Here is a 144179-nt window from a genome sequence, read left to right on the forward strand (position 1 = left end):
ATATAACGTCGTAACCTTTTCGCATATCCCATATACATATAATATACGCGTATATAACGCCATCTAGTCATGGGTCAATGTACATATATAAATGAATGAAATGCATAAGAAATATGTTAATAAGATTTCTCAGAATGTCATAAGATCAACATGCCTTTCGGATAAACATTATCAACTACGTATTTTTCTGAGACCCATGAACAGAAGATATAATAATATGTCACATGTGGAATCAAGAACATAGACACCCCTAGTAGTTCTATGAATAGAGTCATTTATGAAACCCGTGTGTTTGCTCGTTTCGTTTGTATCGTATGAATCATGCCAAAAAGAGAGAAGGGATAGCCTTAACATACATGAGTCGGTTCTCTTGAAAATCCTTCTAACACACGACAATCGCGACAAAACTTGTGACGGCAAGATCGGAGTCAGAAAAAATCCATATGATATTCTTGAGAAAGATTGCGCCGTACTCCCTTAAAATTGCAAAATCTCACGTTGCTAAGATGCTAAAAATCTTGTTTTGAATTTGTTGAAGATCCGTACTTACAATTTTGATATATGCACCTCTCTTTGAATTAGAGAGGTCTTATACTTGAATGGGTGTGGGCCCTACTTCATGTCATGACTAAGCCACATAACCCTCTAACTTTGCCACCTTGCCATATAAGTTTAAGAGTCACTAATTTGGGGTAGTAGTTTGATGCCACATTTTTTTTGGGGGGGGGGGGATAGAGGATATCCAAAACTAATGATTAATTAGCTAATCTCCCACCAAAAATTATTAATTAACCAATTACCCACATAGTTAAGAATTATCTCAAATTACTTAAAATACTACTCGCTTTTAACACATTTTATGTACCCTACTATCATGGTCATGGGGTACCTTATATGGCACTAGTCCATAAATACCGAGTATTATAGCTCGAACTGTAATTTATCCCAAATTGACAACCTTCAACGAAATTCATTTTCTTTGATTCGTTTACCCTTTAACCTTCATGGCACTTACCTATCGCCTGTTATAAATAGCATAAATGCTTATAACCTCAAAAATAATCTCATTCCCGAGTCTACATCGATTAACTTACGACGAAACTTTAACGTACGAAAACGCGAAATGTAACATCTTTTCCCCTTAGAAATATTCTTCCTCGAATGTTTAACTCCCCGGGATCTATATAAATTTTGGAAGAGTCGCCTTTGTAACAGTATTACTATCAACCCTTCCTGTAGAAAACTCAATAATTCAATGCCACACAGGACCACAATCATCAATAACGACAATGGCCTCACACGACCAATGATAATGACTAACACAAGAATCCATGCACGTACCTTAAGTTTGTGATGTCTCAGTTGGATCCTTCTTTGGAAGAGGAAACAAGTGAGGATATCTAGACTTCATGTCTTCTTCGGCTTCCCAAGTCATTTCTTCCACATTATCGTTTCTCCAAAGTACTTTCACTGAAGCTACGTCTTTAGTCCTCAATCTTCGAACCTATCTATCTAGTATAGCAATGGGAGTTTCCTCATATGATAGCTACTCTGTGACCTGAACATCATCAACTGATACGACCCTGGAAGGATCTCCGATACATTTACGAAGCATAGACACATGAAAGACTGGATGTACAGACTCCAAGTCAGAAGGCAAGTCTAACTCATATGCTACCTGGCCTACCTTACGCGTGATTTTATATGGTCCAATGTACCGAGGGCTAAGTTTTTCTTTCTTGCCAAACCTCATAATGCCTTTCAGTGGTGATAAATTTAGGAATACCCAATCGTCAACCTGAAACTCCAAGTCTCGTCATCGATTATCCGCATAAGACTTCTGACGGCTTTGAGTTGCTAATAGCCTTTCCTGTATAAGTTTAATCTTCTCGATTGCCTATTGCACCAACTATGGTCCTACTAACTTAGTTTCCCCAACATCGAACCATCCTATAGGCGACCTACATTTCCATCTGTAAAGAGCTTCGTATGGAGCCATTTGAATACTAGAATGATATCCATTATTATACGCGAACTCAATAAGCGGCAGATGATCATCCCAGCTACCTTTAAAGTTTATCACACAGGCCCGTAACATATCCTCAAGTGTCTGAATAGTACGTTCAGCCTGTCCATCTGTCTGGGGACGAAATGTCCTACTAAGATTTACTTGAGTCCCCAATCCTTTTTGAAAGGACCTCCAGAAATTAGCTGTAAACTGAGCTCCTCTATCCGAGATAATAGACATAGGGACACCATGAAATTGTACTATCTCCTTAATGTAAAGCCTTGCATAATCCTCTGCAGAATATGTAGTCCTAACGGGCAGAAAATGGGTTGATTTTGTAAGTCTATCAACAATCACCCATATATAATCGAACTTACACTGGGTATGAGGTAAGCCTATGATGAAATCCATATTAATTACTTCCCACTTCCAAGTCGGAATCTCCATAGCCTGCAATAATCCACCAGGTTTTTGATGCTCAATCTTAACTTGCTGGCAGTTAGGGAACTAAGCAACAAACTTCGCTATATCCTTTTTCATTCCATCCCGCCAATATATTTACCTGATATCATGATACATTTTTGTTGCTCTTTGATGGATAGAATAACGAGAATAGTGAGTTTCTCCCATAACCTGCCGGCGCAGTCCTGCAACATTAGGGACACATAATCATCCTCGATATCTGAGGACCCCATCTTCTGTAATCTCAAATGTGTCTTCTCCTTCTGAGGGGTTGTATCCCTATAATGAGCTAAACAGGATCCTCAGACTGGCATTCCTTCACTTCAGTTACTAAAGAGGGTGTTGACGTGTCCTGAATAGTAATTCCAGTATCACCTGAGTCCAGTAATTGAACTCCAAGACTAGCTAGCCGATGAATGTCATTAGCTATATCACTCTTCTCTGGTTGTAAATATGACATGCTACCCATAGATCTATGATTGAGGGCATCAGCTACTACATTCGCCTTCCCTAGATGGTATAAAATATCAACGTCATAGTCTTTCAGTAGCTCCAACCATCTCCTTTGGCGTAAATTCAATTCCTTTTGCTTGAAGATATACTGAAGGCTCTTATGATCCGTATAGATATCAATATGAACGCCATACAAGTAGTGCCTCCACATCTTTAGTGCACGAATCACCGCGGCTAACTCTAAATCATGGGTCGGGTAATTCTTCTCATGCTTTCTTAGTTGTCTAGAAGCATAAGCTACAACCTTACCATGCTGCATCAGTACACAACCCAACCCAACGCCTGAAGCGTCACAATAGATAACCTAACCACCGGTCCCTTCTGGGAGCGTTAGAACCGGTGCTGAAGTTAATCTATCCTTCAATGCCTGGAAACTCTATTCGCAAGCATCATTCCATTGAAACTTAGCTCCCTTCTGAGTCAACTTTGTCAATGGTGCTCAAAGGGAAGAAAATCCCTCTACAAATATTCGACAATAACCTGCCAAACCGAGAAAAATACGAACCTCCGTTGGTGTCGTGGGTCTAGGCCAAGTCTTTAATGCCTCAATATTTTGTGTATCAACCCAGATACCTTCACCCGAAATAATATGCCCAAGGAAAGCTACAGAATTCAACCATAATTCATTTTGTAGAACTTTGAGCACAGTACGCAAATGACATGCATGCTCCATTTTGGAACAAGAATATACCAATATATCATCAATAAATACAATCACAAATAGATCTGATGCCTTCGGACAATGTGGCAATATTTTAGCACATGTAATGCAAATATGTAGAGATATTGATTGTTCGATAGAGGAAATAGGTGATGCTTAGCCATATGCGAGAATGAAATAAGGCAGTGCTTAGCCTTGTATGAGATGAGGGCAGTGCTTAGCCCTATGCAGATAATGAGAGCAATTTTAAGCCTTATGTAATGATGGAGGCAGTGCTTAGCCTAATGCAATGTAATGAGGGCAGTGCTTAGCCCTTATGCAGAGAAAGGTAGCGTTTAGCCTTATGCAATGATGGAGGCAGCGCTTAGCCTCATGCAATGTAATGAAGGAAGTGCTTAGCCCTATGCAGAGAAAGACAATGTTCAGCCTTATGCAATAATGGAGGCAATGCTTATAGGCCTCATAAGGAGACATCTGAATACTCGATTGGTAGCTGTTGTAGGCGGCAAACTCCGCAAGTGGAAAGAACCGATTCCAAGATCCTACGAAATCCATAACACATGCACGAAGCATATCCTCCAATATCTGAATGGTGTGCTCAGACTGTCCGTCCGTCTGGGGGTTAAATGTTGTACTCAACTCAACTCGTGTGCCTAGCTCACGCTGTACCGCTCTCCAGAAATACATTGTGAACTACGTATCCTGGTCAAAGATGATGGATACTGGCACGCCATGAAGTCGGATAATCTCACGGATATAGATCTGAGCTAGCTGCTCAGAAGAATAGGTAGTCACTGCCGGAATGAAATGAGCCGACTTGGTCAACCTATCCACAATCACCCATACCGCGTCAAATTTCTTCTGAGCCCGTGGGAGCCCAGTAACGAAGTCCATGGTGACACACTCCCATTTCCACTCGGGAATCTCAAGTCGCTGAAGCATGGACGTTGATGCTCATACTTAACCTACTAACAATTTAGGCACTGAGCTACATACTCCACTATGTCTTTCTTCATCCTCCTCCACCAATAGTGTTGCCTCAAGTCCTGATACATCTTAGCGGCACCCGGATGAATAGAGTACCGCGAACAGTGGGACTCCTGAAGAATCAACTCATGCAACCCATCCACATTGGGCACACATAATCGGCCCTGCATCTATAACACATAGTCATCTCCGATAGAAACCTCCTTGGCATCACCGTGCTGAATTGTGTCATTGAGGACAAGCAAGCGGGGGTCGTCATAATGACGCTCTCTGATATGATAGTATAGAGAAGACCGAGAAACCACACAAGCAAGAACCCGACTTAGCCCCGAAACATCCAATCTAACAAACCGATTGGCTAAGGCCTGAACATCTAATGCTAATGGCCTCTCTGTTGCCGGTACATATGCTAAACTACCCAAACTCTCCGCCTTTCGACTCAACGCATCGCCCACCATATTGGCCTTCCCAGGATGATATTTAATGGTGATATCATAGTCCATAAGCAAATCTAACCACCTACGCTATCGCAAGTTAAGATCTTTCTATTTGAACAGATGTTGTAAACTCCGGTGGTCAGTAAAGACCTCACAAGGGACACCGTACAAATAATGCTGCCAGATCTTCAATGCATGAACAATGGCTGCCGACTCCAAGTTATGGACCAGATAGATCTTCTCACAAGTCATCAACTGCCGATAACTTGAAACCTCTTATGTAATACATTATAACTAGGGCTCACGTTGCATCGGGGAACATTTGAAGTGATTTGCCTGATCTACCTAGGGACGATACTATACTTCAATAATCGTATTTCATAGCATCCCAACGTGATTCATCTTATGGGGGTATTCTAATCCTGTGCAATTCATGAAATCCCTTTTCTTAAAATCATTACTCAATCAAAGGCCTAAACGTCATCCTCTTATCTATCACCATTACACCCTTATTCTACTACCAGGGCAGCATTTTATCTCTTCTAATTGCTCCTAGTCTTAGACTACTCTGAGTTCATTCAGGTTGTACCGAGCTTTCTATAACTTACGGAAACCATCATCTCTCTTGTTTTGATGGGTTTAATCACGAGGACTTACCTATTCTCATCACCTTCTTACTCACCTTTTCTTATCCTTACTCTTATCTACCTAAAACTTTGTCTCTCTATGATACTTTATCTTGTGACCTACACAAATCTATTTATACTACTCGCAACGTTCCTTTAACTTGCTACCACCATAGATTTCCTTTTGTGCCTTCTCAATTGTCTTTAAACGTAAGCAATTACTTTTCCTGGTCGTTTTGTCACTTGTTGCATGAATACTTGGCTTATCTTATTGCCCATGAATACTGAAATTTCCTCTAACTCATATGATCTCAAATATCACCTTTGATTTTTTTTTTCGTTCATTAGCCAGGATAGGTGCCACTTTCTTATGGACTGTATATAGTATTGTAGTGAGACTGTTGTTACAAGACCATTTCTTCTTCAAGTTACTATGCTTATGTTGAAGCCTTCTTCCTTATTTCCTCAGCTAGTCTTTCGTTGTAGTACTTGGGCGAGACCCTCTGACTCTTGTAAAGCTACAAGCTTATTACATCATATACCTGACAAAATTTTTGATGTTCTTGCTCACTTATAATTATCCCCAGTTACTTACCTCCATGCCCTTGTGCTCGTAGGGTTGCTTCTGAACTGAAATTTTGGACTGTCTTCCCAGTGGCACTCTTTTTTATTTCCGTAACACTTATATGGTGCCTTTAACTATCCCAACTCCGATCTGAATATTTCTCAAGTACTACGATGCCATATCTGCTAGACTGAATTCACTATGTTGGGTTTACTATGTTTATCTTGCACAATCTGCTGATTTGTTTGTATCCTCCTGTCTAGCCATAACTAGGCTCTTCCTGAATCAACTAATAACTAATCGTTGGTCCATTCTCATATCTATATTTCGTGTAATCGCTCTTGGGATTTGTCCTTTGTTTTAACTTACCTCTCGCACTGGCTCCTTATGTATCAAGTGTTCATTCGCAATTATTTATCAATAACATCCTGGGCAGGAACCTGTAACACCCCGTAAAATTTTGAAATACGTAAGCACTATTAAGAAAATTGATGTGCGCTAATTATATTATTTTGTGTGAAGACGGGGACTATTAATAGGATGGATATCAATTGGATATGATAATAGGTGTACGAGGCATATTATAAGTGATGTGGGGTCTAAGGAGAGCCCTAAGTCCAAGTCAAGTTGGAAATTTCATGATAGACTAAAGTTCCAAATGAGTACGCACAAGACCAAATTTTGGATGAGCATATATAAATATATATAAGGATTTATGTGATGGATTACCTATCATATTAAAGTTCTTCGAGTCTAGTTTCTAATTCTTCAAACTGTTTGTCATTTGGGCCTTCTTACAAGAAGTTATTACCAAATTTCGCATCCGCAGGCCGCGTCCGAAAGAAAGGCTTATAGTGAAGTGCTGCCATAGCATCCAGGTCCGCATCCGAGATTCGAAGAAGAGTGAAGTGGGGATGAGAAACATCTAGGGCAGCATCCGAAACCCAGAAATCTGGGCCTACTAATACAATACAATTTCGGGGTTCATTTTTCCCATTTCATTTGGACGAATTTTGGAGCTCTTCTCCACTCTCTCAAGAACACCAACTCCCCTCTTCTTCAAGGTAAGCAATACCCATTATTTTGGTGTGAAATTATATCATTTTTACACTAGTATTGATGAAATCTACACATAAAATACATAGATCTTCAAGAAATTTCTTCAAGAACTCAAAGGAGGGTTTTGCAAGATTTCTTCCAAAAGGTAATCCTACACCCTTAGACTTACATGTATGGATATATTATGGGAATATGAGTATGAACTAAGTATAAGAACTCATGGTATAGTGATTGGAATCTATAAGTTCCCAATTTAAATACATAACCATTGTAGAGATTGAAAGGTGATTATTTGATAAAATTTTGTTGGTTGGGTGTGGATGGATGGTCATGTAATGTTGGAAGTTATGAATTGTTTAAGAATGATGGTGGGATAAATTATTGGGAAATAATAGTAGTTGGATGAACTAATTCTATGGTTAAGAGATGTAGAGATTCATGCCTACTAGATGTTTGATAAAATGCTTAAATGCCCTAAATTATGGAATTTGTTACTAATATTGGTCCTATTAGATGTTGTTATTATAGATTGAAGTTGATAACAATTCCGGAACATTTTAGAGTTTAAGGAAGCTCAATTGAGGTATGTTGGCTAAACTCTTCTCTTAGAATTGAATCCAACGGTGTTTGTGTAATTTGTGTAAGTCCCGAATTGTTCATTATAAATTAACTATTCCGAATAAGCCTTGTGTTGAAAGGTATATGTTCAAAATGTGTTTCGGATGCTCTTATCATATGATGTTATCCTTCGGGAATGTGTTCAAAGCATGAGTTGGGTATAAAAATGTTATGACTCCAAGTAGTGTTTCAAGTGAAGGCTATTATGCCAAATTGTGTAAGAAGTCTCAATGTGCATAAGACTCTTAATTGCTCATAGGTGTACTAAAAGTCGTGATTAGGGATTCCTTATTGTTGATAATCTATAAAGATGCTTGAAAGTGGAAGTAGTGAGTTGGGGATATAAAGTGTGAACACCATGCCAAGAATGAAAGCTATACTTGTGGCCAATAGCACCAATGAAATGAAATGATGTGTAAAATATTATGAAAGCCTTGATTCAACTATTCCAAATTGACTCCGAAAATAGAATCATCCAAAAGCTTATGTAATCAAGTCATGTCCAAATGTGGTTGTTCTAACTAATGCTATGCTTGGTAGGTATTTCCAATATGTTTTGAGTTCTTACATATTCATGAGTTGAGATTGTGTATTGCCATTTTTGGGGAAATATATTTTGAGAGTATTCTATGTGATGATGTTTGTGATGATAATCCTTGAAAGTAAAGAAATCAAAACTGTGGAATATGATATACGGTCATAGTGTCTTGAATGAAGAATAATATGTATGGCCAAGGGAGCCAATGAAATAATGATATTGTAAGTAGTTGAAAGTAATTGTGAAGTGATATATGGTGTGAAAGGTTATGAGATGAACGTATTTGTACTTATGTTTACAATGTGTTATAAGATCCTACGCCCTCATGAGGAGATGCTATGGTGTTCCTAAATATTTCAAATGTTTTTGATGTCCTATGATCACCCATGGCAAGTACAAGTAAGTGATGGTATGAACATGAAGTGTGGCCGTTTGCCTAAATGAGAATTATGAGGTGTTGTATGTCCCAATGGTTTCAACTATAGTTGTATGCTTTTGAAATAATGTATGTAAATGACTTCGATGTTAAGTCCCCAAGAATCATGAACTTAGCTAATGACCGTAAGATGACAAGAGAGTATATAATGTAGTGGAAGAGGGATGTCCTATGCTAAGTGACGATAAATCTTATGGATAGCGTATTAGGGCCATGCGCCATTGTAATCGACTTGTTGATTTACCATGCATGTTCTAATGTAATGAGTTATGTTTCTCCATGATGAGCATGAACATGAAGTATTCAAATGATATGAGAAATTACGACCGTAAATGTAATGACAAACTATGTCGCTTTGAGTTTATATAAGGTATTGTGATACACCTCCACCCGCATATATTGGGGTGAGGCGGTAGGGCCGCTTTGTGTTGGGATTGTGGTATTGTGATACACCTCCACCCGCATATATTGAGGTGATGCGGTAGGGCCGCTTTGTTTTGGGATTGTGGTATTGTGATACACCTCCACCCGCATATATTGGGGTGAGGCGGTAGGGCCTCTTTGTGTTGGGATTGTGGTATTGTGATACACCTCCACTCACATATATTAGGGTGCGGCGATAGGACTGCTTTGTGTTGGTATTATAGTATTGTGATACACCTCCACCCGCATATATTAGGGTGAGGCGGTAGGGCCGATTTGTATTGGTATTTTGGTATTATGATACACCTTCACCACATATATTGGTTAAAATCTAGCCCCAGCTGGATCCTGATATCCCATTCTTCTCTTAAACTATATTTGTTAGCTCCCATAGGGCATATCTGAGATAGGTGTGGCCAATTGTACATACCTCTGTTACTGTTGAAGGTAACTCAAAATGCTTATATTTCTCTGCCTGAATTGTAAATACTGATAATCTTCACTAACCAGGTACCTCGTACCCTTCTTCACCTTCCTTCTTTTACTTGTTGAAACATGTATCTACCTTTTGATTCTCTCGTTGCTTTTTTACCATATGGGTGGATAGATATTCATACCTTAAGGATCCTTATCAAGAAGCTTATGCATCTTAGTACACACATGATCTGTAGAAGACCTTACATTTACTCATCATAAGTATGATGCAAAATCGAGTTCCTCTGACCTAAGTTTCAACACATTTATGAATGTAACTTGTGATGACCTTTGCCAACTTTTATTCCACAACTCGCGTGACTTCAAAACATAATACACAACTATCATACAACTAAAATAACTCATAACATAACCTACTTATCATGTTAAGAACCCTGGTATCACCACAAAAGTACATTTTATAACATTCCCAACTTGTCGATTTTCGACGAAACTTATTTTCTTCAATTTGTTTAGCTTCTAAGCCTTTCAACCCTCTTGGTACTTGTTATCCATGGTCTTAAAGATTTGTAACCTCCAAGGTAACATGATTAACTTACTTTATGTACTTTCAAAGACGATCTCATTTATGAGCTTACATTAACTGACTTACGACACACACACTAACATCAGTCACTGAAAACGATCTTGGCCAACTCTGGACTCCTTCAATATTCTTCGGATCTACCTTGATCCCCTCACTCTACACCGCATGAATCAAAAACTCCACTGAATCAAGCCATAATTCTCACTTCGAGAATTTTGCATACAACTTCTTTCTAAAGGTCTGGAGCACTATCCTTAAATACTGCTCATGATCTTCCCGACTGCGGAAGTACACCAAGATGTTGTTAATAAACATAATGATGAATGAATCAAGATAAGGCTGGAATACACTGTTCATCAGGTGCACAAATGTTGCTGGGGGATTGGCCAGCTCAAATGGCATCACAAGGAACTCGTAGTGACCATACTGAGTCCTAAAGGCAGTCTTCGGAATATCAGGATCCCAAATCTTCAGCTGATGATAATGTGACTGCAAATCAATCTTTGAGAACACTCTGGCACCATGTAGCTGATCAAATAAGTCATCAATGCATGGCAATGGATACATGTTCTTCACTGTAACCTTTTTCAACTACCGATAATCAATACACATGGGCATAGAACCATCCTTCTTCTTCACAAACAAGACCGAAGCACCCCAAGGTGAAACACTAGGCCGAATGAAGCCCTTATCAAGCAACTTTTGCAACTGCTCCTTTAACTCCTTCAGCTTCACTGGGGCCATACGATATGGTGGAATAGAAATGGGCTGAGTGCCCGACAACAAGTCAATATCAAAATCGATATCCCTATCGGGCGGCATGCCCGGAAGATCCGCTGGAAATACATCTGGGAAGTCTCTCACTACCGGAACTGACTCAACCGTAGGAGTATCAGCACTAACATCTCTCACAAAGGCTAGATAAGCATCACTCCCCTTCTCAACCATCCACTAAGCCTTTAGAAATGACACAGTCCTACTAGGAATATAATCCAAAGCACCCCTCTACTCTAATCATGGCAAACGTGGCATAGCCAACGTCACAGTCTTGGCGTGACAATCTAGAATAGCATGATAGGGAGACAACCAGTCCATGCCCAAGATAACATCAAAGTCTACCATACTAAGTAACAATAGATCAACTCTGGTCTCAAAACCACCAATAACAACTAAGCACGACTGATACACACGGTCCATAATAATAGAATCTTCCACAAGCGTGGACACATAAATAGGAAAACTCAAAGAATCACGAGATATATCCAAATACGGAGCAAAGTAAGATGACACATATGAATAAGTAAATCCCGGATCAAATAAGACTGATGCATCTCTATGGTAAACCGGAACCATACATATAATGACTGCGTCTGAAGCAACTGCCTTCGTCCTACCCGAAAAATCATAGAATCAGGCTTGACCTCCCTCTCTAGGGCGACCTCTACCTGCATGTCCCCCACCCCTAGCTGGTTGTGCGAGTAGAGCGGCAACTGGGGCAGCAATCATGGCCTGAGAAGTCTGTGGACCTGATTGAATCCGTGGAGCCTGATTAGTTTATGGAGGAGCACCCCTCCTGAGTCTTGGGCAGTCTCTAACCATGTGACGGGTATCACCACACTCAAAGCGAGCTCTTGGTGGGTGTGGCTGCTGGGATTGGCTCAGGCCTTGTCGGCTGGACTGACCGCTAAAGGAACCCCATGCAGGAGGTGCACTAGAAAGTGGCTGAGCAAAGTGTGAAACCTGAGATCTCGGAATAACTGGAGCACCACTAGAAGTTGGAAGTGCTGAATGAACTAGATATCTCACATAGACTCTACCATGACGGGATGTAGCTGCAGCATGACCACCACTAAATCCTCCCGTACCACGGGGCCTCTTAGCCTCCCTGTCCTCTCTCTCACTACCCCGCATACCCTCACACCTCCGTGCAATCTCTACCACCTACTGATATGGGGTATTTGTCTCCAACTCTCGAGCCATGCTGAACCTAATACCATAGTTGAGCCCCTCGATAAATCGACGGACTCGCTCTCTGACTGTAGAAACCAAGGCAGGTGCATTGTCTGGACAAATCACTGAATCGGACAGCATACTCTGACATTGTCATAGTACCTTAGCATAGCTGCTAAAACTCCGCACCATGCATCCCTAAGGGTTTGGGGAACAAACTCTCTCAAGAACAACTCTGAAATCTGAGTCCATGTAAGTGAAGCTGCATCGGCTGGGATACCCTCCTTGTACAACTGCCACCATTGATACGCTGCTCCCGACATCTATAATATCGTAAAAGAAACCTCACTCATCTCCACAATACCCATGGTGCGGAGAATATGGTGGCACTCCTCTAGAAAACCATGTGCATCCTCTGAAGCCAAACCATGAAGATAAGCACAAACGTCTTTGTACCAATCCGCAAGACTCTACTAAACTTGCTTATGACTCTTAACACCTATGAACCTAGATCTCTGATACCAACTTGTCACGACCCCAATTTTCCTCTGTAGGATGTCGTGATGGAACCTAGTCTCTATGACTAGGTAAGCCTAACAGTTAATACAAACTTGACAGAAATAATTAACATAATACTAAAACAAAGCTGTACAACTAATATAAACTTTCAAAATCAGAATCAACAACAATACACTCCCCAAGACCGGTGGAACTGAGTCATAAGCTCTACAGAGTAAAACTAGAATATCTACTACATCACTGTCTGAAAGAAAATATAATAGGAAATAAGAATAAAGGAAGGTGACTCCGAGGCCTGCGGACACCGAGTAGGAATACCTTGAAGTCACCGTAAAGCAGCTAACAGATGATCACTAATGACCGGCATAAACAAACGTACCTGAATCTACACAACAATATGCAGAAGCATAGCATGAGTACACTACAATGGTACCCAGTAAGTATCAAGCCTAACCTCGGTAGATTAGTGATGAGGCCAGGTCAAGACTCTTACTAGGATATAAATAAATGGTATGAAAATATAATAAGGATAAATAATGGAAAGTGGAGAAATAACTAATGCGAAACAGTTAACAGCATGAACTAATACCAGAATTGTAAGCACAGAAATAACATAAAGAAATCAGTTAAGGAGAACCACACTGATCATATACGGACAATAACTTACAACAACAAGGAAGAGAAAAACAACAAGAATCACAATGAGGTATCGCCTTGTGTACAATAAGAATCACCACTGAGGTACCCCTCGTATTCATAATTCACAATCTCAATCACAATCCTTCCTTATACTGCCGCGTGAGCCTTACATTTGAAATAGATTTGGAAAATGGTTTTCCCAAAATAGCTACACGCAGTTTAGCCCACCATATGACACTGTGTGGCTTCATTTAGTTCCCCTATAAGTAACACGTACATAAATCCCAACTTATACTGCCGCATTCACATTAACCCCAAGCCTTATACCACCGCATGCGCGTTAGTATCACATCACAATATCAACTCGCACCACAAGTACCCATATATCACAGATTTCCAACAATCAACAATATCAATATTTCCACAACAATAGCCCATGGCTCTACCACAATGTGTACAAGAATATCAACAATAAGAATGAATGTAAAATTCTCAACTAGAAAGATATCTTAACAACTATCAACTTTACTTCAAAATGATACGGCTTCTACAACTTCAACACCAATAACTCAACAATAAGAAAGATAAAGTGTAACTACGAACCAAATACAATTAACTCACAATGGAAGGAATGACATGACTTCAAATGAGAATAATAGCAACGAAGGAGATAACTAGTAACAATGACTTCAAATAATAATAATTAACAATGAAAGAGATAACATATACAATGACTTCAAGTAATGATAATCAACAATGAAAGAGATGAAACATAGCAAATAAAGGGGAAACAAGCTCAACTAAAGCATGAGAGCAATTTATCAAGTAGGATGTACAACAAGTGTTAAACAAATCAATTAGGGAATATGAGGATAGACTAACACAAACAAGAATAGATTGACTATAAGAACTTAGAACATGATATGTCATTTTAATTAAAGCATCGAAATAGTCTTAGTAGCCTAAACCTATCAAATACCACGTACAACCCATGTACCTACTCGTCACCTTTCGTACACGGCTTTCACATAGTACAAATGAATCAATCAATACCAATCCTAAGGGGTAGTTCCCCCACACAACGTTAGGCAAGATACTTACCTAAACTAGGCCATTTCAACACTCAAAAATAGCTTTTCCCTTAAAATTCGCCTCCACACGGCTCAAATCTTACCAAAATCTACTTAATATCATCAAACAATGCTAGGGAAATCAATTACAATAGATAAATTTAAGATCTTTACACTTTTCCCAAAAAGTTAACAAAAGTCAACCCAAGCCTGCCCGGTCAAAACTCGGGTCGAATGGTAGATTTCGACTACCCATGACCCCACGAGTTCATATATGTGATTAGTTCCAAAATCCGAGTCCAAATCGACACTCAAAACTCAATGTTTTTTTTTTCAAAAACTTGACAAGGTTTCACAAATTATCACTTTGATTCACATAAATTTGATGTTAAAATCTAAGATATATTGATGGAATATGATTAGAAATGGATTAGAATCACTTACCCAAAGTTTGTAAGTAAAAATCCCCTCTCCAAATTGCCTCTTACCGAGTCTAGGGTTCAAAAATAAGAGAATATTTTCTAAAATCCCGTCTCCCAACCCTTTATACTAGCTACAAATGTCGCATTTGCTACACAAGATTCGCATTTGTGAATCCTCACAATTGCAGACTAGGGATCGCATTTGCGAACCCTGACAGCCTCAAAAAACAAAGCATTTGCGATTGAGGCTTCATAATTGCGCAGTTGGACCTAACCGCAAAAGCAAACAATTATTTGCAATTGTGAACATAGCCAAAATCTTGCTGCCTTCGCAAATGCGAAGGGGAAGTCGCAATTGCGACATCTATCCCCCAACTGTCACCTTCGCAATTGCGAGGCTGCTGCTCGCAATTGCAATAACAGAGCACCAGCACACCAGTAGTTCATTTTAAGTTCAAAAACATTCCGATACATGTCTGGAACTCATCCGAGCCTCGAGACTCCAAACCAAACATCCACACAAGTCTAAAAATATCATACGAACCCTCTCACGCAATCAAAACACATACATAACATCTAAAACTACGAATCGAACTCTAAAACGCATGAATTTTAAAGTAAAGTTCAAGAATCTCTAGAATTACAACTAAATATCTGAATCCTATCAAATCAACTCCAAATGGTATCAAATTTTACAGAAAAGTTCTAAATAGCATGACGGACCTATTCCAAGTCCTAAATTCAAATACCGAGATCAATAGCTAAAAGTCAACCTACAGTGAAACGTTTCAACGTCAAATTTCCAAATTTCAGCAAATCAACACAAATCAACCTACGAACTTCCAAATTCAATTCCGAGCATACGACCAAGTCTGAAATCATGATATGAAGCTATCGGAGCCATCAAAATATAGTTTTGGGGTATATTTCACAAAATTTAAAGTTTGGTTAACATTTCTAATTTAAACTTCTGAGTCAAGAATCAAAGGGTCCAAATTCAACCTAAAAGTTTTGCAGAACGAAACTAACCAACCCCGCAAGTCATAAAACTATAAACACACATGTGTGAAGCATAAAAAGGGGTAACGGGGCGCAATTACATAAAATAACCGGTCATTTCATTACGAAAACCCTAATCATTTCCATACAACTCGGCCAACCCCCCTTCCCCTTCCTCTCTCATTTCTCTCAACACACCAAACCTATCAGTCGAAGAGCCTTGCACAAATTAGTGCAAGGTCATGAATCATTGCCAGAAATCATCCACTTTGTCTTCATTACCCACGATTCTCGCTGAATCTTTGCTCATTTCGTCTTTGAGATTCAAATTCCCCAAATCCAAAAACCCTAGCATACAAACGAAACATCAAATCTCCAGATTTCTCTTGTGCTATGTTAAATCGAAGCATACATGGAGCTTCTTCAGAGTCTCATGATGAAGATTCTATACCTAGAGGTCAAACACAGTGACCTATGGGTTTCTGAGCCTTGTCCGATAAGTTTGCCTTCAACGGTCAACTTCTTTCTTTCCAGGTAAAATCCCTATTGATTTCCCCCTATTCTTCTCTGATTTTACTCGATTATGCTCACATCACCACCCCTCTATCACCTTCCACTACTAGTTTGAACTCTGTTGAACCCTAGAGGTATTTTAATGCCACTATAAATAGGGGCTTTAATGCTCTCACCTAACAACAAGATACATACGAAATCATTTAACAAAACAGAAAAATATCAATTTCTTAGTCATGAGTAATGAAATAAACGAGGGATTTTTAACTAGCTTTTGATTTTCTTTCTGATTCTGAGCTCTACACTTGTTGGAGTTTGAGTTCTTGACTCTAGACGGCTAAGAAAGAGTCCTTATTTGGTTTCCTGCCCTAAAGGAGGTCAGTGTACTTCGACTTTTCTTTTCTCTCAATTTTTTTGGTTCGACTTGCATGCTCTATTTATGATTGTTACTATTCATAATGTATTGTTATGGACTCATGTTTGATGATCATGTTTTGCGTATGAACCAGTTGTTTCCCTTAGTATCCTGAAGTTAAATCAATACTAAGCAACTACTTTTGTGAGCTTAATCAAAGCTCTTTAAGTTAAGCAATTTGTGTGTTAATCAAATCTTATATAACTAGTTAAAGAGCCTCAATGATTCTTTATACTTTTTGTGACTTCAAATTTTCCTGATAATTTTGATGTGGCTCTCATGTTTGCTCTACTGATCTTTCTTTAAAGTTACTTGTTGATTTGTATCATGCACTTAAGGTTACTTGTCTGATAAACCAAAACTAAAGGTATGAACGCTTAAGGTTAAAAACATGGCAGTCATTTTAAGACATATCAGTGTAAGTTGTTTGGGTTGTTTTTCCCTCTTCCAATGTGCTTATATGATTCTGAGACCTCTTAAAAGCTCACTGTAAAGGTTTTTGTTAACTTCCATGATTATGTGACCATATCTGTGAGCCTCACCCAAATGTAAATATGTTCTAGAATAAAGTTGGAATAAGTTCTAATCAATTCTTGCAGTTAATCTTATATGAACTTTGATTGCTACTATTAACCTATAACAAGCATGTTTAGATTATCTTCAAGGATCTAGTTAAGAAATAGAATTTGGTTAAGGGTTATAGTTGTTGTATTTGTGGATCATCTCTAGAATTGGTCATCAGAAACAAGAACTTCATCATGTTAGGACTAATCTACTGAACCTATTTAACTAGACTAATTGTCCTGCTACTAGAACCATGATTATTTCATATGAAACCTTCCTTGTTCTAGACTTCTTTACTGAACCTATTTGTTTGAATCTATGTTGTTTGACACTCTACCATGTTGTAGTCTTGTAGCCCTTAAGGATATCTCATGTATGTGCTTAATTGTCTTCTCTTGGATTTCTGCACTCATTCCTGTTATTAAACAAACTTCCTGCTTATCTTTCATACTCGTTCCTGTGTCTTCATGTTGCACTATCACTAAAGAAAAATGAGCCTTGCTAAGCCCACATAAGTCAGCTGTAACTTATTTATAAATTTAGAGGAAGCTCTAGATGCATACTTGTTTTGTTAGAATATTACCTTGTGTTTACATGAATGTCATTATTCATAACGAGCTTAGTATGAATGTGAGACTATTATTCATTTTAGTAAAGGTCAATATGTTTGCTTAAATATCCCTTAGAGATTCTGAATAAAGCTATTAACCCATACATCTAACATAAGTCAAGACCTAGTCTAACGTATGAACCCCTGATTAATTCACACATGGTCTAATAGCTTGTCAAGGTATTATGAGTAAGGACTCTTGTAAACTTGAACTTATCAGCAGATGTATGTGTCTCCTTATTCCTTAATCATATAACTTAATGTTTGGGTTCCTAAAATGATCTACTGCTATTCCTTCTCTTTGGTTGTACATGTAATTGGTTTATTTGACCATTCTTGAGTATGTTAAAGATGTTGACAGTGTACTGCATATTTGTGGTTGGATTGTGATCTCTATGGTATTATCTATCATCTCATATTCATACTAGTATTCTGTATAATCTCTGTGAGGATTGTATATACCTTTGCGTTATTGTTACTGTTTTGGAGTTACAGTCAGTGCCTTATTGGCACTTAAACCTATAGGGAAGAGTAAGTGTGAGTTGGTTAAGGGTATTTAGGAGTAAGGTTTAGTTTGTGGTTAAGATTCCCTCCCTGATACAAGCACTGCTCGGGGTCCCTGAGACCCTTGTGAACTCTGAAGTGTCACGGATCCAAAGGATGTTTTTGCAATAAATGAGACTTTACCTTAAGCCCTTAATCACTAAAATTTGTTAATCCCTTTAGGGTTAGTGCTCAATGAAATAAAGGGTTCACTGAGGATTTGTTTACTCAATTTGACTTCATATTAATTGCATTATTAATCACCAGCACTTGTTACAATTTTTCTTTTTAGTGGGGCCTTACGTTGGTCTTATTTTTATTTAAGTGTTACGCCTTATCACTATGGTCTTCCTTTCTATTTTTTGCACATGTGATTGAAATGGGCTTGCTGAGTTCTCAAGAACGCAGGCCCAAGTTCCAACCGTAAGTCAGAGTCACTGAAGCTGCTGCTTCTGTTCATTGTCCGTTGGGCCTAACGTTTCTTCAGGCCCAAACCACTAGTCCAGTTCCCTTTCCTTTATTACTTTACAGAATTTGATGTTGCCTATATGTGTATATAGCACTGACAATGTTGAGTGAATACTTTCTTTTATTACCTTTGAATTACTTTAGAAACTTTGGCAAGCTAAAAATCATAGGTAAAATCAAAAAAGAAATTGCTCTCGTACAATAGTTAAGCAACTTTAACATACTTAATCATTTCTGTTATATAGTTTTCACTTTCGCATGTACTAACCATTTTCATGGAATTCTTTGAAGTTCAAAAACATATTCAAAAGTTGATAACCCTTTTCTTAAAAAGATCAAAATCGGGCAAACGATTTCAAGATCGTGTTTTCTAAAAACCAAAACGAACATAGTCGCAGTCAAGGATATTTCAAACGATTTTCTTCTAAACTTGGGTACAAGTTTTGAAATCAATCTAAGGTATATCTAAAACCGCCGTCTTCAAATAGCCTTACTTTACTAAAGTTACACAAATAGTCGTTTTACCTCAAAGATAAGATATTTTAAAACCAAACCATGTTTACAAGTTTACAAACTTAGACATTATAAATACACTTCCAAAACTCTTTCAATTATGTAGACATATTTCAAAGGACTTTTATAAGTGAAACCTATACTCTCTTCTTTCAAAGTACATATATTATCCCCCTTTCAAAAGTGATAGGTTTTAAACATGACATAGAGTAAGTTATACCCTTTTAAGCACTAACCAAGTGGAATATAGACATTTAATTCCTAAACCTAGTCTAAATCCTATTGATCTGCCTTAGGTAGATTCTAGGGGGTGCTTAACACCTTCCCTTAGAAGAACAGGAACCCTTACCCAAAATCTCACTGGTTAGCGGACTAATAAGATAATGATTTGATAACTTAAACAGGTACCCTAGTATACCTTTAAATATTATGTGGCAACTCTCTTTTGTCATCAACAGGGAAACCACTAGTTGAATCTTGTTTTGACTCGTGCAAAATATGGTGCAACATCAACAAGTCTTAATCTCCGATTACCAGTAATTCCTGAATGTTCATGTTGACGGCCAACCTGAGTCCCAGAATGCAAGCCTCATATTCAGTTATATTGTTGGTGCACAGGAATCTGAGCTTAGCAGATACCGGATAGTGCTGGCTGATTTCTAATATTAGGACAACTCTTATGCCCACTCCCTTGAAGTTTGCAGCCCTGTCGAAGAACATTCTCCAACCATCATATGCTTCATCGATATCTTCTCCTATGAAGGACACTTCCTCATCGGGAAAATACATTTTTAATGGTTTGTATTCTCCGCCTACAGGATTCTCTGCCAGGTAATCGGCCAATGCTTACCCCTTGACTGCTTACTGAGTCATACAGACGATGTCGAACTCACTTAGCAATATCTGGGACTTTGCTAGCTTGCATGTAGATATAGGCTTCTAGAAAATGTACTTTAAAGGATTCTTGATATGAGGTATGTGGTGTATGCACAGAAATAATGCCTCAACTTCTGGGTTATCCACGTTAGAGCACAACAAGTACGTTCTAATAATGAATATTGAGCTTCGTAAGGTGTGAACTTCTTACTTAGATAATATATTGGCTACTCTTTTCTTCTGGTCTCATCATGTTGTCCCAGGATGCATCCGAAGGCTCCGTCCAACACAGACAGGTACAGTAATAAAGGTCTCCCGGGCTCTAGTGGGACCAACACAGGAGGTTTGGATAGATACTCCTTGATTTTGTCGAAGGCTTTTTGACACTCCTCAGTCCAACTTGTGGCAGCATCCTTCCTCGGCATCTTGAAGATTGGTTCACATATTATCGCTGATTGTGCTATGAAACGGTTGATATACTTGTTGCGGCCCAAGAAACTCATTATATCCTTCTTGTTCTTTGGTGGCGGCAGATCCTGAATGGCTTTGATCTTTGACGAATCCAGCGTAATGCCGCGGCAACTGATGATGAAACCTAGTAACTTCCCAGCAGGGAATCCGAAAGCACATTTTGTAGGGTTCAACTTCAGGTTGTACTTTTGTAGTCAGTCGAAAAACTTTCTCAGGTCGGCTATGTGATCCGGACTCTTCTTAGATTTGATGATGACATCATCCACGTACACTTCTATTTCCCTGTGTATCATATCATGAGAGAGAGTGTTCATGGCCCTCATGTAGGTTTCCCTAGCATTCTTCAAACTGAACGGCATCATCTTAGTAGTATACCCCCCATGGTGTAATGAAGGTTGTCTTCTCTACATCCTCTTTGTCCATCCAGATCTGATGGTATCCTGTGAAGAAATCAACAAAGGATTGGAGTTCATGCTTGGCATAGTTATCTATCAATATGTATATATTTGGTAGTGGAAAATCATCCTTAGGACTTGCTCTATTCAGATCTCGGTAGTCAACGCACACCTTGACCTTCCTGTATTTCTTTGGTACGTGCACGACATTGGCTAACCAGGTTGGATATTTAACCACTCGGAGGACTTTGGCTTTGATTTGCTTGGTAACCTCCTCTTTTATCTTCAAACTCATATCTGGCTTGAATTTTCTGAGTTTTTGTTTTACTGGTGGACAAATGGGGTTGGTAGGTAGCTTATGAGATACTATATATATGCTCAACCCTGTCATGTTATCATAAGACCATGCAAATATGTCCTTATATTCCTTCAGAAATCTGATGTACTTATCTCTATCCGACGGTGATAGATGAATGTTAATGCGAGTTTCTTTGACCAATTCGGAATCTCCCAAATTAACTGCCTCAGTTTCTTCCAGATCGGACTTTGGTTAATTTTCAAAATCCTCTACTTCCCTGACAATTTCCTCAGGTATTGCATCGTTTTCCCATTCTTCTGAATCACTTTTATTATGTTGCGTTGTCTCATTACATGTTACTGTTGTAGATTCAACATGATAGGAAATAGTTATGCTGAAAAGAATGCAGAGAGATAATATTATAAATAAACAAAGAGAAATGATGCATTAATTAAACTTAAAACTGTCAGACAAACACGGCTCGATTTCTCGAGTATTTATTTCAAAAAAAAATATTGAAATGTCTTAAATTCAACAAAACAATTTTTAAAGGAAATCATGCTAGTTCTGCCGGGCTACTCAGGTGCTCGTACGAGCCTGGGATGGTGCAGCTGTCTAGTTCCTGAGAATGGCTCCATCTCTTACTGTCTAGATGGTAAGGTCCTCCTCCTTCTCCCCCAATATCACATTGCAATCCATGTCTCCCTCATTCAGAAACAGGTTCCTCATGCCATCTAATATCTCATCTTCCTCGGAACCCCAAATCACGTCGGCCTTGCCGGAATGTCTGATGCAACAGTGGTATCGGTTAAGGCAATGGGTAATAGGAGTCATATCATGGCGATGACCAATCCTTATATTCTTTTATAGTGTATTCGTGCCCGAGACCAAAGGTCATTCCTTGAGTATGTAGTCATATTGGTTATGTTATCCCTTGAAGATTGGGGCCGAGACCTTTGCCCAGCTCATACCCCAACCAATGTAGCATACTTAGCACCTTGTTGCACCACCATTGTCCTTTCTCAGCTGTGTTTATCCGCTTGATACTATAGAATATTTCTCCTCCCAACTTTCTTCTATTTTCAACTGCTGGTACGATCTGGTTGGTATAAATAGGATTGTTTCCATCTCCGTGAATAACTACCTCCTAATGATTCCACTTGAACTTCATGGCCTGATGCAAATAGAAGCAACTGCCCCATCCATGTGTATCCATGATCGTCCCAACAACAGGTTGTAGGTGACAGAGATGTCTAATACCTGGAGCTCGACATCGAACATGGTTGGGACTATCTTCAAACCCAGGTCAATTTCTCCAACTGTAGCCCTTTGGGACCCATCGAATGCCTTCACGTTCATGCTTCCCAGCCGTATCTTTGGTATACCTATGCCCAATCTTTTCAGGGTAGTCAAAGGGCATATATTGAGACTCAAACCCTCGTCATTCAAGACTCATACAATGAACTTGTCTTCATACTGCATGGTGATGTGTAGTGCTTTGTTATAACTCAAACCCTCCGGTGGCAACTCATCATCGTGGAAGGTGATCTTGTGTGTCTCTAGCACTTGTCTCACCATATTTGTCGTCTCTCCACTAGTGATGCCAATAGCTACATAAGCTTTACTTAACACCTTCATCAAGGCATTTTTATGCGTGTCTGAATTTTATAACAATGAAAATATGGATATTTGAGCATGAGTTTTGGTTAGGTGATCAACAACAGAATGCCCCTTTGCTTGTACCTTTCTCCAAAGATCATCGGTACTTGTTTCCACAACAGGCGGTTTTGACGTGGTCTCCTTTTTTGTTCCTCCCTTAGCGAGGTTTTAAAGCGTGTAGACCCAGCATGTTCTAGTTATTCCCTGGGCGGCACTCATTTTTTCCTTCTTGGCTTTCTCTTTCCTTCTTGCCTCTTCCACATAATCCCATGGAATAGCATTAGATTTGTACGATGGCGATGGAGCCACCATCATAATGAACGGAGGCCTAGATGTAGCCACTTAAACCCCGAACGGTTTGTACCACAATTGATGAGAGTGTGACAGGAGATGTCATAGCAGTGTCTCCTTCTCGAATAAGACTGATGGTTCCCTCCTGGTCCCATTCTTCATCAGTCTCGATCATGTTTACTCCCTCACCCATGTGGTCGGGAAGAAGGTTGTTGCGGACATTAGGTGTGAATTTCTTTAGCTGTATCACCTTGGTATAAATCAATGTCTGGATCTTGTCTTTCAACATGCGACATTCCTTAATGGTGTTTCCTTTCATGCCTGAGTGATACGCACAAGTTTTGTTGGTTTTGACCCACTGGGAGGGATTTTCAAAAGCGATTGTAGGAATGGGAGTGACATAACCAGCCACCTTTAGTCTCTCATACAATTTAGCTATGGGTTCGGTGAAAGGGACGTATTATCTAGGAGTTCTGCGGTCAAAATTTGGTCAGGGTTTTGGATAGTTCTAACGGGCAGGTGGAGATTAGTAGTAGTATGCTGGCTGGGTATTATAGGTGTGGTAGGTGGTAGCAGGGTAATGATATTTTGGGGTTAAGGATGAAATGTTTGTGGGGGTGTTTAATAAGTGAGGGGAGACTTCGGTTCTTGGGATACCATTACGGCACCCATTTCTTTATACTTAGAAATACCTCTAGACTGCAAAATTTTATTGGTGGCCTGCAAAGCTTCAAAGTTGGTAACCGTGCCACTCTTGATGTCCTCTTCAATTCTTTCCCCCAACTTCATTATGTCATAGAACTTGTGATTCTCTATGACCATCAATCTCTCATAGTACGGTGGGTCCTAAGCTCAGATGAAGAATTTGTTCATTTATTCCTCCGCTAGCGGTGGTCTTACTTTAACAGCTTCTGATCTCCAACGGGTGGCATACTCGCGGAAGGTCTCCGTGGGTTGCTTCTTGGGATTCTGGATGTAGAAAACATCTGGTGTGTTCTCCGTATTGAACCTGAATCGGTCAATAAAATCGGATGCCATGCTTACCTTATTAGGACAATTCTTTGGGTTCTGACTGATGTACCAAGATAAAGCATCCCCAGTGAGATTTCGCATGAATAACTTCATGCGGATTTTCTCGTTCTTGCCTACTCCTACGAGTTTATTGTACTAAGTTCACAAATGCACCTTGGGATCACCGGTGCCATCGAACATTTCAAACTTTGGGGGTTTGTAACCCTCCGGTAACTCCACATCTTGTTGGATACACAAATCTTCATAATTCAATCCTTCCATTCCCTTTCCTTCCTCGACATTCTGGACCCTTCCAGACAACTTCTTCAGTTCCTTGGCCATGTTTCGGATGAGCTGGTCCTTTTCGATAAATTCAGGTAAGTATAGTGTTTGATGCGGGGTGTGTGGTAGAGTTTCCATGTATATTGGGTTGCTTTGGTAAATTCCAGGGACTTGAGTGTATGGATGATCATTGATGGATGCTTGGGGTAGATCGTGGGTAGGTTGTGGTACATTTTAAGGAGTGGGGTAGGTGGCGGTTTACGGATATTGGGTCGTATTATTGTGGTGTTGTTGAGGAGCTTGTAGTGGTGGTGGGTTTAGATTTTATGGGGGTGAGGGGTTGTGGTATTGTTGTGTAGAAGGGGGATTTTTGGAGCTTGTGGATTTTGGGGTTGTGGGTTCTGGGGTTGCGTCTAGTTTTCAGCGGTGGTATTCTGATGATTGATGTCGGGGACATTTAAGGTAAGGGATAGGTGGGCGATGTTGCGGGCCTTCTCGAGATTGCCTTGTAATTCCAAAATCTTTTGTTCTAATTGCAGAACCAGTACGTTCTGGCCCGATGTACTTCTTCCATCCGAAGTCTCTACTTTCTTTGCCCTAGGAGCATTGTCTTCCATGTTGCCACTCAAATCATCCATCTTTCCTTTACCCTTGCTTTTGATGTCGTTAGGAGGAGGGAGGTGGATGACCCATGGATCTAGTGTGATATGCTGACATTGCCAGAATACACAAACCAATCTTTGGGAACAGGAATAATCAAAATAAAGAAAAGCAAAAGGTATCCAAGGCAGTAAGACAAAATAAAAGAGTCTTGCAGTATGTAAACAGATAGCACATAAGACATGTAACGGTTCGCATCCTAATTTGGGGACCTCGTTGTGCCCGAGGTAGGCCTAAGCGACAAATAAACTTGGAGAATTTTTGTTCCAACATTGCTTCATCCCATTAATGTGAAAAATAAATCAAACCAATCTATTACTAAATTGAAATGATGATATAGAGTTAGTAATGGCATAAAGCCTTATTACATCGAATCTAAATGAAATTTAACTATAAAACAATAAAAGAAATTTCTTCCTATTCTATTTGGTCTCAGATGGACATTCTCCATGCTTTGCAATCTTGGCTCCATCGATCACATTCCAAGCTCGCACATGTCGAGCAGCAAGTAAGTCATTTCCAGCTTTCCTCCCTCGTCGTAGCCCATACCCTGGCAGTCCTAGAGGCTCTTCCTCATCTTTCCTTCCAACTCCATCAACCCTTGATCTAAGTGTTCCAACCTTCCTGTTGACGTGTTCGTGATCTCCTTCCATTTTTTTTTTTGCTTCCATGTCTATCTTATGTTGTTCCAGTTGTTTGGCTTCAGATTCAAAAACCCTCTTGCGCAGCCTTTTTTACTTTACCCTAGCCTCGGCCTCTTCATCTATGATACTTCCTTTAAGGTTGAAACCCGATTTGACATCTCCGATTATGTCATCCTCTAACAACGAAAGGTAGTAATACATATGTCCAGCATGATACCTGTCAGGATCGATAGTCTCTTCATCTGCAATGATCTTTTGATTCCACATATGCTGAGGCTCGAACTTGAAAGGAATGACATCCTCTTTGAAGTATGCCTTATATTGAGTCATGTTAGATACCCGAGGGATAACCTATTTCCTTCCACCTTGCCTCATTACCCTTATAGGAGTGTAAGGGTAAATGCCTCACAACCCAGTTAACACCAAATGGGTAGTCCCCTTGGACCGGATTATGAATTCTTTACTGGGAAACCACTCGAACATCCAGTGTACCTGTTCATCAGTCAAATTGCGAATAGGCATACCCATTATTCAAAATTTCAAGGTTTTGCAAATCTATCAGGCGCGAATGTCATCTTCTTTTGATGATGACTGGCAATATAATCATTCAACGGCCTACGTAGGAACTCTTGGCGGTAGTCTCCTCTTTGGAGATACTCTAACAACCAAATATGTAGCAGAAGATTGCACCCTTCGAAATATTCGGCCCCATGTTTGCCTCGATCCAAGTCTTGGTACATCTCAGCTAGTATCATAGGAACAATAGTGTATTTCTATCCCTTGATTCCTTCCATCATGGTCCTGGAGATCGTGGCTAAACCTGTGTGAATTTTCCCTCCTTGCATCGGGAAAATCAGCAAACCCTAAAAGCAACTATGAAGACATAAACTTGACGATGAACCCATCCAATAGAGGTGATAGCCAATTCCTCATGATGCAAACGGTAATATTTGTTGTGTCCATACCGTTCATAGAGAAAGTCAAAGGGAATGTAGGATTTCTTCAAGCAAACCAACTCATCATTGTTCTTCAACCCAACCATTTTAAGAAAAACGCGTGGAGTATAATTTTCCGGCACTAATAGACCCGGACTATCCCATGAAATTGGCGAAACCTCCGATTTTTTCCAAAAGGGGAGTCATCTCCATATTTCCAAATCGAAAGGTGGCTCTCTTCATCCCAAAATATAGTGGCTGCCTCAATTAGTTCCTTGCTCGGTTGGATATCCATTAAAGATGGTAAATTACCCTATACCCTTCTCACATGATTTCTGTTAAACAGTGCAAGGTCATTCCACAAGTCAATCAACAGAGGTGGGATGTTCTGGACCATGCTGAACCTGAGGATTTCATGCCTTATTTTCTGCATCAAACAAAAGATTTATCCATTCCTCCTTCTGATTTGATTAATTTTGCAATAATAGTCAACATGTTGGTATATTTTCTTCATGTAATGCATATAGCATGAATGTGTTCCCTCGGGATTGTGGAGATCCCTTTGGACATTAGACAAGGTCTATCTAAATGGATTTAATATGCCATGAGTATTTGATCCATCCTAGGTTTAACATGATGCATGCACATTTTCAATTAGAGTAGGTTTCTAGAAGGGTCTAGACTGATACTCTCAAGCGGACATTTTGAGAGGGAAAGGCACAGGACCGTCGACTGCACCGCTGATTGACTAGTCCTCCCCTTATATGCCTTTCCGATTTGGTGAGGGTATTTCTGGAAAGCACGAAAACTCATCAAGTGTCGCTATGTTGATAATAGGCACGAGTGGAATATGATGTTGAAAGCATGCTTATGCGAAAGTGATAACATATAGTCTATTAATTTTCATGGTGAAAGCACATAAAGGCAGTATTAAATAATGCGATAAAATAAGAAAGAAAGAAAGGGAAAAGAAAAGACAGAGGAAAAAGTTAGTACAGTTCTCAAAAATTCAAAAACGATAGTTAGATGAAGCAAATAAAGGAGATGGGGAAGGGAGGTTCGTGATGTAGCAATTTCAAGTAAAAAAGGGGGGGCGAGAAGAGGGAAGTACATGAAAGAAGTCAAATAATTCAATAATTCACACAAGCAAAATTCATTATGGTAAGAGCCTAAGTATATCCCCAGCAGAGTCGCCATGCTGTCGCACCCCGTTTTCTAGCAAAAGCGGGTGTTGACACGTGAAAACTCTTTTAAATTTGGTATTAAAAGAGATGAGTCGCCACCTAACGATTTTGGGGTGCGTTAGGGGACCTATTTATAAATAACACTGATTTAACTAGTCTACGTCAACAAAGATCAGGTAAGGGCTCGAATTACCTGAAAGAGAAGGGGTTAGACACTCCTCGAGGTCCCCAGCTGTGGTTCCTGGTCAAATTTTACATTATGCGGATTATCAAATTATAACTACCTTATATGAGCATGTCAATTAAAGGAGAGTAGAGAGTCCAAATAACTAATTAATTGTTCAAAGCAACAATAGGATGAAATAATTGATTAAGATAAATTATACACAAGTGAAGGAAATAACTTGTCCATTAATAAGCAATTGGTACAACTCTTTGAGAATTACCAAATACAACCTAGTCCAGTCTAGGTTCCAATAAGCAAGTATACAGGAAATAATTGTACGTGGGGGGTCCTAAATTCTTTTTAGCCTAAAGGATCACCGTGCAACATAAATAATACTTTGCAACTCCTTTAAGTATAGGGGTTCCGCGAGCACAAACTATCATCTCCTACTATCCGATTACTATCTAGAGGTTATTTACCTAAAACGCACTAGTTCAATTCTAAGTCATGTCCTATGTGTGCTTAGCCATCCCATGTATATGGTCCAGGAGGGTTTGGACCTACAAAATGGGTAGTTCTAGACTCACCTAGACTGCTTAAAATGAGAAAACTAAGCGTCACAAAATCGAAACAAGTAGGACTTCAGGTAGCATAAAAGGCTTAGGTTTACCTCCTCATATAAACACATATGCACACAGCCAACTAAACGGACAGTTATTATTATTCAGGTTAACTATGCTTAAGACTAGGCGGACAAGCAGTTATAAGTAGGCAGATCTGGAAATAGAGCATGTTGTACCATTTAAAACCTATAGGCAGGATGTCTAGATAATTAAACTTAGACGATAAAGTTGAGTAACGTTTATTATTATTGCACTTAATCCAATAGCCATGGTTTCTAAGTGAGAAGATACAATTAAACAGTTTCAATAGTCATCATAGAGTCCTATAGGCAAGATTTCTAGATGGCCAGATCTGGGCAATGAAGCTGTTGAAAACGCAGGTTTGTTTAGTTAATCCTATAGCCATGCTTTCTAGGTGAGCCACGTAGTTGATAAAGCGGTATCAATGTGAATAGTTTCAATTACTTAGCGGGATCCTATAGGCATGTTATCGATAGAATATAAAATATGTTAATCAAATATCAGACGAATTGAGTTGAATCCTTTGGACATGTTGTCAATACGCAGAAGTAAGGGTGGTTAAACAAGTTGCAAGCAAGTTCAATTTAAGTCATGTAGGCATGTTTTCTAATAGTGAGTCTCGTTGACAATATTAATATTAGAATTAATTAGGGGCCAAAATCATGCTTTCCAAGTGAATATACAAGGTTGGCAGCCTATAGGCATGTTGTCTATGCACAGATAATTCTCAAAGATAGAGCATGGCAAGTAAGATAACAAGTAAGATATTTAGACCCTATAGGTATGTTTTCTACCCATTCATGCAAGAATTAAAGTATCCCAGACCCCCGCTTTCACTAATTTCCCCGTTATTCATTTTTACAATTATTATATACCCAAATATAGTAATACAAGTACAAATAAATGATCATAGGCCCAGCTAAGACAACTACAGGCCCAAAAGAGATACAAATTAAATCAGGGATGCTTCTGGGCTTTCAATTAAACTTGGAGCCTCATGTGGATGAGAAGGCCCGTACTCCGGATGGCTGTCAATATGCTTCAGCTCTCAGTACCAGACTTGCCCAACAAATAGGCCCAAACAACTGCCTTGCTTACCCATTTGAATACCAAACTAATCATAATAATACAAGTGAAAAACTACACACTAGGCCAAAGGGAGAATCAGCATTCTCCATTAGATCCAATTCTCCCTAGAGTTCTCGGACCTCACCCTTGGTTGGGGTTCGAAGCTCTCGAGATTGAGCATTTTATTGAGCTTATGAAGATCGTTGTCTCCTTTGAAGAGAAGCCTCTCCATAACTAGCTTCCTCGTTATCGTCAATGACCACAGTGGCTGCGGCTAGCTTAGGCACGACCTTCTTCATTTTCTTATTTTTATTTTTATCCCCAGTCAATGAAGAATGCCATTTTTTTGGTTTTTTGTTCTCCAGCCAGGGACTCCAAGAAAAAGCACTTGTACCGGAGGCAAATCCGTGGGCACAACTCTGGGTAAGAGCCTCCTGCAACAACCTCGCAGCTTCGCAGGGTCAGCCAAAACCTCAACTTCGGGGCAGGTGACAGAGTCCACCGGTAGTCCTGAACCAAACAAAAAGGTATGGTTAGCAAGTTTTCCTATGAATACACAGAGAAGAAAAGATTGAAGAATCAATTTACCATGGTTCTTGGCCTTCCACCCATATTTGGGGGCCAACTCCTTCCACCGACAAGTTTCTGGCATAGTAATGTACAGAATCTTCTGAACCACTAGTCCAGGCCTTCAACCCTTGGTGGTATCCACCGAGTAGCTAGAATAATAAAAGCAAAAGGGTTAGCAATGGCATAAAACAGGTTTTTTACAGAGAAAGAGATAGATTAAAAATGTATGTGAACGGCTCCATGACTCGGAAAAAGATTGAGTCGTGTTTAGGATGAAATCTCTGGTAGCAATGACAATAAATCGCTCCATCCACCCACGGTGATTGTCATCATCCATGCTGGTGAGCAAGGCATGGTGGCCACACTTGCTTAAATTTATCACTCCCCCACGGAAAATTTTGGGGAAGTAGAGGTTCATCATATGTGCCAGGTTAGGGTTGTCCCCATTTCAAAGCACAGCCGGTGCAGACACGCTACCACTCTCCACACAGAAGGGCCTGCTTGCGCCAAGTAGACCTGGTACCAGTGGCATAGCTCCAAAATCAAAGGGTCCAGTCCCCCACTCAAAGAAAACAGTCCTAAAGTGAAGGGGTACGTATAAACATACATAAAACCATTCTTAGTGAAGGTCACCCGCTCCACCAGGTCGGGAGCAATGATGTTGAGGTCATGGCAGTTGCAATCTTCCTTCACAGTAGGAATACTGGAAGGGAAGATGGAAGAAGGATACCTACCAACAACCCAAGTTCGAGGGTTTGTAGTAGGGAACTTCTCTTGGAAGTCGTTGACAGTGCTCAAGTGTTTGGAGATGATGGTGCTCACCATAGGAGGGTCAGCATCAGCATCCACCTCTTTATCTTTGATTCTCTTCGGGCCTCCGCCGAAAAGAAGACCAGAGTTCTTAGAGGATTTAGTAAAGGAATCCATGGTAATAAAGATTTTACGAGTTAAAGGCGAAGAAAGTCGAAAAGAGATAAAAGCAGAAGAGTGTTAAGAGCAAAGAAGATAATACACTTATGAGAATTTTGGAAGTGAAAGAGCTAGAATGATGCGTATAAGTAAAGGTAGAGACGGCTAAAGTCATGGTCTTGATTATATCGAGAACCAGCAAAATTATTGTTGAATCGTGGAGCAACACGTGTTCGAGGTATTAAATGCGAGGAGACGTGCGTCTTATCAAGCGTCAGAAACTTTTTAGAAGGGTTCAGAAAATTTCCCGCCAAGAAATGAATCTTCACCAACTTCACGATGACACAAAGATGTGCCATCGGAAAGCAGGGGGCTATCTGAATAGGGTGAAATTTATTTATATTAAATGCTCGAATGATTACATGACACGTGGAATCGGAGGTAGGCAGGAGATGAAGGGAGTGAAAACCAAGACTGAGGATAGCAGCTTCAGTTGGTATCGGGTAGATCCCGAGGGGAACGCGGTCAACGGAAGCAAACGAATGTTGTCACCAGATGGCATTTAATGAATAATATTCCTCAATATTAAATATGCAGTCGTTGCAGAGAATTTTGACATTCATAGCCAGCCGTCACATATTCATCAATGGCCCCCATTATTGTCATTTAAGAGGAGCTTGATCCTAGGATCTTGTTCCCTAGGTATAGCTATAAAAAGGGACTTCAACAACCATTGTAATACACAAAAACTCTGGCAAGACTTATGCTACATTATATTCTTAAGCTAAATAATACAACTCTATTTTATGTCTAGTACTGTTCTTATCGCTGTCTTCGGATGCCTTGCTCTCGAACCCAGATTTGTTATTCCTTTCAATTTTAACGCTAAAATCTCACTTTTCATTTAATTTATTTATCATTTTGGGATCAAATTAGTTCATTTGCCTATAAACCACATAACAAATTTAACTGTACCATTTACGGGTAAACAATTAGTCTTTGGATAAGCTAACAAAATGATCTACTCATTCAATTAATCAAAATGGCGAGTTGGTTTATTACACTTAATAGACCACGAGGCTCACTCCTTACAGTTTTTCCTGTAGGTACAGTAAGTGAGTACGAGCTTCCAGAGCTAGACGACTATTGAGGTTCTTGTTGTATGGTGATCTCCATATGTACTTTAGTGGAACATTGTAACTCGAGTTTTTATTTTGTTTTATTATTGTTGTCGTGGTATTCCCGTGCATGTGTTATGTTATGTAATCTCTTGGATGACACCACGGGATGTTGCATATGCATTATAAAAAAAAATTATTAATGTATTTTGCCTTATGATGTTTATGTTATGTTTGCAAGTTGGTTAGCTCGGTGGGGTATTAGATAGCCGAGTGCTGGTCACATGACCTCTAGTTTTGGAGCATGATATCTATGACACTCATCTTATAGATTTGTTAAACTTTCAACATTCACCCCACATAATAACTGTTGATCTTATAGCTGTTAAAAAATTTACTATATTCCTGTAGCATTTCTCCATTTCAATCATTTGATTTTGATTTTGTGTGTAACATCTTTGTTTACCGAAAAAATCAGATAACATTAAATTTGTGTATGGTTCTAAGGATATGTGATACAATTTGATACAAATCGTATAGAGAAATAGAAATATTTGTGTTCTTGGCTATGAGAATGGGAATAGTGAGCAAAAGAATGAATAAGGTAAAATAAAACAAGCATGAGGAGATATCTTTCAATATGAAAAGTGATCTTTTTGTTACAATGTATTCTGCCCCTCTGTATGCTTACAAGGATTCCCCCTTTATAATAGAGGGATCCTACTAGTAGAGGACCCATGATGAATTATTTCTTCCTTGATTCCCACCAAGATTCTCTCTCTTAATGCGGTTGTAACGGCTCTTGTTTGTGAGCTCGACACTAGCTCGAACTCGTTATTGGGTCGAGCTCTCGATTTTGGCTTGAGTTCGACCACCGGGGTGGGCGTAGCGCATTCCTGACCTCAAAGCAATGCCTTGGGGATCGATTTGGTCACGGGCTCGATAAAAGTATCGAGCCGACTCCTCGATCATCCTTCGGACTCGAGGCTCATTTGTACTGCCTTCGGAACTCATCCCAAATCCCACTTCGGTTGCTTATCATTCGAACTCGATCGAACGTAGGAAGGCCGAAATCTATTTCGACCGTATACAAATAGTCCCCTCGATTCTCAGGAAGGATGTGGTGAGAATCGATATGATCTTCGACGGTTCGATCGGGTTATAAGCTGACATTTGCACAGGGCTAGATCATGACGTATGTGATAGCTGTCCCATCGATTTAGTCTTTTCAAGGTATTTAATGCATGTCAGACGGTGGTCGGCCACCTCTGATATTGAACCGTCAGTTGCAAGCCTATAAATAACCCCTTCATCTAACATTTACCATTTTTACGTCTTTCACTCTAACAGATTTTCTTACCCTTTCTCTCTATTTCGCCGCTTGCAGAGCCATCTACATCAACTTTTCATCTTCCTTTGCCTTTCTTTCTCTCATATCAATGGCCAAAACTTCGAAAACCGTACCTCAGAAGGAGAAAGCTTCTTCTTCACGGCCGTCCGGCAACAAGGCATCGACGGAGCCGCCTACCTATGAGTATAAAGGACCTCCAAGCAGATTTGGCTAAAGCTCATGAAGAAGAGGCCGAACAAGACAAGCAGGTGAGCCTCGTTCTGTTAGAGTATATGTTTGACTCAACTGTGGAAGTTAACCCTTTGTTATCTCAGCTGCAGCAAAAGGTTGAAAAGATCGGGTTACTTCGGGAAGAAGTCGATCAAATCAAGGCTGAATGTAATCGATGAAAGGAGACTATCGACCGCCTGGCTACGGAAAAAGAAACCATCTTGGCCAAATTATTATCGGCTGATGTTCAGCTTTGAAGTGTCAAGCAAAAGGGTTCGGCTCAGGCTAAGAGGATCGAGGAGCTTGAAACACGGCTTGCTGAAGCCAAGGCAGAGGTTGAGTCATCAAAAGTCATGGCGGACAAGTCCATTGCCGTGTATCGGGCAGATGCCGAGGCTGCTCAGATGGAGGCATGAGAGGCGACAGATACTGCCGATACTCGAGCACATTGGGTTGCCGAACTTGCTAAGTGTCGGTCTCGGAGGGAGACCCTCGAGGAGATACACGCTCGAGGTTTTGACCTTGCTGAAGAGATAAAAAAAGGCTAAAGATCTCGAAGCTGAAGCCTTGGCTTCTGATGGCGATGATGATGATGATGATGATGGTAGCAAGAGCGGATCCGAGAATGGGGGGAGCCCGATAGAGAAGAAACCGCTCCTGAGGATGACCAGGAAGCTTAGTCCTTAGTTTTTATGTTTGTAATCAATCATGTAGATGATTGTGTATATAGACAACTTTGCCGACTAGCTTCTATTTTGTGAAGACTTTGTACATGCCTTATAAATGTTTTCACAGAGATTTAATCAACTTAATCAAAATTTGGATTTCATAGCCTCTATAATCGAGCGAGTGCTTATTCAAATTTGATGTGATGTAGCTCCTAGGCTTATAAGTCGAGTCAATGATTTGAACTCGAAGTAATGTAGCCCGTAGGCATAAAGGTCGAATGAGTGCTTGCTCGAACTCGAAATGAAAGTAGCCCGTAGGCTTAGCAGTCGAGTGAATGATTCAAACTCAAAGTAATGTAGCCCGTAGGCATAATGGTCGAGTGAGTGCTTGCTCAGACTCGAAATAAAGTAGCATGTGGGCTTAGTAGTCGAATGAATGATTCGAACTCGAAATAATATAGCTCGTAGGCGTAATGGTCGAGTGAGTGCTTGCTCGGACTCGAAATAAATTAGCCCATAGGCTTAGTAGTCGAGTGAATGATTCGAACTCGAAGTAATATAGCCCGTAGGCGTAATGGTCGAGTGAGTGCTTGCTCGGACTCGAAATAAAAGTAGCCCGTAGGCTTAGTAGTCGAGTGATTGATTCGAACTTGAAGTAATGTAGCCCGTGGGTGTAATGGTCGAGTGAGTGCTTGCTCAGACTCGAAATAAAAGTAGCTCGTAGGCTTAGTAGTCGAGTGAATGATTCGAACTCAAAATAAAAGTAGCCTGTAGGCGTAATGGTCGAGTGAGTGCTTGCTCGGACTAGAAATAAAGTAGCCCGTAGGCTTAGTAGTCGAGTGAATGATTCGAACTCGAAGTAATATAGCCCGTAGGCGTAATGGTCGAGTGAGTGCTTGCTTGGACTCAAAATAAAAGTAGCTCGTAGGCTTAGTAGTCGAGTGAATGATTCGAACTCGAAGTAATGTAGCCCGTGGGCTTAATGGTCGAGTGAGTGCTTGCTCGGACTCGAAATAAAGTATCCCGTGGGCTTAGTGGTCGAATTTATCTTAACTCTATTTGTGTAATAAATCTCCAAATAGAGGAATTTTTCTTGGATATAAGATATCGGTAAAGAGGAGAACTTTCCTTGCAAGGCACTATATATGTGTTCGTGTTTCGCACCTGGGTTCAGGCCAACTACGTGAGCATGGTTCGTCTTGACCATTTGCCTCTTACAACTTTTTCTTTTGGAACCCCGTTATTTGTGAAATAACTTTCTTGCATCGGAACTTGATATATTTGAGGGCTAATGCCCCCCAGTATTTGAGGTCGATTGTAAAGAGGCCTTGAATACTGTTGTAAGTGCAGCACGATCATTGGTTGCCTCATTAAAAATCTTACCAAAAAAACCTATTTGGGATAAAAACCGGTCTAAGGGAAAAAGAATGCAACGCGTGCTTTCGAATCTTAAGGCTCCGTATTGAGGGATCCATCTTAGCCCCTGATCGAACTTCTGTAGGGGTCAGTTTTGAAATGTAAATAAATACGGGGGAGTCGTACCTTAGCAGTAGTATCGCTTTATATGTGCCAAATTCCAATTGTTTGATAATTGTTTGTCATTTATAATACCGAGCCTGTACGATCCTTTTCTGACGTTCTCGAGAACTTGATATGGTCCTTCCCAATTCGGTCCTAGCTTTCCTTCATTCGAATTTTGGGTATTGATGGTGACTTTCCTTAGCACTAAGTCCTCGAGCTTGAAATGGCGGAGCTTGGTTCTTCGATTATAATATCTTTCGATTCATTGCTTTTGGGCGGCCAATTGGACGAGAGCAGCTTCTCATCTTTCATCTGATAATTCGAGGCTGGTGTTCATAACCTCATTATTTGATTCTTTCGTAGTGTATAGAAATCTAGTACTGGGTTCGCTGACTTCGACTGGTATCAATGTTTCGGACCCATATACTAAGGAGAACGGGGTCACCCCCGTACTGGATTTTGACGTCGTTCGATATACCCAAAGGACTTCGGGTAGGATTTCTCTCCTAAATGCCCAAAGGACTTCGATATGCCATGACGGCGTAATCGTCGTTCTAAATGATTATTTTGTTCGTTGATTCGGCCTGTCCGTTCCCACTGGGGTGATACGGTGTTGATAATATCCTTCTTATTTTGTGGTCTTCGAAGAATTTTGTCACTTTGCTGCCCACAAATTATTTCCCATTGTCACATACTATTTCGGCGGGTATCCCGAATCGGCATACGATATGATCCCAGATAAAGTCTATAACTTCTCTCTCTCTTACTTTCTCGAACGCCTGTGCTTCAACCTATTTAGATAAATAGTCAGTCATAAATAAAATGAATTTAGCTTTACCTGGGGTCGATGGCAGAGGGCCGACGATATCCATTCCCTATTTCATGAATGGTCATGGGGATAGGACCGAGTGAAGTTGCTCTCCAGGTTGATGGATCATTGGTGTAAACCTTTGACATTTGTCACATTTTCGAACAAATTCCTTCGCGTCTTTGCCCATATCGATCCAATAATACCCTGCCCTGATTATTTTTTGGACTAATGGATCGACATCGAAGTGATTCCTACAAGTGCCCCCGTGCACCTCACGTAAGATGTAATCGGTATCTCCTGGACCCAAGCATACTGCCAATGGTCCATCAAATGTCCTTCGGTATAGCGTTCCATCTAAAGCCAACGTGAATCGAGCAGCTTTGGTCCATAGGGCCCTTGAATCTTTAGGGTCCGATGGGAGCTTTCCGTTCTTTAAGTATTCAATATACTTATTTCTCCAATCCCAGGTTAAGCTCATAGAATTTATCTCGGCGTGACCTTCTTCAATCACGGACCTCAAGAGTTGAACGACAGTCCCCGAGCTCAAGTCACCTTCCTCGATCGATGATCCCAAATTCGCAAGTGCATCAGCCTCACTGTTTTGCTCTTGTGGAACATGCTGTAAAGTCCATTGTTTGAAATGGTGCAAAGTGACATGTAGTTTGTCCAAATACCTTTGCATTCTATCTTCTCGAACTTCGAAGGTTTTGTTTACCAGACTTACCACCAACAAAGAGTCACATTTGGCTTCGATGACTTCTACTCCCAAGTTTTTAGCTAGCTCGAGACCTACAATCATGGCCTCATACTCGGCCCCGTTGTTAGTCAACCTGATAGTTTTAATAGATTGCCTAAAAGTGTTACCTGTAGGTGGCTTTAAAACTATGTCCAGTCTGGGCCCTTTTACGTTCGAGGCCCCGTCTGTAAAAAGGGTCCATACCCTCGAGGAGGTACTCGATTTTAGCAGGAATTCTTTTTCGACTTCGGGTACGAGGGTTGGCGTGAAATCGGCCACGAAGTCTGCTAAAATTTGAGACTTGATGGCCGTACGGGGTTGATATTCGATATCGTACCCACTGATTTTGACGGCCCATTTGGACAATCGTCCTGATAGTTCGGGCTTGTGCAAAATATTACGAAGTGGGTAAGTTATTAATACACATATGGGGTGGCATTGAAAGTATGGTCGTAACTTTCTAGAGGCGCTTATCAGTGCAAGTGCCAATTTTTCTAGGTGTGGATATCTAGCTTCTGCTTCTCCTAAAGTTCGACTTATATAATAAATGGGAAATTGCATACCTTGATCTTCCCAAGCTAGGACACCACTTACTGCGATTTCTGATACTGCCAAGTATAAGCAAAGTTTTTCGTCTGCTTTTGGAGTGTGAAGTAGTGGTGGGCTCGACAGATATTGTTTCAGTTCCTTCAACGCCTATTAGCATTCCGGGGTCTAAGCGAAATCGTTCTTCTTTTTGAGTAGGGAGAAAAATTTGTGACGTCAATCTGATGATCTCGAAATGAATCGGCCTAGGGCCGTAATTCGTCCTGTTAGCCTTTGTACAGCTTTTACGCTGTCCACGATGGTGATGTCTTCGATGGCCTTGATTTTATCGGGGTTAATCTCGGTTCCCCGATTTGACACCATGAAGCCGAGGAACTTGCCCGAACCGACCCCGAAAGCACATTTTTCGGGGTTGAGCTTCATGTTGTATTTCCTCAAAATCTCGAACGTTTCCTGCAAATGGGTCAAATGGTCCTCTACGCGCAGGGACTTAACTAGCATGTTGTCAATATAAACTTCTATTGATTTACCTAATTGTTCTTCGAACATTTTATTTACTAGGCGTTAGTAAGTAGCCCCCGCATTTTTTAGCCCGAAGGGCATCACATTATAACAATATGTTCCATATTTGGTGACAAATGAAGTCTTTTCCTGGTCCTCCGGGTTTATCCGGATTTGATTACACCCGGAATAGGCATCGAGAAAAGTGAGGATCTCATGACCGACCGTGGCATCGATCATACGATCGATGTTGGGTAGTGGAAAAGAATCTTTGGGGAATGCTTTGTTTAAATCCTTATAGTCCACGCACATTCTAAGTTTGTTTCCTTTTTTAGGCACTACAACTATATTGGCTAACTATTCGGGATATTTCACCTCCTAAATGGACCCTATCTTGAGAAGTTTGGTTACCTCATCTTTTACGAATGCGTATTTTACCTCGGATTGGGGTCTTCTTTTTTGCTTTACCGGCCTGAACTTAGGGTCCAAGCTTAGCCAATGCGTCGTTATGTCCAGTGGAATCCCTGTTATATCTAAATGGGACCAGGCAAATCAATCAATGTTATCGATAAGAAATTGAACAAGTTTCTTCCTGAGTTCAGGGCTCAACCCCGTTCCCAGGTATACCTTTCGTTCGGGCCAGTGCTCGATTAGTGTGACTTGCTCCAATTCCTCAATTGTTGATTTGGTGGTGTCAGAGTCATCGGGAATCATGAAGGATCGAGGGACCCTCTGATCATCATGTTCTTCGATCATCTGGTTATCTAGTTCGGTCGAAGACGATGTCTGTGATTGCTATTTGGTGTCTCGTTCTTCTTCTGAGGCTGATCCCTTTACTGACGAAGGCGAGGATATTGGTTTGGCTTCCTCGACGGCGAACATTTCTTTTGCGGCTGGTTGTTCTCCGTACACTGTTTTGGCTCCTCTCGATGTTGGGAATTTGAGGACCTGGTGTAGGGTCGAAGGTACAGCTCTCATTTTGTGGATCTATGGCCTTCCGAAAAGGGCGTTGTACCTCATGTTGCCTTCGATCATGTGAAACTTCATTTCCTGGATGGTTCCGGCCACGTTTATTGGTAGAATTATCTCGCCTTTGGTGGTTTCACATGCCATATTGAATCCGTTTAGAACCAGGGCTGCAGGTACGATCTGGACCCGCAGGCCGAGCTGCTCTATGACCTTCAATCTGACGATGTTGGCCGAGCTACCTGGATCAATCAACACACGCTTAACTTTAGTTTTATTCATGAGTAAGGATATTACCAGTGCATCGTTATGAGGTTGTACGACCCCTTCTGCATCTTCATAATTGAAGGACAAAGCTCCTACGGGTGTGTAATCCTGAGTTCGAGATCGTTTTTCTCTCACAATTGATGTTTTAGTGCGTTTAAGCACTGGTCCTTGAGGGGTATCGGCACCGCCGATGATCATATGAATGACGTGTTGTGGCTCTTCCTGCTCGCTTTGCTTGTCGAAATCCCTATTTTTAAAATGGTTCCTCGCCCTATCGCTCAAAAATTTTGGAAGGTGGCCTTTGTTAAATAACCGGGCTACTTCCTCTCTTAGTTGCCTGCAATCTTCCGTTCTGTGGCCATGGGTGCCATGATATTCGCACATTTGATTGGGATTCCTTTGGGCAGGATCGGTCTGCATGGGTCGAGGCCATCTATATCTTTGATGCGTCTGATAGCAGACACGATGGCGGATGCACCAACGCTGAAGTTATATTCCGATAACCGAGGTGCTTCTATAGGATCGGCATATTTATCAAAGCTGCTCTTGCTCATAAGTCCCCGAGAATTTTGCCCTCGATCAATCCTTTGATTGTTCCGAGCGGTGTTGCGGGTTGAACCGTTGTTCATCCGATCTGCGACGTACGGTTGATATCGGTCTCTGTTCGACCTTTGTTCTCTGTCGATCTCCCTTTGGTTTTTAGTAGTTGTCCTGTTCTGATGCATGGATCCAGACGGAGCTCCCAACTGGTCATCTTCGACCCTAATTTTTGACTGATATCGGTTGTGTATATCTGCCCAAGTTATTGCTGGATACTTGATCAAATTTTGCTTCAGCCGACGTGATACTATCCATCTTTGCTCGTTCAACCCTTAGGTGAAAGCTTGGACGGCCCAATCGTCTGTGACCGGTGGAAATTCCATGCATTCCATTTGAAATAGGGATACGAATTCCCTCAGTATTTCATCACCCCTTTGCTTTAATTTGAAGAGGTTTGATTTCCTTGTTACAACCTTTATGGAACCAGTATGTGCCTTTACAAACGAATCTGCTAGCATGGCAAAAGAATCGATGGAATTTGGCGGCAGATTGTGATACCAAATCATCGCTCCCTTTGAGAGGGTCTCCCCGAACTTTTTCAACAATACGGATTCGATCTCATCGTCTTCCAAATCGTTACCCTTGATGGCACATGTGTAAGAGGTAACGTGTTTGTTAGGATCGGTCGTACCATTATATTTGGGAATTTCGGTCATACGGAAATTTTTGGGGATTGGTTTTGGGGCCGCACTCGAGGGAAAAGGCTTTTGTATGAATTTTTTCGAATCCAGCCCTTTTATCATTGGTGGAGCTCCCAAGATCTGATCGACCCTGGCATTGTATGTTTCCACTCTCTTGTCGTTGGCTTCGACTCGTTTTGTGAGTTCCTCGAGTAATTTAGTAATTTCGGGAGTGGTCCCCGATTCTTGCTCGTTTGAATTCACTATGGCGGGCTCCGTTCTAGGGGTGATTTCTCGAAGCGGACCGGGATCTGGCCTGCTTTGTATATGAGTTTGGCTCTGCAACTGAGCTATCGCTACTTGTTGGGCTTGTAACATCTCGAAGATCATGCGCAAACTGACTCCGATTTCCCCCATGTTATGGGTGTCTCGAGCTACGGATCGAGTACCGCCCTGAATGTTTTTTTCCGGTTTGGAACATTGGTTCACTTCAAGAGCCACTTTCGAATTAACATCTAACGGTACTTCGGCTCAAATTTCGGGTACTTCGATTCGAGCCTTAGTGCCATTGTCAAGCGGCCTTCCGGCCCTGGGTACCAAGTTGTTGGTCTCATCTTGAAGGCCGACTTCGTGGTCGATAGGTAAAGCTATTGCTGATTTGAAGTTGTAAACTGGTGTGTACTGCAGATTTATATCAAATAATCACTGTTATCCTTAGCCCCACTGTGGGCATCAAACTGTTTACCTAAAAAATCAGATAACGTTAAATTTGTGTATAGTTCTAAGGATATGTGATACAATTTGATACAAATCGTATAGAGAAATAGAAATATTTGTGTTCTTGGCTCTGAGAATGGGAATAGTGAGCAAAAGAATGAATAAGGTAAAATAAAACAATCATGAGGAGATATCTTTCAATATAAGAAGTGATCTTTTTGTTACAATGTATTCTGCCCCTCTGTATGCTTACAAGGATTCCCCCTTTATAATAGAGGGATCCTACTTTATTTATAATAAAATAAAGCATATAGTGGAGGACCCATGATGAATTATTTCTTCCTCGATTCCCGCCAAGATTCTCTCTCTTAGTGCGGTTGTAACGGCTCTTGTTTGTGAGCTCGACACTGGCTCGAACTCGTTATTGGGTTGAGCCCTCGGTTTTGGCTTGAGTTCGACCTCCGGGGTAGGCGTAGTGCATTCCTGACCTCGAAGCAATGCCTTGGGGATCGATTTGGTCACGGGCTCGATAAAAGTATCAAGCTGACTCCTCAATCAGCCTTCAGACTCGAGGCTCATTTGTACTGCCTTCGGAACTCATCCCAAATCCCGCTTCGGTTGCTTATCATTCGAACTTGATCGAACGTAGGAAGGCCGAAATCTATTTCGACCGTATACAATCTTCATATTATATATTCATTCTGTTTCAAAAAGATTGGCACTATTTCCTTACTAGTCTGTTTCAAAAAGATTGGCACTTTTTAATATTTTCTTAATATAAAGCTTTTTTAGCCACACAAATGCTATGGCAGATTTGAGGCCACAAGTTTTAAAAGTTTTACAGCCACACAAATGTTATAACTTATTTAAGACCACATATCTTAAAAGTCTTCCCTTCTTTATTAATGTTTGTATCAAGTAAAACTAAGACAATCTTTTTCAAATAGAGGGAGTATGAAACAATGAGCCTAGATATCTTAATTATTTGAAGTTAGGCACCAAAATCTACCTAATCTCACCTTAACTTCATTTTTCTTATTCTGACTAAACTTGTAGTCTATATGTATTCAGTCTTACTTCTGCGAATCCTAAAACTTTTACCTTCTATGCTTCTGTAATAGTTTAACCTTTTGGTCGATATCCTCACTGATTTCGATAATCAACACAATATCATTAGCATATAGTATACACCATCAGACCTCATCTTATATTGTATCGATTAAATTATTCATAACTAGGGTAAATACATACGGGTTCAATACCGATCCCGATATAAAATAAGATTATGGAAAACTCCATTGTATCTCCTACTATTGTTATCATGGCAGTAATGGCTATTCTATACATGTCCTTTATGGCGTTTATTTAATATGCATATCTTTTTTTTGCAATACCCTCTAAAGTACTCTTCTTGGTACTTTATCAAATTCTTTCTCCAAGTTAATAAATACCATGTGTAAATCTTTTTCATCTCGACGAATTTCAATCAATCTTCCTAGTAAGCACATAGCTTTCATTGCAGAATTTATCAGGTATAAATCTAAATTGATGCTTTATTACTTGTCACGATTCAAATCTCATAATAGGTCATGATGGCACCCAACGATGTTTTTAGGCAAGCCAACATTGAACCTCCAATTTAATTATCCGTTTTTGACCTTTAAACTTAGAAATTTCATTAGATAATCTAAAACTCATGGAAACATACGTACTGCTTTACCAAAATAACAAGTACGAATAGTACATAAAGCAAAGTGATAATAACAATAAATATAACCATGAAAGTCCACTAGAAGCCCCCAAAAATCGGTGTTACAAGTGCATGAGCAATCTAGGGAATATACAAAACCAATACAGCTACTGTCTGAAATGAAATGGACAGAAATAATAAATGAGACATAGGTTTGACTATACACTTACTCGTGAGTTACACTTGAGGCGAATGGACCGATCCCATAGGAATGGTATTACATAATTCTACCGAGGCGAACGGCCCGATCTCATAAGAATAGCTCACAATACTGTCGAGGCGAACGATCTGATTCCATAAGAATAATTATTAATCCTGCCAAGGCGAACGACTCGATCCCATAAGAGTAGTTTATAATCTTGCCAAGGTGAACGGCCCGATCCCATAAGAGTAATTTATAATTCTGCCGAGGCGAACGACTCAGTTTCGTAAGAGTAGAGAAACTCTCTGGCTCGCGAAAATGCATATGTGTCGAGTAGACACAAAACTACCGTTCATCAAATATTTCACAATTTCCAAAGTAAAAGACTCAGTCAATATTTTATTCTAGTCTCAATCTCAGTCATAACTTAAAGAAAATAAATACACAAGATTAATGCAAATAGCACATTTAAGGCATGATGTGAATATAAGTCTACCGGGACATAAACATGAATCTAGCTACGTACGGACTCTCGTCACCTCATGCATACGTAGCTCCCACAACAAGTAGTACACAACAACCAATACACTTATGAGGATAATTCTCTACAAGATTAGGCAAGAGACTTACCTCACTTTCAAACTCACTACTCGGCTCTTAAACCTCACTAGAAATCCCCAATCGATGCCGAGTAATATGAAACTAGTCAAATATCGTACAAACTAATCAATATATACTCAAAAAATCATAATTCATCTATTAGAGTAATTTTATTAACCCAATTAAGAAAGTCCATAAATGTCACCCCTGGGCCCAAATGCGTTGATTCCGAAAATTTTTGAAATCAAATATATAATTTATTCCAAATTCCATAATCAATTTCATGGTCAAATCATATTTTTACCAAACCCTAGGTTTTTCAATAAAAATCCCAGAATTCCATAATTTATATGTTAAATCTACCCATAATCTATGTATTTAACTCAAGAACTGGTAGAATTCACTTACCTTGGGATGTTGATGAAAATCCCCCTCAAAAGAGCTCTCAAATTCGTCCAAACCAAGTGAAAGTGTGAGAGAAATGGGCTAAGTCCCGAAATAAAAAGTAGTCTGCCCAAGGATTTCTTCTTTGCGATTGCAGACGGTCCTTCGCGGTCGCGAAGACCAACTATTCCAGCTAACCAAAAACTGCCACTCCCGTTAACGACAGACCGGTTGCATTCGCAATGCACCACCTCCCACCCTTCCGCATTCGCGATCCCCCAGTCACGTTCGCGAAGGCCATTCGCCTACCAACCTAACTCAGCCCCTCCCTTATTCGCCTTCACGTAGGTGGATCCGTGTTTGCAAAGAAGAGCCATATCCTCCATCGCATTCGCGGGGCCCTCCTCGCGTTCGTGAAGTGTAAATTAACAGGGCCCTCACTAGTGTTGTTCACAATCACAGGACTACTTTCACGGTCGTGAAGCACCAGCACACCAGCAATTTCAGCCAACTTTAACTTTGCTCGGGGTGGTCCGAACACACCCGAGCCACCTCGGGACCCCCTCCAAATATACCAGTAAGTCCATAAACATACTACGGACCTACTGAAAGTCTAAGAACATGTAAAATAATATCGGAACCAAGAATCACACCTCAAAACTGAATTAATCAACTTCTAAACTTCAAACTCATTTCAACCAACTCCGAACACGACAAACTATACTTAGACAACTCGGAATGATGCCAAATTGTATGCATAAGTCACAAATCTCAATATGAACCTATTCCAAGGCTTAAAATTTCAAATGTATATCGATAACACTAAAGTTTATTTCAAATCAAACTTAGGAAATTCTAAAACCTTCAAGACTTCAACTTTCAACAATGAGCGCTGAAACACTCCCGGTCCACCCTAAACTCGACCCGAACATAGGCTCAAGTCCAAAATCATCATGAACACCTATTATAACCTTAAAATCCTGATTCCGAGATCGTTTACTCTTGTGTTGACTCAAGTCAAACTTGACCACCTTAGTCTACTATTATGGAACTAAGTATTTCGAATTCAACCCGAACCCTTCCAAAACCAAACCAACCATCCTCGCAAGTCATGAAATAGTAAAAGCATATACGGGAAGTCTTAAATAGAATAAGGGAGATTAATAAGTTTAATACATGATAACACACTTCGAGATTTCTATGGTAATACCATTTAGACCACATGCCTTTGTAATCACTATGTTTTTCATGGTATCATTTACCTCTATCAGCCTAATTCTATGAGTACCTCCAAAGGTTATATCATGCATAGATGTAAGGAGATTCAAATGTCATTCTCATGATCCGAGTTCAACAGTTGATCAAAGTAGTTATTCCATCTCTCCTTGATCTTATTATCTTCGGTCAAAACTTGTTGAGAATCGTCTTTAATGCACTTCACCCCATTTAAGCCTTACTTATTTTTCTCTCGGTCGTGTTAGTTTAAATATTTGTTTCTCCCTTCTCGTGTAAGTAGATTTTAATCAAGACATATAGGGCGTCCACTCGAGTGTTACTAATAGTTCCCTTCTTAGCTTCCCTCTTAGACCTCATATACTTTTAAAAGGTCTGTTCATATTCTACTTTTGCTAAATTTCACTAGCACTCTCTTTTAGCTCTAACAACTCTTTGCACCACCTCATTCCACCACCAGGATTATTGTATGTCAACGTCTTAAACCTTTAGACATATCTAGTGGCGTTTACTACTTTTTAATGCAACTGAATGCTTCCTTCCACGGGATGCATGTGTTCCCCTATATGTCCCATGCTCACTAAACTCGTAATTTTTCTTGAAACTCTAACTGGCCAGTGCCCTTTGATGTCCGCCATCGAATCTCAATTGCTTGCAAATAGTCTTCTTTCTACTCTATCCTTGCGCTTTACATCCAAGACCACCACTCTATGTTGGGTGTTTATTGCTTCTTCTGGTATACAGTCCTTACATGTGGTTCTATCATGTTTTCTAGTAAGAATACAGTCTATTTGACTATGGTTATTCCAACTCATAAATATTAGGTGAAAATCTCTCTTAAATTCCAAATACCATAACCATTTTTCTCATACTATAACCATATTCACATGTACATGGTCAAAAACGTCGTTAATTTACCTACATTACCATTTAAATCTCCCCTAATATAGATCTATCGGTCACCGGTAAATTTCCTTGACCGATGTCCATATCTTTCCAAAGTTTTATTTTAGCTTTCGCATCTATTCCTATTTGCGGATCATAGACACTAATGACATTGATTGTCTTATTTCTGCATACAAGATTTTATGCTATTATCCCATATCTAACTAGCATTACCTCTACAACTTTATGATACAATAATTTCCATCCCATTTTTATTTTTATATATTCCCAGTACCATAATTTATTAAACCATATTGCCTATCTCTATAGCTTTTTGCCTTGTCTATATAGTCATATGTAGGCATGCAATATCAACTTTCCTCCTTCTTAAGATATGTACTAATTCCATCGACATTCTGTTATAAAAAAAATAGGATAATACATAAATATACCCCTAGGGTTGAACCATTTTGCTAGATACACCCTTTATCTTTGTGGGCTATGTTTGAAGTGTAATAAAGAAAATCTTTTGAGCTTAGCTCACACTTATTGTGTTTTTTAGTCTCCACAGTGCGTGAAAAGTTTTAAAATACCATTTTTTTAATGTTTTTTCCTCTTTTCTCTTTCTTCTTCGTGAAAGCCTTAAAATATCTTCTTTTTTTTCTTTCTTCTTTTGCTATCCCATAACTATTTTTTCAAAGAAACTGTGCAAAAGTTTGAACCTTGACTGATGCAAAGCATCTATATATCACAAATTTCCAATTAAATAAAAGAGAGTAACCTTGATATAGCAGCCATTGTCCGTAAGGCAACCAATGCAAAGCAGATCTTTGTCGAAAAAGTTAATGATTCGAGCAACAAAAGCAAATTTTGTTTTATAATTACGCTTTCTTCTTTTTTCTTAATTCTTCTTTTCTTCCTTTCCTTTCCTTTTTTTTCTTTTCTTTTGTTCTCATTTTTCTTTTCTTACAGTATTGTTTTACCGAAAAAAATCGTGACATCGATGATGCTTTGAATAATGGAAGGGTTTATGATATTACAAAGAAAGGAGAAGAAGAAGGAATGGGTAGAGGAAGAGATGAAATGAAAAGAATTAAGAAGAAGAAATAAAAGAGAAAAATTAAAAATTAAAAATTAAAAAAACAACAAGAAGAAGAATCAGTTGGGGAAAGGAGCTTGGGGAAGGGACAAGCTGGAGAGGAGACTTGAGGGGTGGGGAAAAGAAAAAAAAGAAAAAATAAAAGAAACGGAAAATAAAATAAATAATAAATAAAAGGAAATTATATACTAAAAAACACGTGTCAAAATGTGGTTGGTGCATGTCATATACTCTTTTAATTGAAACTGGTCCTAATCACGTAAGGTGATTGTAACGAATTACACTGAAGGACAGACGGGGCAGAGGCGCAGCAACATGATAGTACATCCACCAAATACCTGGATAACTTTGTGGTCCTTCGTTAGAAATAAGGCAACACCATAAAAAGGCACATAATGAGGAGTCTACTATATAAATGAAGAGGAGACTGGTATGTAGGTTTTATGAAAAATGAGTCTCGTCTTTTATCATTATCATAGGTTTTGTTAGCTCTCGAACCTCCCTCTTTCTGCTATTTTTTTATTTATTTCTCTTTCGGTGTTGTTGCTATCATTCAAGTCAGTGTTGGTTCCTTGAGTCTATAATCATTTGGTTCCACCTGTAGAATCGTCAAATTTATGGATGGGATCAATTCACCCGAGCCTTGCTTGTTCGTTTTAGCCCTACATCGTTGGAGGCACCGAAAAGTTTATTGGCAAAACTGCAAATGTCATCAACGGTGAAAGAATATTTTACTCAGTACGAGAATTTGGTTAATCAAACTACTGATGTGGCCCTGCACATGCTGCTCCATTATTTTACATATAGGTTCCGACATGATATTAAGAGTGAGGTCCTTTCCCTTCAAGCCCAAAACTTTAAATGAAGTTATCCACCTCGCTTTTCTACAATAACAGAAACTTTCAAGCCCAAATGCCTCTCCCAAGCCCACTTCTTCCTTTCGGCCCAATGCCAACTCATACGTCACTTCTTTTCCCAGGTTCAAATCAACTCTTTCACCAAACTCCACCCTTTTCCCCCAAACCAACTACACCTTTAACTAACACCTCTGCACTACCAGCAACCACAATGTTGATAGCCTCGATCCCAGGGCTAGGTTGTGTACCCTAAAAGAAATTATCCCCAATGGAGCTCCAACGCAAATGTGACCTCAATAGTTGCTTCAATTGTGATAGCAAATGGGTCAAAGGTCATCGTTGCACTAAACTGCCGCAATTGTCTCTTCTCATCTTTGACAAAGAACATTCCGACCCTACATTAGACCCACCTAATAATCCTTTTGCTGACTCAATAGAAGAACCACCACCGGTTGAGGATAACCCTATAGCATCTATCAGATACATGGCTTTGTCCGGCGGCCAAATTTTGACCATATTGTATTTCATCGGCTCTGTGAATGGCAACACAATGCAGGTACTTTTGGAAGGGGTAGTACTCAAAACTTCATACACCCTAGAATAGACATATTTCTTAATATCCCAATTGAATATTCATTCAAATCTTCAGTTATGGGTGGAAACGGAAGTCGCTTGAAATGTTTGGGCGTCATCAAGGCCTTGTTTTTAACAATTCAATACTACACTCTTACAGAGGACTTCTTCGTCATTGAGTTCACAGGTGCTGATATTGTTTTAGGAGTAATTTGGCTGGCAACTTTGGGTCGCACCGTTATTGACTATGCCACCCGAGTATTTGAGTTCCAGGCCTAAGGTCAACAGGTCAATTGGACCGGCAATGCTATCCCAGTTGCGAAACAAGTCCAATTGCATGCACATCACTGGCTCAAATCCACAAACTCTTTTTCTTGTTTCTTCCAATTAAACCTAGTGTCGCATACATATTCTTTTTCTACTGACCTACCACCTGACCTCAATAACCTTCTTGATGCTTATTATAATATCTTTGATCAATCTGCATCCCTACCTCCCTCTAGACCATAAGACCACTAAATACCTCTCTTACCAGGTTCAACACCCATTAATGTGCAGCTATATTGTTACCCTCATTTCCAGAAAATAGAAATAGAACGTCTCATTGTTGAATGTTACAATCAAGTATCATACGGCCAAGGTTAAGTTCGTACTCATCTCCTGTTTTTCTCGTTCGCAAGAAGGATTGTACTCGGCATTTTTGTGTTGATTACCAGGCATTGAACTCTATCACCATAAAGGATCAATTTCCAATTCCTACTATTGATGAACTATTTGATGAGTTATACGGTGCTTATTTCTTTTCCAAATTGGACTTACTGCCTAGGTATCATCAAATCAGAGTTCACATGTATGATATTGAGAAAACAACCTTTCGCATGCACGAAGGCTACTATGAATTCATTTTTATGCCTTTTGGTTGAACCAACGCACCATCTAGCTTTCAGGCTACTATGAATTCCATTTTTAAGCCATTTCTTCATCGATTTGTACTCGTCTTCTTAGACAATATTTTGATAAACATCAATTCATGGTCTGCTCATCTTCGACACGTCGAATTAGTGTTTAACTTGCTCAGCAAACACACTTTAGTTGTCAAAATCTCCAAGTGCAAGTTCGGACATGCCTCCATTGACTATCTTGGCCACATCATCTCGGCGAAAGGCCTTCAAGTCCATCCCTCAAAAATCGAAGTCATCAATGAGTGGCCTACTCCTTCCTCTGTCTAGGAGGTACGAGGATTTCTAGGTCTTACCGATTATTATTGTTGCTTTGTTAAAGTCTATGCTCAATTAGCATCTCCACTAACGGATATTCTAAAAAAAGATGCTTTCCGGTGGACTGAGGTCGAGAATACTGCTTTTCTACGATTAAAATAATACTTTGAGCACTATCCCAATCTTATGTTGGCCGAACTTTCAAAAGGTTTTTTTGATGGAAACTGATGCCTCTAGTACTGGCATGGGAGCAATATTGTCTCAAGATCGTCACCCAAATGCATTTTTTAGCCAGAAACCCTCTCCTCACATGCAAGTTGAGTCCACCTATCATCGCGAAATGTTCTCAATCACTCAGACAGTACAAAAATGGAGTCAACTTTCGGGTCGCAAATTGTTAATCTTGACGGATCAACAACCTCTTAAGTCCCTCACCAATCAAGTAATCCAGACCCTGGAACAACAATAATGGCTTTGCAACTCATTGGCTATGACTTTGATATCATTTATAGACCAGAAGAACTTAATTCTACTATTGATGCCCTTTCATGCATCCCTACTTCTCAATATTTCTCCATTGCTTTCACTGAATTTGCCTTGCTGGATAGGTTGCAAAATTTAAACAAGTCTGATCCTACACTATTGGAGCTTCGGCGTCAACGGGAGAATGACCCTGTTCTCTTCCTTATTTATCCTTCCACGAGAGACTCTTATTCTATCGCAATAGGTTGGTAGTTCCACCGAAACAGGATATTCGCCACCTTTTGCTTCATGAATTTCATTCTTCGAAAATTGGAGGCCATTCAGGGATTCCTCGCACCTTCCATACATTATCATCCAATTTTTATTGGCAAGGCATGCGCGCGGATGTTAAGAAATTTGTTCAGGAATGCCAAGCATGCCAACAAATGAAGGATTCTTCTTTGAAGCCAGTAGGGTAGCTTCAGTGTCTTCCCCTACCAGTGCAAATCTTCGAGGAAATCTCAATAGACTTTATCACAGGCTTACCCTCGTCCAATGGCCGTACAACGATTCTGGTAATTGTGGACAGACTCTCTGAGTATGGCCACTTTGTTGCTCTGCCTCATAACGTTTCTTCGCAAAAGGTTGCTGAATTCTTCATCCAAGAATATATCAGACTTAGTGGGTTTCCTTCCATTATCATCACTAACAGGGACCCCATTTTCTTATCTGATTTTTGGAAAGAAATCAACTGACTCCATTGTACTCAATTGGCCAAAGGTTTAGCACATCACCCTCAAACCAACGGCCAAACTGAAGCTCTAAACAAGTGTTTATAAATGTATCTTCCCCTCTTGGCTGCATACCCCTGCTGCTTGGTCTAAACTATTTCCTTGGGCTGAATTTTGGTACAACACTTCCTTTCAAAACAGCTCCAAATTGACTCCTTTCGAGGTCTTGTATGGTAGACCTCCACCCTCTATTATCCGATTTGTGGTTGATTCCTCTAGTAATCCAGCTGTGGTGGAATCTTTTCGATAACGCGATGAGACATTAGCCCTCCTCAAAGACAATCTCAAAGTATCCCAAGATAGAATGAAGCTCCTAGCTAACAAAGGTAGGCGTGACATTTCATTTGCAGTAGGTGACTAGGGGTACATAAGGTTGCCTCCATATTGTCAACTCTCCATCCGAATTCAATGCTATAGAAAGCTAAGCAGACGCTACTTTGGTCCATTTCAAATCATCCAAAGAATTGGAGAAGTTGCCTATAAATTGGACCTTCCTGTTTCATCAAGGATACACAACGTCTTTCATGTGTCTGTTCTACGTAAATGCATTGGTCAACCTTCACAACAAGTCACCCAATTGACTTGTTGGATCACTCCTCTTCCAAGATTCTGTATCCCAAGAGTGTTTTGCAATATCGTGTAATCTCCAAAGACAGCCATCAAGTTGATCAATGTTTAATCAGTTGGTGGGGATTGTCGTCCATTGAGGCTACTGGGAAGACACTTTATCTATCTAACGCACTTCCTGAGATAAACCTTGGGGACAAGGTTCAACTTCAAGGGGATGGTAATGTAACGAATTACACTGAAGTCCAGACGGGGCAGAGGCGTAGCAGCAGGATAGTACATCCACCAAAATACATAGACAACTTTATGGTCCCTACAAAGGACAAGGCTGCAATTTTCGTTAGAGATAAAGCAACAGCATGAGGCACATAAGGAGGAGTCTACTATATAAATGAGGAGGAGACTCGTATGTAGGTTTTATGGAAAATGAGTCTTATTTTTTATCATTATCATAGGTTTTGTTAGCTCTGAAATCTCCCTCTTTTTGCTATTTTCTTCTTTATTTCTCTTTCGTTGATGCTGCTATCATTCAAGTCAGTATTGGTTCCTTGAGTCTGTAATCATTTGGTTTAGGCTACTACAAGTTTATACTAGTGATACTCACTACACTTCAAACAAATGCAGCAGGATCATACGACATCACGCAAAGTATGAGTGTGCAATTAATAAAGTGGGATAACCTCGAGAGGTAAATTATGTATGATCCCAAAAAAACCTAAGTTCCAACTAATTACCCATTTTCGACTCTCTTGCACTAGCTTCTTACCCTCATCCGCCCATAAGGCAGGAACACTTTCCAATTTGTACCACAATCGAATGTCGATACAGTAAGACTACTGTATCCATATTTTCCTTAATGTGAGCTCCTTTTTCATATTTTTCACTACATCTGCAAGCTAATGTGGAGAAATAAATTTCTTTACCCATGGGGTTCATGACGCTGAAATCCTAACTCATATTCCCTCACATATAGGAAGCAGAAATATTATGAAATCCCAAGCCTATTTTTTATCATATTTGAGTGCCGATGTAATGCGTGCGTAAATGAGCACGTCCCATCGAACAATATCTGTATTATTAGAAACCCCGTAAGAGCTCTAGCGATCAAGAAGGCGATTTGGAGGCGATTTTCTCCGTGAGAGCTTTCATGGCCTCGTCGGTGGCGACCAGCCTCCTACGGGGGTTGGTTTGCCTTCTAATCCTATTCTCCAGCTTGTAAACAATAATCCAGCCGTTAATCCACCCCTAGATTTCTCAAAAATCCTTAAACCCACTTCATTAAATACCCTCATTCACGTAAACCCTACTACAAATAATCCACCTGCTATTTCGATCAAACCAGTTACGTTTCTGCACGGGCAGCCTTTAGTGAAGTTTACAGAAGAAGAAGTCCATTGTATGAATATCTTTGAAGGCCTTCAGTATCCTGTTGTTGGGAAATTTTTGTATGGATGGCCTGAACTCCAAGAGTTACGCATAATTATTCCTCTTCAATGTGGTGTCAAGGGTGAGTGCAATGTAGGTTTTCTGAAAGACATGCATGTGTTAATTCGTTTAACATTGTTTGAGGATTTTATTAACTTCACATCAAAAGAAGCGTATTATTTGAAGGCAAAGGATGGATATGAATACCAGATACGACCATTAATTTATGATTCCAAATTCAACGTTAATGAAGAAACTCCAATGGCAATGGCTTGGATTTCTTTTCCCAATCTGTTACCAACTATTTTTTTTAAAAGAATGCTTGTTCTCATTGGCTTCTGATGTAGGAAAGCCTTTACATCTAGATATGGCCACCATTAACAAGACTAGACCTAGTTGTGCAAGAGTTAAGGTCTTGATCAATTTGTCAGCTGACCTTCCTAAGAAGATGCGCATGGATATCAAGAATGCAGCTACAGGTGAAACGAGAATGGAATGGGTTAAATTTCAGTATGACTACATTCCTAAGTACTGTATGGAGTGTAGATTACAAGGGCAAAATAAGGAAGAGTATAGAAGATTACATCCTGAGTTAATGGAGGAAAATAATAAAGGGAAGCAGGTAGAGCAGGAAACTGTTAATGGCAACAATAAACCTCCATTGAAGATCCTTACTAGTGGTAAAGTAATGGGCAATCCAGTGGAACAATGGAAGGAAGTGAAGGATAATAGAGTGAAGGTAGTGAATAATGATAAGGGTGTTCAAAATACTACTGGAAAGAAATAGTTCCAACTAACAAGGAAGCAATAACACAGATTCAAACTACCAATCAATTTGCTATTTTGGAGGTTGAGGAAGGAGAAAAAGAAGTTGACAATCAGTTAGCCTTGGTAGAGAAGGATACAGTTTCTTGCAGCCCTAGGGCTAATCCTTCGAGTGCTAGGAAAGAGTTGAATCTAGCTGCGCCTGTTTTTAAACCTACATCTACTGGGAATGGGGTATCAAATTAAAGGAAGGTGAGAATGCAAGTATAAATGGTAAGGGCAAGGATAAGGAAGCGGCACAAGTGAAAGAGTCTACTGCTCAATGGGTAAGTCGAGCATTTGGTACAAACAATGAAGACAATGCTACAAGTGTTAACAATGAGATAGTATGTGATGATCTAGCCAGATTTGTCACCACAAATCAATCATGCCAGAAGGTTCTTCCTCAAGCTCAAGATACTGATACTGGTAATGTGCAATTGGAAAAGCTTTGGGGTAATCAAGTAGATGAATTCTCATAACAAGAAGGGGAAATACGGGATGATGATGAACAGGATCATGTTGAAGAAGATGATCAATCAGTGGACAATGATGCTAGGGAAGTGACAGATGATGAAGATGAACCAGCAAAACTTAATGATGATACCAAAGGTAATGATGGGGTGAAGGTGGATGTTGTAGCTGATGAGGCAATGTAGAAATCAAGAGTGCAAGATAGCAGCTCAAAGAACCAAGAAACCTTACCTAAAACAAATGAAATAGTTCCTACACATAACCCTAACCCTAGCCCGGCAAGAGATACCTTAGCAATAATGAACCCTAATGTGGCCTCCAAGATTAAAGGTGCAGTTTTAGCTGGAAAGAAGATGCCAGTGGTATCTAGTTCTCCCAGAAAACAACCACGGAAGGTAGCCAAGGAAAATATGAACAAACTATTGATCCCAAAACCAGTACATAATCAAATGGTGCAGCAACATGTAGCAATGGAGGAGGAAGATTAGGATGATAGAGGAGGTAAAGACCTTGATGAGGAACCTACTACTTAGAATTTCATGAATGCTGCAAGACAAGGTGATTTATCTCTAAGGCAAATTGACAAAGTTAAATCAGTGGGTAGATGAAGAAAGAAGAAAAAAAAGGAGATTTCTAGTGTTCCTAGCACTGGAGTACAAACAAGAAGGACTCTGACTAAATCCAGTAATTAGTAATGAATGCTATTATCTGGAACATAAGTTTAGTCAATACTAAGAAATCTTTTGAAAGGCTTGTCACAATGCATAGACAATATGAATTCCATTTTATTGGGTTGATGGAGTCAATGCAAAATTCTAACAAAGTGGAGGAATATAGAAGAAAACTAGGAATGCATCATGCTTTTGTTAATGTATCTAACAAAGTGTGGGCATTTGTGGAGGAAGATTATCAGATTTAGGTGTTATTTGACATGGAACTATAACTTACACTTAGGCTATTTAATCCACAGTCTCAAAAGGATTTTATAGTCATATTAGTGTATGCCAAATGTGATACTATAAAGAGAATCGAGTTATGGGACACAATGCATGCACTAGCCCAAGATATGACTCTTCCATGGCTTGTTGTAGGGGATTTTAATGTGATAGTTGATGAGGAAGAAATGGGGGGGTTGCCAGTATCTATGAATGAAATTGAAGACTTTAGACATTGTATTAACACTTGTAACCTATTTGATCTGGGTTTCAAGGGTAGTATTTACACATGGTGGAATGGTAGAACTGATGATGATAATATTTTTAAGAGATTGGATAGGTGTTTAGCTAATATAGAGTTCTAACATATGTTTCCTGGACTGGAGATCACACACTTGTACAAAATTGGATCGGATCATTTTCCTATGATCATTTTTTGTGATCCTAATTCAGCACCTATCAAGAAGTCTTTCAAGTTTTTGAAGTTCCGGATTAAACATGACACTTTCTTGGATGTTGTCAAAGAAAATTGGCGGGCAGATTTTTGTGGCAATCCATTCTTAGTGTTTAATCACAAGATGAATAAAGCTCTATCATTGTGGAGCAAAGCCACTTGTGGTAATATTTTCAAGAAAGTTTCTAGCTTAGAGGAGCTTGTTGTTGTACATGAAACTCAGTTTGAGTTAAATCCAACGCCACACAATAGAGAGAGGTTGTTGAAGGTACAAGCTGACTGCATTAGATATCTTCATTTGGAGGAGGAGTTCTGGAAACAGAAGGCTGGGATGAGTTGGTTCAATGATGGGGATAGAAATACTAAGTTTTTTTATGCACAAGTCAATGGAAGAAGAAAGAGGCTGCAGCTAAGAAGAATCCAAAACAGTAGAGAACAATGGATGGAAAACAGTGATGATATGGCCGAGGAAGCAGTTAATTTTTTCCAGGAACAATTCCATGAAGATCAAGTTCCTACTGCTTTTGGCATCCTTGATCATGTACCTAGCATGGTAGAGTTGAGGCATAATGAAGAACACATCAAACAGCCGACTAAAGAAGAGGTTAAGAAGGCAGTATTTAGGCTTAATGGGGAGAGTGCTGGAAGTCCGGCTGGTTTCAATGGGTGCTTCTTCCAAGCCTGTTGGGATATTATTGGGGATGATGTGTTTGACATGGTTCGAGCTTTCTTTAATGGGCAAGAGCTACCTAAGTTTGTGACTCATACAAACTTAGTTTTATTACCAAAGAAGAAGGAAGTCACAACATTCTCAGACATGAGGCCAATAAGTTTAAGCAACTTCATCAACAAAGTGCTCTCAAGGGTATACATGAGAGGATGGTTGATATTCTTCCTTTATTAATCTCGGATGAGCAAACTGTCTTTGTAAAGGGGAGAAGCATTGTGGAGAATGTGTTACTTACTCAAGAGATCATCATTGATATAAGATTGAGAACTAAGGCTGGCCCTAATGTGGTGATCAAACTTGATATGACAAAAGCTTATGATAAGCTTTCATGGCTTTTCTTGACAAAAGTTTTGAGGAAGATGGGATTTTGTGAGAGGTTCATTGGTTTGATCTATGGAATCATGTCTAATAATTAGTATTATGTGCTCCTTAATGGGCAACCTTATGACTTCTTCAAGTCAACTAGAGGGGTTAAGAAAGGAGATCCATTATCTCCTACACTGTTTATTCTGGCAGCTGAAGCTTTGTCTAGGGGTTTGAATGATCTTCACATGAACCTGTATTTTGTGGATTTGGATTACCTAAATGGAGTCCAAAGATCAACTATTTGGCTTATGCAGACGACACTATCATTTTCTCTTCTTCTGATGCTATATCCCTACAGCTTGTTATGGAGGTGTTAAGTACTTATGAAGTTTCTTCTGGGCGGTTGATTAACAAGGCAAAATCAGCTATCTATATGCACCATTCTACTAGCTTGGAGGTGATCAACAAAGTCCAAAGAGTTACTGGCATAAGCAGGCAAGACTTCCCTTTCACGTATTCTGGTTGCCCCATATTCTATGCTAGGAGGAAGATGGACTATTATCAAGGAATCCTCAACAAAATCCTTGATACGTTGCAAGCTTGGAAAGGTAAACTATTGTCGATTGGAGGTAGGGAAGTACTCATCTCTCATGTATTACAAATTATGCCAATACATCTTCTATCTGCAAGGAATCCTCAAAAGTATGTTATTGAAAAGCTACATAAGATGTTTGCACAATTCATTTGGAGTAGTGTTGTTGGAGGTAAGAGTAGACACTGGCTTCATGGAACAATTTATGTCTGCCATTTGATGAAGGAGGTGTGGGTTATAGATCATTATATGATGTTTCCAAGGCTTTATTTTGTAAGCTTGGTGGAATCTTAGAACAAAACCTACACTATGGAGTGCATTTATGAGCCAAAAATATTGTAAAAAGATTAATGCTATAGTGGTTCATTGGAGAAGGGGCTCACATGCATGGAGAAGAATGTTGGAATGTAGGGATTTGATTAAGCATCAAATTGTATGGCAACCAAGAATGGGATCATCACTATTTTGGTTTGATAACTGGACAGGATTGGGAGCATTATATTTTTTTACTCCACCAGACTTCTATTGTGATGAGTCAGTTCATAACATATACGATGTAGTCCAGGATGGTGCTTGGGATGAAGAGAGAATTAGGGAGATACTTCCTGAAGATTTAGCAATGCATATTCTGGAAAATGTCAAGCCTTCATTGCTTCATGATACCCTTGACAAAGCATATTGGATGTTGGAGACTAAGGGGGATTTTACTGTCAAGTCTTCTTGGTAATACTTGAGAAGAAGGGATTCTAGCATTGTGTATAGGAACATGTGGGTGAAGGGACTTCATTTCAAGATATCTTTCTTTATGTGAAAAATTTGGAAGGGAAAGATAGCACGGGATGATTGACTTAAAAGATTGGGTTACTTCATGCCTTCTAGGTGTTGGTGTTATGCAAATCCGGATGAGGAAACATTAGGGCATCTGTTCTTCAGGTCGTATGCAGCTACTAAGGTATGGTCTTACTTTTTCTCATTTGCAGGATTATCTTTAGAAGGCCTAAACTTGCACCAAGCAGTGGTGAAGTGCTGGACAGTCCAGGTGGTGCCAAGGCTCAAACCAATAATTTCAAGCTTTGCCTTGCATAATTATTTGGGAGTTGTGGAAAAGGAGAAACAATTATAAACATGGGGACAAAGTGACTATTAGTAGGGTCATCTATCAAGTGTCATTTACTCTACAATCTCTTGTAAAAGTTAGAAAACCTGGGATTAAACGTGTACCACATAGGTGGCCTGATCTTTTGCATTTGATGGAGAACTACTCTCCCAGATTGAAGGTTCACAAAGTATTTTGGGAATTTCCTAGTGATGGTTTGGTTAAAGGTAAACACTGATGGTGCATAGAGGGGGAACCCTGGCAGGAGTGCTATTGGTTTTTGTGTTAGAAACGAGCTTGGAGATGTGATACATGCGTGTGGAAAGAAGATACAGGAGAGTACAAACATGGTGGTTGAAACTTTGGCTATTATGGAGGCCCTAAGGTATTGTGCACATCATCACTTTACTCACATTTGGTTGCAAACTGATTCCATGATGCTGAAAAATGTTATTGAAGCCAACTAGAAACCACCATGGGTGATTGTTAATTATTTGGAGGAAATAAGGGAGATTATGGAGGCATGTACTACTAGGGTATCACACATATTTAGGGAGGGGAATAGATTGGCAGACCATCTTGCCAATTATGCACTTGACAATGGCACATTTGAGTGTGATAGTTTCGTGCAATTGGATGTACAAGGGAGAAGAATTGTTAATGATGATAAACTCCAATGCCCATACTTGAGAATATGAGTTGCCAGGAGTTAGGAGGTGTAAAGGAGGAGTGTACAAAGGGGAAGGAGGAGACTATGTGCAAGCTACGTGACCATTATGTTCAAATCTTATGGGGGCAGAACATGATGTGCTTTTTACTAACATAGTTTTCTTTTTTGCAGGAAACGATACTGTATCCGTGCCCTATCTCTTGATCAACCTTCAAATGGTGGTATTAGTACTTGTTACTCAATCCATTGGGGGGGAAGCAAGGATAGGCACAAACATGGACGAAATGGTGATCATGGAACTCATGAGAGGTATGTGCTTTTGGCATTCAATAATGGGACTAATGGATGTATTGTGGAGTAAAAACCCAATGAAATTCATTACTACAACATCCCAAGAATGGCGCCATGTAAAGGTTTCATTTGATTACTGCTATACGTTACACGCATTCCTCACCAAACAGTGCATGCTCAACTTCGTGCACAAATATTGGACACTAGAGACAATATGGAATGCGTGTGGTATTGCTATTTTTTATGGCAAAGCAGGTACTCTTCTGGGTTATAGACACAACGAGGAAGGATTGCTTGATTGTGTTTGGTCTATCAAATGGAACAAATCACACGGAAAGGAGACGAGGCAGCAAAAACACGAGGCAGGTGCATTTGGAGTGCATCTACTGAGTGTTAGGCCATTTGTGCATGATCAATTGAGCTGTCTACACAAGGAAGATGCAGATGGAGCTTTGGAATGAATTTTACTGGATTCACACGAAACGCAATGCACAAAATTAGATTCATTATGCACATGTCCAGTTTTGCAAAAGGATAGTGGTCAAATGCGCAACAAAGGAATACGACATATGGGCCTCAACTGTGATGACTTATCTTGGCTAGTTTTATAGTTCATTTTCTTATCTTTTTTAGAATGCATCATGTACTATCATTGTTGAGTTCTTCGCTCAACTTTGATAATAGGGAATATGTGGTTGTCAAAGTTTATTTCATTCATTTTGTAAGATCTCATGACGCTATGTTTTTTATTTTAGATATATATAAAAACTAGCCCTAGCACACTGCCTCGTGGATTTGCTAAGAAAATACATATATATATACCAATTTACACGGTACTATATACATTTTCATTCGTCAACCTAAAGCTTGTATATCATTAATCTCTTATGTTCCAATACAAATTCCTCCAATAAGGTTTGAGCAGAAAAGGCAATATTCAGCCTTTAAAACTAAATTTTCCTTTAAGCACTTAAAATATTATGGATACAAAAGTTTACAACTTTACACTTCACAAATTACAATAAATTGTCCTTCGCCATAAGCTTTTTATTGAAAGAGAAACCTAGGAATTCACAAGCTCTAAACAAACTTTACTTCTTCTATTTAAAAGGAATAATGAGGTAAATAAGAAAAGTAAAAACAAGGCTATGCTGTAGTATGATACACCCAAAAAGGAAATAAAAAAAGGACAGACATAAAATGTTATGCGAACTAAAACACATAGGTGGACATAAAACTTGAGAATGCAGTCACATCCGTCCAATCTGGAAAAAGGCCTTTCAATTTAGCAGCAGACTCTGTCAAATACTGGTCCACTACAGCCACATCAACACTAATGGCATCTGAACTGCTCGCCTGCACGATAATGAAAGCAACAACAGATTTAAAAACAAAAAAACAAAAAAACAAAAAAACAAAAAAAAAGGAACAATAGATGATATCAACATGGAAATGTTCAAGAATTTCTAGATATGCTCATGTGAATAATAACGAACATTCCACTTGTTGGCTGAGTAGACAATGGGTTGTCTGGTTGGAAGTAGGACCGAAACTCTGAGGACATAATTTAGTTAATAGTATTTCAATGTCGTTTTGGACAAATATTAAATCCACTAGTAGTCTCTACATTTACAATTCTGGTGACAAAAGGATATTGATTTAGCATCTGATACTACCAATGCCTCCCCACTTTCACATTGTAACGTCTCAACCCCTTATTTCGAGTTCTAATGCCTCATCCCCAGATTTGAGACTTCCCATAGGTTTGTATGATGTTTTGGGACTTACGAATATGAATGATTTTGACACCGAGGGGCTCAGGGCATTTTGACACCATTTCATGTGACTTGAAAGTTTAAGGAATTTTAGTAGCAACTCTACCCCTTGATCTAGTATTTGTGCTTCGTTTCATGTTTCGAGATCTTGGATAGGTCTATAGTTAGTTTGGACTTATCGGAATAGTCTGGATGGGTCCTGGAGAGTGAGTTTCGGGCAATTCAAAGTGAAACTAGAAAGTTGTAGAAAATTGCAGGCAACAGGAACCGGAGGTGCGACGCACCTCCATCGCACATGACCCTTCATCGGGGTTAAGGAACACGCATGTCCATCCCCCTCATGCCAAACTTCTGAATTTTTAGGTTTTGTATAATTTGTATAAATAAACCCCATTTCGTAATTTTAACTCATTCTCACTCATTTTGGAGACTTGAAAGCTCGAGTTTCGGGGATTTTGAGCAAGATTTTCATTTCGGAGATTGAGGTAAGTGATTCTAACCCAAATTTAAGTATACCATGAATCTATCATTAATTTAATCTTAGAAACATGAATGCGAGATAGAATTTGATGAAACTTTGGAGAAGACTAAGAATCACTAAAATATCAAATTGAATCCTAAAATGGACTTAGATTGAAATTTAAGCATAGATTTAGATTGATGAGGTAAAAGAACAACGAGATTTGACTTTGATTTTGGAGTTTGACCATATGGTCTCAGATTTGATTTTGAGTTGACTTTTGACTTAGCCCAAGATTTAAATTTTTTAATTGAGTCCAATAGTATTATTTGACATAGTTGAATACTCTTATGATTAGATAGGTAGTTTGGCAGATTTATACCTAGGCAAGGGTGTTCTCGCAGAGTAGAGCTTGTTTGGACGAGGCAAGTTAAGGCTTTGACCTCAATAGCGGAATGTTTCCCTAATCGATCTTGTTTGTTAAATATTACGTGAATGGGGGTAACATATATGCAAGATGATGTACTTTCAAGGTTTTGCACCTCTCAAGCACAAAGAATAGAGAAAAACAAAAGCACCTCGCTAAAGATATTCACAAAACTAGCAAAAACATTCTTCAAACTCACGTGAGAAGAATGTAAGATGTAAAAAATCATACTCACCCGTTCCTCAATCCCGCGAGATTGCAAGAAGCGTTAAATAAAGAAAGAAGAGTCAACCAAAAGAGAAATCACGTTTTCGAAGCAAGAGCTTAGAAAAACTAATCACCAATGTTTATTTTCAGCATATTAAGCCTTTAGAATAGGCCTTACAATGAGTAAAATTGATAAGGTTAAGAAAAACTAATCTTATTTAAACTAGAATAAGAATAAGGTTAAGAAAAACCTACCTAACTTAAATAGAAAAAACCATTCTAGAAGGAATGGAATACCAACTAACAATTCGTTTGACTCAATCTCAAGTCTGACTAGAACTATAAATATAATCATGCTAAAACAAGAATTAAGAAATCATAATCTTTAAGGAAAAGAAATCCTAATCTAAAAGGATTCTTGGACTTATTCAATTTCTTGAGATTCTTGGGCCTCAATTGGACTAAGGCTAATTAGTGTAAGCACTTTAAATTCGCGCCCCAATTCTCTAAATCCATTGGCACCTTCGTGAGCCCAATAAGCCTCCATTGTTGTAGAAAATATGATCTCCACTTGTGCTTCTCTAGCATCACGATTTGAGCTTGTATTTTCATCATTCTCCCCTGGTTGAAAAGGACTCGTCCTCGAGTCATCGAAATAGGGAGCAAGATGTGCTACATTGAAGATAGGTGATACTTCAAAGTCATTGGGAAGCTCCAAGCGATAAGCATTATCACCCATCTTTTGCAACACCTTAAAAGGTCCATCAGCTCGCTCTTGTAATTTCGGAAACTTGCAGTTTGGAAATCTCTCCTTACTCAAATAAACCCAAACCAGGTTGCCTTCCTTGAACACCATATGTTTCCTATGAGTATCAACCTTTTTTTAATATTTAGCATTTTGCTTCGCGATATATGCCCGGACTATCTCATGTAGTTTCTTGAGTTGCTTCACTCGATCAGCAGCATCTGCACTAAAAGAATGAGAAACAAACAAAGGGGAAAGATCAAGTAGTCCAAGAGAATTCTTACCATAGACGACTTCGAATGGACTCTTTCCCGTTGCGCAGTTGGTTGACTTGTTGAAGGCAAACTCAGTAGTAGGAAGTAACAATTCCAACTCTTTGAGATTCTTCTTTCTTAACCCACGAAGCAAAGCACCTAAACTTCGGTTTGCCAATCAGTTTGGGGATGATGAGAAGTGCTAGGTGTTAGCTTAGTACCAAGTTTAGCCCATAAAATCCTCCAAAAACGACCTAGGATTCTCGAATCCCTATCTGAAGCAATAGTTCTGGGAATTCCGTGCAATTTCACAATATTAACAAAAAAGAGATCAGCAATATTTGTTGCATATGAAGTCCTATCACAGGAATAAAGTGAGCCATCTTCGAAAATTGATCAACAACCACAAATATGGAATCCTTACCCCTTTGAGTCCTTGGAAGGCCCAACACAAAGTCCATACTAACAACTTCCTAAGGTTGAGTAGGAATTGGCAGAGGAGTGTAAAGACCGAATTACTTTTGTGCATTTTTGCCTTTATATTAGTTTCACATCTTTCAACCAGCTTATTGATACCCCGAACCATCTTACGTCACTAGAAGTTTTCTTGAACTAGGCGTAGAGACTTTGTTTGCCCAAAGTGGCCAGCTAGCCCTCCATCGTGGGACTTGTGAAATACAAAGTTGCTTACCATAATAAAGATAATCACCCCTAAGCACAAACGTATGTTGAGGACCCTCCCAGCTAGCGGTGGCAAAATGTTCAAAGAAAACAGTTATTCACTCATATTAACCATTAAAAAATGGGTTGAATAATAAACTTTTTAAAAAACAAGTCAAATATGAAAAAGAACCATATTATCCACTTAGAAAATGAATAATCAATAGATAACTAATGGATTTAACTTTTACATTTGTAAAGCCTCAAATTGGGGATTTCTCAAGTTTGGGAGACTAGAAATTCTCCCAAAAGTGATCATATTCAAGAAGCCATGAATAATATGAATATCCATATTATCCGTCAGATAACCCGTTTTTTATCCGTCTCAAATACGGATCGGATAATTTTTTCTTTTTCTAAAATTATCCGTTTTCGACCCGACCCGACCCGCCCGTTTGCCGCCCCTACTCCCAGCATTAACTCCAAATAGCTCTAAAATTCGAATTTGTTGTATATAATTCCTTTATGTGCTCAAAACCTGCAATAGTGTTTTGCATGGCAAAAACAAAATAAGGCTTGTGACTTGATGCATTAGCTACTTGATTGACCTTCCCGACCTTGTGTTTAATAACAAAGTGAAAGGCTTGCAAAAATTCTACCCACTTGGCATGTCTAATGTTGAATTTCTATTGGCTATTCACATACATCAAGGCCTCATGATCAGAATAAAGCACATTGTCGAGTTAAAAGATAGTGACCCCAATGAGAAAGAGCTCTGACAATGGCATAGAACTCCTTGTCATAAGTAGAATACTTTAACTTTGCATCATTCAGCTTCTCGCTAAAATAAGCACTAGGTCTACCTCCTTGACAAAGAACAGATCCAATCCCAAGCATCACATTCAACTTTAAAGATTACATCAAAGTTGGGCAAAGCAAGCACCGGTGCTTAAGTCATCTTTGTGTTAATCAATTCAAAACTCTTTTGCGCAGCATCCGTCTATTTAAATGGGTTTTCCTTCAAACACTCGGTAATAGGAGCAACAAGAGAGCTAAAATTCTTTATAAAACGCCGATAGAAAAAACCATACCATAAAAGTAGCGGATCTCTGTTATGCTTTTTGGAATAGGCCAGCTAGCAATAGCTTCAACCTTTCCTGAGTCGGCATGAATTACCTCATTGGAGACAATATAACCGAGAAAAGAGACTTGCTCAGAAAAGAACTTGCACTTCTTCAAGTTGGCGATGAGGGTGTGCTCTCTTAAAAATTCAAAAATCTTTCTCAAGTGCTTCAAATGTTGTTTATCATCCTTCCTATGGATAAGTATATCGTCAAAATAAACGGCGACAAATTTCCTGAAATATTTGGGTCATGAGTCTCATAAATGTGCTAGGAGCATTAGATAGCCCAAATGGCATAACGAGCCATTCATACAACCCCTTGACAGCCTTGAATACAGTCTTCCATTCATCACCCTCCTTCATTCGAATTTGGTGATAGCCACTCTTCAAATCTATTTTAGAAAATATTTTGGCCCCATGTAATCGATAAAAAAGATCATCAAGCCTAGGAATAGGAAATCTATACTTGATGGTGATCTTGTTAATAGCATGACTATCAACACACATACGCCAAGATCGATCCTTCTTGGGAATGAGCAAGGCAGGTATAACACAAGACTTTCCCTAATTAGTCCACGATCCAATAGTTCCTTGACTTGTCGTTGAAGTTCCTCTTGCTGTGTTGGATTCATTGGATATGATGTTTTATTAGGAAGTGGGGCGCCTGGAATTTGATCAATTTGATGTTAAACTCATCCAATATTGCTTCAAGTTGTGGGTCAATGACTTCTAATGACTCTTTCTTGGCAATAGATTCCACTTCCTTAGGTACTACAACGAGCACTTCATCTCCCTCATTCAAGTGTTCTTTTCTACCTTAGCTCTTGTAATGTATGTCTCCTTCACTTTAGGATTTGACTTCATAAATCTTCAGGGTTCATTGAGAGCAGTTTGATCTTCTTTGCATCCTTGACGAAAGAGGAAGTGTTCTTGAAGCCATCATGAATTGCCTTTCTATCATATTCCCCTGGTCTACCAAGCGGTAAGTGGCAAGCATCCATAGGCATTACATCACGCCAAACATGTACTTTCCTTCCTTCATCTAGCTACCTCATGCGGTATGGCTTCTGCAATGGCTCCGTTTCAAACCCCAATTTGGTAACCATTTCTTCAGAAACTACATTGGTACAACTTCCCCAATCAATGATGAACGTACAAACTTTTCCCTCAGATATACGTGTATGGAAAATAGTGTTGCAACCATGGTTCCTTGCTAGAATCTGAATGAAGAACGCGTTGGATCATAAGGTATTCTCCATCATCTCCATATTCAGCTACTTCTTCCAAGTTATCATCATGCAGCTCTTCATGATAATCTTCTTCATTAGTTGCTCTTTCAAGGATGGTGAATGCCTTTTTGTTAGGACAATCAGCTTGTATATGCCCAAGTCCTCCACATTTATCGCATCTCTTTTTTAAAACTAGCTTCTGAAGTCATGGGCTTCCCTTCAACTTTCTGGATGTTTGGTTTTGTTATAGATGATTGTGGCTTTGTAGAGCTCAAACTAGCACCCCATGGTTGAATGTTGTAAGGCCCCATAACAAGTTTAACAAGGATTTAAAGTATTATCGTACCAAGGACAAGCTAAGATGTTCGGAAGGTTGTAGGATAAGTCAAAGAACGCCACAGTATGGATTCTGGACCGCACAATGCATCGCGAAGTGGGCAGAAGAATCAGCTTGAGAGGATGATTCTACGATCAACTATGCAGACCGCGGATCAGCTTCGCTGGACCGCGGAATCATCGCAAAATGGGTCGGAAGGGTGCCAGAATTGGGGGTCTGTCCGCGGTGTAGTATGCAGACTGCATAACAGTTCGCAAACCGCGGATCCGTCGCGAAAATGGCCAGACCACCTGCGAATTTTTAATGGAGAATCTGCGGTTCAATGTGCGGACCGCAAAACAAAATGCGAACTACAGACCCGACGCATATCCGTCCAATACATTTCGAAATTTTGGAGGACCATTTTGCGAACCGCAGAAGCGATATGCGGTCCTTTTTGTGACCGAAGATCTAATTCGAATGGGTAATTTTGGAAAATTTCCTACCCGACTCTATTTTAATAAAAGGCCAAAGGGTTAGTTTTAGAAGGGGAATTTTTATCCATTTGAGAGAGAGAAACATCCTAGAGAAAGAAGGGAGAGCTCCAATACTTCTACACTTCAATTCCTTGCTCAATTCTTGGAGATTCGAAGGGAGAAATCTACAAGGTCTTCTTCTATCACGGTAAGGCTTCATCCCAAGCTCTCATGCAATTTTCAATAATGTAGTTGTAGGTAGGTTGGGTATTAGAGCTTATGGGATGGTGATTGGAAGCCATAAGCTCCTAAACTTGAGTTTGGGTGTTCTAAAGAATAGGGAGATGGGGTTGTTCGATGTAGTTGTGGGTTGGGTGTAGATGGGTAATCATGCATGTATAGTTGGAGGTCACCTACTACCCAAGGATAGTTATGGTATAAATGTGGTTATGGAAAGGGTGCGAATGATGAAGAGACACCATTACTAGAGGTGGTAAAGGATTAATGTCCTCTAGTGTTTGATAAAATGCCTAAAAGACATAAAAATGAAGAAACTCTCACTAATATTTGTTCAATTGAACTTTTGTGATGTAGATTGAAGTGTTACAAGCAGTGAAACATAGTAGGGACCCTAAGGAAACTTGATTAAGATATGTTTGGCTAAATCCTTGACGTAGAATTGGATTCCATAAACTCCTTATAAACTCTAAGTATGGTTTGTTCAAGTTTCTATTCCCTTTGTTTTGAATTGCCTCAAATGATTGAATTACCAAAAGCTTATTGTTACACGCCATGTTTTCGTACGTGAAAGTACGCCATAAGTAAATTGATGAAAGCTCGGAAATGAGATATTATATCCCGCATTTTCGTACGTTAAAGTTTCGTCGTAAGTTAATCGACGTAAGCTCGGGAATGAGATTATTTTGAGATTATAAGTATTATGTTATTTCAAGCAAATGATAAGTAAATTCATGAAGGTGAGAGGGTAAGCGAATCAAAGAAAATGAGTTTCGTTGAAGGTTGTCAATTTGGGATAAAATACGGTTCAAACTATAATACCCGGTATTTATGAACTAGTGTCATACAAGGTACGACATGACCATGATAGTATGATGTATAAAGTGTGTTAAAAGTGAGTAGTATTTTAAGTAATTTGAGATAATTCTTAATTATGTGGATAATTGATTAATTATTGATTTGAGTGGGAAGTTAACAAATTAATTAGAAGTTTGTGGATAATTATTTAACTGAGATCTTGGAGAAGTATTAGGGGGGCAATTCACGTGGGTAATGGGAATGTGCCGCCAAAGAGGTCTTGAACAATGAGTCTTAACTCATGTAGCAAGGTGGCAAAATTAGAGAAATTATTGTGGCTAAGTCATACATAAGTGGGGCCCACACCCACTAATACAAAAGGTTTCTCTTTAATTCACAAAATGGAGATGTTTTGCATCTACTAAGTAACGGGTGAGGCTTCAGCAGAGAATTCATACAAGACATCTTAATATTATAGCAACGTGAGAATTTGCAATTCTAAGGGAGTACGATGCAATCTTTCTCAAGAATATCATACGCATTTTTCCCTACTCCGATCTTGCCGTCATGTGTTTTGTCGCGATTGTCGGGTGTTGGAAGGATTGTGAAGAGAATCGGCTCAGGTATGTTAAGGATATCCCTTCTTTCATTTTGGCATGATCCGTACGATACAAACGAAACGAGTATATGCACAATTTTCATAAATGACTATTCATAGAAGTACTAGGGGTGTCTATATTCATGATTCCCCATGTGAATTATTATTAAATCTTCTGTTCATGGGTCTCAGAAAAATACGTATTTGATAAAGTTTATCCGAAAGGCATATTGATCTTATGACATTCCGAGAAATCTTATTAACGTATTTCTTATGCATTTCATTCATTTATACATGTACATTGACCCATGACCAGATGGCGTTATATACGCGTATATTATACGTATATGGGATATGGGAAAAGGTTACGGCGTTATATACGCACCACCACCTGATCAGCAGGTATACGTTGATGATTTGCCCACAGTGGCCGAGATGATATGATGGGATGCCCTCAGAGGCTTGATGATGTTATGAACGCATATACCTATGCATGGTATGACATTTATACGCATATGCATGACATTATACATATGAAATGATTCACAGAGATATTCAGACTTACATGTTGAGTCTTTTACTCCATGTTTCTCTCATGTCTTCTATTTACTGATTTTCATTCCTTACATACTCGGTACATTATTTGTACTGACGTCCCTTTTGCCTGGGGACGCTGCGTTTCATGCCCGCAGGTCCCGATAGACAGGTTGAGAGTCCTCCAAGTAGGCTATTAACTCAGCGGAAGATGTTGGTGCGCTCCATTTGCTCCGGAGTGTTATTTGGTTAGTATGATTTGGGCATGCATTGATTGGTAAGGCGGGGCCCTGTCCCGACCTTTATGGTATTTATCTACTCTTCGAGGCTTGTAGACATATGTCATGTACGTGAAAGATTGTATGGCCTTGTCGGACTATGTTCAGTGTACGAGTGATCATTTTGGTCTTATAGGCCAGTATGTCAAGTATTTCCTCATGTTTTATTCTACTTATCTCACGACAGTCTTTCCGGCTCATTTACCTATGATAGAATAATACGAAAGATACGTTATGTTGGTACTCGGTTGAGTAAGGCACCGGGTGCCCGTCGCGGCCCATTGGTTTGGGTCGTGACACTTATGAACTCGATTTATGTTACATTTGCCATCATTATGCTCTCATCTTTGAAATTTATTTCAAGTGTTTAAGCTTTTATGTACTCATATGTTTGTAGCTATGACTTTCCAATATTTTAAAGGCATTTCTATGACTTCCGAAAATCCATGGCATGAGAAAGAAATGAAAGAATGAAGAGGATATGTGGCCATTTGCGCCATGAATGAAAAATTTGATGTATGTCAAAAAGTGCGAATGGAAAGAAAGGTTTTATGAATTGCTATAAAAAAAATATTTTTGGGAGTATTATTATGTAACCGAGAAGATATAAGTTGCAAGGATCTATACCTGAAACTACATGTGCCGGTATAGGAAGACTAATGGGGATGAGCCCATTCGCACTATGATGAGATTATGCCCCATAATTAGGATTTACCCGCCCAAAATTTATTTGGGCTGAGATAGGCTGGGTCAAGATGGGCTAAAATTTGGGTCATAGCCCAATCTGCCCAACTCTTACCAAACTTTAATTAATATGTGTTGTTTTCTTATGAATTATATAATTACTAAATAAGACTTTTTTTCTTTTATTATGGTCATATATAACATATCAAACAAAAAGGAATTATTTCTAAGATATTTTGACAAAGGATCAATTTGAGCTAAAAAGCAGCCCAACTTCAAATGGGTTGGGTGAGTTCAATAAATGGGCGGGTCCATAACCAGCCTAACCTTGGGCGAGTTAGGCAGGTCATTTGGGCTTGGGCCAAATTTGACAAGCCTAATTGGGATGAATGTATTGCTAGCAAAGTCACATCGATCCAAACGGCATTGTGGTGAGACGACTAATCCAATCGAGCAAAAATCGGACGCCATGACGTGTACATGGTGGTTATATGTTCCTATGTTGGTAACTAACGATCTCCCAACTAAAATTGTTAATGATTATTTGAAAGTTTTACTCATGTTATACTTTTTTCTTATGCTTTAATATCTCATATTCATTTATATTGATGTTCCTCCCTATTTCCTTATGTTGACATTTCATTGCATGTGAGGGTACTTAGCTTTACATACTAGTACTATTCCATATGTACTAACGTCCCTTTTGCCGGGGACGCACCTCCGCAGGCAGCACAGATTCTCGATAAGCGTGTATCCTCTCTTCAACGGATTGTGGCGAGCCCTACTTTATACCGGGGCCCTTATGTTATATTTTGATCTTTTGTATATTATCTTGGGCATAGCGAGGGCCTTGTCACCGGCCCTTCCTTACTTTACTCATGACAATTTAGAGGCTCCGTAGACAAATTTGTGGGTCATGTATTTATGGAAAACTCAGTGTTGTAAATAGCGCTAGCTACGTCGCTAATAGCAAGTAGCGACGCGAAGCGAGGCTCATGTGCTTTTTTTGTCTGTTGCGATGCGTTTTTACAAAAGCGCCGATGAGGCGAAGTAGCGCCCACGAGACGACGAGGCGAGGTAGCGATAGAGGCGTCGTTTTAAAAAAGAAAAAAGAAGAGAATTAAGTAAAAGTTGGGGTTTTCTTCTCTTCAGAACATTTCCTCCTCTCTCAGCAGTCAACAGTGAGCAACGGCCGCATCGTTTCTTCGACTTTCTGTTGTTTTTTTTTTGTAATTAAACTTTTTGCATTAATCACCAATGTTACATTTACAAATCTAAGTAGACCATCTCAGTTTGCTCTACAATATAAAAGAAAGTATCCAACAAAACACTCTACATTTCTATGCCTTGCTAAAGACATTCTAGTAACTAATATTTACAATTGCTGAGCAACACTCGCGTATAGCCTTCAGCTCTGAAGTTGCATATGCAAGCCACTCTCCTCGCTAGGACCTCCCATGCAATAGTTTGCTTCTCAAAGATCCGTGAATTTCTCTCAATCCACAGTGCATGCATGAATATACTCTGCATAAACTAGCTTAAGTACTCTTGCGAGCTGAGATCTGCTCTTAGTTTTCATAACTATTCATTGATGATTTGCTGCCCATGAGTCTATAGGAGGGTACTGAATTTGCAGCCAATGCATGAGTCTGTGCCATAGGCATTTACCATATTCACATTCACCAAACAAATGATCTCACGTCTCTGGTTGTTGATGACAGAAAAAGCAAGTGTCATCTATCTGCATTCCCCATTTCTTCAATTTATCGGTTGTTAACATTCTTCCTTGCACCTGAAGCCACATGGTGAAGATGGCTTTTGGTGTTGCTTGGTTTTGACACATCAATCCTTTCCATGGAACTTTTGGAAATACACCTAGTAGTTGCAGGTACACCTGTTTTATGACTGTGCCTTGTGACAAATTGCTAATAAGGTATAACCTGTCCCTTGCCTCAAACACCTTTCGAACCATCCAACAGGCTTGCTTTGGTACTCCCATATGCATAAACTCTTGCTCTTTGATATAGTAGCTATGGATCCATCTAATCCGTAGCTTGTCCTTCTTGTTAGCCAACTCCCAGCAGGTCTTAGTGATACCAGCTTTGTTCCACATGGCCAAGTTAACCATATTCAATCCTCCAGTAGCTCTTGAAGAACACATCATATCCCATGCCACCAAAGACTTTTTGGTTATTGTATTCACCCCAGACCATATATAGCTTCTACAATGTGCTTCAATTGCTTTGATGACTTTAGCAGGTATAATAAAAATTTGAGCCCAGTAGGCATGGATGCCAAAGATTACTGTTTGGACTAGCTGTATTCTGCCTGCATAAGACAGTTTCTTTGATATCCATGAAGAAATTCTGCTCACAATTTTGTCAATGAGAGGTTGCCATTGCAATATTGACAGCTTCTTAGTATCAAGAGGTATGTCCAGATATTTGAAAGGCAACACTCCTTGACTATACCCTAGAACTTGGTGGATCTCATGCTTCAGTTCATTGCTAACTCCTCCATAATATATTGAGCTTTTGGCTAGATTTGCTTTAAGCCCAGAAGCTTCTGAAAAGGTGTTGAACTTTTGATGCAATAGGACGACAGATGTAGTATCTCCTCTTGTGAAAAGGAGAAGGTCATCAACAAAGCTCAAATGAATTAGGTCCAATCTAGAGCACATAGGATGATAGTGGAAAGTTTTCTCATGCTTTAGTGTCTTTAGGTTCCTGCTCAGATACTCCATTGCTATGGCAAAGAGGAATGGAGACATAGGATCTCCTTGCCTAAGCCCTCTAGCTGCATCAAATGGCTTAGTTGTCTCCCCATTGATGAGAATGGTATAATTCACTGTTGACACACACTCTATGATTCAATTGGTAAATTGAACTGGAAATCCCAGACATTCCAAAACTTGATGCAAGTACCTCCAGTCGACTGTATCATAGGCTTTCTGAATGTCCACTGTGATGAGGCATCTTGGAGAAATATTCTTCCTAGAGTAAGCTTTGACAAACTCATGGGCCAGTAGAACATTATCTGCTACTTTCCTACCAGGAATGAAGCCAGCTTGGGTGTCTGACACAACTGAAGCAATAACTTTTTGCAAACTGTTTGCAAGAATTTTGGCAATTAATTTGTACAGGACAGTGCAACAAGCGATAGGTCTATACTCCTTGATACTTGTAGGATGAGAAACCTTAGGAATCAGGGTGATAGCCGTGCAATTAATTGCTCTAAGAAGCTTGCTTGAATGAAAGAAATCCTTCACTGCATGACACACTTCTGGTCTGATAAGTGTCCAAGTTCTTTTGAAAAATAGTGCATTATAGCCATAAACATCTGGTGCTTTATCATCTCCAATTGCACACAGGGCTTCAAATATTTCTTGGTCAGTGACCTCAGCACACAGGCTCAACTGCTGGGAGTGTGTGAGGACAGGTCCCAGTTTCATTATCTCTCTGTTCGCTACAGGCAAGTGATCTAATCTTGATCCCATAAGAGATTTGTAGAAGGCAATTATTTCTTGTTGGATCTGCTTCTGGTCAGTGAGTCTATCTCCAAAGGCATTAGTAAGTTCTGCAATAACTTTTTTACAACTTCTTTCCTACCTGACAGCTGAGAAATATTTGGTGTTAGAATCACCAAGCTTTATCCACTTAGTTATGGATTTCAGCTGGAGGATGCTTTCCTCTATTAGTGCAAAGGCATACCATTAGCAGCTGATCGATTACCATTAAGGACCCCAGCCCAAGTTGGTTCCCTGGTACTTTCCGGCAATGGAACAGTAATGTGTGCTCGTGACTGCTTCTCAGCTTCCTTCTTCTTCCCCAATGTAGCTTCAGCTGATTTTGGAGCTTGATTTCCATCTTCTAGCTCCTTGCCCAATGGAACAGTAACACCCCTAGATGAAGGAGGTGTTACATTATCTCTCAAATTCACTTGCATAGGAATAGGGCTCTGATTTGCTCGTTTCTGCTGTTGGCTTGCAGATGCAGAAGCTCCGACATAAGGGATCTGGGTAAGTATTCCACCTCCTACCTGTGTTTTGGAAATCCCTGAGATTGACTTCATGACTGCAGACGAGGTACTTCTGATGTTCTTAAGCTTGGGTATTTTGTCATCAACCTTGATCTGTTGCTTTTTAGGACGACCGCGTGACTTCTTTCCTGCCATTGACGAGGTCGGCGCACGTTAGCTTAAACTGCGGCGAGAGAGCGAGGAAGAAGCCTTCCCTCTTTCTTTCTTTCTTGTTTTGTGCTTTTTTTCTGGGTCTTCTTTCTTTCCTTTTTCTTTCCTTTTTCTTTTTCCGGCAGTAAACCTCTGTTTTCCGGCGTCTTTTCCGGCAATAAGTACTCTCTTCTTTCTTTCTTCTTTCTTTTCTTTTTCTTTTTCCGGCAATAAGTCTTTTTTGTTCTTCTTCTTTCCGGCGTCTTTCTTTTCTTTCACCTTTGTTTTTGCTCTTTTCTGCTCTTCTTTCTTCTTCTGTTTCTCTTTTAATTTTTGTCAGTTTAGTACACAATTAATTGCATATTAACCTCTATCTATAATTACAATTAATTTCTCTCTATAAGCAATATATATTGAACTATTTGCTTTCTATTTATTCAATTTTTGAATTGATATATTTATTAATATGCTATTGTTATTGAGTTTTTAGTTATTTATATATGCAAATTTAATATTTTATTTTTTGTATTAATTGGTGCTTCATATCAAAAGGCGAGCGCTATGCTTCTCGCTTCTCGCCTTAGTGAAGCGGACCCTCATCGCTTTTTGCCGCCTCACTTTATTGAAAACACTGGAAAATTTAAAAGTGTTGTTTTTGTCATTTTGCTTCCACGAAAAACTATTGACTTATATCGTTTTGTCAAATATCAACGAGACTCTTTAAGCAATGGAAATCAGCATTGTGTATTTCTATGTTCTTGGTGGTCTACTACGTATTAGTTTAAGGTACTATGTAGGCTTGCTTGACTGGGTAATCTTGGTTGAGCGTCGATCCCACTCCCCAACGTTGGGACGTGACAAAAGTGTTCGACTTTTTTATTGTAGTTGACGAAAAAGTGGCTTTGGCTTCCTTATGTTGTGTCTCTACGTCCTTGGCTAGTTTGATAACATCCCGAAAGGTCCAATAGAACTGCAATCGTATCACATTCGCAATAGGCTTATTTAATCTAGCCAAATATCGAGCAATTAGGTGGGCTGATTTTTCTTTAATGTCACTCTTAAGCCTAAGATATTCAAATTCTCTTGTGTACTCATCCACGGATAAAGTTCCTTTTTTAAAAGAATGAAACTTCAAGTAAGAATCTTCTTCATATGTCTCTTGCAAGAACTGTTTGCACAATTTTTGTTTCATTCTCTCCCAAGTGCGAATTCATATTTTTTCCTTCAAGATCTCGCTCCCTTTTGAGGTTTTCCCACCATAGCGATGTGTAACCTCTAAGCTTTATAGCAACGAGCTTGACCTTCTTCTCATTAGAATATTCTTTATAATGAAAACATGCTCAATTGTTATAAGCCAGTCAATGAATTTATCGCCTTGAGATTTGCATCATACTCCGGAAATTCAAGCTTAATATCATAAAGTTGATACCTCGCTCGATTATTATTGTATGGCCTTCTCAGAGGCCTCATATCATGTTGATACTGAACTTCATCATAGTCATACTCTTCACTAACTTGATTATCTGCGTATTCCGAATTTGAGTTTATATCATAGTGAGCATGCCGCCTCGGTACTCTCATGCGTTGGTCAGCTATAGCATCTTCTGCTTGCTCAATATGTTCTGCTCTACGCAGTTGAATTGGTGGATCTCGAAGTAAAAGACGTCGCGGTAGCACTGATATGTTGTATCTTGGTGGTAGTGAAGGTTGTAGGCGTTGTGGCGGATTTGGAGGCAATTTTGACTCACCAAACTTTCAACCAATTCAGTCAAATTTTTTCATTGATTTCTTTAAGCCATCTAGCTGCACTTTAATTTCTTCGTTGTCTCGTTCGAGGGTTGTAGTTCTTAATCTTTCAATCTGAAGTTGCTCATCAATTGAAGAGGATCACGAGCTTTCTATTTTCTTGTCTAGCGACATGATGAAAAAGATAGCAATTCAAGAATTCGAACCTAAAACCTGCGTTCTGATACCAAATTGATGTACTTTCAAGGTTTTGCACTTCTTAAGCACAAAGAATTAAAAAAAAACACCTCGCTAAACTTTTCACAAAATTAGCGAAAGCATTTTTCAAACTCACGTGAGAAGAATGTAATATGAAAAGAATCTTAACCACTCATTCCTCAATCCAGCAAGATTGCAAGAAGCGTTGAATAAAGAAAGAAGAGCCAACCAAAAGAGAAATCGCGTTTTTTAAGCAAGAGCTTAGAAAATTAAGCACCAAATGTTTATTTTTAGCATATTTAGCCTTTAAATAGGCCTTACAATGAGTAAAATTGGTAAGGTTAAGGAAAACCAATCCTAATTAAACTAGAATAAGAACAAGGTTAAGAAAAAACTATCCTAACTGAAATAGGAAAAACTATTCTAGTAGGAACGGAATACCAACTAACAATCCTAGTTTGACTAGAACTATAAATATAATCATACTAAAACAAGAATTAAGAAATCCTAGTCTTTAAGGAAAGGAAATCCTAATCTTAAATGGATTCTTAAACTTCGTCAATTTTTTGAGATTCTTGGGCTTCAATTGGAAAAGGCTAATTAGTGTAAGCATTATAAATTCGTGGCCCAATTCTCAAACTCCAATAGCACCTTCGAGAGTCCAATAAGCTTACATTGTTGTAGAAAATACGGCTTCCACTTGTGCTTCTCTAGCACCACGGTTTGAACTTGTATTTTCGTCACAACGTGACGAGCATATATACGGATACTGAGTTTTCCATGGTGCGTTATTATGAGAGACCTTGTATGCTTTACATCTAGTATAATGCAATAGGCATCCTTCACATACTAGTATAATATTATAGATTTCATGTACCTATTTTACATGGTTAAACCTATTTATATGCACCTTGTCAGCATATAATGTTCTCATTACTTGTTTGACATGATTATGAGTTGTTGAGCTATTAGGGCATGTAGATCATCATTCCTGTTGAGGTATCAATTAGGGTGTGTGGATTGATGTTCATATTGCATGTGGCTTTAGATTCGTGTCTCATGAGTCACTGCATCACCCAAGCTACACCGGGTAGTGTGAGCACAAGTTTGTTTGACATTTGGATAGTGTCGACTGACATAAAGTTTGAGTTTTTATAATGCATTGATTTTTTGAGACTAAGTAGTTGCATTTCATCTAAGTGCTAAGCTGCTTTGATGCATTATACATACTTGTTAGCTGAAAAGCATGCCTCATATTGCTTGTGAAGATTGTGCATATCCTATTTTACTTATCTCTACTACCGATACGCATATGAACTGCACAGGTTTATAAAGTGAGTAATTTGACAAACCCTTAAGACTTAGGAATAATCAATGATACTTATCGAATATTGTTGATAGACTCATACTACACTTCTGCACATTTTTGTGCAGATTCGGACCCTGTTACCAATGGAGTATTATACAACTGGAGCCCATAAGACTGCTAAGAAGCTTTATTTGGAGACTCGAGGATGAGCTGCCTTGCTTGATCCGCAGTACCTTGGAGTTACCTTTCTAATATCTCTTTATCATTGTTCTTCAGTCTTATGAGCTTGATTTGGAGACTCGAGTCTGAGCTGCCTTGGTTGATCCATAGTACCTTGTAGTTACCTTTCCGATATCTCTTTATTATTGTTCCTTCTCTTCAAAGAGTGATGTACTTTGGGACATCATTGTATTGTTATTCCTTAGTAGCTCATGACATCATATAACGAGTCTTCGGGGTTTATTTTGGGTATTTTGTTTACTTGAAGTTCCCTTCGTCATGATTTGTTCTACATTACTATACATTAGTACTTAAAATACATAGAAGATTGAGTAATTTCATAGTATATTATGCCAAGAAGTAACAAGTATATATACAAATACATAAAGCCCTAACTATAGAAAGAATCAAAAAGGAAATCCTATAGATTTGTTGTGAATCCCTATAGTTCTACTATATAATCCCTCTCAAGTAAGAGCATAGATATTGATCATGCCCAGCTTCTTAACGAAGGTAATCAACTCGAATTCCATTCCACGTCGTTGTGAACAAATCAGCTGGTTGCTCTCCTGTCTTCACGTAGCTAGTGGAGATCAAGTTCTCTTGAATCTTCTCATGAATAAAATGGATGTCAACCTCAATATTCTTAGTTCTTTCATGATACACCGGATTTGACGCAATATGGAGGACAGCTTGATTGTCACACCTGAGTTTTGCTGGTATTGGATGCTCCTGGATGCTCCAACCCAATTTCAGTCAAAAGCTGAGGTATCCAGATAATTTCACACGTAGACTGTGACATAGCCTATACTCGGATTCTGCACTGGATCGAGATACAACACTTTGCTTCTTACTCCTCCATGATACCAGGGTCCCTCCAACAAAGACACAATAGCATGTAGCTGATCTTCTATCAATTTTGGATCCAGTCCAATTAGCATTTTCAAAACACTCAATACGAGTATGGCCGTGATTGTTATATAATATGCCTAGTCCAGGAGCTCCTTTCAAGTAACATAAAATCTGTTCCAAAGCTGCCCAATGTTTGACCATTAGTGCAGACATGAACTGGCTAACAACACTTACCGCAAAAATATCTGGATGAGTCACACTGAGGTAGTTTAATTTCCCAACTAACCTCATGTACCTCTCTGGATCATCAAAAAGATCGACATCATCTTACATCAGGAATCATTGGAGTACTGCAGGGTTTAGCTGCCAACTTTCCAATATTTGCAAGCAAGTCAAGAATATACTTTCCCTGAGACAAAAGAATTCCCTTCTTGCTTCTATTTACTTCTACTTGCAAAAAGTATTTACTTCTACCCGCATAGTCACCTCCTGTGATAACAATGTCATCAACATACAGAACGGGGAGAATAGTGCCATCTGTTGATTGCCGATAGAAAACTGAGTGATCAAACTTGCTCATTTTCAGCCCAAACTCCTGAACTACTTCACTAAACTTGCCAAACCAAGCTCGAGGACTCTGCTTCAAGCCATACAAGGACTTCTTCAAATGACATACTTTCCTATACTCCCCTTGAGCAACAAAACCGGATGGTTGCTCCATATACACTTCCTCCTGAATGTTACCATGAAGGAACGCATTCTTGATATCTAACTGATGTAAGGCCAATTCTCGAAAGGAGCATAAATAAGCAGAGAGAAGTGAGTTTGGCAACCGGGAGAAGGTGTCAGATTAAACCACCCCATAAGTTTGAGCATACTCTTTAGCCACAAGTCTAGCCTTAAGTCTTGCCACGAAACCATCTGGATTAACTTTAACTGTGAAGACCCGCTTACATCCCACCGGTTTCTTTCCTTTGGGTAAATCCACCAAATCCCATGTGTGATTATCCTTCAAGGCATGTATTTTCTCGAGCATTGCATTAGACCATCCGGGATGATTCAAAGCCTCCTTCAATGTCTTGAGTACCGAGATGGAGTCTAGAGAAGCAATCATAGATCTAGACATAGAGAATAAGTGGTCATAGAAAACAAAACTAGCGGTGGGATATGTGGATTTGCATGTAAGTATACCTTTGCAAAGTGCAATAGGAAGGTCAAGGTTTTCTGGAGGACAAGGCAGATGAGAATCTGATGACGGAGGAACTGTTGCAGGACATGTCTCCTTTGTCTCTCGCCTCCGCGAGTAAACTTGAACAATTGGCGGTCTTGCTAACACAGTTGGAGCAGGTGCCAAAGGCACACTAGTTGATTGGTGTTCAATAGAATAATTAGGAGTTAGAGGAACATCGTCTGGTTGTTCTAATAAAGCACGGGTAACCTTATATATTAGCCACTCATCTTCCTCCCCTTGATTTGTAGAAATGGGAGGTGCATAGAAGAATAGTGTAGTCTCTGAAGATACCACATCAGTTGACACCAAATATTTGCCAAGTTCAGTAGAATAACATTGAAACCCCTTCTGAAGGCGAGAATAACCCAAGAAAACACACTTCAATGCCTTGGGATCCAACTTGGTAATAGATGGTCGAACATCTCGAAATAATATGTGCATCCAAACACCTTAAGTTCCATCGGAAATAATGATTTGTTTGGGAAAAGAACACTATAAGGCACATTACCACCAAGCACAGTAGACGACATGCGATTAATCAGAAAACAAGCCATAGAGACCGCATCAGCCCAGAACTGTTTAGGAATCTTCATTTGGAACAAAAGTGCCCTAGTTGTCTCAAGTAGATGCCTATTCTTCCTCTCAGCAACACCTCCATTTTGATAGGGTGTATCAACACATGAAGACTGATGTAGTATACCATGTTTTCTCATGTAGGACTGAAATAACTCTGGCATGTATTCTTTAGCGTTATCACTCCTTAGAATATGCACTGAACCACTGGATTGAGATTTTACTTCAGCACAGACGGCAGAAAAGTGAGTAAACACCTAAGAACGACTCTTCATAAAATAAATCCAAGTCATTCAAGAAAAATCATCTACAAAAGTGACAAAATACTTATGCCTAGTTTTGGAAACAACAGGACATGGTCCTCAAACATCATAATGAACTAACTCAAAAGCTGATTCAACTCGCTTATTTACCCTTGGACCTAACGAGATACGATAGGTGATTTGCAAATCGACATGACTCACAATCCAATGAAGAAATATTCTGAAATTGAGGACAGAGCTTTTTCAATAGAGGTAGAGAGGGATGTCACAATCGACAATGTGCTTCAAAAGGAGACACGGCACTAGAACATGCAACAGATCGTGGCTCCCATTCATCAAGAATGTAGAGATCACCAGATAGATATCCTTTACCAACAACTTGTTTCGTTGTAAGAACCAGAAACAAACAATGATCGGGAAAGAACGCGACAAAAATTAAGGTCTCTAGTGATTTTACTAACAGAAATCAAATTAAAGGCCAAGTTTGGTAGACATAATACAGATGACAGGGTAATACAAGAAGTTGGTTTAACAGTCCCAGATCCAACACTGCTACAAGTTGATCCATCAGCTACAGTAACTGGAGAGGGTGCTTTATGACCGAAAGCTAGAAAAAATATTGGGATTACCTGTCATGTGATTTGTGGCGTCTGAATCAATCACCCATATATATTTGAAGAGGTAATAAGACATGATTTATCTGACCCAGCAAAAGCAGTTACTGAAGGAGATTCCTTAATTGATTTCTGATATTAAAGAAATTTTAGAAACTCATCTGAAACCAAGATTGTTGAACTAGGAGCTGTAGTATTATTTCCTCCTTGCTTATTGTTTATGGTCATCTTTCCAAAAAGAAACCCCAAAGTATCAATATTAATGTCAGAAAAGCCAACAAAGCTCTACACAAAGAAATTTTCAACAATCACTGCTACTAAGACAGTGAATGAACAACTCTCCACTAGAATGACACTATCCAGCGAACCAGCGAAAAAGATACCCAATGAAACAAAGAAACAGAACTCTAGGAGAGCCAATCAAATGGGCAGTAATCAAGCAAAAGCCCGGGCAATACTGGTAAGAATTAGTAACCAAGAATCACTAACCAACAGATTAATCTCAAAGCTATAAAAAGGCCAAAGTTCCATACATTGTTGGTTCACTACTAAGGATGGAGCAATCACAGAAGGAAACAAAATTCGAACACAACAAAGAAAAGGTTAGACACTATGAACTGAAACTGGGACAGTAAGAGATTTTCCTGACCACGTTTTGCTGAACAAACAAACACCATAGGCTGGCCGGAAATGTCAAGTTGATGCTGGAGAACCAAGCAGCACCTGATTCCGATAATCCACGTGCCTTCACGCGCCACTTCTGCAGATTGCGTCGGAAATGCTTCGTCGACGCGTGAGATCCACTCGTGCATACTCCGACCACTGGATTCAAACACCATAAGCTGGACGAAAATGTAAAGTCGATGTCGGAGAGATGGTTAAACTTCAAATTCCAAACCCTTCAAAAGTATTCTGACCCTAACTGACAGTTCCGGTAAGTTCTCTATCTAACTCCGGTAAAGCCGGAGAACCCGCTCTGATACCATGTGAACAAAATAGAAAGAATAACTTGTGTTATCATTCCAAGAAGTAACAAGTATATATATAAGTACATGGCCCTAACTATAGAAAGAATCAAAAAGGAAATCCTATAGATTTGTTGTGAATCCCTATAATTCTGCTATGTACATTACATAGAGTATGTCTACGTTCATTAAGTAACAGAATGTCTATGTTCATTATGTAACAATTATTATATTATTTATCACCTTTGGATCATGCTTTTAGTTTCGTTGGTTCGCCTAGCGGGTTAAGTCATGTGTAATCATGGCTTGGGCAAATTGGGTCGTGATACACATGAAATTATCAACACAATAGGTCCAACACCTTAAGCTTATTTTAAATTCTTTAAAAACGGCTTGAAGGCAAAGCCTAATTGTTCTTTGTGAGTCAGGACACAATTTTTCTTCTAGTAAGATATCACAACTAGCTACCAAAGTGTTGTCAGTTGTGTACTAAGCTTTCACAGTAACAAATAGTTTATGCAGGCAGATTAGACACAACAGTATACGAGCATATTGAATAAGTTGATACAACTGACTGAAATAAAGCATCTGACATGAAGTCGTACCTCCAACCAAAAGGTCCAGTTTTTATCGCCTGCACCACTTAATCTACATATATATGATGGAGGACCATTACCAGTCTTCTCAGGAGCTGTATAACATGTCCACTGAGATTAACAATACTGCCATAGGGAAAAAGATCCATACTGAAAGCTGACACCATATAGATTACCTGGAAGAATGTTGTCTGCAAATGACCAGCTGGATAATGAACCAGTTATATTAAGGACTGCAACCCAGACTTCCCTCAAGCAACTGAAAGCAGACAAGAGAAACTATGAAACAGCTGATGTATTAGTAGGGACAGAGAATCTAGTTTTAACACAATAGTACTAGGAGAAAATATACTAGGAAACCTTATCATAACTGAGTTATGAATTTAACTTTATCCGGTTTGCAGTTCATGATCGATTTTGGCATCAATTTCAAGCAATGGAGATTGAAAATAATCCGAGGACCAATATTTCCAGAGTTCAAACAAAGGTAAACATCAACTTTATGATTTCACATGCTATACTCTATTAAACCTAAAAAATGCTGTCAAACTGGGGAGATTCGTATCCAGCAATAAATAACAGCATCACGTTGACATAAACTGCATATTTCAGAGGGATCTTTCTGTAATCAGATTACTACAATTTGATACAGCTAGCGGATAATCTACATCAGAACATGTTTAGCAAAAAAAATATTAATCTACATTAAAACATGAATTGAACATTCGGGTCACTATGAGATCACATAAAGTGCCATAACAGATATTAGTAACCTGTATTCATTAACTTAAAACAGGTAAAATAAGTGTCTGGATCCTCAGATGTGAAAGGTCATGGTCATCTATGATACACTATAAATTCATTCTCTTTAACCAAGGACCATGGATCTCTGAACTCATTCTTAAGATTCACTTTTGAAAATGCCTCGTTGAAGAGACTTTAATCCTGTAAGCAGTTCTGAATTCTGATAAATTTTTGGTGTCAATTTCAAGCAAAAAAGATTAAAAACTTCATGTGAACAAAATATTTCCTTAATTCAAAACAAGGTAAAACTCATTTATAATGGTTCCACAGTGCTATACTCTATTAAACCTTAGAAATATTGTCAAAACGACGGACATTCATATTTAGCAATCAGTAGAAACATCATCCCATGAACTGCATAATTCAGAAGGTTCTACTAAATAGCTTTGATGCAGCCAGCAGATAATTTATATCTACGTCAGAACATGAAGAAATTCAATGCACCACGAGATCACATAAAGTGGCATAGCACTAAAGTTGGTAACCTCCAGGAAAATGGATCTCCACTAATTTAACATTTCAAAAATGTATTGGATACCTTGGATATAAGACTCATGAACTCATTTATAAGATTCACTTTTGAAAATGCCAATATGAAATAAAGACATAAATTGTAATTATCCAATTTACCCAAGGGAAAACTCCAAGTAGATCCTGCGGGAAACCCCACTCAAACTCTCTTGTGGCTTGTTAATCGCTAAATGTGGGAAATGATTGTATTCAGTCAAGACATCCGAACTTTGCGCAGGAAACTTCATGCATCTTGAAAACAACGAAGATATTGGAAATATCCCCTGCAAGAAGGAAAAGATTATTACATGAAAGCAAAATAGATTATTTGAATTTCCCCTACGACATAATTTACAAAAATATCAGAGCGCCACTTCAATACAACAGCAAAGGTTTAGAAAAGTAGCACTTCATCACGATACTCGGCGTAACCCAGTTTACTCCCCCATAAAATCTTAAGACGTCTTTCGAAAACAAGAACAGTCACATGGTAATATTTCTTGAGTACACAAGATTTCAAAACCAACAGCTATAGGATTCAGGATGAAAGTAGTTCCCTTTTTCCCCTCTTTTTTTTGGGAGAACCGATAAGGTGATTTTATAATCCAGCACAGGAAGTGCTGCAAAAACTGTACATACAGAAAGTATGCAGCCTAAGCATGTTACTACTTAAGGGAAGCAAGGACTGGATACAAGCTGGTATATGTAGGAGCAAATCTAACCAATTCAAGACCTTTATAAAAGAAGACAGGTCTATGTCCTGTGGGGGAAAAGCACACAAATATCATATGAAAATATGTTTGGCTAATCATAGCCAAGCTTCAAAGTATCTACCATCCAATCAGCTTGGTGAGACTGTTTGACAGCAGCAAAGGATAATTCTGTATTAATGTGCAGTGCCTTGGCCACTTCAGGGGCATGTTTGAAAACAAAAGGCAGAGAATTGGAGTCAACAACAGCAAAATCATAGGTAGTTTCCATAATTTGACTGGCACCTGCCAAGCCAGCATTAACTTATTAGTAAGAAGATACAAAGGAATTCATCTGGAAGTGCACATAATCACAGATTAAACTCAAAAAATTAAGTTGCATACTCGTACTATTGGATTCTATCTTACAATATGTTTGGTTAGAATTAAAAGGGGAAGGAAAGGAGTTGGAAGAAAAACAGGGGGGCAGGTACTCTCCTTGTCAGTTTCCAGAATTGGACAAAATCTAAAAGAAGAAAGTATATCTCCTTCTGTTCTAATCATATCAGACAACTGGTTACAAATTATCACTATATACCTGAAGAGAAAAAACAATGAGTTTCTTTTTGATTCACTGTTCCCTCCCCTTCATAGAACCAACTATGAAGCAATACAGCTTAAGCAGGGCATGACACGATGGGGCATATCTTCTAACAACTTCTGCCTACTTAGTTCTGTAACTCCAGAAAGGAGAGAGCTTTTTGTCCAGAGGGGTCCATAGCATCTAAGAAGCAGCCAAAAACTGAAAGATATACTTGAACCGAATTGTAATCTGGAAAATTTACTTTTTAATCTCTTCCCTTCTTTTTTTCCTTTTTATTTTCCTTCTTATTAGGGAAAATGAATTGCTACTTCGTTGATACCTGCACTCCTGATAGTATGCTGGAATATAACTCTTTTTGGTGCATCAGTACTGTATGGAAAGAATTGTGATGAAAGGGCCAGAGCGAGAACACTGCTGTGTAGCAAAAAATGCATTATAGGTGACCTGGCTAACCAGTAGCTCACAACAGGCAAAAGAGGCCCAATGGACCAACTAGTCACCAGTCCAATTATTGCTGCCACTATAACATCAGGAATAAAATACCCTGCAAAGCAAATGAGTTACCTATTTATCATTTGTATTACTAAATGCTCAAATCCAACTGCAATTTCATCACATATCAAGGTCTTCAGAAGTTCACATAAAGGAAAGCTGCAACAGTCAGTGTAATGAATCTCTGGATCATTTTCACCTTGGCATTTTCTCTGTATTTATATTTTTATTTTGCATAAATGTTTTTATTCATTTAGCCTGAGCTTCAAGTAAAACAAATTGCAGGTTTTCATTTTGTCGATTGAGATTTCTGTGCCTTCAAGAGCATTATATTTTGGAGGAGCAGGCGTAAAAATGTTCTGGTACCAAAGAAGTTATTCTGCAATTTTAAGAATTTTTATCACATGCTCTAATTTGGCCACTGTGAAGAGAAAGAGATGAATTTCTAAATGACAGCAGGACAAAAGAAAAAATCTAGTCTAATCAAGAGTCCGTGCATAAATGAAGCATTTCGGCATCAAGTAATAAACAATCTGCACTTTCTATCGTATGGTATTCGACTACTCCATATGTTGCAACTTGATCTAAAATACCAATTTGACTACAAGATTTTGATTTGGGGATGGTAAGACAACCTTTCATTTCATTGTTTAGTTGGCTGCACAATCAAGACCAGTGTTTTAGAAGGCGCGGACGTGACGTAAAGTGTTTTACCTGATAGAGGGTGAGGCATAAGCCTCGAGGGGCTGGGCGTAAGCGGTTGACTAAAAACTAATAAGAATTGCTTCATCTTAAATTTTATTAAAAAATAATTTTAAAAAAATCCGGCTTTGAAAAAAAACTGAGTAAAAATTTATAAACTAGAGCAAGAAAACTTGAAAAGAAGGAAAAGTGAAGAAAGAACTACAATCGGAAGCGTCGAACCAAAGCAAGTGATGAAGGTGAAGGATGATGCATTTTGCTTTGTTGTTTGCTAATTGATCATTTTCCCTTTTACCCAGTAAAAAACGAAGAGAAAGAACAAAGGGCTACGAATAAAAATCTTTTGATTTTTAAGTTTTTTGACTTTTTAGAATTTAACAACAAACTGACGTGTTTGTTTGTAATAAATTAAGGTCTTGTTTAGCAACTTTGATTCTATTTTGGAGAGGTTTTATGGGCTTGCTCCCCAAAATAAAAGCTCGCTCAATGCCTAAGCGTACGTCCAGAGCAATAGGGCTTACACCCTGCAATACTTTTGCCCCCCCCCCCCAAATGGCCCCGTTGCCTTTTTACTACACCGGGGGCTCACCCCATGACTCGTCCCAAGAATTCTAAAACACTGATCAAGACCACTATTATGCACTCTAACCTGTGTGCCAATACATCTACGTGAAACGTAAGGCAAGCATGTGCTAAAATCATCATAGATACCCTCGTTGGCATTGGCAATCCTCTAAAAAGGAGTAGCGATTTATCAATTAATTGTCAATTGTTTGACATGTATGTACAAACAATATCTACTCTAGAAACAAGGTCGGAGATACTAACCAAAAGGAGGGGGAAGTGAGCCTGTCATGCCCATTTTTTCGATAACAAAAGCAACAAGAAATCCACCAAAATACACTGTGTACATTAGGCAAGGAATGAGAGGGATCACATAACATGCAGTTGACCTGACAAAAACAGCTTTTGATCAGCAAAATATGTTATTAACTAATGAGCAACAGGCTGGAACTTCAGAGGCATAAACTAGTAACAAGAGAACATACAGTTTTCTGGAGTTGTACAAACAAAAAGTTAGTTAGCAGAGAAGCAGATAACTAATAAACTTTACCTGAAAGATCTGAGACCAAAGGACTTGATAGACAGGCGATAGGAAACCCAAGCAAGTAGCATGAATACTGACATTAAAAATGTCAAGAAACCTCCACTCAGCCCTGCGACAAGGTAAGCCTGCTTGCAGGAAGCCATTTAGCCATTTCATTTTTGAGACAAATAAAAAAGGGAAAGGGTCAATTTACCCTCTACTTTCGGATATTGTCTACATTTAACCTCTGTTATACTCCGGCCAAATTTACCCCTACCATTAGCAGTGTCTTAAAAGGCGTGGGAACAAGGCGAGACATTTTACATATGCCTCAGCGTGTATTTGCAAAAAAATTGATTGTTCGTTGCTTTTGGGAGATAGTAGTACACCAGCGAACAAGATAAAGAATTGGGAAAAACTATAAATTAGGGCTTCTAGCAATAAAGGTCTTGACTTTTAATTTAATGTTTCAGTTCCTTTTAGAACTTTTGAGTAATTACAAGCTGACTTTTGAGAGTTCGGGTATTATATTAAGGACTTATTCAGTAAATTTTATTTTAATTTGAAGAAATCTCTTGGGCTTATGCCTCGCTACAAAAACGCACCTCAATGCCCGGGCGTACCTCTCGAATTGCTGGGCATACACCTTTTGAGACTGTCGTCCCCCACTATTGCCTCGGGGCATTTTTTGTGCGCCTCGCCCCAAGGATCGCCCCGAAAACGCCTTTTAAAACACTGATCATTAGCAAACTTTAAAAAGTACCCCCAGCCCTAACAGTAACCCACAATCTCGCAAATCCCTTTTATTTAAGACGCTTATTCTTCTCCTTCATCAATCATTTTCAGAACATTTTTACGTTCTGCAGGAAATAACTGTTGGAAGATCCTCCATATAAAATTTGTGCCGCCGAATCGGGCAATATTGGACGCCAATTCCGCAGTCGAATCGGGCAATACCAGGCTGTTCGCAGCCTTATTGGTAACGATGTAATAGACTGCATGGATACCTTGGGTGACTGCCAGCATCAGTAGCAGATAAGAGAGGAAGAAAATCCTGGGAGCTATGGTTTATTAATTAGTACTCTTTAGTTTATGCTGCTTTTGATGTTTAAATAAGCTTTGATTATTAAGATCACACCAAAACCAACATAAACAGATCAGCTGATTTTAAGCAGAAAATCAGCTCACCAAACTTATGTGACTAGTTTAATTTGCTTGTACGTTTATGTAACCTCACATTCAATAGCACCAACGTTAGGAGGAGAAGTAGATTAGACAGAAAGAAGCAATCAAAAAGAGCTATGAATACACTTTTGTTCAGATTTGCTACTACTTAACGGCTACCAATACGACTGGATAGTTGTATTCAGTGAAATTCGGAAACGTAAATTAGCATTCCTTTTGATAGTATATGAGTGATGTTGATACTTACTGGACGTTCAGATGATTTAATTGTTAATTTATCTTTCATGATTTCTAAGTAACAGCAACTACATAAGTATCAGAAAGCACTTCACACCAAGAGACAACAAATTTCAAGATTTATGGTGTGAGAATATGGGATCTGATGAAATATTGATGCAAGATCAAGAAGGCCAAGAATCTATGAAATTCAACAAGTCAAGAATCCATTCAAGATTAGGATTTCTTTTCTATAAAGATTAGGATTTCTTAATTCTTATTTCCTAGTAATTTGATTCTTGTTTTAGTAGGATTATATTTATGGTTCTAGTCAAACTAGGATTGTTAGTTGGAATATGCATGATCAAGAAGGCCAAGAATCCAAGAAATTTAAGAAGTTCAAGAATCCATTCAAGATTAGAATTTCTTTCATATAAAGATTAGGATTTCTTAATTCATGTTTTCTAGTAATATGATTCTTGTTTTAGTAGGATCATATTTATAGTTCTAGTAAACTAGGATTGTTAGTTGGCATCTCATTCCTACTTAGAATATTTTTTTCTATTTTAGTTAGGCTAGGTTTTTCTTAACCTTATTCTTATTCTAGCTTAATTAGGATTAGTTTTCCTTAACCTCATCAATTTTACTCACTGTAAGGCCTATTTAAAGGGCTCAATATGCTGAAAATAAACATTGGTGATTAGTTTTTTTAAGCTCTTGCTTCAGAAACGTGATTTCTCTTTTGTTTGATTCTTCTTTCTTTAGTTAACGCTTCTTGCAATCTTGAGGGGTTGAGGAACGAGTAAGATTTTTTTTATCCTACATTCTTCTGACGTGAGTTTGAAGAATGCTTTTGCTAGTTTTGTGAAAAACTTTAGCGAGGTGCTTTTGTGTTTCTCTATTCTTTGTGCTTGAGAGGTACAAAACCTTGAAAGTACATTAATTTTGTATCAGAGAACAGGTTCTAGGTTCGAATTCTTGAATTCTATCTTGTTCATCATGTCACCGGACAAGAAAACAGAATGTTCGAAATCTTCATCAATTGATGAGCAACTTCAGATTGAAAGATTAAGATTACAGCCCTTGAACGAGACAACGCAGAAATTAAAGTACAGCTAGATGGCTTCAAGAAATGAATGCAGAATCTGACTGAATTTGTTGAACGTTTGGTGATTTAAAATCAGTCACCAAATCCACGACAACGCCTACAACCTCCACCACCACCAAGACATAACATACCAGTGCGACCGCTACGTCTACTACTTCGATATCCACCAATTTAACCGCATAGAGCAAGATACATTGGGCAGGCTGAAGAGGTTGAAGTTGACCAAGGCATGAAAGTACCAAGGTATCATGTTCAATATGATAAACATTTAGATAATCAAGGAAGTCAAGAGGACGAAACTGATGAAGACCATTATCACAGAGACAAGAAACATGCATTGGATCCATAAGTTGAACATTTACCACCAAAACTTTATGATAATCCATTGGAGTATCCAACCATGTGTGTCACTGACTTTTCGCCTTTCAGAGATGCTCAACACAATACTGACTTGGTTGTCGACTATATCATTCGAAACGAGCCAGCATATTGCGTTAATCCTAAAGTCCAGAAAAATATACATGAATAAGAGGAAGGATTGCCTAAAAATGAGTGGATAATGGAGAGTTTGAGATATTATTAGAGAAACAAGATGTTTCCCATCATAAATATATATGGCTATCGTCAACGTGATTATTGGTGTACAAGCGTTGCATTTGTTGCATTCCCAAGAAGACCGTTGATCTCCATGCTTAATTCAAAGCCAGGCATGAGGTTGTTTAAGTACCATGAAGTTCTAATACCAATAACTTCATATCATAAGTTGAAGTTTGAGTGTTATTATAGAAAGATTACATGGAGAAGGCTTGGTAGAAAGTTGGAACTTAGAAAGTAAAATTTAGTTCGAAGTTACAACGCGAAAAAGATCTACGATAAGCTAGCAAAATGTAATATGAAACCTGGTGAACATTGGGTCCCTATTCTTTACTATAACAAATCTTGCGCCATCTATGGAAGCTGTTAGACTCGAGGACGAGTCTTTTTCAACCAGGGGAGAATGATGCAAGATCAAGAAGGCCAAGAATCCTAGGAATTTAAGAAGTCCAAGAATCCATTCAAGATTAGGATTTCTTTCTTATAAAGATTAGGATTTCTTATTTCATGTTTTCTAGTAATTTGATTCTTGTTTTGGTAGGATTATTTTGTAGTTCTAGTCAAATTAGGATTGTTAGTTGGTATCCCATTCCTACTTAGAATATTTTTTCCTATTTTAGTTAGGATAGGTTTTTCTTAACCTTATTCTTATTCTAGCTTAATTAGGACTAGTTTTCCTTAACCTCATCAATTTACTCATTGTAAGACCTATTTAAAGGGCTAATATGCTGAAAATAAACATTGGTGATTAGTTTTTCTAAGCTCTTGCTTCATAAGCGTGATTTCTCTTCTGTTTGATTCTTCTTCCTTTATTCAACGCTTCTTGCAATCTTGTGGAATTGAGGTGTGAGAATGCACGGGAGAAAAATCTATTATTGATATTTTGTTTAATTATAATACAATGAGCCCTACTTAGAATTCGGATCCATAGGAGTGTCAACAGGTCTACAGCCTGTCATTCCTGTCTCCTCAAGAATGTGTAAGGCATACCTCCGTTGTGAGATTACAATACCTGAGCTAGACTGAGCAACCTCAATACCTAGAAAATACTTTAATCTGTCCAAATCCTTAGTCTGAAAGTGCTTAAAGAGATGTTGCTTCAACTTAGTAATACCATCCTGATCATTGCCGGTAATAACAATATCATCAACATAAACCACCAGATAAATACTAAGATTTGAAGCAGAGTGCCGATAAAACACAGAGTGATCAGCTTCACTACGCGTCATGCCAAACTCCTGAATAACTGTCCTGAACTTACCAAACTAGGCTCGAGAAGACTGCTTTAGACCAAAGAGGGACCGGCGCAACCGACATTCAAGGCCACTAGACTCCCTCTGAGCAACAAAACCAGGTTGTTGCTCCATATAAACCTCATCCTCAAGGTCACCGTGAAGAAAAGCATTCTTAATGTCCAACTGATAGAGAGGCCAATGGTGAACAGCAGCCATGGATAGAAAAAGGCGGACTGATGCTATTTTAGCCACGGGAGAGAAAGTATTACAATAATTGAGCCCAATTATCTGAGTATACCCTTTGGCAACAAGGCGAGCCTTAAGTCGATCAACCTAGCCATGGGGACCAACTTTGACTGCATACACCCAATGACAACCAACAGTCGATTTACCCGAAGGAAGAGGAACAAGCTCCCAAGTACCACTCGTATGTAAAGCAGACATCTCGTCAATCATAGCATGTCGCCACCCTGGATGAGACAGTGTTTCACCTGTAGACCTAGGGATGGAAACAGAGGATAAAGAGGATACAAATGCACAATGGGGTGATGACAGACGATGGTAACTTAAACCGACATAATCGAGATTAGGATTACGTGTAGACCATATACCTTTCTGTAGTGCAATCGGATGACTAAGAGGAGACAAGTCCGCAGTATTAGCAGGGTCAGGTGCAGGACGTGAATCAGCTGGGCCTGATGCTGGGTGCGGACGACAATGATAAGTCAAGAGTGGTGGAGCTGTAGAAGGTTGAACTGGACTAAGTGGTGGAACTAGAGCTATAGGTGGTGGAGCTGCAACTGGAGTTGTAGGTGGTGGACCTGCAATATAGAGGACGATGAATTGGAGATAGTGACTGAATCTCCAAAAGATGGAACTGGTAGCACCTCAGAAATATCTAAGTGATTGCTTGGACCTGTGAAGTATGATTGGGTTTCAAAGAAGGTAACATCAGCAAACATAAGGAATCGCTGGAGGTTAGGAGAATAGCATTGATATCCCTTTTGCGTTCGCGAGTAACTCAAAAATACGCACTTAAGAGCACGAGGAGCTAACTTATCTTTTCCTGGAGTAAGGTTATGAACAAAACAAAGGGACGGGGTGAAGGAGAGAACAAAGGTAAGCGGGGAAACATGACAAAGAATGGAACTTAATTCTGGATGGCTGAAGATGGCATACGATTAATAAGATAGAAAGATGTAAGAACTGCATCCCCCAAAAACGCAACGGAACATGAGATTGTATGAGTAGGGTACGAGCAGTTTCAATAAGATGTTTATACTTTCTTTTAGCTACCCCATTTTGTTGGGATGTGTACGGACAAGATGTTTGATGAATAATCCCATGAGAGTTCATAAACTACTGAAATGGGGAAGACAAATACTCTAGGGCATTATCACTACGAAATGTGCGGATAGAAACCCCAAATTGATTTTGAATTTTAGCGTGGAAGGTCTGAAAAATAGAAAACAACTCAGATCGATTTTTCATCAAAAATCAAAAATATTCAAGTGCACCTGGAATAATCATTAATGAAACTGACAAAGTAGCGGAATCCCAAGGTAGAACTAACCCGACTAGGACCCCAAACATCTGAATGGACTAAAGTAAAAGGTGACTCTGCTCGATTATCAAGACGTCGAGGGAAATGGGAGCGGGTATGCTTACCGAGCTGACATGACTCACACTCTAGAGTGAACAAGTGAGATAAACCAGTTACCATTTTTTGAAATTTTGACAAACTAGGATGTCCCAACCGTTTATGTAATAAATGTGGTGAATCAGTAACAGGACAAGTTGTTGAAGGAAGACAAGATGTGAGTCCATGTGATTTTGCAAGGATAAGGTAATAGAGTCCATCTGATTCACGACCGGTACCAATGATCCACCTTGTACTGTGTTCCTATATAAAAACAAAGTCATCAAGAAATAAAACAAAGCATTTAAGTGATTTGGCTAAGCGACTAACGCTATGAGATTAAAAGGACTACCGGGAACATAAAAAATTGAATCTAAAGGTAAGGAAAGAAGTGGACTTGCTTGACCTATTCCAATTGCCATGGTTTGAGACCCGTTAGCCATTGTGATTGTTGGAAGTGATTGAGAACATGAAATAGTTGTGAAAAGAGATTTGTTACCAAAAATATGATCAGATGCACCTGAATCAATGACCCAAGACTCAGAGGTTGAAGATTGGGAAACACAAGTCACGCTAGGGGTGTCAATAGATATTCGGAAACCGACTAAACCGACCGAACTGTACCGCACCGAACCGAATTTAAGTTTCTTTTAAAGAACACGTAGGTTTTTATATAAATCTATAACCGCACTGATAATTAGGATAGGTTTTTATTTTATAAAAATAAACCGAAAAAATACCGAACCGTACCGAATAAATTTTACATTTGAAAAATATATTTATATAGTAAGTTTAAAAATAATAATGCATTAAATTTTTGTTTGGGCCTTGGAATTATGAAAATTGTTACAAGCCAATAAGTAATTAAACTCAAAATACTAATTCCTAAAACCTATTATGCTACTTCTACATAAACTAAGTTATTTCAAGTATCTTCATTAGCAAGACACAAAGTATTCTAGCGATTATGAGTAGCAAACTACAATGTATTGAATATGTTTTCTTTCATATAATTTAGATTTATGTTTTTGAATATTTAATCTTCTATAGACTTTATTCTTGAGTCCCGGTTTGGTTAATATCTTTCTACTCGTGTGATTTATATTTTCTTTGCCTTTGCTTGATTTCTTTTACGTTGTTGTAGAATAGTTGATGGATCTATACTCTAGCCATCTTTCATTTTTTTAATTCACCACCCTTTAAACAGTAAAAATGTCTAGAGAGTTTTGCTAAGTCCTATAAAAGAACGTATGTTATAGCTTTCTACTTCTACTAGTGAATTTTATATGATATTTAAAAAAAATACCGAATATTAACCGAACCGTACCGATACCGAAGAAAAATCGACATGATTAGGACGGTTTCGAAAAGTCTAATTTTGGTTATAAATAATAGAATAACCGAAAAATTGGTATGGTAGAAATTTTATAAAATAACCGGCCGAACCGAACCATTGACACCCCTAAGTCACGCTAATATCTATCTGAACAACGGAAGCTATCCCTGAAGATGTCTGTTTACATGCTTTGTACTGAAGAAACTCAATATAATCTGGTAGAGAAACCATCCAACTATTCGTAGTATTAGATTCCATTTTGCTACAACCAATTTCTCAAATTCTTGATTACAACTTGTATGGTTAACATTGGACTGCCAAATCAGAACACCTTTTTTTTTTTTGGAAAACAATGTTCACTCGCCGGAAAATAAAAAAAGTTGCCGGAATTTGATGATACTTGAATAGACAAACTCGGAATAACGTCCTGAGAAAGCCGTCCAAAAGGAGCTTTGTCGGAAACTGACCGTAAGGTGGTCCATGCGCCGGCGCGTGGACAGATCTCGTCGGAAAAATCACTCTGGTCGGCGCGTGGATGGGGTTTTTCCAGTGGGGTTTTGTGGGGTTTGGTCGCCGAAGGATGGAGAACACTGTGGTGGTGTATGTATATGCACAACACCGGTAAAAAGTGGTTTTGATGCAAACAGCTTCTCAGGTCACCGAAAAATTGCACGGTGACGACTGATTTCTTCCCGGATGTCGTTGGAATGACGCACTACGATAATTATCTCACCAATGCTCTGATACCAAGTGAGAATGTACGGGAGAAAAATCTATTATTGATATTCTGTTTAATTATAATACAATGAGCCTTATTTATACAATTCATATCATATTCCTATTCTATGTAGGACTAGGACTAATTCATATAATTTACATAACTATCTAACATGAGGAACGAGTGAGCAAGGCTTTTCCATCTTACATTCTTCTGACGTGAGTTTGAACAACGCTTTCACTAGTTTTGTGAAAAACTTTAGGGAGGTGCTTTTGTTTTTCTCTATAAAACCTTCAAGCAAGATCCTACTTGAATTATAATTTCATGATGCAAGATCAAGAAGGCCAAGAATCTACGAAATTCAATAAGTCCAAGAATCCATACAAGATTAGGATTTCTTTTCCATAAAGATTAGAATTTCTTAATTCTTATTTCCTAGTAATTTGATTCTTGCTTTAGTAGGATTATATTTGTAGTTCTAGTAAAACTAGGATTGTTAGTTGGAATTCCATACCTACTAGAATTATTTTTCCTATTTTAGTTAGGATAGGTTTTTCTAAACCTTATTCTTATTCTAGTTCAATTAGAATTAGTTTTTCTAAGTTTTTGCTTCAAAAACGTGATTTATTTTTTGTTTGATTCTTCTTCCTTTATTCAACGCATCTTGCAATCTTGCTGGATTGAGAGACGAGTGGGTAAGGTTCTTTTCATCTTACATTCTTCTTACATGAGTTTGAAGAATCCTTTCGCTAGTTTTGTGAAAAACTTTAGCGGGGTGCTTTTGTTTTTCTCTCTTCTTTGTGCTTGAGAGGTGCAAAACCTTGAAAGTACATCAAATATACATTGTTCCTCATATCCAAGTGATGCAAGATCAAGAAAGCTAAAAATCCAAGAAATTCAAGAAGTCCAAGAATCCAATCAAGATTAGGCTTCTTTTCCTTAAAGATTAGGATTTTGTATTTCTTGCTTCCTAGTAATTTAATTCTTATTTTAGTAGGATTATATTTGTACTTCTAGTCAAACTAGGAATGTTAGTGGTATCCCATTCTTACTAGAATTCTTTTTCCTATTTTAGTTAGGTTAGATTTTCTTAGCCTTATTCTTATTCCAGTTTATTTAGGATTAGTTTTCCTTAACCTTAGCAATTTTACTCAATGTAAGGCCTATTTAAAGGGCTTAATATGCTGAAAATAAACATTGGTGATTAGTTTCTTTTAGCATTAGCTTCAAAAATGTGATTTACTTTTTATTTCATTGTTCTTCCTTTATTTAACGCTTCTTGCAATCTTGCGGGATTGAGGAACGAGTGGGTAAGGTTTCTTTTCATCTTACATTCTTCTAACTTGAGTTTGAAGAACGCTTTCGCTACTTTTGTGAAAAACTTTAGCGGGGTGCTTTTGTTTTTCTCTCTTCTTTGTGCTTGAGAGGTGCAAAACCGGTACATCAATTTGGTATCGAAGCACAAGTTCCAGGTTCGAATTCTTGACTTGCTATCTTATTCATCGTGTCACCGGACAAGAAAATAGCAAATTTGTGATCCTCTTCAATGGATCTTCAATTAAAAATTCAGAAATTAAGAACTATAGTCCTTGAACGAGACAATGAAGAAATTAAATTGCAGCTAAATAGCTTGACGGAATCAATAAAGCATCTGACTGAATTTGCTGAAGGTTTGGTGCTTCAATAACATACCAGTGCTACCGCCACGTCTACCACTTCGGTATCCACCAATTTAACCGCATAGAGCAAGATATATTGAGCAAGTTGAAGAGGTTGAAGCTGACCAAGACATGAGAGCACCAATGCACCATGCCCAATATGATAAATATTCCGAAAATCAAGGGAGTGGAGAGGACAAACCTGATGAAGACCAATATCAAAGAGACAAGGAACATGTATTGGATCCACAAGTTGAGGATTTACCAGTGTTGTGAAGAGCGTGAAGCGAAGAAAAGCGACAACTCCCATTTCGCTTAAAGCGAGAAGCAAAGCGCTCGCTTTTTTGAAGTGAAGCAGAATTTTAAAAAAAATATATTAAAATAAATATACCATTTGAATATTAAAATATACCATTCTGTTAAAAACTGGGCAGCATTTAATCAAATAGGAGAAGACTGAGAAAGGAGAACCGAAGGGAAAAAAAATTCGCCAGCATTTCGCTGCTATTTGGACGCTGAAAAAAGAAGAAGAAGAAGAATAATAAGAAGAAGAAGAACGAAATCACATACTTGTTGCTGATGGTCGTATGTTGAAGTTGAAAAGTGTACAAGACTTGGAACCCTAGTCGCCTCTTTCTCCCTATTGCTGTTGGTCGTATGTTTTAATAAAAGAACACCTTTTTTTTTAATTAAATAGGTTGCCAGGTGTTTAAAACAGAGAAGCGCTCGCTTCGGTCGCCTCGCTTCGCTTCAGCGCTTCTCGCTTTTTAGTGGGAAGCGCACGCTTTTGCCTACCTGAGTCGCTTCATATAGCAGAAGCGGTCATAGGGTCGCCTCGCTTCGCTTCTCGCTTTAAGCGAGGAAGCAACCGCTTTTCACAACCCTGGTTTCAGCTGCCTTTAGCGTGAAAATCTTACAGATAACTCTGGTTATCCGCCTTTAAGAGATGCTCAACACAATATTGACTTGATTGTTTACTTTATCATTCCAAACAAGTAAGCATATTGCATTAATCCTAAAGTCCATAAAAATATACATGAACAAGAGGAAGGATTACCTAAAACGGAGTGGATAATGGAGAGTTTGAGGTATATTGGAGAAACAAGATATCTTCACCTCATAAATATATATATGGCCATCGTCAAAGTGATTGTTGGTGTACAAGCATAGCAGTTGATGCAGTCTCAAGAAGAGCGTTGATCTCTATGCTTAATTCAAAGCTAGACATGGAGTTGGCTAAGTTTCATGTAGTTCTGACATCAATAACTTCATATTATAAGTTGAAGTTTGAGAGTCAACATAGAAAGATCACATGGAGAAGGCTTGGTAGAAAATTGAAACTTAGAAAGTGGGATTTGGTTCGACCACATTCTAAGTTTTCTTGCAACGTGAAGAAGCTCTATGATAAACTAGCAAGATGTAATTTGAAACCTGGTGAGCATTAGCAAATCTTGCGCCATCTATGGAAGTTGTTAGACTCGAGGACGAGTCTTTTTCAACTAGGGAAGAAGGATACAAGATCAAAAACGCTAAAAATCCAAGAAATTCAAGAAATCCAAGAATCCAATCAAGATTAGGATTTTGTATGTCTTGCTTCCTAGTAAATTAATTCTTGTTTTAGTAGGATTATAATTGTAATTCTAGTCAAACTAGGAATTTTAGTAGAATCCCATTCTTACTAGAATTCTTTTTCCTATTTTAGTTAGGATAGGTTATCTTAGCCTCATTCTTATTCTAGTTTAATTAGGATTAGTTTTCCTTAACCTTATCAATTTTACTCATTGTAAGGCCTATTTAAATGGTTTAATATGCTGAAAATAAACATTGGTGATTAGTTTCTTTGAGCATTAGCTTCAACAACGTGATTTAATTTTTATTTCATTATTCTTCCTTTATTCAACGCTTCTTGCAATCTTGCGAGATTGAGGAACGAGTGGGTAAGGTTTCTTTTCATCTTACATTCTTCTAATGTGAGTTTGAAGAACGCTTTCGCTAGTTTTGTGAAAAAACTTTAGCGGGGTGCTTTTGTTTTTCTCTCTTCTTTGTACTTGAGAGGTGCAAAACCTTGAAAGTACATCACCAAGTTAAGCTTGACTCATGCATGGGTAGGAATTAGCATTATAGTCTTCGGAATTTTAACTTATCCGACATACATATATATATATATATATATATATATATATATATATATATATATATATATATATATAAGTGGACGCTATTTTTGTCAAGACATGCCATAAATCTTTAACATCCAACATTCGATTTCACATTCCTTCATGTCTTAGCAATAAGAAAGTACAGGTATAGGTGTTTTTTTTTTAATGGTGATTTCTGAAAATGGTGGATTAAGGAGAAGAATAAGTGCCTTAAATAAAAGGGATTTGGGAGAGAGTAAGTTACCACTAGGACTGGGGTAATTTTTAAAAAGTTTGCTAATGGTATGGGTAAATTTGGCCCGATAATATAACGGAGGCTAAATATAGACAATATCCGAAAGTAGAGGGTTAAATTTGGCCCTCTTTACACACTTCACCAAGTCTGGAAAAACTGAGGTGACAAAGTCAATCAAACTCAAAAGAAGAGTATTAAATGCAGATAACTTATAGAAAAACTATTACGCACCACTGTTAAAACGGAATACAACCCAAATGCTCCCCAAAATTTAGCTTCAGAAGCTAGTTCCTAGAGAAGACAAAAAAAAAAGGAAAATGAAAGAACGCCAATCATTGCCATGATCTCTGCAATATAAGCATAAATCTTGTGAACTCCACATACATAGCATTTCGCCGATAAAATCTCTATATAACTCATGGAAGAAGCATCGTTGAGTCATCAAATCACAAATGCATAGTTTATATAATTATTATGGAACAGAATTTGGAAATTAACGCAGCACTTAACACTTAAATTTCTCCAAAAATCCAATCCCCCCCACCCCGGGTGCGAGCGCGGGCAAAAGAAAATCCCCTCCAGCATTAACTAACAAGAAAAGGAGGTGTTACCTAACCTACTCTGCCTATATCTCCCCTCTCCCTCATTCCTATTCCATACTCATCACAAAATAAGATTGAATAGCTAAATGGAAAAAAACTATCAGCTGTTTCTAGACACCAATTAAAAATTATGAGACAATATATCAAAGTAGTCCTAAAATAAGCAGAATGTATCAGCTTGCTTTCTTTGTTTTACCGTTTTGAAATCCAAAGTATTCTCCAAGGGCTGTCAAAAAGTGCAGTGGAATTACCAAATAAAATATATAAAAATCAGTCCACAGTGTAATGAGTGAAATGAAGAACAAGATAGATCTTTGTCAGGGTACATATTTATAAAAAAGGAAAAGATGAAACAAAAAAACATATATATGAAAAGCAGAAATCTTTGCCAAAACAATATTTAAAAGATTAAAGTTGTACCACTTCTGACAACTTCAGGACAGAAACATCTTGAGTCAAAGGGAAGCTTTTCCAGATCATTCTTGGAATCAACATCCCAGCAAGTGAACAGGGTATGAACATCATGAATGCCAAATATGGTGTAGCAAACCTATTCACGAAAACAATTTCAGAAGATTTGTCAGTCAAGTAGAAAACTTCTGTTTGTTGGCGTAAAAGTATAAGCAGCTTGATGAGGTTGTGGCACATCTAAGTACTTTATAAAGCAAGAAAATGATAGCAATTTGACAGGAGAATTTGAAGGCCAACAATTAGAAGCAACTTGAGGCATTCCACTCATGCAACATTTATTTGGCTGGTGTCTTTATGTTACATAAAACATGTCTCCAGTTATATATAGAGAGAGCATACAGAACAACAACAACATATATGTACGTATGTATTAAATAAGATATTTATATAAAATAAGATATTCATATTATAATGAAATGGGCATAAGAGAAATAATAGCCACAGCTTCCACAAAAATTATCCTTCAGGTTAGCACCTGAATTTTTCATAAATACAATATTATCAGGATACTCAGTGTAAAAGTAATCACAATATCATCGTCATGGAGTAGAAAACCAGACATTCAAAACATAAAAAGGGCAGTCTGGTGCACTAAGCTCCAACACAATTTTTTTAAAAAGGAAAAAGGCCAAATTTGCACCTCTACTAAGTGGAAAAAATCATTTTTTCCCTCTGCTATACTTTCGATGCAAAAATACCCCTGAGATTACCCAAGTGGCTCAAATATACCCCTCCTCCGTTAGGGTTGTCCAACGTGAACACCAATCCCATGTGGCACTGACATTTTGGTGAGATGGACGACATGTGACATGCCTCCTCACTACCCCCAACCCACTTTACCCCTTCACCTCCACTTCTTCTTCCGTAAAAGAATTGAAGACTAGAGACTTGGACTTATGGTCACGCGAAGATGGGAGAAATGAATGCAATTCAAGTTAGTTATATGGATGCAGAAAAGAGCATACGGCCATGAATTTTTTGGCGCATTAAAGATCAGAACCACATTTCTGATTGTGAATTTTATCAAGCAATCATCTATGGTTTTCGAGCTTATTATTAGAATTGAAAAGAAAGGACAAGACATATTTATTTGCTCCTTCAATTTATCCCGATATGCAAGCAGAGCAAAGCATAAGCTACAACTTTCTCCTTCTTTTAGCTTTGAATCTTCGTAATAATTTGCGGCTTGTGAGATCTTCGCTTACTGAGCTTTATCTGTGTTGTTTTCCTTTTATGTCTTCTACAGAATCTTGAGATCTTCAGTCAAGAAACCTCAGAATCTTCAGTCACGAATTATTTTTCCTTTCTGAATTTTCTCATTGCATCAAATAAATATATTGATTTTCTCCATTCGTCATTCCATTGTCCAGCTGCTCCATGTCTTTGTATGTGTTGTTCATCTATAAGAACTCAAACTTCTCATCTTTTCTCCATTGATTCTCCATGGATCTCACATTTTCGATCTACTAATTTTGTACTTCAATTTAACCATGGAAATGTTACATACATCATCACATATATATCTGAAGATAAATATTTTCGCAAAGAGTACTGTACAGTTGTTCTCCTGGGGAAGAAGCAGCAGAAGGAAAGGGGTAAAATGGATTGGGGAAGGTGAGGTGGCATGCCATGTAGCATCCATCTCACCAAAATGTCAGTGCCACATGCGATGGTATCCACCTTGGACAGCCCTAACGGAGGAGGTCTATATTTGAACCACTTGGATTAAATCAGGGGTATTTTTACTTCAAAGTATAACGGAGGACAAAATTGATCATTTTCGCATAGTAGAGGGACAAATATGACCCTTTTTCCTTAAAATATAATTTTCCAACAAACCCGGAGAATGATATTTCATGAATAAGCAAACATACCAGTTCATCGACTGACCAGAAAACAGCAGTCTTATGACAGCAAAGGCAACTGGAAAAACAATTCCTAGCAAAATTGCAAACGTATGATACAACATTCCTGCATAACAGTCAAAAAAAAACATTTTAAACTAGCAGGAAAGAGAACAAGCTTTTAAGACCACTCTTCCAACCAAAGAGAGAATTGAAGTATGTTTGTTACCTTTAAGAAAATCATTGAAGGTTGCAAAACAACAGGTCAGTCCCCAAGTTGGAAAGCGTAAGAGAAGTGGCACAAGAAAAAAGATGACAAGAGGAAAACTATGAAGTAGCATAGCTTGCTCTCTTGAATAGTATATCTACAATGAGAAGAAGAACAATAGGTACTCATAGTTAATTACCCACTTCATACAATAACTAGATAAGATCTTCATCGTGAAAATTGTTGGCTTACCAAGAACCATGACAAGTAATCAAAGAAAACCGCATGTTCATTGTCAGATCTATTGACAGCAGATCTTAATCTCCTCTCATGTGCATTTTGCAGGTTAGATGAGTTTGTGAAGGCTTTGATTATTCTTAATAAATTGTCTCCACGTGCTTGAATGCTTCCAGGTCTAGGTAAGAAAGAATTCTCATGTATTAGAGGAAGCATCCAAGTAGACGCAATAGTCTTAAAATTTCAATTTGGTGATCTATACCAAAACAGCAATTATGATGCGTACAATAGTCTTTCAACAGTATCAGACGCGGTATGATAAAAATAACCACCAAGGAGGAAGATAATATCCAGTCCAGGAATATCGCCAAAATCTTGGGCAAACATTCTGTAGTCTGTATCACCAGGAATAATACCAAAAAGATCCTACAAGCACATTGGAAAAGAGAAACTTTCAACTCCATATAAATCACTCACTGCTTAAAGGAACTGGTAGATAGATATCAAGAAAAAAATTTATGTACTAGATAATATTCTGTGAACCTGAGCTGCACTATTCGCCATAGGATAGAGTGCCGATTGAGCATAAACATATGAAGGCCAGGACCCAGGTCCAGATTGGCAAACAAAATCTGTCAATCCAACAATGCACAGCAGGTGAAATTTTAACAATATCAATGGCATAGAGAAGGAAAATTTTGAGAATTGAATGCTTAACTCTCCTCATGGAGCAGATAATTTGGCCTGGGCAACTTGTCATTCAGAGTGTCAGACTTGTGCATGGTGAACCAATTAGTAGGACATCATAACTCGAACATGATACCCTAGTAGAGATAGTGATGGATAGATGCCCATAAAGGTCAAATTCACTATCACTTTATTGTTCGTAGGATGATATTATTGATTTATATAGACATTTTTAAGAAAATGGACTTTCCAAAAACTAGCTGAAGTGGTGAATATCACTCAAAAATATAAGAAGATTACAACATAACACTTGACTGAAGTGGGAGCCTAGGGCTTAACACCTAGGACGTAGAGTTACATAACACGGGTGGTTCAATATTAGATAACCAAACATCTGAGATGGATTTGACTATAGTATCATGTTGAGAAAATGGATAGTGCCGAACTCAACCCAAAAGGCTAACTCAAGTGGTGAGAATTATCTGAGACCATATAAGAAAATTACAACCCATGTTTTTTTTAAATAAGGTAAAGTTTTATTAACTAAGTACCAAGACGGCACCAGAAAGTTACAAAACACTGCTGGGAATATCCATGCAGTTAGTTACAACATTTTCCTAACAACTCCAGGAAATCCAAGTAATGATCAATACTATCAACAAGACTGCCCTTAAACCAAAGAAACAAATTATGCAAACACTTGTCTTTAACTCTAAAAATCTGATCTCTTCGCCCATCAAAACAAGCTCTACTCCTCTCTAGCCAATGGTCCAGAAAATGCACTAGGAAATAGTTCTCCAAATTTGCTTCAAAGCTTTATCTGTCCTTTGATGCTGCCAGCTCCCCAATAGAGAGCTAACACTCTGAGGCATGACCCATGAGACCCACATATACTGAAAGGGAACTCCGAGCATTGTCTGGCAAATCTGCAATGCAAAAGAAGGTGGTTCACAGTCTCCACTTCTTCCTCACATAGATAACACCTGTTACCAAGTGAAAAACCTCTCTGAAGATTGTTTTGGGTGAGACAAGCTTCCCAAGCAGCAGTCCAACCAAAACATGCAACTTTAACAGGGGGTTTGTTCCTCCAGATCACTTTCCAAGGCCAATTTGTTTCCCATTGACTTGTTCTCTTCCTTGGCAAGTTGTAGCAATTATTGACTGAGAACTTCATATCTTTGCTAGTTGTCCATACTAATAAGTCTTTTTGGCTTTGATTAATATGAGTCGAGCCCAACTGAAGGAGTAGATGACAGAAATTTTCTATTTCCCAATCATTCAAATGTCTTCTAAAATTCACCGGCCAACTTGAATCTGAATAGAACTAAAGCACAACTCCATCTCTATTAGTGCAACAGCTAAATAGATTAGGAAATTTTTCTTTCAAGGTTTCCATCATCAATGCATAAATCATTCAAGAACTGAATCTTTCTTCCATTCCCCAACTCCAATGTAGTAAATTGCTTAAATTCCTCCCATAATTTGCAAACCTCTTTCCACACTCCCCCTCTAGTATACACACTTTTGCAAGGGGAATTACAACCTTATCTACTGCCATAAATGGCTTCAATTATTTTTACCCAGATTGCTTCTTCATCCCTACTAAATCTCCACAGCCACTTGAATAACATGCTTTTATCATGTAGTCTCAGATTTCTAACTCCCAAGCCTCCCCTTTCTTATGTCAAAGAACTATCTGCCATTTAACTGAATATTTTTGTTGTCATTGTTCCCATCCCATAAAAATTGATTCCTCATAGAGTTCAACTTTTTCTTTATTGTAGCAGGCATAGAGAATAAGGACATTAGATAAGAGTGCATCCCATCTAGAACACTATTTATCAATGTGAGTCTCCCTCCAAATGACAATGTGAGTCTCCCTCCAAATGACAAATACTGTTTTTTCTAGGGAGTCGTCTTGTTGGCTTATCTATCCAAGACCTCTTGCCAAATGCTTTGATCATTTCTCCTTACTCCAAGAGGGAATCCCAGAAAGATTGTCGGAAAATTATCCACTTGGCACCCCAAAAATATCTACTAGTTCTTCAATACAGTTCTCATCATTAATGCTATAAATATTACTCTTTCCCAGATTGACTTTCAAACCAGAAACTGCTTCAAAGGACAGTAAAGTACCTCTGAGACATAGGAATTGTTCCTTCTCTGCCTCACAAAATAAAAGAGTACCATCAACCCATATATTTATCTGATGTTCTAACAGATATAAACTCTAATCAGTCTTTAACTAGAGAATTGTTATGATTAATCAGTTCCAATACACATAACTACGATTATGATAGGAATTTGATTTGTTTATTAGATCCTAAGTTGCTCGGACACAGGTGTGGGTATCCGACACGGGTGCGGATCTAGAGGTCGGATCCTTCAAGATGTAAATTCTAAGATTCGGGGATATGGATCCTAGTACGGATACGGGTGCGGGGATCCAGCTAAAAATAATTCAAAATATAAAAATATCTCTAAATTAAGAGAAATTTTGTGGAATACTTACATATAGCTTGTAAATTGTGAATTTCTTTTTTATTCTCAAGTTGTAGATAAGTAAAGGATTGATTTCCTAGATAAGGTATTCCAGTTTTTTGGTAAATTTACCCTAGTTTTGGTTCTGATTTCGGGAATCAAATTGTATCTCGTCTGGAATTTTTCAGTTCGTCGTGGTCAAAGTACCCTAAATTGTTTGACTAGATCTGGTACAGATCCCATACCCACACCATACTAGTGTCGTGTCGACACGGGTGCGGCACCTAAACTGCCGTGTCGAAGCAACTTACATTATATCTCCTCTATCAACCTACTAAACAAAAATATACAACAACAAACCCAGTATAATTCCACAAGTGGGGTCTGGAGAGGTAGTGTGTACGCAAATTTTACCCCTAAACAAAAATATGCATAAGAGAAAAAAAATTGGAGAAAATTGTGACAACACAACCACTTGTTTTGAGTATTTGTTCCCAATATTCATGCTTTGAGACTTTGTATATGGGGTATTATGTCTTGGGAGTTGTGGGGTCCGAGGGGCTCGAGTGAGTTTCGACGGCATTTGGAACAAGTTCAAAGTTGTTTGTTTGTCAACTAGTGCACCGCGATTGCAAGTTGGGCTCGCAATCACAAAGGGTGCTAGCCAGGTTAGCTTCGCGATTGCGAAGGTGGTGATTGTTGTCCCGAAGAGTTTACGCTACGCTCAGTTGACTTCTGCTATCGCGGAGAGTTTGATTGCAATAGCAATGAATAGCCAACTGACTAACTCCGTGTAACAATTCAACCCCTATTTTTGAGTTATTGCGTGTCGTTGCATATTTTGCGACTTCCTGTAGGTTCAGATGATGTTTTGGTACTTGCAGGCGCGGTTGGTTTGGGACCTGAGGGGCTCGGGAGTGTTTCGCCACCATGGCAAAGAACTTGGAAGTTATAGAATCTCTTATAACAACCCTACCCTTATTTTTAGCATTTGCTCTTTGTTTTATGTTTTGAGGCCTTCAGTAGGTTCATATAGTGCTTTGTCGGGATAGTTTGAAAGGGTTCCGGAGGGCTGGAGTGAGGTTCAGCATCATTCGGGACAAAGATGAAATTGTAAAAAAATTGCACCTTATGCTCTGGTGCGTGTAGGCTTGGTGCATTTGAGGAAGTGTTGTCAAAGGCTTATCTGAGGCGCATTTAAACCCTGAAGCTCAGAGATGCTTGAGGTATGCGCTTCGCCTCGTCTAGGCTGCACTTTAATGTTGGCAAGGTATTAAGGCCTGCACCTTATTGCCTATAAGGTCTATCTTAAATTGAGTAGTACAAAACAGTAAATATGATTGGCAAAAAGATAAAGTAATTGTTAAGGACATTATTATGAAGTTGTTACTTTTTTCTTGCATTACATATAGATTTTCTACTTTTTTTTTTCTTTAAGCCTTTTTAACTAAAGCCCACACTTTAATTTCGCTTAAAGCTCTGATACACCTAGAGCGCTTTTTAATGCTTTTCGCATTTGACAATAGTGGTAGAGGTGTGACGCACTTGCATGACACAATAAGGGCTGGGAGGAGTTGGACGTGCGACGCACCTATAGAGCTCAAGGACAAAATTCCAGCATTGTATAAATAGTCCCATTTTGTGATTTTAGTTCATTCCCGACTATTTTGAAAACTTGGGAGCTCAGTTTTGGGGAATTTTAAGCAAGATTAACATCTACAACATTGGAGTATGCAATTTCAACTCGATGTATCATTCATATCATAAATCTATCATAGAAACATAAATTGAAGGTGGATTCTAGTGAAACTTTGGAGATTACCTAGAATCACATGAATGTCGATTTGAATGCCTAAATGGTCTTACAATGGAAATCTAAACATGGATTTGGATTCATGAGGTTATAGGCCAACCGGATATGACTTTTGTTTCGTAGTTTGACCATGTGAGCTCGGGTTTGACTTTTAAGTTGACTTGACATCGAAGCTTGCTAAATTTATAGAATAGTTATCCTAGACTAATTTGAACCCATTATTCATGATTTTGAATAGACTGCAGTCAAAGGAGATTGTTTGAGTTGGAGATTCAAGTAAAGTGTTGTTTGCCATTTTCGATGCAAGTGAGACTTTAACTCTTAGGGTGTGTTTGGTATGAAGGAAAATGTTTTTCATGGAAAATGTTTTCCTAGAAAATGTTTTCATGGAAAATGAGTAGTTTTATCACTTATTTTCCCTTGTTTGGTTGGTGAGTGAAAACCTTTTTTCGGAAAATATTTTTTAGTGTTTGGTTAGAGAGTAGAAAATATTTTTTAGGAAAATTTTTTATGCTATTCACCTCATCCCCCTTCTCCAAGTCTTAATGTTCCCTGTGCTCTCCCCTCCCCCTCCTCTCTCCCCCTTCAAATATCCAACATTTTCATGACTCTATTTTCTTCAAGAATTTAATTATTCTTCTAAGAATTCATACAAACCCAAAGGAACTAATGTGTTGATTTACTTTTTACGCAAAAACAACATTGAAATTTGTGCTCCATAACTAAAAAATACTCTTTTTGGTTAAAAAAGAAAGTACTATTTCTACAACATGAAAATAAAGTACTCATTTTGTTAAAGTTAAAGAAAATACTTTTTCTACATCATGAAAAGAAAATACTCATTTTGTTGAAGTGAAAGAAAATACTTTTCTACATCATGAAAAGAAAATACTCTTTCTGTTGAAATAAAAGAAAATACTTTTTACTACATCATTTTGTTGAAATGAAAGAAAATATTTTTTCTACATAAAAAGTACTTTTTTTGTTAAAATGAAAAATAAACTTTTTTTATATCGCGAAAAGAAAATACTCATTTGTTGAAATGAAAAAAAACATACTCTATCTATAACATAAAAAGAAAGTACTATTAATAATATTTCTATTTAGGGTGGGGTGGAGGTGGGGGTGAGGGTAGGGGTGGGGGTTGGGGTTGGGGTGGGGAATGGGAGGAAGGTTGGAAAAGAGTTTTGGAAAATGTTTCGACATTTCCCTCCAATTGGAGGAAAATGAGTTCATGAGGAAAATGTTTTCCAAAACATTTAAGCCAACCAAACATGGGAAAATTGGAAAAACATTTTCCGAAAAATATTTTCCTTCATACCAAACACACCCTTAGTTTTCTTGCTTTTCCTTAAAAGCATGCTATATGTGTTGCTTGTTTGCATTTCAACTACATTGTCCTTGTGTGTAGGAGAGCATGAACTTTGTTAGCTAGTTTTGAAGTTTCTATCTTAGACAGAAGTAGGTCCTAGCATGTCTATCTATATTTTCATGATATTTTTAGAGTTGACAAGTTCTTTGTGATATTTGTTTAGCTATTTAGCATGGCATTATCACATAGCTAGCATCACACACAGCTTGGAACCGACGTATGTCCTTATGAGCCGGCAGCTTTAGCATGGGTTGAGCCTAAGTAAGCATACTCATGGCCCCATTGATGGGTTGAGCCTGAGTGAGCATACTCATGGCCCCTAGATGGGTTGAGCAGTTTTTCAGCATATAGTAGCATCATGTCTACTTTAAATAATAGTATTCATCATGCTCGAATCAGTTGCTTTACTTGTATATTGCTTTTATACTTGTAATACCTTACATTATGCACTACTGGCGATTTCTAAAAACTTCCCCAGGGGTAAGCTGGGAAAGCGAGTCGATAATCTTGTTCGACCTTTTAGATTCATAGTTACTAACCGTGCATAGGTCCGTTAGAGAGTGATCCAACTACTGAGTTGCTAATTGCCAGCTTATCCAGCCACCACTTGTCCGTGAATGTAGCTTCAGCTCAGTTCTTCTTATTCTAATTTATGACTTCTTTATTGAGTTGCGTCTCGTATCAGTTGTATTCAATTCCTAGTATCAGTTGTATTCAATTCCTAGTGCTCAATGATTTAGCCTTTTAGTTGGTTCTATGGGACGTCTTGACATTATAGTTGTACTTCGTTGTCGCACATATAATATTATCAGACAACCTTAGTGGAATTCTTTCTTTGTTATTTCTATGCTTTTATCATGTTTTAGTTTAGAGGGTCATGATGCTATCGGCTCTCACGTGGTTTATGAGTGAGATTGCATAGGCCAACGTTTAGGCATTGTCCGTGATTGCAAAAGTTTTATCGCAATTTAGGTGAAGAACCTGGACCGGTATATATAGCTGAGTTTCGCAAACCAGCTCCATTTCTGGAGTTCTAAGCTATGGGAATTGGAGATTTGAACGGGGTATTTACCAACTGAGTTGGGTAAGTCTTCTAATCATCTCCTTGAGTTTATGCCATGTTTTTTCTTGAAGATTTACCATTAAAACATGGGATGTAATGGTAGGAACTGGGATTTTAGGTCTAAATCCTAGAAACACTAAATTAAGAATTTGAGCATCTAAACGGACTCCAAATGAAAATCTAAGCATAGCTTTGGACTCGTTATAGGTAACCCAGATTTGACTTTTGTTTTAGGGCTCAACCGTTTTGACTCGGGGTTGACTTTTTTGCAAGACTTTGACCTTGACCGAGTCTTAAATTATGGAATTGGGTCCAATAGACTTTTTTAACATCGTTAAGTAATGTTTTGAATAGATCGGATTCGTTTGGTGGATTTTAGACGTGGAAAGGTTGTTCTTGAAGTCTAAGCTGAGCTTAGACCGAGGTAATTTACTACTTTGACCTCAATGGGCGAATTTTTCCCAAACTAGAATTGTTTTACATATACTATGTACATGAGGGTACCATATATATGAGGTGACAAGTATATATGTGGATACCGGGGTAATATATGGGATATATTTTTGTTACTTTGTTGTGCACGACTTGCTATATTTGTTATACTCCCTCCGTTTCAATTTATGTGAACCTATTTCCTTTTTAGTCTGTGTCAAAAAGAATGACACATTTCCTTAATTGGTAATAATTTACCTTTGTGCAATGATTTATAGCCACACAAAATATATGTGCCTCATTTTACACCACAAGTTCAAAAGTCTTCTCTCTTTTCTTAAACTTCGTGCCCAGTCAAATGGGTTCACATAAATTGAAACAGAGGGAGTATGATTAATTGTGCATATTTGCTAGTATAATATTATATGCATTTGTTACATGCTAGATAACATTATAGAGTTCATGAATGTTGATTTACATGGTTTGGACTATTTTGTCATGCATGTATGCATATTGATTTGCATATGTGATTCAAATTGGATAGGTGGGAATGTGTTATGGGATGTGAACTCGTATCTGCTATTGAGATATTAGTTTTGGCCATGTGGACTCGCATTCTGGTTATTGTGTGTGTATTAGATCCTCCCTCATGAGTCACTAGTCTTGATGAACCACATACGGTGTACGCATAGGTTTGAGTGATTACACATGTCGATTATGAGTAAAATTTGAATCTTTATCATGCATAAACAATATGCCACTTTTATTGTGCATTTTGATAAATGCTGGACTTATGCATATTGTTGTTATGTGCTATGTGCCTATTACTGTTGAATATAATACTTGCCCGAGTTATGTTTTAATGACTACTTTCTTAATTGACTCTCGCCATTGCTTCGTGGGAGGCGGTCAATGATACATATTGAGTAATCCCGTACTCGCCCTCTTTTCCCTGCATTCTATAATTCGGATCCAAGTACTAGGGGGACCCGTGATTGAGATTCCGGCATTTATATCAGTATCAGTGGTGAAATTCTTGCTTCTTGCCTGGTTCGCAATGGCTTGGCTTCTCTTTTATCTTTATGTAGTTCGTATTCAAATAGTTGATGTACTTTTCTACTTCTAGAGGCTCATAACTTCGTTACAACCCAGACCTGTATTATGTTGATTTATGTGTTGTCAGATTTATTAGATTCTGATTATTATATTATTGTCCATATTAGAATTTATATCTGGTAAATGTTTATGGTTCGCTCAAGACGAGGATGTTGGGTGCCAATCACGGCATGGGTAATTTGGGTCATGACAAAATGTTCTCCATAAAATGATTCCAGACCAATAATAGCGTACCTTCCCCCTTACCAATCAATTACTCTAGCATTTGGCAACAAAAAAAAATTAATGCTTTACATTTATCCCTATGCTTTCATTTATCCCTCTTTCCAAGATTGTAATAGCAGGAAGCAAGTAATAAACATGCCACAATAGTATGAATGTAGGCACCTACCAAAGCCTCCGGTCCCAGAAGCTTCAATATTTATGAATGCTCCAACCGTCTCATTCCATCTATGCGTAGTTATGAAACCGTGCGAACCCTGAAAAACTCATCAGCAAACTCTTATGTTTAACTTGCATATATTTCAAATCATCTACTGATCTACATGAAGCATTCTGAACACCAACAATGATAATAGAGATAACCACAACTCCTTGAGCTCGTGGAAGTGATTCGCACAACATCAGATATCAAAAATCAAAATGAGACATTAGTACATAAAGACAAAATGTGTTTACAGGATGCTCAAATGCATGTGAGTGTTTACTTGAACTACAATCCAAGATTGTAAATCTGGTCCTAGTGATCAGAGATGATATGCAAATAAGATCACAGTTATCAAGGAACAGAAGGAGGAATTAAGAAATTCAAGGTGGCAGAACCTTATCGTTCTCTAAATTTTAGAACTTTTGATCATGAGACATTAAACATAACCAGAGGGCCTATCATAAGCTGTGTGAAAAACCTTATATCGCAGAGGTAAAGATGGGGTTGTACTAGTAGAACTTGGAAAGGCCTTTATCAATCACACGAGAAATATAATTTCTCAGATCTAAAATGACTCTCAAAATTGACAAAAGAACCTAGCATCAACATCATGCAATCATCATATTTAGCACCCTGTCCATATAACAATAAGGAACATCTCATATTAAACATATGCTTTAAAAGTATGAAATGAATAGTACCAAAAAGAATTCCAAATACTTCAGAGAAACTATTTAAGAATACAAATCTGTGTTTCTGAGAATGTATAGTCATCACATTTTTCACTGTTCAGAAGACTAAAGAGCACAAAGGGTAGAGATAGGAGAGAACAAACTCAAGGATAGTTGAAATACTGCCGAATCACATAATTTTCTAAGAAACATGCATTAGGAAAATGGGACGAATGGAAAAGTAGCACCTACTTCCAAGAACTACAATACAAAAGCATAGTTCATGATTCTTTAAGTCCATTATTCTTTATAAAGGAGATCTTACCAGCATAAACAGTTCTTCAGCTCCATTAAATAGAAATATAACTGGTCTAGGTGGAATCCAGCCAGAATCTATAGAGAGTCTTGCTAGCTCAAGCATCGATGCTGTTTAAGATTCAAAATAGATATGACCAACAATGAAATCAGCCGGAAAGCATAGATCGAAAATAAGATATACATACCAACACATGAACCACAATCACCAGCTCCTGGAGAACCAGGTGGAGTATCAAAATGGCCATTGACCAAAACTGCAGTATCATTTTCTCCTGAATCCACTGATGAGATTCTGAAATTAATTTTGGTTACTTTCAGTTTCATCTATTAAACATATTTAAGGTGTTGCAGGTTTGAGTTAAAACTTAAAATCCCCTTCTATTAGGTATATGAGGTTACAATCAAATATCAATAACAATTTGTCGGCTACTTTCCAAAAGATGTCCTTAACTTCTTCAGGCTTTTCATAATTGGAACAAGTAAAAGGCACTTCTTTCGAAAGCAAAAGATCCATCACTCCTATAGATGAGCTCCACCAAAAAGAAAATCCTTTAATTGATGAAATGAGGAAAAGAATTAGGTACTAACACTCACTTATCTTTATGCTTTAAGAAATTAGACAAGAAAAGAGAAAGGAAAAAAAACCAACAAAAGCATTGGTGGATAATGAAATGTAAGAATATATAAGATTGTATGTCACATTCATGTAGGTTTACCTCATAATAATATTTTTATGATTTCTATAAGCCAGAGAAATGCCATGCCGTAAAAAGACCATGTTGAAGGAGCCATTAACAATGGTCTCCTCTATCTCTATTCTGCAAGAATAAGAATCTCAAATCGTTAGTTCAACAATTAAGAATTACTTGAAGATGACTTCAACAAGTTAAAGGAGTTTCCAAGTAAGACCGACCTAATACCAGGCTGAGCTCGCTCCTTCATCATTTCCAACTGTCTCTTAATATATTGAGCTGCTTGTTTCAAACCTTGACGCCCTTCCTATACATAAAAAGTTTACCTGCACACATTATATCTTAAAGAAGACAAAGAAAGAGAATAAAGGATAACCCAAATCTACGCAAGCGTCTAGTTCAAATTCTAAAGCAAGAAAATAACAAGGATATATAGCATTAGCCATTGTTAACTACTGTGTTCGAAACAGAAACCAGAATAAACGAAATAAACTGGAAAAACGAATAAACATAAACTTGAAATAATTGTTCTGAGCCTACAGAATTCATTGTGTCCTTAAGGAATTTAATCCCCTCACAGTATCCAAGGTGTTGGATTATTTCCTCACAGGATTGAACGGATATACCTTTGTTAGAGTAGTGGTTCTTCAAACGACAACAAACTACGAACGCAAAGACTGGAACAAATCACACACAGACTCTATTTTGTGTTTGGAAAATAATGTAGAAGTTTCAAAAATTAGTAAGTGAAATCTGAGGCCATGCCTCCGTATTTATAGCCAACAAAAGGATGTGAGGTGAAAAGGTGGACTTCAAATGCAGCCTTTTTTGGTGTCTTTTCGGAAAAATCAGGTGCCTTTTCGGGAAAACCCAATTAACTTTTACGGAAAACGTCACGAACTAAAATAAAAAATAAACAAAATTTATTAATCTAAAAATTAATCAATCAATCAGATCATTTGACCTAATCCTAATGCGAAGCCAAATCAAAAGCCGAGCCAAGCGACTACGTGAGGGCTTGCCTTCTTCCCGACCTTTTAAGCTAGTGTAGAAGTGTTTTTCAATATAAGCCTAACAACATTCTTCTCTTTATTTCGTATAGGACAACATCCCTTCATTACACATTCACACCTCACAAAACCCAACAGTCGTAAACTGAGCTACTAGTAGTACAGAATGCCACAAAAAGTCACTGTCCATGAAGCCTTTTTTCCTCAAATTTTCATTAGAAAAATTCAATCCGGTGTTTGCTCAAATTTTCGCTCAAAAAAACTGTTCTTTTAAGTTGTGGTTCGAGGGTAGTTTCCAAAGAATTCTTTTTGTTCTTCCACCCACAAAACACTCATAAATCTAAGATTTAAAAAAAAAAAAAAAAAGGCTGCAACTATCCAAACTCATCTCAAATTCCACGAACTTTTTCACAAAAAAAAAAACTTTTTCAACTGAACATGTGTTGCATTTGTTTCATGTTAATATCTCATGCCTATCGCATTAATTAAGCAGACAAGGATTGAGGAATATAATTTAATCTTCCCCTACTCCATGCATTCTCAGCAGCAACAACAAAGCAATTGAATACTGATTAGGGCTGCCCAGTGCAAATACAGTATACCTGGCGACCTCCAATATCTTTAGACAAGACGCGAACATGCTCAACAGCTCTGCCCTCAGAGAAGCGATCAAGAGGAGCCTCCATCCCAAGTGGTGTGATGAACTTCATGTGAATGATGGAGTATACCAGCACCGATATCAATCCGTAAAATATCCCCACACTAAACAGTATTCTCAATCCGGCTATATCACCCCTGCTCAGCCTCCACGACATCACTTCTTCTTTACAGTATACTATATTCGTATACAAAGAATTAATCACAATACACCTGTGGATTTATGATAGTTGAATAAGACGAAGATATAATTCGAATCAGGAAAGGAAATAAGTTCGGACCTGCGGAGAGGTTTTCGTCAGAGTGTAGTATCTGCTAGAATTCGTATTTGCTTGTCCCAATTCGGCTCCTTCGGCTTCTCAAGTTTTCTGGGCCCATACCAGGGATTAGGGGAATACAATTTAGCGGAAATGACATTTTAAAATATATTCGCAGTTTTCAATGTATTTAAAAATTAGTCAATTTCGCTTAAACTTCAGAACACAGTATGCTAGAGTTTAAACCTGATAACTCAAACTTCAGCACATTGTGTCCTAAAATTCAAAAATTATGTCCAACAGTTTGAATCTTATGTCCTGAATTTTAAATTAATAGTTCAGAAATTCAGGACACTTATTCAAATTAGCAGCTCAAAAATTCAGGACACTAAATCTTGAATTTCCAAATTCAGGATACTTAGTGCTGAAGTCCTGGAGTTTAAACCTCAAAATTCAAACTTCAGGACATCGTATCTTAAAGTTCAAAAATTGTGTCCAGAAGTTTGAATTTTATGTCCTAAATTTTAAATTAGTAGCTCAGAGATTCAGGACACTTAGTCCTGAATTTCAAATTAGCAGCTTAAAAATTCAGGAAACTAATTCCTCAATTTCCAAATTCAAGATACTTAGTCCTGAAATTTTGGTGAATGGCTAATCTTTAAATACATTATAAATTGCGGATAATATTTAAATAGCGGGCTTAAAAGTGGATATTGCTTCACTTCGCCCTACAATTTACCGCAAAAATGACACCAAGTAGCCACTTTTAAGCATGTTGTTTAAAATATATCCATAATTTATAATTTATTTAAAAATTAGTCAATTTCGCTCAAACTTCAGGACACGACATCCTAGAGTTTACACCTCATAATTCAAACTTCATGACATCGTGTCCTAAAGTTCAAAAATTGTGTCCAGAAGTTCGAATATTATGTCCTCAATTTTAAATTAGTAGTTCAAAAATTTAGGACACTTAGTCCTAAATTTTAAATTAGCAACTCAAAAATTCAGCACTCTAAGTCCTAAATTTCCAAATCGAGGATACTTAGTCCTGAAGTCCTAGAGTTTAAACCTCAAAATTCAAACTTCAGGACATCGTGTCCTAAATTTCGAAAATTATGTCCAGAAGTTCGAATTTTATGTCCTGGATTTTAAATTAATAGCTCATAAATTCAGGACACTTAGTCCTATGGGTGTTCGTCGGTCGGTATGGTACGGTATTTAGACATTTCGGTTTGTTATTCGATTTCTTAAAATGCTATACCAATACCGTACCTAATTAAATTCGGTATGGTTCAATTTTTCTCCTTTCGGTTTCGGTTTATTCGGTTCGGTAACTTCGGTTCATTCGGTTTTAATACTAACAAGTGCATAGAGTCATAGACTATAGTATACTTAATTAAAGTACTCAAAAGTACAAAACTAAAAACGTTTGTTGACAAAAGTTTTGTCCAAAACCAGCAAATATCAACTTAGAGAGAGAAAACTGCACATAAAGGAATAAATTTGATCATTAGAAATATCTTCTTACTTGCTTAGTGTTAATTGATGAACTTAGAGAATAAAAGAAAGTAAAATTTTAGTTTTTTTATATTTATGTTATAATTAATAATATGTGTTTTGTGTAATATAATATATATTTCGGTACGGTATCTGTATTTCGGTATTTTATTTTAAAATACTAAATACCATACCTAATACCATATTTTTTTAAATCTTAAACCAAATACCATACTGAATACCAAAATATCGAATACCAAATACCAAAAAATTCGATTTCGGTACGGTGATTCGGTATTTACCAAATTATGCACATCCCTGTTAGTTCTGAATTTTAAATTAGCAGCTCAAAAATTCAGGAAACTAAGTCCTGAATTTCCAAATTCAGGATACTTAGTCCTGAAGTTTGGGTGAATTGGCTAATCTTTAAATACATTATAAATTATGGATATATTTTAAATAACGCGCTTAAAAGTGGCTATTGTTGCACTTTGCCCTTACCACGATGATAAGGGTCGACTTTAAGGTTATTACAAGTAAGGCTTGGCCTTAGGCCCCCAAATTTGGGGCCCCATTTTTAAAAAATAATATATTTATAGGTATTTAAAAAAATAGTACTTTTAGTACAAAAGTAGAGTTTTTCTATGATAGTTGCCTCAATGGTGTTTATATAGGCTAGTACTAGGGTTTTAGGAGGAGGACTAGCTAATGGGTAGTAATTTTTCAACATCTCTCACCCATACATATGAGAGTGCTTAAGCTTCACAAAGTTAAGAAAAATATATTTTTCTTTAAATATGTATTGCATCATTCATACCAGATAAAAGGTCGTGCGAACAGCATATTATGAGAGCCTGTTGCTATATATTTGTAAGGAATATATGGCCTCTTGTGGTCGTCATGAAAGTCTTCAAGTAGATCACAAAACTATGCTTAGGCCTTATTTGTTTGTACTTAATGGAGGTATGAATCTTAATAATTCAAATCTCAGGCATTAAGTGTGCTTGTTTTTAAATCCGAATCTGAATTATTTAGATCCTAATCATTAAGTGTATTTTTTTATTTTATAATCACTTAATGGGTCTGAATAGGTTTGAATGATTAATACCTGTAATAACGACTTAATATTATTAAGATGTTATCATCCACATTCATTACTAATCGTTGCTACCATCTACCATTATCGTCTACCATCATCTACCATCCACCATCACCATACTCAACTAATAGCATCGACCACCACCATACTCGAATACCATCATCGACCACCACCATTCTCAACCAGAGTCGCAACTGTCATTATTATCGACTACCATCGCCAACCACCCTACCATTATCGACTACTACCACCCAACATCGCCACCATTAGCAATTAATACCACCACCATCATCCTCAATCACAACCACCCGCCCACCCACCTCAATTACCACCACCAACCATCATCACCACCATCATCAATCATAGCCATCACTGTCCACCATTATAAACTACCACCAACCATCATCACCACCATCATCAATCATAGCCATCATTGTCCACTATTATAAACTACCACCATCCATCACCACCTTCCTCAACCTCAACTACCATTACCACCTATTGACGATCAATTTCGACCCTCCCTTTTAAAATTAAATTAATTATATTTATTAATTAGCAATAAATGTGGTAAGATATTTTAAAATCAATAATACCTATTTTCTCAAAAATATAATATGTAATAATAATTAATAATATTGAATTAATAGCAATCTGGTATTAAATATTCATGGATTATATTACTCTTACTATTTTGAATTATTAAAATAACTTTTATATTGTCTTTGATTTATAATTATGTTGTCTTTATTACTTTAATTAGCCAAAATTTGTTTATAATTTAATAAATGAAATATTATAATTATTAACTAATTAATTACAGTAATTAATAGTATATTTAATTATTATATTTTAGCACGTCTAATTAGAATTAATTAAGTTATTTCTTAAAGGGATTAAAATTTCAAAACGCTACAATTGTAGTTAATCAACTAAACTCAATGGCTATGTGTTAAAATCTATTTCAGTTGTTTTGGCCCAAATACACGAGCCCAAACGCCCTGACTCGGTCTAGATCTACCCCCTCTATCCCATGTTGCCAATCTATGCCATTTCCTCTCAGCCAATGGCATCATGCGACGTCACCCCTCTTCCATATTCACACAACAAACACAAAGAATCTTGACCGTTGATCTAACTCATCAACGGTTCATAATCCATCTCTGTTTTCCCTTTATTCTTTAAAATCTTTACCATCCACCATCTCAACCGTTGGATCACAAAGATAAAACGACAACCGTTTTTTATCAAAAACCAATTTAATAATCTTTACTATCCGAAATATCAGGGCTGTTGATCAAAAGATCCAACATCCCAGATTCTATCATTCATTTTAAACCTACCAAACACCCATAAACCCTACTCATTTGAGGCAATAGAGGCAACACTACTGTAGCTTTTGCTCCCTCCCCCTACTTGTACTCTTCCTTTGTGGTCTTTTCTTTTTTTATTATTAATAAAATAGTTACAATGCAGCCCGCCTAGTAGTATAATTTGCTTAACAAAAAAAAACTACTCATTTGTATCGCCACCGGCCGCCCTTCTTTCCAATTCCCTCTCCTTTCTCTTATCCCATCCGACCCCGTCAGTTAAAAAACCTTGCACAAATTTGTGCAAGGTCACAGATTCAATCCTAAATTATCCAATCTGTCACCTATTGTTACATCTCGCGTTTCTCGTACATTAAAGTTTCGTCTTTAGTTAATTGACATAGACTCGAGGATGAGATTATCTTGAGGTTAGCATATTTATGCTATTTATAACAAGCAATAAGTAAGTGCCATGAAGGATAAAGGGTACACAAATTAAAGAAAATGAATTTCGTTGAAGGTTGTTGATTTGGGATAAAATACGGTCCGAGCTATAATACCCGATATTTATAGACTAGTACCATACAAGGTACCATATGACTGTGATAGTATGATGTATAAAGTATATTAAAAATGAATACAATTTTAAGTAATTTGAGATAATTCTTAATTATGCGGTAATTGGTTAATTACCGAATAACGGGTCATTACCTAATAAGTGAATAAAAATTAATATTTCCCACCCCACCCCCACGTGGCAGCAAGGAGCTAACCAAACAAATAACTAAGGGTCATGTGGCAACCTAATGTATGGATTTCAAGACACTTCATTTAGGATTTTAACTACAAGTAACATTTCATTCTCAACAATCAGATTCCTAAATTCCTTACACATTCATTTCATTCCAATATTTTCCATATCAAAGACACTAACGTTGGCCATTCTGATAAGTTTTCAATATCTCATTTTCAAACACTTCAAATCAGATTCTAAACCTTACATTAAGCAACGTGATTCCTACAAGTGTCAACAATTCCAACGAGAATTGTTTATACATTAGCAACGTAAGATTTTGCAATTCTAAGGGGTACGGTGCTACCTTTTCCAAGAACATCATACGGATTTTTTTCTACTCCAGGTATGTTAAGGCTAAGCCCTTCCTTTATTTTAGCATGATCTCGTAATTACATATGTTTGATAACAAGGCATAAAGAGAAGTTCATACGAATTTATGTATATTTTTCTAGTCTCGTAAGTTACAATATTCTCCTTATCGGGACTTCATATTTAATTGAGTATTGTCTTGTTCTAGTCAAGAGAGAAGAGAGCATATATATGCAGTATTACGGTATTTTTATTACCATCGAGCTATAATCGATGGGCAGGCCCTATTGGGCAACCTCTGATCAGATGATAAGTTATATACCGAGCCTTCTGTGGCCGAACACCTATGAGCGAGCCCTGTCGGCCGAGATACAGAGCCTAGTATGGCCGAACGCCTATGAGCGAGCCTACTACAACAGAGCAGCTATATATATATATATACCGAGCCTTATAACGCCGGACAACTATTTTACTTACTATATTGAGAGAATAGAGTCAGTATCAGCGGGTGAGCATATCTTCAGATTATCTTTGACCCCCAGTTGCTTTCAGTTATTATATTATCAGTTCAGTTTCAACTTTCAGTATAATGCCTTACATACTCGGTATATTACTTCGTACTGACGTCCCTTTGTAGGGGCGCTGCATTTCATGCGTGCAGGTTCAGACAAACAAACGGGTAGACCTCCTCAGTAGGTGTTGTCCGAGTTCAGCTTTATCGGTAAGCTCCCCGTCCTTCGGAGTTGCCGGGTCTAGATTTTTATGTACATCCGGTATATATATGTATATAGGTTAAGGGTAGGTCGGGGCCCTGTTCCGATCACAGTACATCTATCAGTAGAGGCTTGTAGACATATCCTGTCAGTTAGTGCAGTATGTTGGGCTTGTAGGCCCTGTATGTATATTTTGTTGGTTTGTCAGTTATAGTAGTTATGACGGCCTTGCCGGGCCAGCTTTATGTTGACATTTAGTTAGCGTTAGCCTCTATTCAGTTTTATATTTTGCTTTCATACATTATCTTGTAATGTGGCCCATGGCCAGAGTATGATATTATATGTTCAGAGCCTCTCTGTCGTAAGTGGTACACAAGGATAGGTAAGGCACCGGGTGCCGGTCTCGCCCCCAGGCTCGGGGCGTGACACCTATATCCGTGAATCCTGCCGGCTATTTCCATCTTCATCACTTTTGATTCAAAATCCCCAAATTAAACCCAAGACCTAAAATGTGAAACTAAAAATCACTTGTTCTTCCTTCACCTCTCAAATTGGAGCATGCATGATAATTCCATCGTCATTATTCATGTCCAGAGGCCAAATGTTGTTACCTCTGGACATTGGAGCTTTGTCCGATGGGTTTCCTCTTTCAACGGTCAATTTTGTAATGACCTGATCGGTCGTTTTGAGCGTTAGCATTCCGTTTGGTGGTTTAAGGCCTTGATAAGCTTCATATTATGTATTATGACTTGCATGTGTGGTCGGGTTTATTTTTCGGATGATTCGGGTTTGATTTGGAAGAATAATTCTTATTCTAGAAACTTAAGTGATAAGAGTTAATTGGAGTTTGACTTTTGCATAAACGATTCCGAGATGGTATTTTGATGATTCCAATAGCTTTGAATGGTGATTTTGGATTTAGGCGTATGTCCAAATTTAGAATTAGAGGTCCATAAGTTGATTTGATGCATTTTGGCGAAAGTTGAAGGTTTGGAAGGTTGAGAGGTTTGATCGGGAGTTGACTTTGTTAGTATCGAGTTCCGATTGCAATTCTGGGAACTGGTATAGCTCTGATATGTTATTTGGGACTTGCATGCAAAATTTGAGTTCATTCTAGATTGATTTGATATGATTCGGCGCGAGTTGTAGAAGTTGAAAGTTCATTAGTTCATTAGGCTTGAATTGAGGTGTGATTCATAGTTTTGGTGTTATTTGGTGTGATTTGAGACCTCGAGTAGGTTTGTTTTATGTTTTGGAACGTATTGGTATGTTCGGACGGGGTCCCGGAGGCCTCGGGTGTGTTTCCGATGGGCTACGGGCCATTTCTCCATGTTTTGGACTGCTGATTGCTGGTGTTTGATGTCCTTGTTCGTGATCGCGAAGGTCGTTTGGTGACTAACCCTTTTTTCTTCTTCGGGTTCGCAATGAATGGTCCGCGATCGCGTGCTTGTGAGTGTTGCTTCATCGCATTCGCGGTAGGTATTATGCGATCGCGTAGTGGGTGACCACGCTGGGGAAGCCGGTACTTTGCTCTTCGCATTCATATAGAGTTGTCCGCGGTCACGTTAGCTGAGGCAATGGTGAATCGCGTTCGCGTCCCTGATTGCGCGTTCACGTAGTGCTTTTGTGGAGGAATTTTTGGTTCTTCTTCGCGATCGTGTGTGTTGTTCCGCGATCGCGATGTGTAAATGCCTGGGCAGACTTAAATTACTTTATTTTGAGGGCTTTGTTATTTTTATCACTTTTTGAGTTAGAGAGCTCGGTTTTGGACGATTTTGGAGGGGATTTTCATGTTGTGGATTGGGGTCAGTATTCTTGACCTAGATTTGATTGTATTTCATGATTCCATCTTTGTTTTTATTATTAAATTAGTGATTTGAGTTGGAGCAAATGGGGATTTTGTAAAAACTTTCTAAAACACAAAAATGATGATTTGAAGGCCGATTTGATATTGAAATTGGATAATTTTGGTATGGTTAGACTCGTATCGGGATGGGTGTTTGGATTATGTGAGTTTTGTCGGGTTTTGAGGTGCGGGCTCGGGGTTGACTTTTTAGTTTTCATTAAAGATCAAAGTTTTATTATCCGAAATTATTTCCTATTGGTTTTACTTACGATATTAAGTTATTTTGGCTAGATGCAAGCCGTCCGGAGGTTGTTTCACACGAGAAGATCATTTTAGAGTATTGATTTAACTTTTCTGAGGTAAGTATCTTGCCTAACTTTGTGTAGGGAAACTACCCCTTAGGAATTGGGTTGATTGTGTTAAATGAATTATGTGAAAGACGTGTACGCGAGGTGACGAGTGCGTACCTGGACTTATATGTGGAAATTGACCGGTTTAGACTCTTAGTCTTCTTTTATGTATTTATGCACATGTTATATATTTTATTTGTCATGTTTACTCTCACATACTTTATTTGGAATTGTTAGCACATATTATATCTTTTATTTGTCATGTTTGCTCTCACATGCTTTATTTAGAATTGTTGGCAAATGTTATATCTTTTATTTGTCATGTTTACTCTTACATGCTTTATTTGAAGTTGTTACCTCTTTTATTATAATGTGACTTCCTTCACTATTGAATTATTCTTAATTAAAATTGTTGTTACATGATATCCTTTCGTTGTCAGGTTATTCTCATGCATTTAGACGTAGTTGTTACTTTGTGCCCTCTCTTTTATTGTTAGATTATTTCACACACTAGAACTAGAAGTTGCCATTTCATGGAAATACCTTCATTATTGAGTTTATTCTTAAGCAATTAATTGAAGTTGAAGTTATTGAAAGTCATTAGCCTATTTTAGTTGAAGTTGTTATTTAATGGGGTTGTTCATTATTGAGTTACTTTCCCCGTTCATTTTGTTGTTATTGAGATTTTGTACACATCGTGTTATTCTTAATGGATTGATTGTTGTTATACGGAGCATAAGGGTAGCATCTCGTTATTGATGATTGTGCGGAGTGATGCGGGTGGCTAATGATATTGTCAGGGCGGAGTGATACGGGTGGATGTCGGAGTGATGCGGGTGGTATCAGAGTGATACAGGTGGCTATTATGTTAAATGTCTGGGCAGAGCGAAAAGTGTGGCTATTGTGTTATGATGTTATCAATACGAAGAGATAAGGGTGGCAATGTCAGGGATGATGTGTGATGGCCTGGGGGCATTATGTTGATGATATTTGTGTGATGGTGTGATTTTCCTTGTGTATGTCATGCACCTTACGTGAGATCTTGTGTTTCTTTCAATGAGCTACTTAATGTTTGATATTGCTTGTTGACTTGGGCTGTAATAGTACACTCGCACAAGCATACACCGTAGCATGCCACTTATACTAGTTTAGCAGCATGAAATTTGACATTTATTGATCATGCTCAGGTATTCTTGTATTATCTGCTTTTATTGTGATATTGAGCCTCTGATCATGCCAGGCGGATTCTGATATTGAGTGTCACGACCCAAAATCCTTGAAAGGTCGTGATGGCGCCGGACGCCACTGTCAGGCAAGCCAACGCCAATAATTAGTAAATTCTCATTTTAATATTTTTGAAATCGTAAATTTCCTTCAATTAAATAATAAATGATGAACTTCACAGAGTAAATAATAATGTTTTTCGCAAATTTAAATACTGAATAATCCCATAATCATCCCAGAACCCGGTGTCACAAGAGCATGAGCATTTACTAGGGAACAAAATAAAATACAATAACTGTCCGGAATACAAATTTGGACAGAAAAGAAAATACAAATACTCTGAATGAGACTCTATTGGCTGTGGAGCGTCGTATAGAATACAGCTCACCTAAGTCCCCGCCATAATCACGCCTCTGCGCCTACAAGGCCGCTAAACATATGTGTACCTGCACAAAAATGTGCAGCAAGTATAGCATGAGCACGTAAATCAACGCGTACCCAGTAAGTATCCCGCCTAACCTCGAAAAGTAGTGACGAGGGGTCAACTCGGACACTTACTATGGGCTATAATTAATATACCAATGATATAATTAAACATAGATCATTATGAGGAAACGGTAAACACAATAACATGAGGCAGGTAAATAATTCTCTTGTTAATAAGGGATTTCCAAATTTATTTTCATCTTTTAACAATTTATATCTCCGGCCAATGAGGCCATATCAATTATCAGTAATTCCAAAACAATCAATTAAGTCATGCGCAAATCATGCCGAGGTCGTACGGACTGACCCAACATAATATTAAACTGTGCATTACCGGAGGGTCGAACGACGCGAACCATAGATGCATCTATTTACTACCGAGGTGCTTAACCCGATCCACAAATAACAATTATTTTTAAGAAAATACAAGTTTCTCATTTACAGTCAAGTATCTCATACAAACCTTCAAGTAAGTGAATTTAACCTTATACAATTCTTTTATCAATTTCTATCATGACTAAGTGATTATATTAACAAGTAAGGGCACAAACATTCCAAGTATAGCATGATACGGGTCCTAAACTACCCGTACAATAGCATAATAGTAGCTATGTACGGACTCTCGTCACCTCGTACGTACGTAGCCCCCACAATTAGGTACAAACATTTATTTAATTAACCTATGGGGTTAATTCCCTCTTACAAGGTTAGAAAGGAGACTTACCTCGCTCCAAAGTTCCATAACCGGCTCCCAAGCCATTCAATCAACTCAAATCGATGCTCAACGCTCCAAAACTATTCAATAAATGAGCAAATCCATAAATATATACTCTAATACTCCTAATAATCTAATTTATAACAATTTCTAACTCCGCTCGAAAAATCGATAAAGCAACCCTCGGGCCCACGTGCCCAGATTCTGAAAACTTTTGAAGATAACCATTACCCATAACCTCACGAACTCAAATATATGATTTATTTCCAATTCCATGCCCAAATTCGTGGTCAAAAATCTAAGAATACCAATTTCTAGGTTTTTCTTCAAAATTCAAATTTTCTACTAATTTCCTTGTTTAAATCCATATATAAACTAAGTATTTAACTTGCAATAGGTGGAAATTACTTACATTGACATAGATGATGAAAATCTCCCCTTGAAGCTCTCCAAATATCGTCCATCCCAGTGAAAAATGAAAGAGAATGAGCCAAATCCCGCATTAAATCCAATCTGCCCATACCCGTTCTTCTTCGCGTTCGCGTGACCAGTGTCGCGTTCGCGAAGGCCTGACCATGCACAGCATTGCGTTTGCATTCAAGCTCTCACATTCGCGGTAGCCAACTACCCTCCTTCTTCGCGTTCGCAGTCAAAGCTTCGTGTTCGCGAAGGCTTAATGGCTCAGGGTCCCGGCTCCCCTTCCTTCTTCGCGTTTACGACCACTGCATCGCGTTCGCGTAAGCTTGACCAGACCTTGCCTCACGTTTGCGTCCACTGCTTCGCGTTCGCGAAGGCCAAATCCATCACCCCCCAAATTTCTTATTCGCAAATGCGGGACTTCCTTCACGTTCGCGAAGAAGGAAACCAGATACCAGAACAAGCAGTTCCAAAACAGCTCCAAATGATCTGAAACCTCCCCGAGGCCCCCGAGACCTCAACCAATGATATCATCTAGTCCCATAACACATTACGAACTTGCTCGAGGCCTCAAATCGCATCGAACGCCATCGAAATCATGAATCGTACCCCAATTCAGGCTTAAAGAACTTTAGAACTTCAAACTTCTACATTCGATGCCGGAACCTATCAAATCACGTACGATTGACCTCAAATTTTCCACACAAGTCACATTCGATATTACGGACCTACTCCAACTTCCGGAATCGGAATCCGACCCCGATATCAAAAAGTCCACTTCCGGTCAAACTTCTCAAAAACCTTCAAATTTCTAACTTTCGCCAAATGACCCCAAAATGACCTACGGACCTCCAAATCCACATCCGGACGCGCTCCCAACACCAGAATCACCATACGAAGCTATTCCCAGTCTCGGAATCCCAAAAAGACATTGATAACATTGAAATGCACTTCAATTCAAATTTAAGAAATCCTTCTAAAAATGCCAACTTCCATAATAGGCGCCAAAATGTTCCCGGGTCATCCAAAATTCGACCCGGACATACGTCCAAGTCCAAAATCATCATACGAACCTGTTGGAACCTTCAAAATACGATTTCGAGGTCATTTACTCAAAAATCACACCTTAGTCACTCTTTCTAACTTAAAACTTTCGAAATGAGAATTTTCTTTCCAAATCAACTCCGAACTTCCCGAAATTAAATTCCGACCACGCGTACAAGTCGTAATACCTGAAGTGAAGCTGCTCAGGGCCTCAAACTGACGAATGACGCGCTAGAGCTCAAAATGATGGGTCGAGTCGTTACATTCTCTCCCACTTAAACATACGTTCATCCTCGAACGTGCTAAGAACTGCCATGGAGTTGTCTGAAATCATTGTTTAAGACCTCGTGCACCTACCCGTGCTACCACAACCCTGCTGAGCATATTAGCCAATCTGAAGATTCTCCCTTTTATTTGATCAAATAAGCCTTAGAGCCAAATTCCAACATCCGGAACTCTCCACCGGGCATGCTTTCAACATATGAACACCGTTTCAATCACCACACGATGTACCAATACATGATGGTACACTCTCACTAAATTCTTACCATGCACCACGTAACTGATTTGCCCAGGGCAGTATTTCCAAAGCACATCAGCTAAAATTTCCACTAACCAAAGCCCGTAGTGTACCTCATGACCAATTAAGCCTTGCTTAAACTCTCGCAATACTTCAACAACAGAGAAGATGTGTAGAACTCATTGCCACCTGCCGAATTACAATTTATGGAGTCTCTCCTCCCGATAAGAACCATTACCTATTTACCCTTTAATATGCTTCATATAAAATCTGATCGCACTGATCCCAGGTCCAATAATCTCGTCTCACCCCAGTACAAGCTGCTCAGGCAATAAGCCACCTCAGACACTGTAAAAGCCTCATATGATGCCACAATGTGCTAAGAAGCTACAAACTCGAATGCGATACATAAATAAAACGATCTCTGGAAAGAACTAATCAATCCGCGTAGCTAATTTAAACAACCAAAAAGATGTTATGAACTTTCCTCAGAAAATGAGAAACAAAACACATACGGACAAATATGGGGAAGTGTACTTAATATCACACTGTTGAGGCGTGCAACCCGGTCCACACATGATACCCGTGGAGGCGTGCCACCCGATCCACACATAATAATCTAAAGAAAACACACATCGAGATGTAATGCTTATACTCACGAAATGCCCGAATATCAACCATAAGCACGCCAAGTGCATAATACAAATCCTGGGGAGACAGGTAGCGTCATATGCTATAAAACTCAAGCACAACTAAGGTGCGATATATGATCTGCATCTCGAGAGTCATCCTGCTCACATAATACCACAAACTACGGGATCTTAATACGAGTGCGAATATTCAAATCGTCTCACAACCCACATGGCACAATAGAGTATTACATGAAATAGCTGATGACAGAAATAACATCCAAGGCCCGAAGACCCCTCCGAAAACGACGCTATGTTGAAATGAACACATCCAGCCTGATATAGAGCACACATTCACACTTAGATCCATCCACGAACCTCAAGCCGATTCAGATCGTACCGCATTGGGCTAATAACCTTTCAAGGATCCACAATAACCCTTTTTCCCATGACACATAAGAACAACCGTCAATCCGGAACAAACTTCCACAGTCCATAATCAAATGAACCGAGTGCCCTTCAGGCATAAATTCTCACATTAGCGATAGTACCACAATCTTCATACTTGGTTTTAAATCTTTAATCAATCAGGTGACTACATGTCACATCTATACAATCTCCCCATGGGACGCACTCCCTTCCACACCAGGTAACAAATCTGCACCTCCATACTGCCGGCCACTCTAATGCTGTAAAGCAAATCAAGAATCCGCAACTTAGTACACAGAGCCTCTTATACAGGACACCGATCTCAGGTGACGCTAAAAACAATACCAGCTTACTCTAAACATCTGAATTCTTCCCTGCTCATCCAAGCCCTTGACATTCTTGTCGACCTCAACTACGACCTTGATCCTTAACCTCCAATTCCTATGCTGCTCACTGCACCTAACATACCAATACGCAAGAGTACACGAGTTTCATCATAACTCCCGAACCACTAACAGGGTACACATTTCATCATATAGAAACCTTTCATTTAACTCATTTCAGGAGAACCCTTGCCACACGTGACTAAATTCCCATAGGTGCGGCCAAATCCTTCGTGCCTGCGCTCCAGCCACGCCTCACCTCTTTCCGCATCTGCGCCCCAGGTTTTGCACCTGCGGGCTCGCAGATGCGACCTCCAACTCGCACCTGCGCAACCTGCCTAGCCCAGCATTGCTCACACCTGCAAACTCCCTACGCACACCAGCAGCCTCGCACCTGTGACTCTTTCTTCCGCAGGTGCAAAAATAGCAGTAGAAGCAGCTTCAGCTACATTTTCCAACTTCGACAAATCTGTTAACCACCCGGAATCACCCCGAGGCCCTCGGGGCCTCAACCAAAAATACCAACAAGTCATATATCAACATACCAACTTAGTCGAACCTTCGAATCACTCAAAACAACATCAAATCATCAAATTACCCTCGGATTCAAGCCTAAGAACTTCTAAATTTCCAAATTCGGCAACCGATGCCGAAACCAACCAAACCACATCCGAATGACCTCAAATTTTGCACACACATCACTAGTGACACTACGAACCTACTCCAACTTTTGAAATTCCATTCGGACACCGATATCAAATTTTTCCACTGCCGACCGAAATCGCCAAATTTCCAATTTTGCCAATTCAAGCCTAATTCTACCACGGACCTCCAAATCACATTCCGGACGCACTCCTAAGTCCAAAATCACCTAACGGGGCTAACGAGTCTAACAAGAGAACATACTTGAAATCACAGCATCTGAAGCAATAGTATCTGGCCTGGCTGGGAGAGCATAGAAATGGTCCTGACCACCCCCTGATCTGCCTCCCCCTATCGAGCGACCCATAGCTGACTGGGCTCCGCCCCAAGCTGGCTGAACTCCACCCCTAGCTGGCTAGGCGGGTGGTGGAGGAACTGGTGCTGGTGACATTGGCCGAGTACTCCACTGTGGAGTCCCATCTAACAGCCTAGGGCAATATCTCGCAATGTGACCAAAATCCCCGCACTCGAAACAACCCCTCCTCTGATGAAACTGCTGCTCCTAATGCCCAAAAGAATTACCCGATGATACCTGAGTGGGTGGCGCATAATGAGAACCCTACACTGGCAATGCACTGAATGATGACTGACTCTACTAAAATTGGTCCTGCTGAAACTCACCTCCCTGAGGAGCACCACTGAAACCACCCTGACCACGAGGCCTCTTAGCCTCTCTCTCAGCCCTCTCCTGACCTCGAACCATCTCAATCTGTCGAGCAATGTCGACCACCTCATCAAAGATAACCCCAGATAATCTCTCCCTAGTCATAAGCAATCGAAGCTAAAAATCGAGGCCATCTATAAACCTCCTGATCCTCTCTCGGTCTGTGGGAAACAACCAGACCACATGACGAGCTAACTCGGAGAACTGCATCTCATACTATGTAACAGACATCTCACCCTGACGAAGCTGCTCAAACTGCCTGCGCAGCTCCTCTCTGCGGGACTCAGGTACAAACTTCTCCAGAAAGAGAACGGAGAACTGCTGCCAAGTAAGGGGTGTTACGCCAATAGGCCTACGCCTCTCGTAAGTCTCCCACCATCTGAGTGCAGCCCCAAAAAATTGAAAGGTAGTGAATGAGACCCCACAAGTCTCCAGAATACCAGCAGTACGGAGTATCCTCTGAAACCTGTCCAAGAAGTCCTGAGCGTCCTCTCTCTCTGTGCCACTGAAAGGTGGCGACTGGAGTCTCCCAAACCTCTCCAACCTACGCTGATCATCCTCAGGTATAGCAGGAACCACATAATCTTGTGCAGCTGCAACCGCTGGGCTGGTGGTGCCTCCGGTGTCTGAAGTCCCTAAACAACCTGCTCGGGTGTGCGAGCGACGGGAGTCTGAGTGCCTCCCGCAGCCTGAGAAGTGGCTACGGCCATCGAGATAGAGACCGCCTGAGCAAGGCCGGTACATGCTTTCAGAATCTGAGCTAGGGCCTCCTAAAGGCCTGGAATCACAATAGGCACAGGTGGTACCTGAGCTGGTGCATCAACAACTGGAACTTGGTCCTGATCTGGGACAACCGGTGGATCTGCAGGTATTGTCCCAGCTGCTGTACGGGCTGTACCTCTGCCCCTACCATGGCCTCTATCACGGCCTCGGCCTCTCGTGGCCCGAACCGGTGGCTGTCCCTCTTGACCGGTAGCACGAGTCCTCACCATATGTGAGAGAATGAAATACAGAGGTTTAGTTACTAGAATACACAGAACGCACGATAAGAATCAAAGAATGTGAAATTTTCCTAAAGGTTCTGCAGCCTCTGGAAGATAAGTACAGACGTCTCCGTACCGATCCGTAAGACTCTACTAAACCCGCTCATGACTCGTGAGACCTATGTAACCTAGGCTCTGATACCAACTTATCACGACCCAAAATCTAACCATGGTCGTGATGGTGCCTATCGTATTACAAGGCAAGCCTACTTCCCAAAATATTACTATTAAACCGATTATAAGAATTTAATAAAACATTTCAACATTTAAATTTTTCATAAACTAAATCAACTCTAAATATAATATAGAAAAATACAGAAATGAGCCCCAGACATCGGGGTGTCACTAAGTCAAGAGCGTTTAACTGATAAACTAAGATATATAAACTATCTAACTGTCCAAAAGAAGAAATGACGCTAGCAGCTACCTTGCAATCTCCACATATAGTCGGCCTGAACTCAACGATCGCCGCGCTGTAACTCACCTGGATCTGCACATAAAGTGCAGGGTGTAGTATGAGTATAACCACCTCAGCAAGTAATAGAAATAACTAAGGAACTGAGCAATAGTGACGAGCTAAGTAAAACAGTCCAATTATTTATTTTCACAATTTAAAAATAAACAAAAATAAACAGGTAAATTCCATAACTTAGTAAATGCCACAAAGAAGTTTAACAGATAAATGCAGCAACAGCACAAATAAATACAACCTCACAGCAGTGTCACTCCATCACTCAGCACTCAACATTCAAAACACTCAACACTCTTCGCTCACTGGGGGTGTGTACAGACTCCGAAGGGGCTCCCAAAGCCCAAGCGCTAAGCACGGACAACTCACGTGCCATCATATCAATACCTGGATCCGCACGGTCAATTCACATGCTACGCAGACAACTCACATGCTATGGCATCAATACCTTGACCCGCACGGTCAACTCACGTGCCACGCGGACAACTCACGCGCTATGGTATTAATATTCTCACAACCATGCCCTCGGCCTCACTCAATTATATGCCTCACTAGCCTCACCATCATCAACAATAAGGGAACACAGCCCACATCAAGTATCACAGTATATTAGTAAATAATAGAGACTGAGGTAAACATGTACAATAATTTCTATGACTGAGTACAAATAATGTGAGCATGAATAAAGCCTAAGCATGATCTCTAACATGAAGGCAAACAAGTTCAACAACAAATAAACACATAACCACAGATAATAGCCATTAGGCCTCACAGCCTCACGGGACGGACCAAGTCTCAATCCCTCACGGTGCACACCCACATGCTCGTCACCTAGCGTGGGTATCACTTCCAAACAGTCACACGATATCAAATTCTCCAAATTTATACCTCCAAATCCAGAGTTAAAACTATTACTTACCTTAGCAGTGTAAAAATCCTACTCCGGGATGTCCTCGTCTCTGGACTCGGTCTCCAACTGCTCCGAATCTATTCACAATCAGTACAATACCATCAATACGCGCTAATGGAATGAATTCCACAAGAAAAGCTACAAAATTAGACCAAAACCCGAAATTGGCTCAAACCCGGCCCCCGGGCCCACGTCTCGAAATCCGACAAATTTTACCAAACTAGAAAGCTCATTCACTCACGAGTTTGACCATACCAAATTCATCAAAATTCGACATCGTTTGGTCCTTCAAATTCTTAAATTACCCTCCAAAAATTCCAAGCCCTAACCCCTCAATTTCACTAATTACAATGACTAAACAACGGAAAATCACCATATATACAAGTATTAGGGCTCAAGCAACTTACCTCACTGATAACCCTTGAATCACCATTCAAAAATCACTCCAAAAGCTCCACAAACAGACTTGTAAATGGTGGAAATAAACCAAATTCGCGAAGGGTTCTATTTATGGTTTTTGCCCAGGTTTTCCGCACCTGTGGGCTCTTTTTCGGTGCCTGCGGGACCGCACCCGCGGTAAAGGCGCCGCATCCGCGAACTCCACTTAATTCCTCAGCTTCCGCACCTGCGCTCCAGTCCTCGCACATGCGGGCTCGCAGGTGCGGCCTAATTCTTCGCGCTTGCGCTCCAGCCTGGCCTCACATTTTTCCGCATCTGCGCAAAATATTCTCGCGCCTGCGAAGGCGGACCTGTGCTTTTCCTCCGCTTCTGCGAAGCCTTCCCAGCATCTCCCTTTCCGCATCTGCACCCCAGGTTTCGCACCTGCGGGCTCGCAGATGCGACCTCCAACTCGCACCTGCTCAACCTGCCTAGCCCAGCATTGCCCACACCTGTGAACTCCCCACGCGCACCAGCGGCCTCACACCTGCGACTCTTTCTTCTGTAGGTGCGAAAATAGCAGTAGCAGCAGCTTCAGCTGCATTTTCCAACTTCGACAAATCTGTTAACCACCCGGAATCACTCCGAGGCCCTCGGGGCCTCATCCAAAAATACCAACAAGTCATATATCAACATACCAACTTAGTCGGACCTTTGAATCACTCAAAACAACATCAAATCATCAAATTATCCTCGGATTCAAGCCTAAGAACTTCTAAATTTCTAAATTCGACAACCGATGCCGAAACCAACCAAACCACGTCCGAATGACCTCAAATATTTCACACACATCACAAGTGACACTACGAACCTACTCCAACTTCTGAAATTTCATTCCGACACCGATATCAAAATTTTCCACTGCCGACCGAAGTCGCCAAATTTCCAATGTTGCCAATCCAAGCCTAATTTTACCACAGACCTCCAAATCACATTCCGGATGCACTCCTAAGTCCAAAATCACCTAACGGAGCTAACAGAACCATCCGAATTCAAATCCGAGATCGTTTACACATAGGTCAACATTCAGTTTAAGTTTCTACTTAAGAGACTAAGTGTCTTAATTCACTGTGAAACCACTCCGGTCCCAAACCAACTAACCCGATATAACATAATATAGCTGAATAACATAAAAAGAAGTAGAAATAGGGCAAACGGGGCTATAACTCTCAAAATGACCGGCCGAGTCGTTACAACATGTGACCATGTTGGGCGGATTGTGTTGTTATGCATGTGTTCATGCCAGGCGGATTGTATTGATATGCTTGTGACCACGAAGGGCAGATTGTGATATAGCTTGTGACCACATCGAGCGGATCCATTATATTGAGCATGTGATCATGTCGGGCGGATTATGATATTAAGCCTATAACCATGCCGGGCTGGTAGCACGCTGAATTGGTCGTGCTTGCGTGTGGATAAGAATCCATCCCCCTAGGGTCACCCTCTCATATTTCTCTCTTGATGGTGTACGATGGGCTTCTGGTTGATGTGAGCTCTAGGAGAGCTGGTTATTATTAATGGATCAGGTTGCATGCCGCAATAAGCCTTATTGGCTTATTGTTAATTGATTGGTTGCGTGTCGCAATGGACTAATATTTTGTTATTACATTTCATATTTACTTGAACTTTCCTTGACTGTTTGCTTGATTTACTTGCATATCTTCCTTATATGCTGGATTGTTGACTGAGCAGAACCTTTAAAATAAAGAATTGTGAGCACCAAGGTGGTTTTACCTGAGATGTTTCCTGATTTGATCATATATATGTTCTATACTTGTTGAAATTATGAATTGCACAGGTGATAGCGAGTATCATTTATAATTCTTGTTGCTATTATCTAACCGAGGTTAGTTAGGATACTTATTGAGTATATGGGGTCGGTTATACTCATACTGCATTTCAGCACCTTGCGTGCAGATCTTGGAGCTGATATTGCCGTGAATGGCGGGAGCTGGCATTGAAGATGTGCCTGCATTTCAGTTATCGCTACCACTAGTTCTTGGTAGTTCTAGATTTGAGATTTTGTTTATGTATATTTTAACAGACGTTGTATCATTATTTCATTTTCGTTTTGTAAATCTAAGTCTTAGTGGCTCTTGGCTTGTATTACCAGTCCTTGGGTTTTTGTATAAAAGTTCAGTTATTTTATCATTTATTTCTTATTAATCTCATTTGCAATATGTTTACTGTTAGTTGGCTTACCTAGCGGGTTGGGTTAGGTAACATCACGACTAGTAGATTTTGGGTCGTGTCCGACACTAAAGCTTCAAAATTTGCCTCTTTGTCGCAAAACAACTTTTTTTTGTTCATTCTTTTCAATTGGAAAATGGAACAAGTTAACAACTCAAATCTCTATGTGCCTTCAGAATCAAGAGAGAATTTCACACTCATAAAATGCAATTTAAAACATAAATGGGATATCAAATGGAAAGAATTAACTTTCTCTCTCTCTCTCTCTCTCTCTCTCTCTCTCTCTCACCAAGATGTTCAAATGCACATAAGTAGTACCATAAGCTTGCCCTTCATGTATTTCTCCATTAATATAGACACACTTGGTTCACAATCAATTAGGACTTAAAGGATTGTAGTGTAGGCTTTTGGTTAAGATAGGGAACAATTTAGAGTGACTCAAAAACCTCCCTAAGCACTACAATTTTCAACAATCAAATCACACTTCCTTTCGAACTTTCCATCCTTTTCTTCATTTTTCATTGCAACACCTAGTCTTCCCTCTATTCACAACTCCTTATTTTTCCTTCCTTTTTCTTATTTCTTACTTTTTTTTTACAAAAATCCAAGGAAGGTTTCATTATTTTTTATTTTATTTTTGTCTTTTTAACCTTTCACCTTATAGCAACCTCCATATCATAACTTTTCCAATCGTCACCCCAAAACTTTGACTTTTAGCCTATGTTTACACTTTCAAAGCACTTAGGGAGTTGGAATGACAAAAGATAGATCAATATAAAACAAAAGATTAAAGCTTGTAACATGGTTGCCAAAGAGAAGGTTAAATGCTCAAAAGGAGTTGACTAGGGAATATACGCAAGGGTAGGAAATTTAAGGCAAAAGAACGGTCTAAGGAAGGCCTAACATTATTTTTCAAATCAAATTAGTCTAGAATTTCACCTTGAAGCACATTCCGGGCAAGTTATAGACTATAAATCATGCAAAATAACTCACAACAAACCTCACAACACATGGTACATGCGAATTCAAGTGAAATATGTATCCAAAATCCAATTGAAACAAATGAACTCAACAAAATCACCATAGCCTAAAGAGACTACTTAGTGAACTTAAGAGCCAAATATTGAATCTAAAAGTCACAACAAGAATTATTACTTCAATCTTTTTTTATTTTTCAAAAATCAAGAATTCATATGCCAAGGTTTAAATCAAGATAGTATCAAGCAAGCCACAAATCGGCCACGGGGCAAAAATTCACAACTCAAACCACTTATGCTCCTAAATTAACTAAAACTACATCTAAACTACAAGACTAATTCTCTTAAGAATGTTGCCTAGCTATCCATTATCGGGAAAAGTCGACACAAAAAATCTATCTAAAAACACCCGGTTCAAAAGAAATTTAGCATCCTCGGAAAAAGACCTGTGGTACAAAGAAAACCAAGGATATCTCTAAAAACAAAGTTAATAAAACTAAAGAAGCTAGTATAGAAAATAAAATATAAAAGTGACTAATCTACAATATAAACAATCACAAAACAAAACAAAATTACTAACAAACTAAAGATAATAAACTAAAGAATCTAGTATAGAAAATAAAATACAAATGTGACTAATCCACAATACCAACAATCACAAAACAAGCCCGGCAAAGGCACACGATCATCCATAATAATAACACAAATCCGGAAAGGGTACACAATATCCATACAAAATCATAAGCCCGACAAGGGCATAAGTCAAGTATAAATATATAAATAAAGTGTGACACCCCCAACTAAAATCATTGCAGTGTCCTCACTGCACAATATCAAAACAAAAGCATAATAGTTAGAGGGGCTCCCTGAATTCGGCCTCAGTCGGAGCCGAAGGTGGAAGGAAATTTGAGCTCCTCCTCCTCATCATCATCAGAGTCATTCGAACCACAGAATGACCTCAGCTTATCCATTATCTTGTTTTGGAGTTTGCTCTTCTTCTTTTCGTGCTCCCTGAACTTTCTCTGCCATTTTTCAATCTTCCCTTGTCGGCGACTCATATTTTCTAGCCTCTTGTTCATGGCCTCCATCTTGCCCGTTATTGATTTTTGCTCTTGACCACGTCATTCAGGGATGGTGGGGCAGCAATGCCAGTAGATGTGCGAGCCTCATATGCGCTAGTAGGAAGGCCAATATAAGTTGCATATTGTGTGCATCTACTCCATGTATCTGACTAGAGAGGTGATGCATGGTATGAGAGATGGATTGGAGTGGTCCCATGGGGGCATATGACCCTGGTGCAGGTGTAGAGGATCTAGCGGGATTAGTGGTGGTCTCAGAGAACTGCCCAAATGAAGAGGATGCAACGTCAATACTCCTCTTTTTCCTCTTGCCATTGGACCCCATTATCAGCAACGGATGGATCATCGGCTTTCTCGGAGCTCTCTCATCATTATTTGGGTATTTTAACACTCCAACATCATAGCATAGCCGATTAATCAATGATGGGAAGAATAGGCTCTTGGACCTCCCATGGGTGGCTTCTTCGATTTCTCTAATGATGTGTTGCCTCGCGTTCAAGGGTACTCTATCTATGATCGCATAAATTATCAGTGCCCTCTCTGGTGTCACATTAGTGTCATTTGTATAAGGCAAGATTCAAGCATAGATAATGGAGATCCTAGTCTTTGCCTCAGCAATGAAGTCATGAGAATCAACACTTTTGTGCAATGTCAACCAATTCGGGGTCACCCCATCATGCAATTTGTCCACCAACTATTGATTTCCTTATGCTTTTGCTCTGTCTCTGTAAACCTCATTATCGGCATTGGGAAGGCCTTAAATTTCATTGATTATCTCAAGGTTGAAGTTGACTTGCACATCCCGCACAGTAGTAACTAAGGCTCCTTGAAAGACGGTCCTCAAGGCATTTGCATAAAATTCTAGCACCATTGTGTAGTTGCCATCATTTGGTTGAAGGGAAAAACAAATCCACCCACTTTCTACCAATCTTGTTTAGAAGCTCGGCATTTTAGCTTCAACCTTTTCCATGTTTATGCCTCTTTCCTTGACGATGATTTTGGACAAGAGTTCGCCATACTTTTATTCACATGCCGCAGATAAAAACCTATCATGATCAAAGGGTTCCTCATGTTCAGAATCGAGGACATGTTCTTACTCAATTTTATTGTGTTGCGAATCTATTTTATGCCCAAAATACGTACAAAATAGAACAACATGTTAAAAGCTCATATAGACACTTAAAACAATATATTATGAAGTATTTAAGCCAAAGAAATGGGCCAAAAAGGTTCCGGGGTGAGCTGTGCAAAGCTACTATTTTGAGCCATTTTGGGGACTGCCAGTGATTGCTCTTTGCGTTCGCGACCTGACCATCGCATTCGTGAAGAGCAAAAAGTTTTTTATCGAAATTTTCTCTTCGCGTTCGCAAAAAGACTAACGCGTTCGCGAAGATGAAATATTATTCCTCTCGGAAATTTACCCTTCGCGTTCATGGATGGGCACCGTGTTCGTGAAGGTCATCTTCTTCATCCAAAAGTTTCTTCTTTCAAGCATTTTTTCAAATATATGGAGGGCAGTCAATTTTCCTATCCATTACACAACATTGAAGCTCGAATCTTTTTCAAAATTTTTAAAGTAAATACAATCAATCACTCAACCAACCTCACCCAGCATGCAAGAACAATTACACACACAAGATTAACATTAAAGACTAAAGCTTTGCAACCCTAAGAATGAAAAACCATGGATGCTCTTCTATCACTTCACACCAAGATAAGGAAAACAACATTAAGAGACAAGAGAGAAAGCCGCATACCTTGATAATGATGACTGAAGATCGCGATGGAAGTGAAGATTATGGGAAATTTGAGATGATTTTGTGGGAGAAAGAACGGTTCTTGAGCAAGAGGAATAATGTACGATTTTCAGTGTTTGACATATTTTAAACTTACCTGACGGGTCGCCTTCGCGAAGAGTGAAAGTTTTCTTAACAGTCACGAACGCGAGGAGTATATTGCGAACGCGAAGCCTTAGAAATTGTTTGCTCTTCGCGAACGCTTCACTAATCCCACGAACGCGAAGGTCTACAGTTTTCTTCAGCTACTTGTGTGGGCTGTCCGGATCACCCTGACCTGCTCAAATCAACTCCAAAAAATATGAAACTTGACAGTTTATTCAAAAATAATATACTAAGCTATTCTAAAAAAGAAAATTTCAAAAATAACTTAATATTTTGGAAACGGTGGGTATGTGCTTGACCAATATTCGATCGCAAGTACGGTCGCATAACCATTATACGATCCGCATAATTGACCTCCAACCGCATTTTTGAGCGACTATTTCTTAGGAACTTCTGACTAATTCCATGACCAATATACGGTTCGCGTAATCATTAAGCGGTCGTATTTTTGGCTGCAGAAATGCAAATGAAGCTTAACCCCTTTTTCTTCACTTTCCCTGCGTTCTAAGACACACATATCAAAATGCTCAACAAAAATAAATAATCCTACAAAACAAAAAATCTAACATATGCATTTCTTGCAAAATGAAAATTTCAAAAATTACTAAAAACTTGAAAACGATGAATTGCCTCCCACTAAGCACCGTATTTGACATCGTGGAACGACGCAAATCAGCTTTACCACTTTTCTCTCAACTTGGAGGATATGAATTGGGTGCCTAGATTTGATTCAAGTTTTTGACCGCGAGCGGCAGGGGTGGTAAGTAGATGATCAAGCCAAACATCAATTTCTTCAATTTGTATTTCTTGGCTTTCAATTGAGGAATATTGTCACGACCCAAAACTAAATCCTGTCGTGATGGCGCCTATCGTGGTACTAGGCAAGCCGACACATTTCCAAGAAAAAAACACATCGATATTTCATTTAAAAGATAAGTCAAAGCTTTACTTTACTAGAATCTTCATTTAAGAGTTCAAACCAAAATAAAAATAAAACACGGAAAAAGATAGCCCGACATCGGGGTGTCACTAATTTATGAGCAACTATTACAAACGGTCTGATAACATCAAGACTAGCATGGTCTGGGAAAAACCAATACAATTAAGGGGAAGATAAGGAAGAAGAAAAGCAGGGCTGCGATCGCCAGGCAGCTATCTTGCTATCTCCGATGATCCGCTACTGAATATATCAACAACCGCTACCATGGTCAGAAATGCCTGGATCTGCACACAAGGTGCAGGGAGTAATGTGAGTACACCAACTCAGTAAGTAATAGCAGTAAATAAAGGCTGAGAAGTAGTGACGATCTAGATACAAGTATAGTTCATATCACAATATTTCCGTAACGTACAACATGCTTTAAAAACCAGTGTTTAAGTCAAATCAGCTTGTTTAAACCCAGTTCAGGTAAAACCAACAAAAATATCTTTCAACAGTTCTCAAACAAGGACTCAAAGTAGCTATGAGCACACAGGATGAAATCATATACCGCCCCTCGGGCAAAACATCACTCAGTCCTCCCAATCACTCCAACCTCACAATCACTCATGCCTCCCAATCACTCAGCACTCGGCACTCGCACTCAGTAAGTACCTGCGCTCATTGGAGGTGTTCAGACTCCGAAGGGGCTCCTACAGCCCAAGCGCTATAATCTGTACGGCCAACTCACGTGCCATATTATCATATCAGAATCTGCACGGACAACTCACATGCTGAGGTACAATACCTCACAAATAGGCCCTCGGCCTCACTCAGTCATAAACCTCTCCAGTCTCTCGGGCTCTCAGAAATCAAAGAAATCAGCCCAAACAACATTAACATGATGCAACAAATAGAATAACAGAGACTGAGCTATGATGTAAGCATGCATGAACATGACTGAATAAGGGATATCAACTAAAACAGTGAGCGAACAACAAGAAACGACCTCTAAGGGTCCAAACAATACTGGCATAAAGCCTAGACATGGTATCTAGCATGATTTACAGTAAATTTTCTAAAGCACATAAAGAGCATATCGCTACAATAGGTTGTTCGACTTTACAGTTGCTACGGGACGGACTAAGTCACAATCCCCCGATGGTGCACGCCCACACGCCTGTCACCTAGCATGTGAGTCACCTACAAATAGTCACATGACACACAAATCCGGGGTTTTATACCCTCATGACTAGATTTACAACCGTTACTTACCTCAATTCGAGCAAATCACTACTCCGCAATGCCCTTGCCTCTCCAATCTGCCTCCGAGCATCTTGAATCTAGCCACAAGTAGTACAATATCATTAATATATGCTAAAGGAATCAATTCTACGAGAAAACTACTAAATTAGACTCAAAACCCAAAATTGACTCAAATTCGGCCCCCGGGCCCACGTCTCGAAATCCGAAAAAAGTCACAAAACCCGAAAGCCCATTCATTCACGAGTCTAACCATACAAAATTCATCAAAATCCAACATCATTTGGTCCTTCAAATCCTCAAATTACTCTCTCCAAAATCCCAAGCACTAACCCCTTATTTCACTTAATAAATCCTACTAATTAGGTGAGAAATCA

The 144179-nt window shown here is 38.9% G+C and overlaps 2 protein-coding genes across 7 annotated transcripts; one reads left to right on the forward strand and one right to left on the reverse strand.

The window, feature by feature from the left end:
• The first annotated feature begins 52810 nt into the window (after positions 1-52810).
• On the forward strand, positions 52811-61210 carry LOC107812297 (uncharacterized). Its single transcript, XM_075247489.1, has 4 exons — positions 52811-53173; positions 53290-53367; positions 53936-54341; positions 60492-61210. The coding sequence occupies exons 1-4, from the start codon at positions 52811-52813 to the stop codon at positions 61070-61072; spliced, it is 1428 nt and encodes a 475-aa protein (XP_075103590.1). The 3' UTR covers positions 61073-61210.
• A 317-nt stretch (positions 61211-61527) lies between these two features.
• On the reverse strand, positions 61528-117622 carry LOC107792226 (uncharacterized). 6 transcript variants are annotated; one of them, XM_075248300.1, is made up of 22 exons: positions 117499-117622; positions 117163-117430; positions 115772-115857; positions 115575-115676; positions 115044-115150; positions 114866-114966; positions 113834-113921; positions 105022-105110; positions 104765-104904; positions 104494-104656; positions 104263-104398; positions 104064-104160; positions 102139-102268; positions 101348-101407; positions 89061-89179; positions 88775-88899; positions 87072-87296; positions 86294-86454; positions 85580-85743; positions 84322-84404; positions 84155-84240; positions 61528-61967 (listed from the first exon to the last, which is right to left on the reverse strand). In XM_075248300.1, the coding sequence occupies exons 2-22, from the start codon at positions 117373-117375 to the stop codon at positions 61824-61826; spliced, it is 2619 nt and encodes an 872-aa protein (XP_075104401.1). In that variant the 5' UTR covers positions 117376-117430; positions 117499-117622; the 3' UTR covers positions 61528-61823. The 6 variants fall into 6 exon arrangements, with proteins under 6 accessions (XP_075104401.1, XP_075104402.1, XP_075104403.1 ...); XM_075248301.1 differs by having other exon boundaries at positions 117163-117395; positions 117499-117613; XM_075248302.1 differs by having other exon boundaries at positions 115772-115876; positions 117163-117547.
• Between the last annotated feature and the right edge of the window lie 26557 nt (positions 117623-144179).

The sequence above is a fragment of the Nicotiana tabacum genome, chromosome 24 (assembly GCF_000715075.1).
Source record: "Nicotiana tabacum cultivar K326 chromosome 24, ASM71507v2, whole genome shotgun sequence".
Lineage (NCBI taxonomy): Eukaryota > Viridiplantae > Streptophyta > Magnoliopsida > Solanales > Solanaceae > Nicotiana > Nicotiana tabacum.

Bases quoted from the DNA above. Each gene is read 5' to 3' on its own strand.
- LOC107812297 (XM_075247489.1), top strand. From the start codon at position 52,811: ATGCATTGGTCAACCTTCACAACAAGTCACCCAATTGACTTGTTGGAT. The intron at 53,368-53,935 runs GTCAGTATTGGT...TAAGAGCTCTAG, and splicing joins TTGATGCTGCTATCATTCAA to CGATCAAGAAGGCGATTTGG. The intron at 54,342-60,491 runs GTGAGTGCAATG...TCTTTTTTGCAG, and splicing joins TCTTCAATGTGGTGTCAAGG to GAAACGATACTGTATCCGTG.
- LOC107792226 (XM_075248300.1), bottom strand. From the start codon at position 117,375: ATGTCGTGGAGGCTGAGCAGGGGTGATATAGCCGGATTGAGAATACTG. The intron at 104,657-104,764 runs GTACGCATCATA...TTTCTTACCTAG, and splicing joins GATACTGTTGAAAGACTATT to ACCTGGAAGCATTCAAGCAC. The intron at 86,455-87,071 runs GTATCAACGAAG...CTGGCTTGGCAG, and splicing joins GCATACTATCAGGAGTGCAG to GTGCCAGTCAAATTATGGAA.